Genomic DNA, 128,969 nt, shown 5'->3' with positions numbered 1-128,969 from the left:
TCCGCCCCTCGTCACGTATTGGCCAGAGCATCCAATGGTTTCTCCCCAGTTACAGGGCCCTGAGGTGGCAGGATTCCACCGGGGCCATGGGGATTGTAGCAGGGCATCTGGAACACAGTTCGCCAAGCTGGGTGTCCTAAAATAAGAAGTCAACCCACCATTGGAATGTAGGGTTCTGTGTGAAGAGGTCCCTTTCACATAAGACCGGTACAAGTGCAGGCCAAGAACAAGTCAACCACTGAGTAGATTGAGAACTGATTTACTCTTGAGTAAGGTTCTCAGCCAAATCCTTATTTTCAATCTACCAAGAAGACATGTTTTGACAATGGCATCACTCATGTTAACTTATGGTCAAAAACAGAATGATGAATATTATACTCAATGACATGTTTATTGTTCAGTAATAACATTTTAGTCTTGTCTGCCTTTACCATAACTTTTGCAAACTCCGGTACAAGAGTAAACCTACAACAATGGTTGTTAGTATGCAACTCTGGTATAGCCTACTATAAAAGTGTGCATGCATGTGCTGGTCATGACCCATGCAAATGGCAGAGGTTTCTTCACGTCCCCTCCACGCCTGGCATTCCAGGCTTGTTTAAATCAGGTTAGCCTGCCTGGGCGTGGGTGGATTCCCTTCTGGCCCTTTGCCCTCTGACCCTAAGTGCATTCCCCATCTAAAGTGAAGAATTCCTCTGAAGTTCAGTTAATGGGGTTGAGTTTTCATCCTTTGGACTCTGCTCCAAACGGTTACCCAGCAGAAGGAAAACAGTCTTGGTGTACACCAAAGAGCTTATGGGTGTGTTGGCTGTTTTTTACTTATTTGTAAAATACCATTCTTACAAGACTTCAACAATCCATTGGTGATTGTGTTTTTTTTTTTGCAACAGGGTAGAGGGATTTTAAACTTGGAGCTGTTCTATTTGGGGTGGCAGGTAGCCTAGCGGTTAGAGCGTTGGGCCAGTAACCGAAAGGTCGCTGGTTTGCATACCCGAGCAAAATGATGTGCACTTGAGCAAGGCGTGCCGTACTACTACGGCTGACCCTGTAAAACACATTTCACTGCACCTATCTGGTGTATGTTACAAAACATTTCTTTATTGTTCAAACCATTACAGTAAAATACATTGAATTAACAATCTATTGATTAAAATGACTTGTATAATGTCCATCTTCTGCTTTGATACAAATGCAACGGGATTGACTAAACAATAAGTAATCACTCGCATTGCTCGTTACTTCTGTTGACAAATTATCTACTATCCTTTGGTCAATTAGTCAGTTCTATGAACTTTTGAACATTAACACTGCCCAAACGCTTCCCGCCCAACTTCACTGTTCAACCATAACTACGTTACAAATCAACACTCCCAAGCGCCTGGTGAAACAGAGGTAGGTGTTTTCTGTGTTGCTGAGCTTCAGAACCTCTCTATATAGTGGTTGGAGATGCTGTAAAAGGCAGTGCCACCCACACAGCTGGAATGTCTACTCAAAGTACTAGAGGTGGGGTCTACGCTCTGTGTGAGAAAAGATGGGGAACACCCCACCCCCACACACATGAATCCATTAACCTTTTTTGGTGGGAAATTATCAATGACTATCCATCACAATTGTTTGCCTTTCTCCTGATGAGAGGGAATCTGAAGAGAGACGGTAGATGGGGGTTGGGAGAGGTTAAAGGGCAGAGGGAGAAGGGAGGTACATTTTCTGAGGAAGGGAGTTTGAAAAAAAAATAGGGAACAATAACTCATGTTTAAAAGGATCCTCTCAGCCCCCATGAGACCTCACAGTTTAGAATCAAAGCATGGAAACGGGACTGGCTGATTATTGCACAACATGTTTCAGGATTCGCACTCTCCAGACATGCTGTAAATTATTGGCTTGGATGTCTTTATTTTCTAATAAATCCATTACCATAATAGGTCAAGTTCATCAAGATATCATTTCAATGTGTCGAACTGTACAGATATAAGACAACTAAAACTGGGTAGGTGATTTTATTCCCAATTCCTTCTATTTGTAATGCACAAATAGCAGGGAATTTCTATCCATGATGTCACCAACCATTTAAGACAGACACTTGGCAAATATTTGCCATACAGTCTACATTAAACCTTGAATATGTTTTTCAACATCTGTTGGAACAGTAAATTGGCCAAATATTGAAAATAGAAATGATCAATTACCAGTTTTATTCTAGATCTGCTTTTTGAAAATTAAAACACTTGGGTAATTATTTAGTTTAGTTGTAAGGAAATACACCTCAGAAACCCTGTGACATGTTAGAAAACACTTATTTCGTTATCTTAAAATATTTAATATTTATTATTTTGGGAAGGATATTCCTTTTCAATCAAACACAATTGCCCTTCCAAAAAAACAAAGTGAGTTTGTTCTCTTGAAGTTTGTTTTGAGTTAAACATTACATCAAAAGAGGCATATTGTTGTTTTCAATGAAAGTACTCAAAGCATCTTACTAAAGATGTTCTCATCACATCAAGGAGTTTAAATTAAACGTTTCATTCTGGATCACATGAACGAAATCAGTATACATTTATAACAAATGCAGTTTTGTTGAAGAGCTAAAGATGTACTAGCAAAGAGCAGAGAATGAATCTTACAAACTTATTTTAAAGTTACCACTTTGCACAGGAAGAACAGAACATATCTTGCTTGAAAACCTGTACAAGAATATACAAATACATTATTATATCAGTGGTATTCTGCCACAAATAAGTTAATTTAATTATAAGTCAGTTAATTATACAAATATATTATTTCGATTCTTTAAGTATTTTGAATGTAATGATAAGGACAATAACACTGATAAGGATAGTTTAAATAATAATCCAAATGAACAAGACCCTGGCCGTGACCCCACTTTCCAAGGGTGTTGGGATATGCATATTTAGGCTAACATAAATGATATAGTAAATCAACTTTTTGAATGTTTATAAAAAATGTGATGACAAGAAACACTCAAACGTGTGTTTTCAATGCTTAAAAGTTTATATTGAAGTCATTAAACCAATTTCAATGCAATTAATATATTCTATGTACAAGACTTCTGTTGAAGCTGAGACACTGTTGAGTCTGTTCCTGAGTTGATAGTTAAAGTGTAGGGATTAGATACTGCCAGACCCTCATTGGACAAACCTTCTTGCCTAAAGAGGTGGTTGTCGTCTAGTCTAACTCCTTGGTACAATTTAACAGAGGATAGAACAGATGCTTATTCTTTATTGTATAAATCCTTCTTAGAATGTATGCAGTGGATATTCTGGATACTATTAGGATGATACATGAAAGTTTCTCTATTCTAAGACTGGGATACATTTTACCCTCAATACTAATCTCCTTCTCTGTCCTGCTCTTTTCTCTCCCAAAGAAGGGTTTATGGTTCCCCTTAGGAGTCCATAAATGCAGTTCCACAAATGTTTTCCCATCAATACGTCTTATTTGCCGTCCATGGATGTCTCTCTCGGACCAGCAATAAAGTTAATCAGTGAGGCTAATAAACAGTTACTTAAAATTGGTCAGTATCTTGTCAAATACTTCAACACCTTTCAATTCCTTTAGCTTCACCTCTATTCTCTTTTATAGACTGATCTGATGTATCAGTGTAGAATTGCTTCAACTATAAAAGGGAAGATGTTTTTCTATTCAGGTTCTGTGTCCGTTTTCAACCTTGAACCAAACTGATGGTAGTGCTCATTTGTAATGAGCTCTTTGGTCTACATTACTGATACTGACACTAGCTACATCCCACACCAAGCCACCCACCGGGCACAGACTTCAGATGAACCTCATTTTTCTAATGTTACCATGTCATTGGATTTAGGTTCAAAGTTGGGTGAAGTCAAGTCAACCAGCAGTGCTTTTAGGACAGGGTCAAAGTGGGAGGAATGAGTTCTGGAGGGCAACAGAGACTTGCTATCAACAAAATGTTTTTGAGTGGCATCTTTTACAAACTCTTCAAAGTCTATATTGGGAGCATTAATCAATGTTCATGACCATTTTATGTGTTCCTCTTTGCATAGAGAAAACATTTTGATCTGACTATTTCTGTTGAACTAAGGAGTGGTGGTGGAGACTTTCAGTAGCCTGTTGCTTTATAGAGCGAGATGAGTGAGAAAGAAAGAGACATTGAGACAAATAACTCCTCTTCTGTGGTGTTTAATGGCAGCGTGTAAACCAACAGACGGAGAGCATCCCTGGCCTCCTCGAAACCTCTGTATCCCTCTGAATTCATCATGCACCGCCTTCATTTATTTGATTTTAATTGCTGATTGGCTGCACAATCAGATCCCTTCAGAGTTGGGTGGGGTGGAGGGTGAAAAGTGCGCCCTCTCCCACTGGACAATACCATTATTTCAGCTCCCCTGGTCAGGAATGCCCGATTTCACAGCCCGCTACCCTCCTCCAGGCGTCAATCAAAACTTTGCAAGGGTTCCAGTGCCTAGTGGAACCGCCCCCACTGGTCCACTCCACAGTTATAAATCAGCCCCAGAGCCCCCCAAAACCTATAGCAATTCAACAGTCATCACTATTGGAGAAAACAGTCACAATTTTGAGTTCAAATTAGTCATACTCTTTTGGGTGTTTTAAGACTTGCCAAATGTATAATGTGCTTATTTGAGTGGCATGGCTGGGTGTGCAAAAGTGTGTAGGAGTCAAGTATCATTAGCTAAATTTAGGCAATTAGATGGGCATAACATGTAGTTTATATCCACATATCTACAGCTAGCTATATCTCTGACAAAAATAAATCATAACATTTAAATATGAGGTTATTTATTTAATCACAAATAACTGTTTATTGGCTAGGCTAGTTTATTCACATATTGAGTGTGGTTGAGGTTAATTTATGTCCTAAAGCTAGTCTTAGAGGTGATGTTCAAATTGTAGTAATAACATCTACAAGCATAATTATAATCATTAGGCGATGCATTGTCCATTCCTGTTGTAATCCCTTTTAAAAGCGTGCGCGACTTTTACGCTCGAAAAGGTGGATAGAGTAACCGCATACTGAAAAGTAATGGTGATGAGAAATTTGTGAATGGAAGATACTTAATCATGCCTTCCGTACAGGCTGTGGCGCTCCTTGTATGTGACCAATCCAGGAACCGATAAAAACGTTGAACACCCCGAAACTAAACCAATGGCTTATCATATGGCAAAGACTAGCGCAAGAAGAAGCCAATCAGTAGAAGGCATGCAAACGAGGAATTTGCTCCGGCAGGCTCTGAATGTCAAGTAGTCAAAAATGGAGTCTGGATCTGGGAGGTCGTGCGGTTGTGCATGAAAGATTTGCTATTTTATCTACAAGCGCGAGAGAAATTAGTTTATACTAAGGCGTTTGGAAATTACGGGGAGAATTGCAAATGTAGCGGACACATAGGTGTGGCTAATAGTGGGGTTTGTCCCTATATTTTTTGGTTAACTTTTCCTTCTTTTCCTTTTTTGCCTAACGGATTGATTGTCCCTCCCTTGGCTAGGTAGCCTACCATTCATGAATTTGGGGGGTCCTCTGTGTGAGTAGCATTGGGTGGAAATGGCGGGAGCTCAGGGCGAAACTGGGAAGTTGGGAAGGGTGGAGATGGGAGTGATCGAAATGTTTTTTTTTATATAATTAAGGGAAGAGAAAATCAAGAAAGACTTATAATTTTCTTGCGCATCAGGACCTTGCTTTAAAGACTGGGCAAGGAAGGGCTCCCTCTACAAGATTCGACCAGTTTGTGATTCCGTAATGCTGGATTAACCAGGAAAAATGCATGTTTAGTCCTAAATCGATGTATCAATTATTATTTTATGGATATAAGAATTGCGAGGGACATTCACTATCATGGATTGTGCTTAGTCAATGCAGGCTACAATGTAACAAGTCGTCTGCGTGGTAGTGAGAGAGCTGTCACTATTGGTTTGCAGATTGTGTCAATTCCTGCTGCTACTGATAATTATCATATTGATATAGAAGTTGAAAGCTCTAGAAAAACAAAAAGGTTCGTTGACAAGTTTGTGCTCTTTCTGTTGGTATTAGGCCTATGTGAAATATATTAATTATGTCATTGTAATGCATGGGGACAACTGGGGTGCAACAAACGTAGGCTCGGTTAAAGGCTATTCATTTAGCCATTTTCCATAGTTTTCATTTGCCTTGTTAGAATGTAATAACACGTGTATTATATTATAGGGCCTAAGGTAGGCTATTCACAAGCTGCTGTAGATGAGTTTGATGAGTTGAGCGAAATGCAATGTTCAAATGTTTTCGCCTGAATTGCCGACCAATGATATTCTTTCATATTTTGTACATGTTTAATTAACTTTTAAATTGCCTACCTCTGATTTCAATTTTGTTGCACATGTAATACAAAATATAGGCATAATAAAGGGCTGGTTGTTGAGTTAAGTCTAAACACAAAAGTGAACAAATACATGTGCCAGATTAATTTATGAGTACAAAGTCAAATGAAAATGTTGCACAGTAGCAACATGTCCCCCTGTTCTCAGAATTGGAATACATTTCATTAGAACTAGTCATTATTCTTGGAAGACCATTCTTCTCTGTTGAGTGTGAAGAAAAACGTCCCTTTTTCATGTTGCCTCTTAAAATGATATAGTCACAATGCAACCTATATAGAATAATTAGATGATCGAAAAATGTTTTCATATGTTGTACTAAAGGGAAATTAATTAAAATAGTTCCAATGTTAAGCCTACATATGTAGGATCTTAATTTGAGCCAGTTTTCTACAGCAAGAAAATAATCCTGCAGCAACAGGAAATGTGAATTATTATGTGGATTGTAATTAATGGACATTTTTGTAGGGGTTGATACATTTTTCGTAAGGGAAAATCAAGTCTAAAATATAAAAATGTAAATTAAAAACTTCAGAAGCCTTTTTAAACTTCAAATTGACGACAAGTTTTACATTTCCTGCATTGCTTTCAACTTATCTAGTTCTGGTAAAAATAGCTTCCTTTAAAAATTGTTTGCGAGAGAGGGCAGGTAGTCAACTTGATAATATTTGTCAGCAAAAGTGCGTGTTTATTTCTGAGTTGTCTCCAGAAACTATACTTATTGATAACTTTGATTATTTTCCTTTTTCAAATTGCTGCATTTCCTGGACTACTTGGTGTTAACTATAATGAGTCTCTCTTAACATTGTATATTCTGTGAAGTTACAAATCAACATGAAGGTATAGAGTAGTAGCCTATTCTTGTTTTTAAATTGGGTCAGTGATTTACAGGTCAGAGTTGATCAGCCAGTGCTTGTTTGACAGTGTCATGGAGGAACAGGATTGGAGTAAGAAGCACTGCTAGCTTCAGATGAGGCTGATGGTGTCCATGTTGTCGTCCATTGCCCCTTTTCTATTGTACTACTGGGTATTGAGATGAGCAGTGCAATATTAAAAGGGCATTGGCTGATGAAACGGAGACCTACACCTCCCTCTGTCTTAACCCCTCTGAGTTGACAGGCAATACATATGAGGGGCCTACACATGCGGCTGTGTGTGAAGCTACAGGAACACTAAATTACAAGGCTCCTTAATAACTTCTTTACAAAGATTGTGATGTTTCTGAAGTTGAACCACTGTCAGACGATTTTTAGTCAGTTCATTTAGCTTTTGATTTATATTATTGTGCCCACATGATACAAGTCAATTAGACAGTATTTTACAGGCATCATCATTTGACCGTTGGTGTGTCCAGGTATCTGAAAAACAGTTTGATTTGAATGTAGATTATATTTTATGGTTATCGACCACCCAAGTAATATCCAAACTATTAATGGAAATGTAAGCTACACATTGCTGCTTATGTAAAAGTGGTTCAGCTTTAGCTGGTTCTCTTCTATTGGCAACTGAGAATGGCTGTCCACGTGCTGACATGCTGAGGTCAGCTGCTTTGACAATGTTGCACTACTGTATCATTCATTCTAGCAGTGCAATAGTATTGTCATAGCATTTGGCCTCAGCCCTCTCTGAATTGGTGGTAAGGGGATGGTGGGAGAGACAGGAATAGTTTTATTGATTTCTATGTTGGTGTTTCAGAAGTATTAGAAGTCATTCATAAATCAATAGTAGTCACCTCTTGTGAACTATAGACATGTGGCCACAGTGTGCTTTACTGGGAACAGGATCAACTAAAAGTAGCCTGTATAGCACAGTAAAAAGTTTTAATTACCTCACTCAAGTATCCTAATTTAAGTGTGTGGACAAAAATATATTTTCCACGTAGTTATAGTGGCAAATAAAACATCTATGTACAGCATAGCTGTATACATTAGGAAATAAATGACTTACAAAATACTGACTGATAATATTTCAATGTAGTTAAAGGCAAGACAAAATACATTTGGTGTATTTACTTCGTATTTAAATTCTTTGTTTTCTAAAATATCTCACCTTTTAAAAATATCTCTTGAAGGCTTTACTTTTTGTGTCTTAAAGCTGGTTTCGAAAGTAGTATACAGTAACTTAGTAAAAGTATGTTGTTGTGTACCCACATGTAAGTCCCCCCAAAGTAAATGAGAAAATGTTAAATAGGGGAGAATTGATGTGTGTGTGTGTTTGAGCATCCTTTGTGGTGGCAGGCAGGTCGGTGGGGGAGGGGAGTGTTCTGGAGGAATGCAGGGAGGCAGGTCCTGTTCAGTGTATGCTGGTGGTGGGGGATGGGGTGAGCTGGGATGGGGGCTCAGGGAGCGCTCCTGTGTGTGGGTGGGGGGGGGGGGGGGGGGCTCATCTGAGAGACCTTCAAAAGGATCAGACTGCTAGGAAAGTTGGTTGTGAGTGTCATCAGCAAATTGTTATGCTTCAAAATCATAAACTCAAGTATTTTTTTTTGCTCATAACTAAATCAAATGTATGTTTAAGCTGACAGTCAACTGACAAATGCAATTCACTTTCAGTGGAAGAGTCAACCATTTCTTAATGGTACAGAGAAAAGGTTTTAGTGTTGGAGAATATCTCAAGAGTAAGCACCTTGATCAGTGTAACGTCTGCCCACTGTTATTTCTATCTTTCAATTTAAAAAAAGAAAACCTCATTAATACCTTTGGTTTATGCCTTTTCTGTCACTGAGCCTATTTGATGTTTCTGCAGCTACTTTCCCAGGCTTTTTCAATGGAAAAGTGACTGTTAGCTTGAGGGAGGGACAAGATAGTAGTTGATCATTGATTTGATTTCACATTGAATTGAAGTCAGACAGTATTAGTGAGGTGGAGCAGATCTATCTCAGCCACTTGACTGTGCGAAATTCCCCCAGAGTGAAGAATGTGACCTGTTGAGGCTTGCTTGCAATGCTTTCTGGGAAATCCTGGAATGCAGGATGGTGGTGGGTCTGCTGTCATACCTGACTGGGTAGAACACTGAGCGTCCTGCACCGAATCCAACAGGTTAGTGCTTGGGAGCACCACTTCTGTGGGGCAGGCAACCCCTACTATACCCCTTTAACTGCAGAGGATAAATTAATGAGTTAATTAGCTAGTCATACAGAGGACTCACAAGGCTGTGTGAGACACAATGTACTCCAAATGATTCATTAAAAAAAACAAGTTATGTTATGTCTCAGAATGTTAAAAGTGATGCTTTTGAGTGAGTGCATGTGTTGTGTGTAGTAAATAAAATGTTTTAATCAGAGTTTTGTGTTGGTCTGCTCTGTTAGCATGGGATTGCCTATGTTTATTTGATTCAAAAAATACAACTGCAACAATTGAATCATTAGATTAATATGAACTGTTGTCATAGTGCTAGAACCTTTCTTTAGATCTCCGAATTCCTTTCCTTTAAGTCGTCATTTAGGATATGGGGAGTTATTACATTGAATCTGAATAATTTGACGAATCATTTAAATTGTTCTTCGTGTAAAGTTAAATAATCATTTATAATTAATTTTAAGGTCTACTTGTAAAGGCCACATTGACAGGTTTTTTTTTTCTTGAAAAGGAATGTATATGCAATTAAATATTGTGTAGCTATAGTCAAGGCTAACTAGTGATTGGTTATTCTGTAGAAAGAACCCGGGAATAATGAGGAGACAACTCATTATTATGCTGTTAAAAGGCTATCAGAAGAGTATGCCATTTGTTTTCAACCAGTAAATACCAGTTAGGCCTCGGTTACTACATGTGTGCCATGTATTCAATGCCCTATAACTAGGGCTAAATGTGTTTAATCATTTGAAGGTTGGTTAAATTAATAACTTAAATCTGCTGAAAACGTAAAGAATAATTACTAGGCAATACAAATGTCACAGGCCAATAAACACGTATAGGTAACGTGCTTAAATTGCTGCCTATGAATCTGTATTACCAAAAGCAAATCCTTAAGAAAATTATTGTGACAGGAAATGCAGTAATCGGATGTCGGATTTTTAACGATTTGGCGAGAGGCAAGTAAAAAAAACGTGCAATGAGCCAGCAGCACACGCTTGCACCTCAATATGAAGCGGTATGCCTATTTGAACATTCAATATTCTTGTTATTTGATTTATTCAATTGTATTATTCACTTCACATTTCAATGGACCAGTGCTTTAGAGGGTAAAGGCTTTTTAATCCATGTAATTGACTTTGAATGTGGAAGAAACACATTGAGCCTAGTGCGCTTACAGCCCACTGAGCACAGACGTCAATTCAACGTCTATTCCACGGTGGTTCAACGTAATTTCATTGAAATTAGGTGGAAATAACTTTGATTCAACCAGTGTGCGCCCAGTGGCAAGTCTGAATTATAAAAATGACGTCCCGCCCATAGGTTTGCGTACAGTGGATTGCAAGTGTTTGGCAGAGAACAGCGATTTGCTGCCATCCAATGGGCAGAGGGCGTCAGTACGCCTCAAGAGCCTTGTTTGTTACATTCAAATTATTGTTGAAATTACGCTGTAATTTTCTTTCACCGTTATAGAACGGATAAATGTTTTGGACTCATTATTTTATTTATTCAACTTTAGGATGATCACCTAATTACATAACCCCCATAGGCTAGTGTAGGCTTCTAATACAAAGTAGGGTATGAAGGGTAGCCAACAAGAGAGCATAATTATTTTAGTTTTTTTGTCAGATAGGTTCATGTTATCATTTTCATAAACCCACCTAACCATGGCCACGCACCCCAGGGCTAGTTACATACGTATTAAACGTAGGCTACATGAGCCAACCTGCATAATAATTTGCCACAAACACTTGAAAAACACGCATGTTTCAGTTTCCATGCTCATTGAAGTTAATATACATTTTCGCATGGAACAAAATCAGTATTGCAAATAGGACGTGTAAAAGTACTGTAGTTAAATAGACAAGCACACATAAAAACAGATGAATAATAACAAATATTAATTTATACAGTAACCTATAATCAGAGACATATCCACGTGTTCCCCCCTTGACATACTGTCAAAAAACGAGTTATGAAACTGTCTTCCAGCAGGCGGCGCTATACATTTGATTATATTGTTGTCTATTAAAAAGCAGATAGAATTAATTGCCAGTCAAAAAAAAAAACACACAGCCACCTTTTTTGAGATATGGAGGAACAGTCAGAAAAACAGAATAATTGTTTTGGTAAATACATCCTTATGTGTCTTTCAGTTCCACTGTGTTATCTTCTTCACTCGCCCTCTAAGAAAAGAAAGGCTATATTTTAAAATCAATATGGACAATGAAGATAGAGACAACAAAGATATACTTTTTCATGGCTTAAATCTAGTCTGTTTATTTCAACAGAAAACGCAACATTTGTAAATAACATAGCTGCAAGTGTAGGTATGAGTGTCAAACCTTGGCTTCAGATATCTTCTGGACATGATCCAGAGCGGAGAACTCAGGTGAGGGGAAGTTAAGGGGGTGATGATCCACAGAGGACTCATGGGGCATCTGGACAGCATCGGGGGGGGGGGGGGGGGGGGGGGAATCCATGTTTTTTTCATGGTAATTTCAGCAAGGTATTTGATGAAAGAGTAGATACATGTCCCTGTTATTATCACATGCATATCTGAACTGAAACTCACCAGGACAGATTGGGCTCTGAACAGGTAACTGAAGGGATAGTGGAGCAGGTTAATGCAGGTGGAAGAGTACAGGTCAGCGTAACGCATGAGCTGGCTGGCAAACAGAGTCTGTCTTGAGCCACTCCGGAGCAGGCTGCCCATCTGGCCATAGGAAAGATCCATCCTATAGGTCACCACCTGTAAGACACAAGACAGAGGCATAGTCACAAAATGCAGTTAGCCACACATTGAAAAACACAGCCAGACAAAAGCAAATTCTCACTCAGGTGTAATTATGATAACATTTCAGATAAATATGCCTGGGAAGCACATAAAAACATAACCTTGGTGGATGGTGTGTGGATGTGATAGAGCATTTCTCAGAGAGGGATTGTGTGTCAGTGGGCATGGTTTACCTTGATCCTGGTCTGAATGGCACTGATGTCTGGGCACTCTCGACAGCTACTGTCCAGGTGCCTGAGGGGAAAGGCCAGTCAGACTAACAAATGCAATACTAGACAAGTGTCACTCATAGAACAGAGGAAATGCCCACTCACTTGTACAACTCAGCTAAAAAGACATCAAGACGCTTCAGCTCTTCAAAGAGATCTTGAGAAAAAAGAGAAACACTCGTCAAAACGGTGGCCTCAACTTCAAGATTACATGACCTAACAAAATGTCTGCAAAGTGGCCATGTGATGTCTGTGTATGGCATATGATACGTCAGTGTTAGGGTCACTGAGGTCATGAAGAGGAGGTTGACCATGTTTGTACTTACGACTCTTCTCTGTCCACACCTGCAACTCCTTGGCCAGTTCAGGCACCACCAGGAAGGTCTTCCAACCTTGCCTCTTCTTGGACTTCAGAATGTCCCCAAAGATGTGGTCCCCCACATAAAGGATGTCCTTCCCCTTCACATCCAGCAGGTCACATACAATGTCTGAGGAGCCTGCAGGGAGGAGAGACAGTTGGAGGGAGAAATGGACAGATAAGAGGATGGAAAGTTGACGAGATGTGACACCCACTGAAACCAAGATGGGTGAAAGTGACTATTCCTCTCCCATCTTAATCCCTTTCTCCTGTCTTCCCATTTCCTCTCCATCCCTCTTCCTAGAATAGATTACCTTTTTTTAACAATTCGAAAATGGAATATCTTACCTCCAGAGTAGACTGTTCCATGCTGGAGGTCTCCAGTGTATGTTCCGATGCGGAGCTTCCCTGTGTTCTATGTTGGATAGATTAGAACATTTATCTAATTGTGTGGTGTGTTAAAGGATGTTTTCTATACACACCATGTGATACTGAGTCAAAGGGCCTTACTGTGTCCACCTGTCTCAGCACAGTTCCCTCTGCAAAGAACAGTGGCTTCCTGGTATCCACGACGACAAGGTCAAAGAATGCACGCCACTGTTTCTTTGGGTTCTTATAAGAAAAAAATATTGAAACGTTCATTACTGTTCATTAATTTGTTCCCCAAAACCTTTTTCCTTAATTTCAAACTGGAGACACCTAGACTAACCTTGGCACCTGGTGGAGTTTCGAGCAAGTATTTCATGATAGCCTAAGGAAAAGAACAAAGACACATCCTTCATATGAAAAATAATACAATAGAATGGACATGTATTGAATAGAATGGACATCATGCATAGAATAGAATGAACATTGTGTGTTGAATAGAATGGACATCATTCATAGAATAGAATGAACATTGTGTGTTGAATAGAATGGACATCATGCATAGAATAGAATGAACATTGTGTGTTGAATAGAATGGACATCATTCATAGAATAGAATGAACATTGTGTGTTGAATAGAATGGACATCATTCATAGAATAGAATGAACATTGTGTGTTGAATAGAATGGACATCATTCATAGAATAGAATGAACATTGTGTGTTGAATAGAATGGACATCATTCATAGAATAGAATGAACATTGTGTGTTGAATAGAATGGACATCATTCATAGAATAGAATGGACATTGTGTGTTGAATAGAATGGACATCATTCATAGAATAGAATGGACATCATTCATAGAATAGAATGGACATCATTCATAGAATAGAATGGACATCATTCATAGAATAGAATGAACATTGTGTGTTGAATAGAATGGACATCATTCATAGAATAGAATGAACATTGTGTGTTGAATAGAATGGACATCATTCATAGAATAGAATGGACATTGTGTGTTGAATAGAATGGACATCATTCATAGAATAGAATGGACATCATTCATAGAATAGAATGGACATCATTCATAGAATAGAATGAACATTGTGTGTTGAATAGAATGGACATCATTCATAGAATAGAATGAACATTGTGTGTTGAATAGAATGGACATCATTCATAGAATAGAATGAACATTGTGTGTTGAATAGAATGGACATCATTCATAGAATAGAATGGACATTGTGTGTTGAATAGAATGGACATCATTCATAGAATAGAATGGACATCATTCATAGAATGGACATTGTGTGTTGAATAGAATGGACATCATTCATAGAATAGAATGGACATTGTGTGTTGAATAGAATGGACATCATTCATAGAATAGAATGGACATTGTGTGTTGAATAGAATGGACATCATGTATAGAATATAATGGACATGTATCGAATACAATGGACATCCTTTATAGAATAACATGGACATCATGTGCCATGAAACCATGCAACATTAACATCTGACCTCTGTGTAGTTGTAGTCACTGTTGGTCGCCAGGAACACTTTGGCCACCTCCTTAATGCGAGTCAGGAGAACAGGCAAGTTTGGCTGTAAAGAGAAGGAAGTAAAAGAGAGGGAAATTTCCTCTGGATAGAGAAATGATGTCCAATGCACTTTGACAATATCCCGTATCCATAAAGGTTATCCAATATGGAATAGCAATCAATTGAGGGAGTTTCAAAGTTATTTTCACTCACATCTCTGACGACATATTTATCCAAATTCTTCAGAGTGCTTTCCTTCAGAATGCCCTATATGACAAAAAGGAGTCAGTCTTTACACAAAGACATAGACAGTAATGTGTCATAATGTGTGTATGTGTCGGTATGGCACGGTATGTACAGTATGCTGACCGTATCATGAACAAAGTCCATTGCATCACGAACATCCTGGAACATACTTCTGAATGACATGAACAAGTCACCATATTTGAAGCCTTTCTGGCAGCTTGGATAAACAAAAAAGCAGAGAAACGACAGTCACATTGTTCATTTTTTATGATTTTACTATTCTCACAGCTGTAAAGAAAAAGAAAGGGTCAACGAGAAGAGGGAGGAGAAAAAGCTCCACTCACTTGACATATCTGCTACATCTGGTGAAGAGTTCCACAAGGCAGCCATACAGATACGTCTCTGTGGGAGGAGCAGGAGGGCATTACAAAGTAACTCCATTACTTTATTTGCAGTATGACTGTACAGAACTACACAAAGTAATACTGTTGTAGCTACCTGAAAGGTTGAAGAGAGTGTTGAGGATATAGAAGCGGTCAGTGTTGCCTCTCTGAATGAAGTTGTTGGGGTAGTAGTCGTGGATTTTGTCCCTGTAGAGAAGGAAAGTATGCATTCAACTAGCAAATTAAGAGTAATAATATATACCATTCAGCAGGCGCTTTTCTCCAAATCGACTTACAGTCATGCATGCATACATTTTACATATGGGTGGTCCTGCGAAGTAACCACAGACGCATACAAAGACCTGTATCATGACATAAACTAGAGGTCGACCGATTAATCTGAATGGCCGATTAATTAGGGCCGATTTCAAGTTTTCATAACAATCGGAAATCGGTATTTTTGGACACCGATTTGGCAAAAAAAAAATATTTTTTTTTTACACCTTTATTTAACTAGGCAAGTCAGTTTAGAACACATTCTTATTTTCAATGACGGCCTAGGAACAGTGGGTTAACTGCCTGTTCAGGGGCAGAACGACAGATTTTTACCTTGTCAGCTCGGGGATTCAATCTTTCAACCTTACAGTTAACTAGTCCAACGCTCTAACCACCTGCCTCTCATTGCACTCCACGAGGAGACTGCCTGATAAGCAAATGCAGTAAGAAGCCAAGGTAAGTTGCTAGCTAGCATTAAACTTCTTATAAAAAAAACAATCAATCAATCATAATCACTAGTTAACTACACATGATTGATGATATTACTAGTTTATCTAGCGTGTCCTGCGTTGCATATAATCGATGCAATGCAGGGGGATGATTTAACAAAAGCGCATTCGCAAAAAAATCACAATCGTTGTACGATTGTACCTAACCAATGCCTTTCTTAAAATCAATACACAGAAGTATAGATTTTTAAACCTGCATATTTAGCTAAAATAAATCCAGGTTAGCAGGCAATATTAACCAGGTGAAATTGTGTCACTTCTCTTGCATTCAATTGCACGCAGAGTCAGGGTATATGCAACCGTTTGGGCCGCCTGGCTCATTGCGAACTAATTTGCCAGAATTTTACGTAATTATGACATAACATTGAAGGTTGTGCAATGTAACAGCAATATTTAGACTTAGGGATGCTACCCGTTAGATAAAATACCGAACAGTTCTGTATTTCACTGAAATAATAAACGTTTTGTTTTCAAAATGATAGTTTCTGGATTCGACCATATTAATGACCAAAGGCTCGTATTTCTGTGTGTTATTATGTTATAACTAAGTCTATGATTTGATAGAGCAGTCTGAGCGATGGTAGGCACCAGCAGGCTCATAAGCATTCATTCAAACAGCACTTTCGTGCGTTTTGCCAGCAGCTCTTCATGGTGCTTCAAGCATTGCGCTGTTTATGACTTCAAACCTATCAACTCTCGAGATTAGGCTGGTGTAACCGATGTGAAATGTCTAGCTAGTTACCGGGGTGAGCGCTAATAGCGTTTCAAACGTCACTCGCTCTGAGACTTGGAGTAGTTGTTCCCCTTGCTCTGCATGGGTAACACTGCTTCGAGGGTGGCTGTTGTCGTTGTGTTCCTGGTTCGAGCCCAGGTAGGAGCGAGGAAAGGGACGGAAGCTATACTGTTACACTGGCAATACTAAAGTGCCTATAAGAACATCCAATAGTCAACGGTATATGAAATACAAATGGTATAGAGAGAAATGGTCCTATAAATACTATAACTTCAACCTATAACCTCTTACCTTGGAATATTGAAGTCTCATGTTAAAAGGAACCACCAGCTTTCATATGTTCTCATGTTCTGAGCAAGGAACTTAAACGTTAGCTTTTTTTACATGGCACATATTACACTTTTACTTTCTTCTCCAACACTTTGATTTTGCATTATTTAAACCAAATTGAACATGTTTCATTATTTATTTGAGGCTAAATGGATTTTTATTGATGTATTATTTTAAGTTAAAATAAGTGTTCATTCAGTATTGTTGTAATTGTCATTATTACAAATACATTTTTTATTTTATTTTTTTTTAAATCGGCAAATTAATCGGTATCGGCATTGAAAAATCATAATCGGTCGACCTCTAACAAAAACATGCATACTGTGTACACACCCGGTCTGACAACCTCCCCAATAACAACAAACAGTTGCTGTTGGGGCGTTTCCAGATGATGAGTCATTCTGGGAGAACCCACTGAGCCAACAGATAACGTCCAGGTTGCACTTAACCCACCAGCACCATCAATGACAAGACCTCTCTTTGAGTCTCATGACTATGTTAAGACATCATTTGAAAATACCAGCATTTACACGTTTAGATTCTGTCAATTGCAGCTTTTGTAGGTGTGTTGAAGTTCGATCAAGAGCTGGAGATAGAAACATCCACAGGCATTTGCCATTGAAGCATCACAACTGCCTCACTGTAAGAGTATGAGGCAGAGATGCAGTGGATATAGAGTGGAATTGAAATGCAACCGGAGCCTCTCGATAGCTTAGCTGCTGGTTGGGGATCCCAAAGGAATCTAAAGCCTGATTTATGAATGGAGGATGGGCAGGCCCAAGTTCCCTCTGAATACATGTCTAACTGAAGTATAATCAAGTCTCACAATAAAAAAAACAAGACACACAGTCCTACATACACCACAAACTCAAAAGGAACACAATCATGCAATAACACACACCTAAACACACGCATAGACATTCATTTGCAAATCCCATGGAACCAGGTGCTGGATATAAATATACTTTTTAATATTCGTGAGCTGGCTACATCACCATTGTAAGCCACTGGAAGAGTGAAGGATTCCAAAACAGTGCTGCTATTCTGCATCCAATTAAATGTTTAGAAAAACCTTTGAACATTCCTGCACACCTTGTAGTGTATCATGTTGTTTGTGAAACACAAGTTATTGGGGGGCATTTTGCAGTCATTTGTCAGTCCTCCATGAAGGAATCAGGACAATGGGGGCTGTTTTGTGTTGAAGGCTGAATATAACAGCAGTATGTAGGCTTACTGAGACACATGCTCACAGCTAGATCTGACCAAGGTCAGGATCAAGCTCTCTTCCGTCTCCAACATCCTCTGTTCCCCAATGCTGGGAGGTGGGCCTGAGTGAAAAAAAAGTTTGGGAACCTCTGTGCTCAATGACTAAAATCTTAAATGCTCCCCGCTTAGATTACTTTGTAAATCAATTGGGCAGATATGTTCTCAGTGACAGTTGACCCAAGGACAACCTTTTACAAAATGACAAACAGTATACTCAGAACAAGTCATCACCACACACACAAAATTGTATTTTCTGTGATGGAAGCACTCACCTTTTTAGAAATGTGAAGCCATGACTGCACAACAGAATGTTTCCATTGGAGTCCACCTTCAGCAAGTTCCCATACATTGTGTCAAACACCAGGCCACTAGAAAGGAGGGAGGAGTGATTGGGATGAATAAAGTTATGCAGAGAGAGGAATGGATTGGAGAGGGCAATATTATATATTTTAGATGTGTGGTTGTTGTTGGTATAATCAGTAGGTTACTTTTTATTTCTCCTCTATTTTGACCGATCTTGTTATACTGTTACCAGGCCTTTGGGGAAAGTCTCTGCAGGAGGTCTGTTTGTACTGATTAAATTGTAAAATGTCAGATGTTTCTCCAGCAGTGTCACCCTGGGCCAAGGACACAGAAAATAGACTGCACAGAGCCACAAATGGTTTAAAAAAAGAATGGTTAGGGGTAATTTCATAAGTAGACTCCCATAAAGAGTCCCATCCTAACTAACCATGGTTTGCATCTACCCAATGTCTTTGTGAGTACCGGGTCACGTTATTTACTACCAAACTAAACATACATAAACATAAACAGTATGTAAATGTGTGTGAGATCAACAGAATGAGAGAACTTACCGAGTGGGGAAGGTGGGGTCGTAGTTGTAACGCAGTAGCTCATGGGGATAGCCTATAGACACCAGCCTGTCTCTGAGCAGCTCAAAGCCTAGATCCTCATAGTCAGGAGACTTATACGCTACACACACACATAAACTGTCAGTACATTCATCAGTGGAAATGTTACAATATTTGTATGCTCATATACTTAAATCTGTGAGACACAGCTACTAGATTTCCATATTTTCGGCCTTTTTTGTTGCCCTTTACCAGTACAAGCACATCTCTTTGTTGGAGTAGGTGTACTGGGCTACTAAATTAACCTACCTGCCAGCGTGTAGTCCATGTCAAAGCCATAGCATTTGATGTTCTCCAATGTTACACTTCTATTGACGAACACCCTGTAATCAAAGGAAAACAGGACTGACAGTTGGTGTTTCTGGAGAGATTATCTAGGACATAAACATGGGTCAGTTGAGAAGCTGATATGGGGTGTGCAGAAGCTTTTCAGGATACTCAATCAGCTGTAAAAATTGTAATTTATAAAGACTGAATGGTGTGAGTTGAATGTAGCTCTAAATCTGACCTGTTGGCTAAGACAGCTGCAACCTTCAATAGTAGAACTCATTTTGACTCAACTTGCTTCAGCATCAAATTGGTTGTCATTTCATTTTTAAAAGCCATTTAGTCTAATATTTCTCCAAACCATGGAAATCATTCCACTTGAGCTTAATGGGGCTGGTCAAATTGGGATATGCCTCACCAACTAAACTCTTGGGGACCAACCATTAAAGAATATCTTAAGCTACACAATCAGTCAAATCAGTTGGTAGTGCCGTAGTGGGCTCCATATCCTACAACACTATATCAATAGTGTTGTAGGATATGTTGTGGAACCTGCCAACATGTGCTAGACACACTAAGAGTATCCGACAGCCATGTTAATCTAAAGGAAGGTTATGGCTTTTTTTACATTTATGGTATTGGTAAGATTTCTGAGACTTTATACCATTAGTCACGTACCATGATAGATGTATCAGGATTCAACTCAATGAGCCCACTCTGCATTTGATCAAACTCTGCAGTCAGTGGTGCCGTAGCAGAAACTGTGGTCGCACAGTTCACACGTCACTTCAGTTCTCTAGTATCTACCACACAGAACTCCCCTCTTCATGAACAGGTTTATATTTCAGTAATGGATAGCCTACGTAATAACAAAATCCATGTGTTAAACAAAAATTGTGTTAAATAAAGGAGATAGATTGCTGTATTCAGAAAACTCCAGTGCCCTTTAGCCCTACCATTATTTATTGTTCCCCGAACATAGCATTTAATTAGCTAAAGAGAGATTAATCTTGTTCAGTCATTCATGACAGATTGACAAGGTAACCACAGAAGGGTTTCCTGTGTCACCAGGTGATATGGAGCCTCTGTCAGTGACATCCTGGGAGAGAAACCCATTTCCCTCCTGTCTGAATGGCCTACACCTCACCTTATCTGTCTTTCCCTCTCCAGCTCCTGCCAATAGCAGCCAGCTCAATCATACAGGGTTGCTGTTAATAATTCACCTGACAGCTCCTGTTCAGGAAGTGTGTTGCTAAAGAAGCCTCATGTGAGCAAACAATCACTGAGAGACAGTGACTGCCTGGGATGTATGAACAAGGTTACTGACAGAGTATATCTGGTTGAAGCACCCTATGAATGGTGGACACTGGCGGTAATTGGTGAAATAGTCGACCTAACACAGGTGTAAGAGGATATCGAATTGTCTCCAAGTGTGTTAGACCAAGTGTGTTAGACCAAGTGTGATTTACACCTTTATTAACTGAGAATTTGTATAAAGGTTAGAAAACTTTAAGACCTGAGATGCTCTTCTCCTTTAGGTCACAGACAAACAGCTGTCCCATAATGTGGAGGAAGAACACAAATATGTGATTCTTAAAATCTAGGTCTGAAAGAGAAGGCCTCCCTGAACTACCATTCCAAATCTCCACTCGTCTTCCAATGAGAGCAGGTAATGTAAGAGTATGTCTACCAGATCTCGCATTGTCAGAACCTCTAGTGGAACCTCCTCAGCTCACAAAGACCCTTGATGACTTGGATGCCTGAGGCAATTACCTCTTCTTCCGAATGGTAAATCAGCCACTGAGTGTAGGCTACATTTTCAAAAATGTGCTCAAGTTTAAAATGCTCATGTAAAATATTGTAAGTACGTTTTCTCCAGTTAAGCCAAGTTTACAATCATTTTTCTTCAAGTCGTTGGAAAATTATTATATATGGGTGTACCTTAGTGTCTTCGGAAAGTATTCAGACCCCTTAACCTCCTCCACATTTTGTTAGGTTACAGCCTTACTCTAAAATGTATTAAATAGTCATCCCCCTTCAAACTACACACAAAAACCCATAACAACAAAGCAAAAACTGTTTGTTAGAATTTTTTGCAAATTTATACAAAATAACTGAAACATCACATTTACATAAGTATTCAGACCCTTTAGTCAGTACTTTATTGGCAGCGATTACAGCCTTGAGTCTTCCTGGGTATAACGCTACAAGCTTGGCACACCTGTATTTGGGGAGTTTCTCCCATTCCGCTCTGCAGATTCTCTCAAGCTCTGTCAGGTTGGATGGGGAGCGTTGGTGCACAGCTATATTCAGGTCTCTCCAGAGATGTTAGATCAGGTTCAAGTCCGGGCTCTGACTGGGCCACTCATGGACATTCAGAGACTTGTCCCAAAGCCACTCCTGCGTTGTCTTGGCGGTGTGCTTAGGGTTGTGTCCTGTTGGAAGGTGAACCTTTGCCCCAGTCTTAGGTTCTGAGCGCTCTGGAGCTTGGCATTCAGGACAAAGAGTTCAATCTTGATTTCATCAGACCAGAAAATCTTGTTTCTCACAGTCACACTCCCAGCGCACTGTCAACTGCCTTTTACTGAGGAGTGGCTTCCGTCTGGCCACTACCATAAAAGTCCTAATTGGTGGAGTGCTAATCCGATTGCTCAGATTGGCCGGGCGGCCAGCTCTAGGAAGAGTCTTGCTGGTTCCAAACTTCTTCCATTTAATAATGATGGAGGCCACTGTGTTCTTTAGCACCTTCAATGCTGCAGAAATGTTTTGGTACCCTTTCCCAGATCTGTGCCTTGACACAACCCTGTCTCGGAGCTCTACGGACAATTCCTTCGACCTCATGGCTTGGTTTTTGCTCTGACATGCACTGTCAACTGTGGGACCTTATATAGACAGGTGTGTGCCTTTCCAAATCATGTCCAATCAATTGAATTTCCCACAGATGGACTTCAATCAAGTTGTAGAAACATCAAGGATGATCAATGGAAACAGGATGCACCTGAGCTCAATTTCGAGTCTCATAGCAAAGGGTCTGAATTCTTATGTAAATAAGGTATGTTTATTTTTATTGAATTTGTAAACATTTATAAAATCCAGTTTTCGCGTTGTCATTACGGGGTATTGTGTGTAGATTGCTCAGGAAATAGTTTTATGTAATCAATTTTAGAATAAGGCTGTAACGTAACAAATGTGGAAAAAGTCAAGAGGTCTGAATACTTTCTTTAGGCACTAATGAAAGGCATAATGCATATTATGTTACATTAAATAACTCACTTATGCTGATAGTCCCTGTTCTTCAGCATGGGTACATCAAGCGAAATGCTCGGGTCTGAAGTAGGTTGATTTCTCACAATCCGAGTCGGAACCTCCATAGTCATCGCCGTTTCAGACTCTCTAGCGGCTACCCATATCAGATGCCACTATCCCCCTCAGCATTAGCTGTCATCTCACTATTAGCCTACAAACTGGAGAGGCATTTAAAGTTGTAGAATATGCAGATGTGTTCATAAAGAGTTTCCCTACACGTCAGTAAACAACAACCACTCCCCTTCCTAAACGTCGTGACTTGGTAGTTAAGTGGGTGTGGATGCTCTGGGACCTACGCATCTTGCCCATGAATTGATCACACCGCTTAAAACACCGAGAAAATGTTATCAGACCCCCACACATGCAGAGGGCGACGCGCGTTTGGGCTCGAGATTGCAAATACCAAGTTTTCTGAGATCTGAACAAAGCTGAAAGCTTTTCAAAAACAACACACAAATACATGACTTCATACTTTTAAAGCAATTACGTTTGCATTAGGATATATAGCGTTTAAGTCAAAAGTTTGTCCACATACTCATTCAAGGGTTTTCCCTTTATTTGTACTATTTTCGACATTGTAGAATATTAGTGAAGACAAACTATGAAATAACATATATGGAATCATGTAGTAACCAAAAAAAGTGTTTGCACACGCTTGGCATTCTCTCAACCAGCTTAACTTGGAATGCTTTTCCAACAGTCTTGATTGCTGAGCACTTGATTGCTGCTTTTCCTTCACTCTGCACTCCAACTCATCCCAAACCATCTCAATTGGGTTGAGGTCGAGTGATCGTGGAGGCCAGGTCATCTGATGCAGCACTCCATCACACTCCTTCTTGGTCAAATAGCTCTTACACAGCCTGGAGGTGTGTTGGGTCATTGTGCTGTTGAAAAACAAATGACAGAGAGACTAAGTGCAAACCAGATGCGATAGCATATCATTGCAGAATGCTGTGGAAACCATGCTGGTTAAGTGTGACTTGAATCCTATATAAATCCCGGACAGTGTCACCAGCAAACTAACCCAACACCAACACACCTCCTCCTCCATGCTTCACGGTGGGAACCACAAATGCGGAGATCATCTGTTCTCACAAAGACACAGCGGTTGGAACCAAAAATCTCAAATTTGGACTCATCAGACCAAAAGGACAAATTTCCACCGGTCTAATGTCCATTGCTCGTGTTTCTTGGCCCAAGCAAGTCTCTTCTTATTGGTGTCCTTTATTAGTGGTTTCTTTGCAGCAATTCGACCATGGCGGTCTGATTCACGCAGTCTCCTCTGAACAGTTGATGTTGAAATGTGTCTGTTACTTGAATTCTGTGAAGCATTCATTTGGGCTGCAATCTGAAGTGCAGCTAAGTCTAATGAACTTATCCTCTGCAGCAGAGGTAACTCTGGGTCTTCCTTTCCTGTGGTGGTCCTCATGAGAGCCAGTTTCATCATAGCGTGTGATGGTTTTTGTGACTGCACTTGAAGAAACTTGACTGACTGACCTTCATGTCTTAAAATAATGGACTGCCATTTCTCTTTTCTTATTTGAGCTTTTCTTGCCATAATATGGACTTGGTCTTTTTTATCAAATAGGGCTATCTCCTGTATACCACCCCTACCTTGTCACAACACAACTGATCGGCTCAAATGCATTAAGAAGGACAAGGCACACCTGTTATTGAAATCCAATCCAGGAGACTGCCTCTTGAAGCTGGTTGAGAGAATACCAACAGTGTGCAAAGCTGTCATCAAGGCAAAGGGTTTAAAGAATCTCAAATATATTTTTGGTTACTACTTAATTCCATGTGGTATTGCATAGTTTTGAGGTCTTCACTATTATTCTACAATGTAGAAAATAGTAAAAAAATAAAGAAAAACCCTTGAATGAGTAGATGTGTCCAAACTTTTGACTGGTACTGTTTTTCTTGTGAATATAGACAGTAGACATACGTTTCCATTTGAAATAATCCTACACACCACAGTAATGAAAAAAATACTCTCAAAGTGAGTGTAATAAATCAGACAGATAAGCTATGCATGACAGCCCTGCTGACTCGCCAATAAGAAACTCAAGGCGAACTGATTGAATCATGCTAAAAGTATGTACCTTACCTTGTTCATCAGTAAAGTGCACACAGAATGCTGATTTTACAAGTAGGTGTCAGAGGTAAAACCTCTCCCTCCCTGATTAGTGTCTGTATGGCTGGGGCCAGAGCCTGATAATGACAGACGTTGGCCTGCTCACAACACTTAAACTATTTTAATAGGGGGCCCAGAGAGGTAACATTTTATCACACAATACTTACCATCATAAAGGTCAAAATTATTGATTTGCAATCAAGATGACAGCAGACTGGACATGGGTGTGTGGGGCAAATCGAGTTTTCACAAAGAAAAGGTTTTCACAGGAACGACAAAACATTGTGCAAGTCCGACACACAAGTCATTATGGAAAATGTTCAGAATTTGGTGGTTGTGCATGCCTTGATATGACTGGGTTCAGGAGGTCTCGACCTTCCCTCCCCCGAGGATCCACTGTTGGGATGCATCCTCTGAAACTCGGCCGTGATCTCCATGACAGTGCGGTTCTTGGTCTCAGGCACGTTGTACCACACAAACATCCCAGACAGGAAACAGAAGACGAAGAAAATCAGGAAACAAAAGTAGTCCATATTCTCCTGTGTATAAGAATACACTGTGAGTGTATGTGTGACATCAGCTGCCATGGTTACACATAAAATAAGAGTACCGTTACCTATGTAAGGTACTAGTGACACAATACGTAAGTTACAACTGTTACACCTGTTGGCAGTTTGTGTATAAAATCAAATAACATTTTATTGGTCACATACACATGGTTAGCAGATGTTATTGTGAGTGTTGCGAAATTGCTTGTGCTTCTCTAGTCTCTAGTTCCGAGAGATTACATGTTAGATTTTGCACTAACAATTCCACAACAACTACCTAATACACAAATCTAAGTAAAGGACTGGAATAAAAACAAACACTACCGTTCAAATGTTTGGGGTCACTTTGAAATGTCCTTGTTTTCCATGAAAACATACATGAAGTGAGTTGCAAAATGAATAGGAAATATAGTCAAGACATTGACAAAGTTATAATGATTTTTAATTGAAATAATAATTGTGTCCTTCAAACTTTGCTTTTGTCAAAGAATCCTCCATTTGCAGCCCTGCAGACCTTTGGCATTCTAGTTGTCAATTTGTTGAGGTAATCTGAGGGGATTTCACCACATGCTTCCTGAAGCACCTCCCACAAGTTGGATTGGCTTGATGGGCACTTCTTACGTATCATACGGTCAAGCTGCTCCCACAACAGCTCAATAGGGTTGAGATCCGGTGACTGTGCTGGCCACTCCATTATAGACAGAATATCAGCTGACTGCTTCTTCCCTAAATAGTTATTGCATAGTTTGGAGCTGTGCCTTGGGTCATTGTCCTGTTGTAGGAGGAAATTGGCTCCAATTAAGCACCGTCCACAGGGTATGGCATGGCGTTGCAAAATGGAGTGATAGCCTTCCTTCTTCAAGATCCCTTTTACCCTGTAAAAATCTCCCACTTTACCACCACCAAAGCACCCCAGACCATCATATTGCCTCCACCATGCTTGACAGATGGCGTCAAGCACTCTTCAGCATCTTTTAATTTTTTCTGCTTCTCACGAATGTTCTTCTTTGTGATCTGAACACCTCAAACTTAGATTAGTCTGTCCATTAAACATTTTTCCAATCTTCCTCTGTGCAGCGTCTGTGTGCTTTTTCCCATCTTAATATTTTAATTGACCAGTCTGAGATATAGCATTTTCGTTGCAACTCTGCCTAGAAGGCCAGCATCCCAGAGTCGCCTCTTCACTGTTGACGTTGAGACTGGTGTTTTGCGGGTACTATTTAATGAAGCTGCCAGTTGAGGACTTGTGAGGCTTCTGTTTCTCAAACTAGACACTCTAATGTACTTGTTCTCTTGCTCAGTTGTGCACCGGGGCCTCCCACTCCTCTTTCTATTCTAGTTAAAGACAGTTTGCGCTGTTCAGTGAAGGGAGTAGCACACAGCGTTGTACAAGATCTTTAGTTTCTTGGCAATTTCTCGCATGGAATAGCCTTCATTTCTCAGAACAAGAAGAGTGACGAATTACAGAAGAAAGTTTTGTTTCTGGCCATTTTGAGCCTGTAATCGAACCCACAAATGCTGATGCTCCAGATACTCAACTAGTGTAAAGAAGGACAGTTTTACTGCTTCTTTAATTAGCACAACAGTTTTCGGCTGTGCTAACATAATTGAAAAAGGGTTTTCTAATGATCAATTAGCCTTTTAAAATGATAAACTTGGATTAGCTAACACAATGTGCCATTGGAACACAGGAGTGATGGTTGCTGATAATGGGCCTCTGTACGCCTATGTAGATATTCCATTAAAATAAGTAAATAAAGCCGTTTCCAGCTACAATAGTCATTTACAACATTAACAATGTCTACACTGTATTTCTGATCGATGTGATGTTATTTTAATGGACAAAAAAATAGCTTTTCTTTCAAAAACAAGGACATTTCTAAGTGACCCCAAACTTTTGAACGGTAGTGTACATACAAAGACAAGGTGTGAGAAGCTGATGTGCTCACCACTATGACTGGGAAAAGCAACCCCAGGAGGAAGAGGCCCAGCCAGTTGAGGGTGCAGCCGATGGTGTAGGCAGCTGATTTGAACGACTGGTTGAAGATATCACCAGGTAGAGACACTGTCACTCCAGCTAGGAGCAATAAACAATGAAAATACCAGATAAGTAAGTTGATCCATTGTTTTGGCATGGCTTAGTCATACGTCAGGGTATAGGACCCACCTGGTCCACTGGAGAATAAGAAGATGAAGATGAAGATGAGAAGCATACTGCAGTAAGGCATCCAGGAAACTTGGATCTGAACAACAAACAACAAAGGTGTAACTTATTAATGAGCCATTGTTGTTTCCACCCACGGTAAAATATTAATGTAGCCCAGTGATAATATATAGGGACATTCTGTGAACTTTAGAGCTGGATGACATGCCTCAGAGAATTCCATTCATTCATTAGTAATGAGTATTGTTCTATTTGTGGTAAAGATGGAACCCACAAACTATGTAGTTGATGACAGTAGTGTGTTGCTTATAATGTTTGACTTACCTGCAGGTAGAGTGTAAGGGTCAGGAGACCCAAGGTAACTGCCATGCATAGGTAACCCCTATAGAGCATTAGCTTCTTTCCTGTGCTCTCAATCACCATCACCTGTCATACCAAAGGGGGGTTAACGATCAGAGTCAAATATTGACATTAGGAATTTCACTGTCAACTGGACATAAATACAACACCACAGGGGTGGGGCACTCTTAGTAAATACAGTTGAAGTCGGAAGTTTACATACACTTAGGTTGAAGTCCTTAAAAATGGTTTTCAACCACTCCACAAATTTCTTGTTAATAAACTATAGTTTTGTCAAGTCGGTTAAGACATCAACTTTGTGCATGACAAGTCATTTTCCAACAATTGTTTACAGACAAATTATTTCACTTATAATTCACTGTATCACAATTCCAGTGGGTCAGAAGGTGGAGGCTTGCAAGCCGAAGAACACCATCCCAACCGTGAAGCATGGGGTGGCAGCAACATTTTGTAGGGGTGCTTTGCTGCAAGAGGGACTGGAGCCCTTCACAAAATAGATGGCATCATAAGGAGGAAAATTATGTGGATATATTGAAGCAACATCTCAAGACATCAGTCAGGAAGTTAAAGCTTGTTTGCAAATGAGTCATCCAAATGGACAATGACCCCAAGCATACTTCCAAAGTTGTGGCAAAATGGCTTAAGGACAAAAGTGTCTGCGAGCAAGGAGGCCTACAAACCTGACTCAGTTACACCAGTTCTGTCAGGAGGTATGGGCCAAAATTCACCCAATTTATTGTGGGAAGCTTATGGAAGGCTACCCGAAACATTTGACCCAAATTAAACAATTTAAAGGCAATGCTACCAGACACTCAATTAGTATGTCAACTTCTGACCCACTGGGAATGTCCAACCCGGAAGCCAGCTGCACCAATGTGTCGGAGGATACACCGTGCACCCGGCAACCTTGGCTAGCGCGCACTGCGCCCGGCCCGCCCCAGGAGTCGCTGGTGCGCGATGAGACAAGGAGATCCCTACCGACCAATCCCTCCCTAACCCGGACGACGCTAGGCCAATTGTGCGTCGCCCCACGGACCTCCCGGTCGCGGCCGGTTACGACAGAGCCCGGGCGCGAACCCAGGGACTCTGATGGCACAGCTGGCGCTGCAGTACAGGGCCCTTAACCCCTGCACCACCCGGGAGGCCTAAAACTACCACATATTAAATGGATAAATGGACAGTTAATTGGATACTCAAAGCTGAGTGACATGGCACAGAATTGCAAACATTGTTCATCTCCAATCACATTAAGGAACCCTAAACTGAGGAACTCTCTCTCGCCGTTTGTCTAATAGGAGTACAATCTCCATAACTTATACATTCCAGTGGCATCTCCCTCTAATTCAGTAGACTTTGTTTTGTCCTGTTTCAACAGAAGTAAATTAACTTGACTTATTTTCGCCAGTTGATGCACCATAGAGCTAGCCAAAAGTTGGCTAACGTTAGATATTTTTGCCTTAATCACAGTCAGTATAGTAATGTAACGTTATTGATCTGTCAGTTTCCTTAGCCAATTCCCTACTTTACACACTGAAACAGTATAAACAGCTCTACAGGCTTTACTGTCATGTTGCACAGTCAGTAGACAAAACTATGCTCCTCATGTCTTAGCAGGATCAGATGATGACAGGTGTCTTGAACGCACTGCACAACACGTCACTTCCTGTTGAACGCGGAATGAGGGAGAGCTTGGTTTGATATTTTGGTCTATTGAATAAGTTTGGTTACTAGCTAGCTCCCTTTTGTGTTTGGATTCCATGACATGGTTAGCATCAGTTGCTGGTACTGCTACCATTTGCCAATAGTTGTCAAGTTCCTGAGGTTCAAGGACAAGGTAGCTGTTCTGGAAAGAACCAAGAACTTGAGAGGAACGTACATCTTCCTCAACGAGGACTATCCTGAAGCTGTGCGCCAGAAGAGGAAAGAACTGATCCCAGCCATGAAAGCTGCCAGAGCACGTGAGAACATTGCTTACATCCGCTATGACAGGCTCAGTGTCCACACTCAAGCGTTATTGAAGTGTTGAGTTTGTAGGTTCACCTGGCACATCTAAAGCTTTTTATTTTGGCGTGTACCAAGTGCACCAAGTGCTAACAGTCAGTATCTAAATAATATGTGTGAAATGCTTGCTAGTGTATGTGATGTAAACGGAGAGATCCAATTCCTTGAGGATCTCAATATTGACTGGTTTTCATCAATCTGTCCGGTCAAGAGGAAACTTCTCACTGTAACCAGTGCCTGTAATCTGGTTCAGGTTATTAAATCAACATACCAGGGTGTTTACAAACACTAAAGGAACAAGATAGTCCACATGCACTGATCCCATTTTTACTAATACTGTAGAACTTTGTTCTAAAGCTGTATCCGTACTCAATGGATGCAGTGATCACAATATAGTGGCTATATCCAGGAAAGCCAAAGTTCCAAAAGCTGAGCCTAAAATAGTGTATGCGAGATCATATAAAATATTTTTCTGTGACTTGTAGACGTCAAAATATTTGTTGGTCTGATGTAAGGAGAATCCAGACACTGCACGTGATGAATTTATGAAATTGCTTCTTCCAGTTATTGTTAAGGCGCCATAGATTGCTGAGGAATTGAAAAACCATGGTTGAAAGAGATGGGGCAAAAGGACCGACTAATAAGTCTGGCTGCACATCTGACTGGCTGACTTACTACAAACTGAGAAATTGTGACTAAACTCAACAAAAAGAAGAAGCTGTATTATGAAGCCAAGATAAATTATATAAAGAATGATTGAAAAAAAACTTGAGTACTATAAATTAAATTATGGACAGAAAGACAAATTCAACTCCATCTTTCATTGAATCAGATGGCTTATTCATCACAAAACCATTTGACGTTGCCTATTATTTTAATGATTACTTCATTGGCAAAGTGGACAAATTTAGGCAGGAAATGCCAACAACAGTGAGCCATTGTATTTATGCATAAAAAAATGAATAATGAGAGAATAGCATTGTGAGTTTTGTAAAGTTAGTGTGGGAGAGGTGGAAAAATTATTGTTGTCGATCAATAATGACAAACCTAGCATTGACAACTTAGATGGAAAGCTACTGAGGATGGTAGCTGACTCCGATTATAGCCACTCCTATCTGTCATATCTTTAATCTGAGCCTAGAGGAAAGTCTTTGGCCTCAGGCCTGGAAGGAAGCCGAAGCTATTCCAAAACCCAAGAGTGGTAAAGCGGCCTTTACTGGTTCTAACACCAGACCTATCAGCTCTTAGCAAACTGTTGGAAAGAATTGTGTTTGACCAAATACAATGCTATTTCTCTGTAAACAAATTAATAACCGACTTTCAGCATGCTTATAGAGAAGGGCACTCAACATGCCCTGCATTGACACAAATGACTAATGATTGGTTGAAATTCATTTATTATAATATTGTGGGAGCTGTACTGTTAGATTTCAGGGCAGCCTTTGATAGTATTGAGAAATATTGTGTTATGGCGTTTCAACCTCTGCCATATCATGGATTCAGAGATGTCTAATAGAACTCAGTTTTTTTTATTTTTATGGAAGCTTCTCTAATGTCAAACTTGCAAGGCGTGGTGAACCACAAGGCAGCTCTCTAGGCCCTCTACTATTTTCCATTTTTACCAATGACCTGCCACTGGCATTAAACAAAGCATGCGTGTCCGTGTATGCTGATGATTCAACCATATACACATCAGCAACCACAGCTAATGAAGTCACTGAAACCCTTAAAGAGTTGCAGTCTATTTTGGAATGGTTGGCCAGTAATTAACTGGTCCTGAATATCTCGAAAAGTAAGAGCATTGTATTTGGTACAAATCAAGTTCTAGACCTGATAATGAATGGTGTGGCTGTTGAACAAGTTCAGGAGACTAAATTACCTGGTGTTACCTTAGATTCAATGGTTGTAAAGATGGAGAAAGGTATGTCCGTAATAAAGAGATACTCTGCTTTTTTAACACCACACTCCACAAAGCAAGTCCTGCAGGCTTTAGTTTTATCTTATCTTGATTATTGTCCAGTCATATGGTCAAGTGCTGTAAAGAAAGACATAGTTAAGCTGCAGCTGACCCAGAACAGAGCCACATGTCTTGCTCTTCATTGTAATCAGAGGGCTAATATTAATACTATGCATGCCAGTCTCTCTTGGCTAAAAGTTGAGGAAAGACAGTCACTTCTTGTTTTATAAGATCCATTAATGTGTTGAAAATTCCTAATTGTTTGCATAGTCAACTTACACACACACTTACCCCACCAGACATGCCACCAGGGGTCTTTTCACAGTCCCCAGGTCCAGAACAAATTCAAGGAAACGTATAGTATATAGAGAGCCATGAGTGCATGGAACTCCCATCTTATATAGAGCAAGTAAACAGCAAACCCGTTTTCCAAAAACAAATAAAATAACCTCACAGCACAACGCCTCTCCCACATGTGACCTACTTTTTATTTTTATTTTTTATTTTATTTCACCTTTATTTAACCATTTGCAACTGCGACCTGGTCAAGATGAAGCATAGGAGTGTGAACAGACAACAGAGTTACACATGGAGTAAACAATTAACAAGTCAATAACAGTAGAAAAAAAGTAAAGAAAAGTAAATAAATATAAACAGTATGGGGATGAGGTAGGTAAAATTGGGTGGGCTATTTACCGATAGACTATGTACAGCTGCAGCGATCGGTTAGCTGCCCAGATAGCAGATGTTTGAAGTTGGTGAGGGAGATAAAAGTCTCCAACTCAGCGATTATTGCAATTCGTTCCAGTCACAGGCAGCAGAGAACTGGAACGAAAGGCGGCCAAATGAGGTGTTGGTTTTAGGGATGATCAGTGAGATACACCTCCTGGAGCGCGTGCTACGGGTGGGTGTTGCCATCGTGACCAGTGAACTGAGATAAGGCGGAGCTTTACCTAGCATGGACTTGTAGATGACCTGGAGCCAGTGGGTCTGGCAACGAATATGTAGCGAGGGCCAGCCGACTAGCGCATACAGGTCGCAGTGGTGGGTGGTATAAGGTGCATTAGTAACAAAACGGATGGCACTGTGATAAACTTCATCCAGTTTGCTGAGTAGAGTATTGGAAGCTATTTTGTAGATGACATCGCCGAAGTCGAGGATCGGTAGAATAGTCAGTTTTACTAGGGTAAGTTTGGCGGCGTGAGTGAAGGAGGCTTTGTTGCGGAATAGAAAGCTGATTCTAGATTTTATTTTAGATTGGAGATGTTTGATATGAGTCTGGAAGGAGAGTTTACAGTCTAGCCAGACACCTAGGTACTTATAGATGTCCACATATTCTAGGTTGGAACCATCCAGGGTGGTGATGCTAGTCGGGTGTGCGGGTGCAGGCAGCGAACGGTTGAAAAGCATGCATTTGGTTTTACTAGCGTTTAAGAGCAGTTGGAGGCCACGGAAGGAGTGTTGTATGGCATTGAAGCTCGTTTGGAGGTTAGATAGCACAGTGTCCAAGGACGGGCCAGAAGTATACAGAATGGTGTCGTCTGCGTAGAGGTGGATCAGGGAATCGCCCGCAGCAAGAGCAACATCACTGATATATACAGAGAAAAGAGTCGGCCCGAGAATTGAACCCTGTGGCACCCCCATAGAGACTGCCAGAGGACCGGACAGCATGCCCTCCGATTTGACACACTGAACTCTGTCTGCAAAGTAGTTTGTGAACCAGGCAAGGCAGTCATCAGAAAAACCAAGGCTACTGAGTCTGCCGATAAGAATATGGTGATTGACAGAGTCGAAAGCCTTGGCAAGGTCGATGAAGACGGCTGCACAGTACTGTCTTTTATCGATGGCGGTTATGATATCGTTTAGTACCTTGAGCGTGGCTGAGGTGCACCCGTGACCGGCTCGGAAACCAGATTGCACAGTGGAGAAGGTACGGTGGGATTCGAGATGGTCAGTGACCTGTTTGTTGACTTGGCTTTCGAAGACGTTAGATAGGCAGGGCAGGATGGATATAGGTCTGTAACAGTTTGGGTCCAGGGTGTCTCCCCCTTTTAAGAGGGGGATGACTGCGGCAGCTTTCCAATCCTTGGGGATCTCAGACACTATGAAAGAGAGGTTGAACAGGCTGGTAATAGGGGTTGCGACAATGGCGGCGGATAGTTTCAGAAATAGAGGGTCCAGATTGTGTATGTACTGACATGTATGTGTAACTGATAGATGCACACACACATTTAAAAAGATTAACATGTAGTGTGTATGTCAATTGTAAAGTATTTTGTCTGTAATGTCTTTTTCATTAAGTGTCAGACCCCAGTAAGACTTGGTGTTGCTATTGGCGTCGGCTAATGGGGACCCTAATAAATCAAATCCAAGCAGGGTCACACAGCCAGGGAAGACCAGTTTATGGAGCTCAGGTGAATTTTACAGTATATTATAACAATCAATGAATGGATTCAAAGTTCCATCTTGAGTTGATGGTTAGGATACAGTCTGGGATCTGGGAATTATGGTCATTTCAATTATTGAACCATTGATTCTATTCTTGGATAATATAATGTATAAATGTACGCCAATGCAATTCTTTGTCATGCCTCATCTGAGAAGGATCAGATGGTGACTGGGGTCTCAGCAGGGTCAGGCAACCAGGGAAGACCAGTCGGCGCTGAGGTGAACTTTTACAAATGCAACACTTTATTCTCTCTGTGCAGCAAACACTGGACACGCCAGAAGATTCAAAGATTGAAAACTATTTTAAGGCAGTCTGACAAACCTCTAAAGTTGATTTCCAAACTATATCAAGGGTTGATAGAGGCTTTCCCAACGACACAAAACATGTCAAACAAAAATGTGAGGAAGACCTGGGAAGACACTAGTGATGATGAAGGGATACAGATATGTTTGAATGCCCAGCCATGTTCATATAATCTCAGACATAAATTACTGCAGACCATTCATAGAAAGTACTATATGCCTGTGAAACTGAATATCATGCACTCAGAAAAGTAATTCCTCTGCTGGAGGTGTAAAACACAAAAGGGGACATATTTCAATATGTTATGCTCTTGTGAAGGCTGACTGAATTCTGGCAAAGAGTAAGTTATTTCATCTCAGCATGTCTACAGATCCTCCTTTCTCCATGTTTTTGTTTGTTTGGAAATATTGATACTGGAGACTTGTCAGAAGAAACTGTGTAACCTAGCATTTATAGTGGCTAAGAAATACATGGCCTTTAAATGGGAAGGTTGGTTATCCTCCCTCAATGTCACAATGGATGGCAGAAATGTCATTCCATGTGTTATTTCATAGTTTTGATGTCTTCACTATTATTCTACAATGTAGAAAATGTAGTTTTAAAATGAAAAAAAAAAAACAACTGGAATGAGTAAGTGTGTTAAAACTTGCTCCCAAGTGGCGCAGCGACTCTAAAAAAAACTATATCAAGCAAGTATTTATATTCTGCAAGTATTACATCAGATTAATTGTTTTGTACAGAAATATAATTTAGTCTAAATGTTTTCACAAAAGAAGTCCACTGGGCTTTTACTAGTCCTGTATTAGTGGACCGATGTAGACGTTTTCCGCGAGTAGTCCTCCCTCCCATATGAACCGTCACAGTTCATAAAGGCTCATATAGGGGTAATACGAGTTAGTGATGATGGATATGGTAAAACACGACTCACACAGACCAGGGAGGTAGAAACCTCACACAGACCGGTTCCCAAGGCAACATGGCGTAACTGGTGTGTGGGGATCCCGGCAGTACGGAACACGTCAAATGAGTAAAGGTACACCTGCAGAGGAACAAGGTTTATCACTTAATCAGACTTTATACTCTGAACAAAAATATAAAAATGTCAAAGATTTTACTGAGTTGCAGTTCATATATGGAAATCAGTCAATTTAAATAAATAAATGAGGCTCTAATCTATGGATTTCACATGACTGAGAATACATATATGCAGGTAGGGCCATGGATCAGAAAACCAGTTAGTATCTGGTGTGAACACCATTTGCCCCATGCAGCATGACATCTCCTTGGCATAGATGATCAGGCTGTTGATTTTGGACTGTGGAATGTTGTCCCACTCCTCTTCAATGGCTGTGTGAAGCTGCTGGATATTGGTGGGAACTGGAACATGTTGTCATACATGCCAATCCAGAGCATCCCAAACATTCTCAATGGGTGACATGTCTGTTGAATATGCAGACCATGGAAGAACTGGGTCATTTTCAGCTTCCAGGAATTGTGTATAGATCCTTGCGACATGGGGCTGTGCATTATCATGCTGAAACACGAAGTGATGACGGCCGATGAAAGGCACGACAATGAGCCTCAGGATCTTGTCACGGTATCACTGTGCATTCAAATTGCCATCGATAAAATGCAATTGTGATCATTGTCCGTAGCTTTTACCTGTCCATACCTTAACCCCACCGCCACCATAAGAACCCTGGTGAGGATGACAAGCACGCAGATGAACTACACTGAGATGGTTTCTGACAGTTTGTGCAAACTCACAGTTTCATCAGATTTCCAGGTGGCTGGTCACAGACGATCCCGCAGGTGAAGAATCCGGTTTTGGAGGTCCTGGGTTGGCTTGGTTTCACGTGGTCTGTGGTTTTGAGGCCGGTTGGACGTACTGCCAAATTCTCTAAAATGACGTTGGAGGCGACTTATGGTAGATTTTTGCTCACCGTTCTTGTGATCATTTTGAGATCTTGCGTGAAGCCCCAGATCGAGGGAGATCATCAGTGGTCTTGTATGTCTTCCATTTCCTAATAATTGCTCCCACAGTTGATTTCTTCAAACCAAGCTGCTTACCTATTGCAGATTCAGTCTTCCCAGCCTGGTGCAGGTCTACAATTTTGTTTCTGGTGTCCTTCGACAGCTCTTTGGTCTTGGCCATAGTAGAGTTTGGAGTGTGACTGTTTGAGGTTGTGGACAGGTGTCTTTTATACTGATAACAAGTTCAAACAGATGCCATTAATACAGGTAACGAGTGGAGGACAGAGGAGCCTCTGTTACAGGTTACAGGTCTGTGAGAGCCAGAAATATTGCTTGTTTGTAGGTGACCAAATACTTATTTTCCACCATAATTTGCAAATAAATTCATTAAAAAATCCTACAATGTGATTTTCTGGATTTTTTTCTCATTTTGTCTCTCATAGTTGAAGTGTACCTATGATGAAAATTACAGGCCTCTCATATTTTTAAGTGTGAGAACTTGCACAATTGGTGGCTGACTAAATACTTTTTTGCCCCACTATATATCCTAACTACAACTCTTGCTCAAACACATCCAAACACAATGTCTTCGTGGACCAACTTCATGAAACTCACAGCGTTGATGCCACTGAACTGCAGGGTGGTGAAGGCGACGAGGATGGTGAGGAACTGCCAGCGTACATCCTGGTCCAGGATCAGGTCCAACACAGTGTGGCTGCGGACTCCCTTCGTGGAGGCGTGCTCCACCAGCAGCTCCTCCACCTCCGCACTGTGGTCTCTGTTGCCCCACAGCCTGCGGATGGCTACAAGGGGGAAAGGCCCAGTAAGATACACAAGTGGAAAAGGATATTAAAGCCCAATAAGATAGACTGCTGAGTCAGATATTACGATGATGATTGTGAGGATGATTATGAAAACACTAATTGCATCAAGTACATTTTTAGTGAGGTAGCGTTCCTTAGGCAACCCATTACCTGTCAATATTCCTTCACCCAGGTGCTTACCCTTCTCACAGCCCTGGCGGTCGCCCCGGTCCAGCAGCAGGTATTTGGGTGACTCTGGGAGGAAGGGCAGGGTGATGAGCTGGAGTAGGGCGGTCGCACCACTGAAGCCCAACAACCAAGGCCACCTGTCCTCTGTCCCCAATAACTCACTGCAAGGACAGAGTACACTATCAAATAATAACACATTGTTTGTTCACCACAGGTTAAACTGATATAAGCATCCCTGACTGACACACTAGGACCAGATAGCTCACCTGATCCCCAGAAGCTGACCTGAGAACTTCCCCATGGACAGAAAGGTGGAAACAGACACACCCACTATCCCTCGCAGCCTCTTGGGGGCACATTCCACTAGGTACATGGTGTGGATACTGAGGCTAACACCTGCAGCACACACAAGAAAGGATCAACCTTATCACAGACAGTTTGGCAGCATCAATCCTCTAGTGAGATATTAAGACAGGTATAAAGATGACCTTGTTTTGGATGGACCTTTCTTATGAATGGAATCCATTCATCAGCTTACCTGCATTAATGCCGTAGAGGAAACGTCCAACCATGATCATCTCAAAGGACATGGCCATTTTACTCAACAGCATCATCCCAGCACCGCCAATGGCAAACAGGTTGTTCAACAACAGGCATCTCTTTCTGTTAAGTGTGGTGGGGAAAAATAATAATCAATATAATTCCTGTTCTACTACAACAAATAGTAACCACACCAACACACCTTCAAACAAGAGGCCAAAATCATTGCATGGCCAGGATGCATACCCCAAGTCTTGGCCCAGTATGAAACCTGACACTTTCTACTACTACCACTTACCTCCCATATGCTGATGAGAGGCGGCCGGCACACAGGGTCCCAAGGAGACCCCCGATGCAGAAGATGGAGACGATGAAGGACCAGATGAGAGTCACTTCCCACTGTTCCAGGGATATACTATACCGCTGCAGGCATGTGGTGTTCACGAGCTCCTTTATGAACTACAGCAACACCAAGATGGTGGCCGTGACGTTTTGGAATTGGGTCAGTCAAACAATTACGGATCTCAAACCATTTCTCATTTTCCCCCAGACAAAATATTTACAGTTTACATTGGTGCATGTCTCCAACTGAAGTTGTTGCTTTGTTGAGAGAAAATAGTGATTTGGAGCTATTACATTATTGTTATAGAAACTTGAGTGTAACTTTTTTTTAGTTCAGTTTATTAATTCGACCATTTAAAAAAAACAAGCACACATAAAACTTGAAAAAGCCATACATGCACATTAATATAATCATTGAGGATAACACACAATAAAGTCTGGGACTTATTTCCATTGTGGTCCTCTTGAGACAAGACGGCTAGACAAGATCAAACACAGTATGGCAGTGAAATAATAAAACAAAACAGAGAAGAACATCTCTCTCATCATTCCAGTTACATCATAGGGGTTACTCATATGGGCACAGAGGACAAACACATTTTTACTTTGTTTTTAAAGCTGCCCAGAAAGGATGTTGTTTTTATGGGCAGAGGCAACTCATTCCATTCTGAGGCTCCAGTATACAAGAAAGTACCTTTGCCAGCATTACTCCTGAAAGTGTATAAGCACACATCAGCAACACCTGATCTGGTGCTGTGAATGTGTGCATCCTTAACACGAGGAAGGTAATCACTAAGATATTTGGGCGCAGGACCATAAATACTCCTGTAAACCAAACTAGTCTAATCTGGGACACCCTAGCCTCAACAGGCAGCCAGTTTAGTTCCTGAAAGCAGCTCCTGCCTATGTGAGTATGTGGACTCACCTTCAATACTACCCTGATCAGCTTATTCGGGGCTATCTGGAGCTTCCCCTTCATAAATTTAGATAAGCCCCCAAACCAGGAAGTACGAGCATAGTAACAACTGAGATTGGTTTACAAAGCAACATGTATGGTGGTCTACTTTTGTAATTTAAAAATACTTTTGAAGTGGATCTACAGTACTCACAGGAGAAGGTGAAGTTAGGACAGATATATGAAAGCCGAACTGGAATGTCCCACCAATGCCACTAATGAAAATGGCAGCAATAAGAACAGGACTTTCTAACTGGACAGAGAAGATGAAATATAAGTAAGCCTGCAACGATACACCATAAAAACAAAAACAGCCCTGGCAATTAGAATTGCCAAACAAGCAGTGATATAGTTGGGCATTGCGTAGTTACCATTAGTCACAAATGGCCAATCAAAAAATATATATATACATGAAAAATCACAAATATTGCCACTTACCAGAAGCATCAAGGCATGTGCCATAGCTAGTCCCTGGTTCAATGCAAGGAATGAGGGTAAATGAGACTCAACTAAAACAAATGTCTAACTGAAAGTGGTGATATGTTAACGTTAGGGCTGTGACGATTATGGAATTTTGGGTAATGATTGTCATGCAAATAACAGGGTTAGTCATAATTGTCCATTTTTTTTGTATGTGTTGAGCTTGTAATTTATCTTTGAAAAATATATACCTAATGAATACAACACAGCTTTGCTGTTACCTATGTCTCAAAAACAAATGGTTATGACCATGTTTGGAAACGAAACTTCTCATTCCAACCATGAGGTTCTGCTCTGCTCTTAAAATGATTACCAACTTTACCCTATTCATGTAAAAAAAAAAAAAAAAACCTGCTCTAGGGTAAAGTATATCTATCTACTTGAATACAAAGTTAAATCCCCCTTCACCTAAATTGAAGACTATAATTTTTGGTTACACGATTATACAATAACTGTGCCAGTCCAAGTTAATGTATACACAGCTGAAATTATTGACCAAAAGTTAACATCATGTCAGAAAACCTCCTGTCCTCTCAAAAACAAATGCATATCCTTGTAGGTAAGAATAAGATCCAACTTACATGCATCCTGCAATGTCAAGTGGTATCTGGAAATAGATTATTACACCTTGCATACAATTGACATGAATATAACACTTGATCCAAAATATGAATTGAATTATTATAAAGGAAGATTTGCCTTTATACCAATATAAAACATGTTTGATATAGACAGTCATCTTTATCACCACATGGATAATACAATTAAAAATGTGCTAATACAACATTTGAAATCAATAATTTGTTGGAAGCGAAACTGACTCACATAAATAAATAATCTAAACCAGGCACAAACTATAAGAGCCTCAGACACTGTTCTCCATATAATTAGTTGTTTTATTTTCACCCTCTTATTTTTAAGATGGGTCAAAATTATTGGCATCCGTTTTCAATACTCTAGCACCCTCCCCTTGCGAGGATAACACAGCCTTTTACAAAAATATTTTATGAGATTGGAGAACGTTTGGGGGGGGGGATCTTAGGCTATTTCTTCATACAGAATATTTCCAGATCCTTGATATCCTTAGACTGTCCTCGTCAATTCAAACCACAGGTTTTCAATGGGGTTCAAGTCTGAACATTGAGATGGCCATTGCAAAATAATGATTTTGTGGTCAATTAACAATTTCCTTGTGGATATTGATTAATGCTTGGGGTTATGGTTTTACTGGAAGAACCACTTGCGGCCAAGTGTCAGCCACCTGACCGAGGCAACCAGGTCTTATTTCCACCTGGTGTTGAAATATAAAGAAACAGCAGGAAAATCACATTAACTACAATTCCCCTTTAAACAAAATGTCTTTCTTTGAGAAATTATAGCCCAGTATGTCTTTATTGCACATCTTTTTTTATTTTTACCTTTATTTAACCAGGTAGGCTAGTTGAGAACTTCTCATTTACAACTGCGACCTGGTCAAGATAAAGCAAAGCAGTTCGACACATACAACACCCTTTATCAAGGGTGCCAATAATTATGGACCTGACTGTATGTTGAGGAGAGAGGACAAATCAACATATTCAAGGAAAGCTCAATGACAAACTCCATTTCAGCTCTTTTCACAGCAGGACGTAGCGCGTGACACCTCCTCGCTGCTCTCGCAGACGCTGGCCGTGACGTAGAATGTTGAGGATGCCCTGGAAGCGCTTGTCCACTTTCATCCAAGTGAACTCTAATGTCCACCTCCACAATGAAAAATAGACCTGTAGGGGAACACCGGAGTATTGAGACAGGAAGTAAGTTAGTTCCCGCCAGTACCCAGGCGGCCATCCTTGACCAAATGTTGTCAAAACTATCTGGATCAGAACACAATGGTACTTTCTTGGAATAAATGATACAACTCCTACAACAGCAATGATCAACCGTGTTTTGTGTCATAGGGAAGGAAAGTACAAACCCTTGTTTAGAACTGTAGTTTGAGTGAGGTACCTTTAGCGTCGTCCTCCTCAAATCGCTGATGAAGCTTGCGTGTGGCATTATTCAGGGTTTTTAACTGGCAGGTGCAAGACTTTTTACTTCCCTGTTACGGCTGTGTTAACGCTTGCCACAGAAGCGTTCAGCTGTTCATTTGTCACACAGCCTTTCATGTATCAAGAGAAAAGAGTGATACAAAGGAAAAGAGTGATACAGAGGAAAGAGATATTATAAACATGTATTTATTTTACTGGTAAAACCGCCAGATCTGCAGTAACATCTTAAATAAAACTGACTAAAAGTATATGGAAGACCATGTGTGTTACTGAGGGGGACTCACTGAGGGATGGTCTTAAACTCTGGGTAGTTGATGAATTCCATCTCTCTGATCTGGGTCTTGGAGGTTTTCCTGAGGTGCTCCTGCTGGGTTGGCTGCACATCCACAGGTCCACTCTGTCTCACAGGCCCTCTTCCACTGGGGTATCAAAGGAGATTTTATTTTATTTTAAATAGGACAAAACATTTACAATGAATTTGGTTGGTACTCTGTAGCTTCTCCTGTTACAACATCGTACAACACACAGTATCCTTACTGGACAGCTGGCTGTCCCTACCTTGGCATGTTGACCCTAAGCTGCGTTCCATCCTGTACCTCCTTCAGGAAGCACTCCTCTAGTTCCTGTCACAAAAATAAGTAAATCCCCATCAGTCCAGGGTTACAATTACAACTCAGATTTCACACTGACATAAAGGACAAATAGCATACTTTAAGATAATGCAATCCAGACAAGCTAAAAAGGACCTGTAAAAATAGAATGTGAAGCATGTACGCAATACCTTTCAATTCTTCAGTAGGTCTTTTTGGCAGACAACACATTATTCAAACTGATCAAGGAGTCCATCTATTGAAAGGACATTTGTCCCATCTTCCCTAGAATGATCCGCTTGTCATGATAATTTGCTGAAAATAAGCCTCAAATTTTAAGTTATGTTTCAAGAAGGTGATGAAGGACCTGATGCTGTCAGAAAACCACTGAGTTTCTGTTTGATGAGGTGAGCTCTCTTCTCAGTTAGCTGAAACACTAACTACATAAGATAAAAGTTATCCCTTCGACAAGAGACATGCCCCGTATGTACCAGATCATCATACCAATTGTCCGCAGCTTCAAGACCTGTCTGATGGATGAAATCCGGTCGTTCAAATGCAGGATTATATCCTCAAACTCGCAATGACTCAAATTGCTGAAAGAGAAGAATATGGTAAAGATGGTGCTGCTCAATGAAATGAAAAAAAGTCTGGAAGATTTCCTGCTGCTCGTTCGATGGCCACTTTGACATATGAATCTTGAATACAGGGCCTTCATAAAGTCTTACTCCACATATTATGCTACAGCCGGAATTCAAAATGGATAAAAAAAAAAAATGTTTACCCTTCTACACACAATAACTCATAATGACAAAGTGAAAACATGTTTAGACATTTTTTCAAATATGTAGAAAATTAGTCAATACTTTGAAGACGCACCTTTAGTAGCGATTACAGCTTTGGGTCATCAACGGTGTCTATCAGCTTTGCACATCTGGTTTTGGGGATTTTCTTCCATTCTTCCTTGCAGATTTTCTCAAGCTCTGTTAAGTTAGATGGGGAGCAGCGGTAAACTGCAATCTTCAAGTCTTTACAGAGATTTTCAAATGGGATTCAAGTCTGGGCTTTGGCTGGGCCATTCAAGGACGGTCAAGTTCTGAAGCCATTCCAGCATTGCTTTGGCTCATTGTCCTGTTGGAACGTAAATTTTCGCCCCAGTCTAAGGTCATTTGCACTCTGAAGCAGGTTCTCATCAAGGATGTGCCTGTATTCAGCGCCATTCATTGTTCCCTTACCAGTCTCCCAGTCCCTGCCCGCATTTTTGAAAACTCTAGGCGTGCTGTCATGTGCTTTTTTCTCAGGAGTGGCTCCCGTCTGGCCGCTCTCCCATGAAGCCCAGATTGGTCAAATCAAGTCTTACTGGTCACATATACATGATTAGCAGCTGTTATTGTGAGTGTAGTGAAATGCATGCGCTTCTAGTTCCAACAGTGCAGCAATATCTAACATGTAATCTAATAATTCCACAACAAAGACTGCTGCCCTTCTGGCAAGTTCTTCCATCTCAGCCAAGAAACTCTGTAGTTCTGTCAGAGTGGTCATTGGGTTCTTGGTCACTTCCCTGACCAAGGTCCTTCTTCCCAGTTGCTCAGTTGGGTTGGACGGCCAGCTTTAGACAGTTTGGGTAGTTCCATAACTTTTACTACCCCAGTAAATCACTCCTTTCAAATGGCACCCTTTTCTTGAGAGAAAAACAATTCACATTTCTTGCCTTCTCCCTCTGACCAGCAGAAATACAAACAATTATCACAAGACTTCTGATTACCCTCGCCGATTCCACAGCACCCAACTCGGTTGTCACCCACCCTGAAACTGGGCTCCGAGAACATCCCCACACCTACCACTTACGCTACTTTGAACTCATTCACTTCCATTTATTTTCCTGACATTTTTAACAACTCAAGCTCACCCTCTTCCTCCCTCTCTCTCTCTCTCTCTGACCTCATCTGCCTCTTTTTCCCTCCATTCCTCCTCCGTATTCCAAGTATATGTCTCCTTATGATAATACTGCACCTCTCCTGACAAACATCTTGCCTTCCAGATGAAAGCCATTTAACCGGCTGCCACAATCGCTGTACAATCAGCTGGACTTTACCGGATGAATGTATAGATTAATATATGTAGCTATACACGTATCAATTTCATGATACAGTTTATACTAAGGCACATGTTAGATAGCTTGCTATTTACAAATAAAACAGAAGTAACAAAATTCACAATATAGTTTAAAAAAGCATATAGTAGCTATGAAGCTTTGTCTTGTGTTCTTGTCAACTTTGTCAACTAGTTATGCAAAGATTTTGGAACAAGACTACTAAGTGAAAATACATAGCTAGCCATCTAGGTTAGTTAATCAAGCCAATCTCATAGACCGTCTATCCACACTAGCTCAATCAAGTAAATTATTAATTTCGAGAACCACATTCACAACGCTGGCTAACTAGCTAAATTAGCTAACGCTAGTTTATCTGAATCTACACAAGATCACCGGTTTGTAAAACATGTTCTGACGAGTTGGCTACTTTTAGACGTGGGGAAACAGCTAGGCTAGTTGGCTAATGTTCTGCCGGTTGTTTCCTACAACCTCCGTCTTGGTAGCTAGCACTATTCGAATCTTCCCGCTGTGTTCAGAATGATCATCACTGCAATGCAGTTGCTCAGCCATCCAGACTGCGCTTCAAAATGTAGCCCCACATAAAATAATGGAAAATAGGACATCACTGCTTGTAATCTTTTATTACAAATGGTTGCAACAGTGACACAAAATGTCTTAGAAACATCATAAGGCAATAAACTTAAGAAACTATTTGTACATACAGTACAGGGAAGATAAGAGGACACATGCGGCATCCATGGCTCTGAATGCCCTGACAATCGACAACCTTGAGGACCTCTCTAGACAAATGGATACATCCTCACAGCCCCAGTGATGCCTTCAGAAGGGAGGCCATGTCTTCGGGTATCGAGTCCTCATCTCCTGACAAAGGAAATGCATCGAGTTTTAGCCCGTAAAATCTATCAATTGACTGTCAGTGAATATGTTCATTGGCAGGCTATATGAAAATGAATGTTGGTATGTGTTGGTATCGGCATGCGCGGTACAGTATATGGTGGTTAATGTGAGAGATAGGAGGGGATAATGAGCTCACCGTCCTGGGACTGGGAAGCAGTCATATCCTGCTCCAGCTTGAGTTTCTTCTGACCGATGCGGAGCATGCCATCCTCTATAGAGTCCTTACTGATCAGCTTAATCACCTTCACAGTCCTGCAACATAAAGATGCCAGAATTTTACTACAAGGTATATACACTCACATCTACTGTATGAGCAACACAAGCTAGCCTGGGTATGGCGGGTAACGTTAGCAAACTGCTTGGGGGAAAACATAGTTTCCCGATCCTCACTGACCTTGTCTGTCCGACACGGTGACATCGGTCCTCGGCCTGCTTATCATTGTAGGGGTTGCAGTCAATGTCGTGCAAGATGACCACATTGGCGGAGGTCAGGTTGATGCCCAGGCCACCAGCCTTAGTAGACATCAAGAACACAAAGATGTCCAACTCTGTGTTGTACTGGTCAATCAGCACGATTCTACAAGAGGATGGGAGAATTAACAGATCTATTAATGTCCATAAAGGCATATAAGACACTTCTATTAATAAGCATAATTTAAAATGTAATGTAAAAAAAAAATTGTGATTAACAGTTTAATTTGCATAATGTCCAGAGTCCTTGGAAAACCCCCTGGTTGTGACCATTTTCAGTCCCTACTACGCATCAATCCATTCCTAAATGACTAAGGCCTGTCATATCCTATTAGGAGATAAATTACAGCCTGTGTTCTGCTCATTGAACAGAATGGTAAGTACAGGGGGGGAAAATAGCCTTGCGGATGTATGGACAGAGTTCAACATCCTACCTGTCAGACATGGGCGTTGATCCATCCAGTCGAATGTAGTGATGCTTCAAGTGCTTCAGGAACACCTCTAGAATGTCCAGCATCTTGGTGAACTGGCTGAAGAGCACCACTCTATCCCCCTGACACAGAAACACAGTCACTGTGATTAATAACTACAGGACCGGAGGGATCAGAGAGAAAGAAAGAGAAATATAGAGATGTGGTTGACTGCATGTTGGAGGGGGGGAAAGCCAAGAAAAGAGTGATTGTAATTGAGAGCAGGGAAGAGATGGAGTGTCTGACAGGTAGAGGAATGGGGAATAAAAGGGTGACTGGTTTTATGGGGGGGGGGGGGGGGGGTGGTGAAGAAACCACCAGGGAGGGAGATGGAGAAGACTATAGCTGGATCACTATGGGCAAGGCTTAATAGTGCATAATAAAGATGCTGTCTCCAATTGATCTACTGTAGCTTTCATACCTTGTTTTTGAGAGAGGCCAGAAGCTGTGTGAGCAGGCTGAGTTTCCCTGAGTCCAGGAGCATGTCTGTGTTCAGCTGATAGTCTTGTATAGACGGGTACTGAAGACAAAGTCGATGCAGCTCAAAGTCTGTCATGACCTCCATGTCCTCCTTGATCAGTGCTGGGTCTGCTTCACAGTGGGTCGGCTCCTGACGGGGTTAAGGGTCAAACCGAGTCTAAGCAATCACAGACTGACATCAAAACATTCTCTTCAAACACCAGTAAGTTTTCAGGTCTGACCTTGAGCATGAGTTGACTCATAGCAGCCAGTTTGGTAGTGGTATAATGCTCCCGGTGCAGCAGTGGATGATTTGCCATCTTCCTCAACTGCATCATCACATTGGTCAGTTCTCGCTCTGTGGAGGACACATGGGCAACATATGGTTTTAAATCAGATAATCGATGCACCTTAAAATTCTACTTGTGTTGCTATTTAATATTCTCTTAGGCTTTCCATCACTTTTCAAATGAACCAGATGCCTTCCTCCTCTCCCTAACATACTCTCTCCATTGGTGGATCCCTTGAGCTTCTGCATTAAGGCATTGTAGAGCTGCTGCTGCTGGTCACTCATGGCACAGAATTCCACCTTCTCCTCTTTGGCTGGGAGCTGCTTCAGCACCTGAGGCAGAGACGCAAGCCGCTCTAGTCATATGTCAACCGAACGTCTCTTTGGGGCGAATCCTAACTCCCACTTAAATAGAATTTTCCCTTAGTCATGCATTGACGTCAATGGGAGACTACGGGGAAATCTGAAGTTATAGATTAGCCCCTAAGAAAACAGCACAGTAGAACTCTAAATGAACAATGAAAACAATGCACAATAGTATACAAGTACGAAGTACCGTGGTAGAGAATATATCACTGTCCCAAGTCATGCCATAACCCTATCTGGTAATGAGTTTAGACCGAGCTGTTCCGTACCTCACTCTTGACACGTCTGAGGATGAAGGGTTTCATGATCAGTTTGGCATGAGAGATCCTCTCCATCTCAAAGCTGCTCTGCTCCTCTGATGATTTCTGACAGGAAATAAAAGATGACATCTCTCCAAAGGAAATCTTAGCATAGTCAGTGGGCTTATATTAGCTAGACTTTTTGACCGGATGAGTCAAATTTGCTGCACACTAAGACAAATATATCTGGAGTGATCCCGTATAGCATGCGTTCTAGCCTCACCATGGCAAACATGTTGGCGAGCTGTGCAGTGCTGCTGGAGAACATATCGGGCATGATGAAGTTGAGCAGGGACATGAGCTCCAGGAGGTTGTTCTGCACTGGAGTCCCAGTTAGCAGCAGACGGTACTTAGCCTGAGATCACATCACAATCAAATCTGATTAGATGAATATAGTACATTGTATAGCACCATGACAAAAAGTAACAGAATGCACTGCAGTGAAAAGGAAGAAAGTGGGATGACTCACAGGAGACAAACAAGACATTGCTCAGGCATGAAGCGGAACAGTTTAGAGGCTAACAATAAAACTTATCTTAAAATCATTATCACGCCAATCAATAATGGCTGTTATCAGCCAAGGTGACCCCCACTCCTGCAATGTACTTACATTGATGGCCATGAGGTGGCGGTAGCGCAGCGAGCTCATGTTCTTCAGCATGTGGCCCTCATCGAACACGGCGTACTCCAGTTTGAGCTTTCGGAACAGGCTGCGGTCGTTGTCGTTGCTGGTGGTCAGAGCGTACCTGGCAGCAGAAACACAGCAGCTCAAGGAGCCATGCCAAACACACAAGGTCCTCAGTGGTGTGTGAGGCATGACAACCGCTTGATTACCATGAAGTATGAACGAGTCACAGGTACAGCTAACACGGAACCTTTCAGGTCTAGTCAAACGCTGAATATATTATCATGTTAGCAGAAGCCCAGCCGGGGTGATTTACACGGCTGATGGTTTTACAAGATCGCCACTAATTCTGCTGGATATTACCTGAGGCACTTAGGGCTAAGTGTCTTGATCAGAAGACACACAGTAGCTAAGACAGTAGGATGTGAACCTGTAGAATATTAGACTCAAGTCCAGTTCCAAGTATAAAACAGAAAAATAAATAACACTTAGCAGACACTCTTATCCTGAGCAATTAGAGTTAAGTGCCTTGCTCAAGGGCACAGACATGTTTTCCACCTAGCCGCCCTTGTCATTCTTGCATAACAGTAATTTCTCAGATTTTAGACTTACGTAGAAATGATGATGTTGTAGTCGACCTGTCTGTTGAGAATATCATATCGAAGGTACTTGCGATCCTCCACAGACCCTAGACACACACAATATAAATAGGACTATCTATATTTAGTAATTCTGTCACTCATGATGACTAAAACCAACGGGTTAAGTCTGTATAATCAAATAAACATAAAGCCTGAACCATGACAACCACAGTCTGATGAGTCACACAATTCAGAATGAATAGAAGATTCACTCACCATAGTACACCAGGACTTTGAGCCTGGGACACCACAGATTCAGCTCCCGCACCCAATTATCTGCAACAGAGAAGCAAAATCGGTTTAAAAAAAAAAAACATCTTAAAAGGATAGGAAAGTAACACTTGAATATTTTTGTCCATGGAGATCTCAAGGCACCATACAATCTGTGTGTGCAGCACTACTGCTAAAGCTCACCCAGTGTGGAGGCAGGTACAGTGAGGAGATGTGGGCCCTTATTGCCCTCCTGGTACAGGCTGGCTAGGAACGAGATGGCCTGGATGGTCTTCCCCAAACCCTGCCAACAAAAGACAGGTGGTGGTGCATTACAGAAGCTCTACTTTTCAGACACCGACTTGGCACAACAAAAAGAGTTGCTTCCCAGCCACATTAACACAGGATTAAGAGGATCTGAGATAAGCTGTTGGAGACTGGTCAGGAATAACAACTCACCATCTCATCAGCAAGGATTCCACTCAGGTTGTTCTGATGGAGCAGGGTCAGCCAATTTTGACCAATGAGCTGATAAGGCTTCAACTGGTATCTGGAGAGGACAAAGTAACACAGGAAACTCAGTAATGACAGAAAGACTGTTCAAGACTGCCTGTGTACATGTATGAGATCGTGTTGTACATGTATGAGAGTCTACATAACTACCTGAACGTGTGTATGTCAGTGAGATGAGTATAAAAACAGCAGCTCAACCCACTTCCCGTTGAGGATCTCAGGCTGTTTCTGGGAGCCCTTATCCCTCTCCACCACTTGGGTCACGTCCTGCATCATCTTGTTGGCGATTTTCTCACACTTGGTCATGAGGCTGCGCACAACGTCCCGTTCCCTCAGGACCACACGGCAGCCCTGCACCAGGTCAGTGGAGAGGCCGTTCCCTCTGTCAAGAGCATCCAACTGGGGGAGCACACAATCAATTACCCACAAGGTTACACTCAGGTTGTTCTGATGGAGCCCAGTCAGCCTTCAATTGGAACCCAGTGATGTCAGTGTGTGTGTGTGTGTGTGTGTGTGTGTGTTTGTGTTCATATCCATGCACACGAGTTCATTATGCCCCTCACCAGATTCTCCCACTCGTTAAATGGGCGCAGCTCAACAATCCTCTGGGCCTTCTTCGCAGAGCAGCCAGAGATGAGAGACAGCTCATCCAGCGATGCCTCCTGGAAGAACCTGAGAATCTGGCCCTTCACAAGAGACCCTGTTCCAACCTCCTGATCTGAGCCATCAGAGTTCAGCTCCACGCCCTCAGCAGAGTCATCAAAGTCATCACTGGCCTCGTCTTCAGAGCTTGTGCCTGGCTCTGGAATCACTCTCCTCCTTCTGTCTGCTCCTTTGGTCGGCCTACTGATGGTCTTATCTACGGTCCCACTGGGAGGCTTGTGAGGTAGTGATGTGGGACAACCAGGGGGTTTGGCTGCTGGGCCTGCCTGATGTGCTGAGGCTTGGGGGGCTGAACTAGCTGATGATGATGCCTGGGTATCCCCTTGACTGGACCTCTCCCCTGATGAAGGAAACAGAAATCAGTCTGCAGGTCCTGGGAGGGATGTTGGGCTACCTACATACATTGACTTAAAAACAACACATGAAACTATGGCTGCAAGACAGAAAGGGACTTATCTAGCGCCCTAAAATAACGTTTTGGTTTTATATGAACGGATTCACTCAGGAACAGGCACACCAAGAAACACACGCTGACAGAGAGACACACACACACACCATGAAACACACGCTGACAGAGAGACACACACACCATGAAACACACGCTGACAGAGAGACACACACACACACACACACCATGAAACACACGCTGACAGAGAGAGAGACACACACACACACACACACACCATGAAACACACGCTGACAGAGAGACACACACACAACATGAAACACACGCTGACAGAGAGAAAGACACACACACACACACACACACACCATGAAACACACGCTGACAGAGAGACACACACACCATGAAACACACGCTGACAGAGAGACACACACACACACACACACACCATGAAACACACGCTGACAGAGAGAGAGACACACACACACACACACACACCATGAAACACACGCTGACAGAGAGACACACACACAACATGAAACACACGCTGACAGAGAGAGAGACACACACACACACACACCATGAAACACACGCTGACAGAGAGAGAGACGCACACCATGAAACACACGCTGACAGAGAGAGAGAGAGAGACACACACACACACACCATGAAACACACGCTGACAGAGAGAGAGAGAGACACACACACACACCATGAAACACGCTGACAGAGAGAGACACACACACACCATGAAACACACGCTGACAGAGAGAGAGAGACACACACACACCATGAAACGCGCTGACAGAGAGAGACACACACACACACACCATGAAACACACGCTGACAGAGAGAGAGAGACACACACACCATGAAACACACGCTGACAGAGACACACACACACACACACCATGAAACACACGCTGACAGAGACACACACACCATGAAACACACGCTGACAGAGACACACACACACCATGAAACACACGCTGACAGACACACACACACACCATGAAACACACGCTGACAGAGAGACACACACACACACAAACCATGAAACACACGCTGACAGAGAGACACACACACACACACACACACACACCATGAAACACACGCTGACAGAGAGAGACACACACACACACACACCATGAAACACACGCTGACAGAGAGAGAGACACACACACACCATGAAACACACGCTGACAGAGAGAGACACACACACCATGAAACACACGCTGACAGAGAGAGACACACACACCATGAAACACACGCTGACAGAGAGAGACACACACACACACACACACACACCATGAAACACACGCTGACAGAGACACACACACACACACACCATGAAACACACGCTGACAGAGAGACACACACACACACACACACACACACCATGAAACACACGCTGACAGAGACACACACACACACCATGAAACACACGCTGACAGAGAGAGACACACACACACACCATGAAACACATGCTGACAGAGAGAGACACACACACCATGAAACACACGCTGACAGAGATACACCATGAAACACATGCAGACAGAGCGAGAGAGAGAGAGAGACACACACACACACACACCATGAAACACATGCAGACAGAGAGACACACACACACACACCATGAAACACATGCACACAGAGAGACACACACACACACACCATGAAACACATGCAGACAGAGAGAGACACACACACACACCATGAAACACATGCAGACAGAGAGACACACACACAATGAAACACACGCTGACAGAGACACACACACACCATGAAACACACGCTGACACAGAGAGAGAGAGAGAGACGCATACAGAGAGGGAGGCATACAGAGAGAGACGCATACAGAGAGAGACGCATACAGAGAGAGAGAGAGAGAGAGAGAGAAGCATACAGAGAGAGAGAGGGGCATACAGAGAGAGAGAGAGCGAGAGAGGGGCATACAGAGAGAGAGAGAGAGAGGGGCATACAGAGAGAGAGAGAGAAAGGGGCATACAGAGAGAGAGAGAGAAAGGGGCATACAGAGAGAGAGAGTTCCGGAGTTCCAAATTGATCAGCTGCTGAAAAATGAGCTCCTGTATATATTGAGATTTAAATGGTTTTTTAGAGTGAAGTACATCGAAAAAATCAAAAGAAAACTGCAAGACTCAATAGAAGACAAAACAAACAACAAACCAAAAAGACAGGCTTTTGAAAAAGTAACTATTTTTCATAAAATTGTACAGTTATCTTAGCTAGCTGAATTGCTAGCTGAATTGTTTACATGTTGCTAAGCAGTTGCTAGGGACTCTCCTGGAAGAAGCTAGCTAGTTTACAAAGAATAACAAAAAAAAAGATCTAGTTAACAGAAGAAAGGAAGAAAGGAAGGCAAAATAAGGACAGAAGAAAAAAGGAAAAGAAAACAGGACAACAAAGTGAAACAGTCCTCTGAACAAACAAGAGACCATAATACAAGAAACAGCACTTCTATTGCAACATTGTAGCCAACATCACCAGCGTTGCTATGGAAATTACTTACCCACCAGACATCCAAACAGAGAAAGCTAAGAAAAGTTTCAAAGGTTTGTTGATGGGACAGAACCATGAATGCCTGTTTGCAGATCTTACCAGTTACAAACAAGAGCAAATTTAATCTTTAATACCAATCGAGGGAACATATGGAAAAAGGTTATTTGCAACCATTTCCCTTTCTCAAAAAAGAGGGGCATCAGCCAAGGATGTCAGATCAGCATTTTTGAAGAAGCTGACCAGAGCAACACATATCAAACAGTAAACTTATATAATAATGGAACTGTATTGATACAAGGCAATGATTCAAGCCTCCAGGCTTTTGAGAATAGGTTTGCTACCCTAAAAGCAGACGCTGACATCATCTCAGAAAATGAGGAAAAAGTCAAGGAGGGAGATGGAGAAAAGCAGACCCCAATGGTCTCTGTGACCCAGCAGGAAGCCCTCAATGTCCCTTTACCTACCTCACCTGCAGCAGACAGAGTCAAGGACATGTCAATTTCAATAACAACACCTGCTATGCAACGTTTCCACAACACCCTCTCTCTAGTCGAAGCAGAGGTCATAGAACTCAGAGAGAACAAGCTTCAAGAGGAGGACACTGTCCAGAAACTCAAAGAAGAGATGAAACAGTTCAGGGAGGAGAGCAGAGCATCTATAGCTAAATTAGAAAGCAGAATGGACAAGCTGAGTCAGACAAATGATGACCTCAGAGACCATCTGAGCACAACAAGAAAGGAGCTCGAACAAAAAGAGAGGTACATTGACACCCTCAACCGGCAGAGAGTCATTGTGTCCTCTGCATCTAGAGAACATGTCCACCAGCTTGGTACAACACAAGCAGAACCTGAGACCAGCATGGCCTCCACTACACAGCCGGATGACACTGCACCAGCCTACCAGTCTGCTCCAGCCCAGGTCAACCTACCAGCCTCCCAGTCTGCTCCAGCCCAGGTCAGAATACCAGCCTCCCAGTCTGCTCCAGCCCAGGTTAACTTACCAGCCTCCCAGTCTGCTCCAGCCCAGGTCAGAATACCAGCCTCCCAGTCTGCTCAACCCAGACAATCACCCACAACTGCAATCCTAATTGATTCAAATGGGAAGTTCTTAGTCCAGGAAAGTTTATTCCCTAGACACCAGGTGTATAAGTTCTGGTGTCCTACAACTGAGAGTGCAATGCAGCTACTCAGTCAGACCAGGATAGACACCCCTGACAACATCATCATCCACACTGGCACAAACGACCTTCATGCCAAAGGTGAAAATGTATCTGGGGCAGTGAGAAGAGTGGCAGAACGGGCACAGGCTATGTTCCCAACAACCAATATAGTTGTGTCCACCCTCCTACCAAGAAAAGACTTCCCAGGAAAGTTGATCGACAAAATAAATCAACAGATCACTGTGGACTGTGCCTCACTGCTCAACGTCAGAACGGCTCACCACCCCACTCTGACATGTCAACACTTATATGATAATATACATCTTGATCAGGACAGTATCAGAACCTTTGCCAAGGACCTAAAAGATGCAACACTTGGCAGGGACCCACACACCCATCACCCCAGCAACAAAGGTCCCCCGCCCCACCTTCTGAAACAACAGTACCTCCACCATCCCGAGGAGAAAAGAGCCAGACATGGCTTATTACAGCACAGCTCTACTAGACCAGGCCCAACACAGCACAGCTCTACTAGACCCGGCCCATCACAACACAGCTCTACTAGACCCGGCCCATCACAACACAGCTCTACTAGAACCAGCCCATCCCAACACAGCTCTACTAGACCCGGCCCATCACAACACAGCTCTACTAGACCCGGCCCATCACAACACAGCTCTACTAGACCCGGCCCATCACAACACAGCTTTACTAGACCCGGCCCATCACAACACAGCTCTACTAGACCCGGCCCATCACAACACAGCTCTACTAGACCTGTCCCATCACAACACAGCTCTACTAGACCCAGCCCATCACAACACAGCTCTGACCACTACTCCAGGGTCGGTCAGAACACTGCCCTTCAGGGAAGTAGACCACATGACGCAGTCCACACCATGTATCAGTCAGATCGCCAGCCTACATATGCTGAGGTAACCTCTGGCAGAAGACCCCTAGAACAATCAGAGATAGGAGAGGTGCGCCAACTACTGCAACTAATATGCAGACTACTGAGCTAGACAGTCCCTTTAATTCACACACGGGCACGCGCACGCACACACACACACACAGGGTTGCAGATTGCACACAAAATAAGTACAGTGCAATCTTATTCCATTCTTATTAATTTGTTTACAAATATTCCTAAATGTATTGACACCGGTATTATAATAATTATTATATGTAATGGTATGTGTGTGTGTGTGTGTGTGTGTGTGCGCGTGTATGTATGTGTGTATATGTGTATATATATATATATGTATGTATGTGTATTGTGTGTATGTATGTAGGTATGTGTGTGTATATATATATATATATAGTATTTTTTTTTCTTTTTTTCGATGTACTTTACTCAAACCAGTGAATATCACTTATTATAAATGAGATCATTAACTATCAGCTCTTGGAATATCCAGGGCCTATACTCTTCACATTTTGGTTATAAAACAACAAATCCAGAATTGATTAAAAACATCAAGGGACAGGACATCATAATCCTACTGGAAACATGGTGTCGTGGAGACATAGATACTCAGTGTCCCTCAGGCTATAGAGAAAGTTCACTACCATCAATCAAACATAAAAATGTTAAACGGGGCCGAGACTCAGGTGGAATCATCATTTGGCATAAGCAGGACTTAGCACTGAATGAAATGAAAAAAGGTACCACTCACATTTGGCTAAAACTTAACAAAGGTACAATCTATTGTGACAATGATGTATACATATGTGCAGCTTATGCTCCTCCTTCAGATTCATCATATTATGATGATCAGTTTTTTGACAATCTCCAGACAGAAATCATTACATTTCAGGCGCAGGGTAAAGTGCTTCTTTGTGGAGATTTCAATGCACGAACAGGTTCTGAGCCTGACTACACTGATGCGGGAGGTAACCAACACATATTTGGACACCCCTCCTTGTACAGTAGCCCTATTATAAATAATAGAAACAGTCCTGACCAAATACTGAACAAAAATGGAAAAGAGTTAGTACATCTCTGTCGAGCCTTAGGCCTGTACATGCCTAATGGTAGAATCAGAGGGGACTCTTTAGGTCAGTTTACTTACTGCTCAGCTCTTGGGACAAGTGTAGTCGATTATGCCATCACTGACATTGACCCCTCCTCCATTAGTGCATTCACTGTCAGACCACAGACACCATTGTCAGATCACAGTCAGATCAACGTGTTTCTGAAGAAATTAACCGGCAATATTCATTAAAAAAAACAGCCCAATAAACTTTACAACATAAACCAATCGTTCAGATGGGCTCCAAACAGTGCAGAGGCATTCATTGAAACATTGAACTCAAATGAAATGATGAACTCTATACAGTTTTTCAATAACTCACAGTACCAAAACAATAAAGATGGTGTCAATTCAGCTACCCAAAACATCAACTGCATATTCCAAAAAGCAGCATCGAAAGCAAATTTGAGAAAACCAAAGCAATGCAACATCAGAAGCAAAAATCAAAATGTTTCTGACAAATGGTTTGATAATGAATGTAAAACAATTAGAAAACACCTAAGACAAATGTCAAACAAAAAACATAAGCAGCAAAACAACCCAGAGCTACGATATGAATACTTTGAAACTCTGAAACAGTATAAACAAACACTGAAATGCAAGAAATTGAATTATACCAACAAGACACTTGATGAAATTGAAAACGCAATTGACCAAAATCAGTTCTGGGACATGTGGAACAATTTAAGCACAACAAAGCCACAAGAATTAGCCATACAAGATGTAGGAATTTGGAAAACTTACTTTGATAATCTATACAAAAACATCCCACAAAAAGACTTACAAAAGAACCAATTAGAAATTAAAGAAAAATTGAACATCCTGGAATCAGTCATTAAAAACAACCAAAATCCATTAGATTACCCAATAACCCAACAAGAACTAAATGAAAAGCTAAAATCTATTAAATCAAAAAAGGCTTGTGGTGTAGACAACATCAGAAATGAAATGCTGAAAAACAGCACACCTGAGTTGCAAAATGCTGTGCTTAAATTGTTCAACATGGTTTTAACTTCTGGCTGCTTCCCTGATGTCTGGAACCAGGGGCTCATCTCCCCTATCCACAAAAGTGGAGACAAATCAGACCCCAATAATTACAGGGGAATTTGCGTCAACAGTAACTTGGGAAAGATTTTCTGTAGCATTTTGAATTCAAGAATTCAAACCTTTCTTCAAGAAAAAAATGTAATAAGTAAATGTCAAATTGGCTTTCTCCCTAACCATCGCACTACTGACCATATATACACCTTACACACACTAATTAATAAACACGTCCACCAAAAAAAAGAGGGCAAAATCTTTGCTTGCTTTATTGACTTTAAAAAAGCATTTGATTCGATTTGGCACGAAGGGCTATTCTACAAAATTCTACAAAGTGGGCTTGGTGGTAAGGTGTATGACTTAATAAAATGTATGTACACAGAAAATAAGTGTGCAATAAAAATCAAAAACCAAAGAACAGAATTTTTTTCACAATGTCGAGGTGTGAGACAAGGCTGCAATTTGAGTCCAAATCTTTTCAACATTTATATCAATGAATTAGCAGACATGTTGGACCAATCTCCAGCCCCAGGACTCACACTATTTGACACAGAGGTGAAATACCTGCTATATGCTGATGACTTGGTACTTCTATCACCAACCAAAGAAGGTCTTCAACAAAACATTAATATTCTGGAGCAATATTGCCATAATTGGGCCCTGGCAGTAAATTTCCAAAAAACTAAAATCATGATTTTCCAAAAAAAACCCAGATGTCAGAAACAAAAATGTAAATTCACCCTGAACAACACCTTAATTGAACACACAAAAAATTACACCTACCTTGGTCTGACCATATCTGCATCGGGAAACTTTAATATGGCAGTGAAGGCACTCAAAGAAAAAGCCCGCAGAGCAATGTATGCAATAAAAATGAAATTATTCAAAATCAACATCCCAATTAGAATTTGGACTAAAATATTTGACAGTGTAATCCTACCAATAGCACTTTATGGAAGTGAGGTTTGGGGGCCACTCAATAAACTGGATTTTAAAATGTGGGACAAACATCCAATTGAAACCCTACATGCAGAATTCTGTCGGAAAATTCTACAAGTCCAGAGAAATACACCAACTAATGCATGTAGGGCAGAATTGGGCCGTTTTCCAGTAATAATGAAAATACAGAAAAGATCATTAAAATTTTGGCTACATCTAAATTCAAGTCCAAATTCGAGTCTGCAATTTAAAGCACTTCAAGCCCAAGAGCTGAGCCCAGAAACGAGCCCTCTCAGTCAGCTGGTGTTGGACCTCACCAATCAAGCTGACACCAGCACTGCTTCAAAAGAAAGAATTCCAATAAACAAAATCATGAACCAATCAAAGGAATCATACTTACAATACTGGAAAAACGAAACAAAATCCCAAAGCCGACTAAATTGCTATCTGACCCTAAACAGAGAATATGAATTGGCTGATTATCTCTACTCTGTCAGAGATACGAAGCAGAGACAGATCCTTACCAAGTACAGGCTGAGTGACCACCGATTGGCAATAGAAACCGGCAGACATAAAAAGACATGGCTACCCAAAGAGGAGCGTGTATGTGGTCACTGCATGACAGGGGAGGTAGAGACAGAGATGCACTTTCTCCTTTACTGTGATAAATATTCCTCACAAAGAGATTCATTATTCACAGAAATGACTACATATATTCCACATTTTTACAAATTGAACCCAGAGGAAAAACTAAGAATACTCATGGGCGAAGGAGCAATGGCTCCTCTTGCAGCCAAATATGTATTTTCCTGCCATAGCCTGAGGGACACTGAATAATAACATCTGCATAGTAAACAGTAACTTACTTATTATTACTATTATTGTTATTACTATAATTATTAATGTTTACTGTAGACTGTTACCATTTTATTGTATTTATTTTTGTATTATTATTTACTACCATTTTATATTATTATTTGCTATCATTTACAATTTTGTTACAATGTATATTGTATACATTGTTGCTTTGGCAATATTGACACAATGTTTTTCATGCCAATAAAGCAGCTTGAATTTGAATTTGAATTTGAGAGAGAGAGAGAGAGAGAGCGAGGGAGAGGGGCATACTGAGAGAGAGAGGCATACAGAGAGAGAGAGGCATACAGAGAGAGAGAGAGGCATACAGAGAGAGAGAGAGGCATACAGAGAGAGAGAGAGGCATACAGAGAGAGGGGCATACAGAGAGAGAGAGAGAGGCATAAAGAGAGAGAGAGAGAGGCATACAGAGAGAGAGAGAGGCATACAGCGAGAGAAGCATACAGAGAGAGAGAGGCATACAGAGAGAGAGAGGCATACAGAGAGAGAGAGAGAGAGAGGCATACAGCGAGAGAAGCATACAGAGAGAGAGAGAGAGAGAGAGAGAAGCATACAGAGAGAGAGAGAGAGAGAGAGAGAAGCATACAGAGAGAGAGAGAGAGAGAGAGAGAGAGAGAGAGAGAGAGAGAGAGAGAGAGAGAGAGAGAGAGAGAGAGAGAGAGAGAGAGAGAGAGAGAGAGAGAGGCATACAGCGAGAGAAGCATACAGAGAGAGAGAGAGAGAGGCATACAGCGAGAGAAGCATACAGAGAGAGAGAGAGAGAGAGAGAGAGAGAGAGGCATACAGAGAGAGAGAGGCATACAGAGAGAGAGAGAGAGAGAGAGAGAGAGAAGCATACAGAGAGAGAGAGAGAGAGAGAGAGAGAGAGGCATACAGAGAGAGAGAGGCATACAGAGAGAGAGAGAGAGAGAGAGGCATGCAGCGAGAGAAGCATACAGAGAGAGAGAGAGGCATACAGCGAGAGAAGCATACAGAGAGAGAGGCATACAGAGAGAGAGGCATACAGAGAGAGAGAGAGGCATACAGAGAGAGAGAGAGGCATAGAGAGAGAGAGAGAGGCATAGAGAGAGAGGCATAGAGAGAGAGAGAGAGAGAGAGAGGCATACAGAGAGAGAGAGAGAGAGAGAGAGAGAGAGAGAGAGAGAGAGGCATACAGAGAACGAGAGGCATACAGAGAACGAGAGGCATACAGAGAACGAGAGGCATACAGAGAGAGAGAGGCAAACAGAGAGAGAGAGGCATACAGAGAGCGAGAGAGAGGCATACAGAGAGCGAGAGAGAGGCATACAGAGAGAGAGAGACATACAGAGAGAGAGAGAGAAAGAGAGAGAGGCATACAGCGAGAGAGAAGCATACAGAGAGAGAGAGGCATACAGAGAGAGAGAGGCATACAGAAAGAGAGAGGCATACAGAGAGAGAGAGGCATACAGAGAGAGAGAGGCATACAGAGAGAGAGAGGCATACAGAGAACGAGAGGCATACAGAGAACGAGAGGCATACAGAGAGAGAGAGGCATACAGAGAGCGAGAGAGAGGCATACAGAGAGCGAGAGAGAGGCATACAGAGAGCGCGAGAGAGAGAGAGAGAGGCATACAGAGAGCGAAAGAGAGAGGCATAGAGAGAGAGGCATACAGAGAGCGGGACCATAGAGAGACATATTTCCCTCAGATTACACAGATCCACAAAGAATTCGAAAACAAATCCAATTTTGAAAAACTCCCATATCTACTGGGTGAAATTCCACAAATTCCACACCATGAAACACAGGAGACAGAGAGACACCATGAAACACAGGAGACAGAGAGAGAGACACCATGAAACACAGGAGACAGAGAGACACCATGAAGCACACGCAGACAGAGAGAGAGAGACACCATGAAACACAGGAGACAGAGAGAGAGACACCATGAAACACAGGAGACAGAGAGAGAGACACCATGAAACACAGGAGACAGAGAGAGACACCATAAAACACAGGAGACAGAGAGAGAGACACCATGAAACACAGGAGACAGAGAGAGAGACACCATGAAACACACGCAGACAGAGAGAGAGAGACACCATGAAACACACGCAGACAGAGAGAGAGAGACACCATGAAACACAGGAGACAGAGAGAGAGACACCATGAAACACAGGAGACAGAGAGAGAGAGACCATGAAACACAGGAGACAGAGAGAGAGACACCATGAAACACAGGAGACAGAGAGAGAGACACCATGAAACACAGGAGACAGAGAGAGAGACACCATGAAACACAGGAGACAGAGAGAGAGACACCATGAAACACAGGAGACAGAGAGAGAGACACCATGAAACACAGGAGACAGAGAGAGAGACACCATGAAACACAGGAGACAGAGAGAGAGACACCATGAAACACAGGAGACAGAGAGAGAGACACCATGAAACACAGGAGACAGAGAGAGAGACACCACGAAACACAGGAGACAGAGAGACACCATGAAGCACACGCAGACAGAGAGAGAGAGACACCATGAAACACAGGAGACAGAGAGAGAGACACCATGAAACACAGGAGACAGAGAGACACCATGAAGCACACGCAGACAGAGAGAGAGAGACACCATGAAACACACACAGACAGAGAAAGAGACACCATGAAACACACGCAGACAGAGAGAGAGAGACACCATGAAACACACGCAGACAGAGAAAGAGACACCATGAAACACACGCAGACAGAGAGAGAGAGACTCCATAAAACACAGGAGACAGAGAGAGAGAGACACACCATAAAACACAGGAGACAGAGAGACACCATGAAACACAGGAGACAGAGAGAGAGACACCATGAAACACAGGAGACAGAGAGAGAGGCACCATGAAACACACGCAGACAGAGAGAGAAAGACACACCATGAAACACAGGAGACAGAGACACACCATAAAACACACGAGACAGAGAGAGAGAGAGACACCATGAAACACACGAGACGGAGAGAGACACAATGAAACACACGAGATGGAGAGAGACACCATGAAACACACGCAGACAGAGAGAGAGAGACACCATGAAACACACGCAGACCGAGAGAGAGAGACACCATGAAACACACGCAGACCGAGAGAGAGAGACACCATGAAACACATGCAGACCGAGAGAGAGAGACACCATGAAACACAGGAGACAGAGAGAGAAAGACACCATGAAACACACGCAGATAGAGGGAGAGAGACACCATGAAACACAGAAGAGAGAGACACACCATAAAACACAGGAGAGAGAGACACCATGAAACACACGCAGACAGAGAGAGAGAGACACCATGAAACACAGGAGACAGAGAGACACCATGAAACACAGGACACAGAATGAGAGACACCATGAAACACACGCAGACAGAGAGAGAGAGACACTGAAACACACGCAGACAGAGAGAGAGAGACACCAAGAAACACACGCAGACAGAGAGAGAGAGAGAGACACCATGAAACACAGGAGACACAGAGAGACACACCATGAAACACACGCAGTCAGAGAGAGAGAGACACCATGAAACACAGGAGACAGAGAGAGAGAGAGACACCATGAAACACAGAAGAGAGAGACACACCATAAAACACAGGAGACAGAGACACACCATAAAACACAGGAGACAGAGACACACCATAAAACACAGGAGACAGAGACACACCATAAAACACAGGAGACAGAGACACACCATAAAACACAGGAGACAGAGACACACCATAAAACACAGGAGACAGAGACACACCATAAAACACAGGAGACAGAGACACACCATGAAACACAGAAGAGAGAGACACACCATAAAACACAGGAGACAGAGACACACCATAAAACACAGGAGACAGAGACACACCATAAAACACAGGAGACAGAGACACACCATAAAACACAGGAGACAGAGACACACCATAAAACACAGGAGACAGAGACACACCATAAAACACAGGAGACAGAGACACACCATAAAACACAGGAGACAGAGACACACCATAAAACACAGGAGACAGAGACACACCATAAAACACAGGAGACAGAGACACACCATAAAACACAGGAGACAGAGAGAGAGAGAGAGAGACCATGAAACACATGCAGACAGAGAGAGAGAGAGACACCATGAAACACACGCAGACAGAGAGAGAGAGAGAGAGACACCATGAAACACACGCAGACAGAGAGAGAGAGAGAGACACCATGAAACACATGCAGACAGAGAGGGAGAGAGAGACACACCATGAAACACACGCAGACAGAGAGGGAGACACACCATGAAACACACGCAGACAGAGGGAGACACACCATGAAACACACGAGAGAGAGAGAGAGACACCATGAAACACACGCAGACAGAGAGAGAGACACACCATGAAACACACGCAGACAGAGAGAGAGAGACACACCATGAAACACACGCAGACAGAGAGAGAGAGAGAGAGAGACCATGAAACACACGCAGACAGAGAGAGACACACCATGAAACACATGCAGACAGAGAGAGAGACACACCATGAAACACATGCAGACAGAGAGAGAGACACACACCATGAAACACACGCAGACAGAGAGAGAGAGAGACACACCATGAAACACACGCAGACAGAGAGAGAGAGACACACCATGAAACACACGCAGACAGAGAGAGACACACACCATGAAACACACGCAGACAGAGAGAGAGAGACACACCATGAAACACACGCAGACAGAGAGAGAGAGACACACCATGAAACACACGCAGACAGAGAGAGAGAGACACACCATGAAACACAAAACTCTTACCCTCCTCTGAAAACATGCGCAGTGCTTCTAGGGTGTCCTCAAAGTGCCAATCATGCTCGAGAAGCACTTCTCTAAGCTCCTGTGTGTATGCAGGATAAGACAAACAGATAGTCGTAAACAAAACACCTTTGTCAAAATAAATTATTAACATGCAACTCCCACTCATTTCAAACAATATTATTTCACATTTACCAAACATTTAAGGCACTGATGAATGTGTTGTGGAACTGCAGTGAGGGAGAACACGGGGCCTGTTGTTGGCAGAGTGGGATTCTACAGCTGTTGGAAGCCTCACCTCCTTGACCAGACGGGGAAACTTAGTCTGCAGTTTCCTCACCATGTCCTCCTGGCTCTTCCAGCTGGGCTCTGGACCCTCATCCTCAGAATCATCTGTCTGGCGGGACAGAAACACACTGGCGCATGAAGTCCCAAGGCAGGCAGACCAATTAGAGTGAGAGCTCCTCCTCATGCAAGCCTTCTCTACTGGAGAAGACAGATAATACATGAACAAGCAGGGTGGCAGTACATCATCTTGGTCAGGGTAATAACCTGGAGGTCAGGATCTCAGGTGGGCCATGCAGCTCTTGAACCCATGAGCGTGGCACTATTGCTAAATTGCTTTAGTAAATCTCTAGCTCAACACAGATCTCACATGTCAGGTGTAAACTGAATATGCACCCCCGGTTTGGGGTGTCAGGGAGGCTGGAGGAGCGATAGGAGTGCAGACAGCTGGACTCACCACTGAATCCTCCTCAAGGGCTGGTTTCTTGCTGGAGTTTGATGCCCCACTCTGCTGGGAGCTGTCACACACCTCTAGTCTCCTCTTCCGGTCTGGGTCTAAAGCAGGACATTAAGGGGCCATATTAACACAGCGTGAACACCACCACACTGGATCTAGTTTGTGCTGCTGGGAATAGAAGTCTCAGTTAAATGTACTTTTCATGTATCTCTAACCCAAGAAGGTACTGTTAAAGCCTACTCCTTTAACATCCAATGACCGTATGTTATATTCAGAGGTAAACTGGCTCTGGCATCCAAAATAGCCATCTAAAAAGTGAATCGATTCTCATTGGTACAGTTCTAGAAACATAAAGCCCCTCTACTTTCATTGCACAGCAAAGTAATTTCACAGATGGAAAATACACACTTACTGTACACAGTTTTAACACAGTTACAACACGTTTCTGACGTCCTTCTGTAACACACAGGTGTTCAGATAGCTAATTAACACAAGTAGTTGACTGTCTTCCTTCTGTTTTCTGTAAACAAGCGCTGCAACATGGAATTATGGCCATGTGGAAACCCTAACCCTGTAAAAAAGGTGTGTAGTAATTTAACCTTATGTTTCCAAAACTGTACCGCAAGCGATGCGTGTTAACATTTAGAGCAAGTGTCGGGGCTCTTCACAAAACTCCCTCGGCCAGAAGATACTATCATCAATAGGCGCTAAAGGTAGTTAGCCTCTTTGAATGGGCTAACGCTTCACTAACTCATTGACCTCCATGTCACAGAGCAGGCTACAGAACATGAAACAGCAGATCCCATTCCATTCAATAGATTGCATCACTGTGCATGTAATTGTGCAACAGCAAGTATTAAGGCCAGGGATAGGATTAATGAACCCTTACCTTGACTTCCTGATATGTTTTTGGAGAGCTGGCTGCCATTTCTCTGTGGAGTAGTTTTCATCTCCTCTCCCTCCTCATCTGACAGTATGATAACCGAACCCATAACTGGTTCCTTTTCCAGACTCCTTTATAAAAAATAAAAAAGCAGGAGTCTTGAATCATAAAAAAATAAATCCTCACGATTTTGATTAGTGTGTGTATGTCCAGTACTTGACTTGGACTGAAATAGGTCTCTCAAAGGAGCTCAAGCAGTAGAAAATGTGTGTATGGCACCAGTACATCCACCTGCCTATGAGTATGTCACAGGTGTGACAAATCCCTCCAATCACTTGTACATGCCTGGTGTTGAAGGCCTGGTGCAGGTAAGGACGGAGCCATGTGACCTGTGACAGGTTAACTTTAGTAGAATCTTGATGATATATGCTAATACACATGCTTTCCTCGACCCTGTATAAACCTAGAGTGGTGTAGTCCGATTAACATTATTTAGATGAGTTTGGTAGCAACTAACTTACTTCCCCGACAACATCATGGAAGAACCTGATATCTCCTCATCTGAATCAGAGTCTAGTACCACGCTTTCCATGCCTCTCACTGAGCCGGGCCCTGGGGGACGCTTGAGCTCTGGGGTCTCCGGGACAACAGTATCTGCAAGTGAAAAATGTAAAAGCAAAAAGAATCAACACAAAAGTGCCTACTGTGGGAGCTGGATGGGCATGTTGACTACTTGTCGAAAAGGCCTTATTTTGATAGATAGTTAGTCTTGGTTGGGGTTTCTATATGGGTAAAAAATGTCCAAACGTGTCTTGGTTTACATTCCAGTGTCAATACTGGGTCTGGTATCAGGCACTACAGGGACCACCTTTGCCAACAGGAAATCGAACTTGTGGGGATAAGTGTGTGGTCTATGTAAGCAAGGGTCATGTCTAGAAGGGATACAGCTTTTGTCAAATTGACGTCCAAATGTTTCTGTTAGGTAACCCTAACCCTTTCCCTAATTATCCTAACCTGCTACGAAAAGTCGTTGACCAAAGCTGTGTCCTAGACAACCGTAAGTGTGCTCTATTACCATGTGTTTGTTGCCCCGTGAGATCTTCATTCACTGAGTCTGTGTTATGGTTGATACATCTTCTTTGATTCATCGTTGTAATATTATTTGATTCTGCTAGCTGCTACAGTATTATCCTACTCAAAATGAGCTCACAACAATTGACCACGGTAGCTGCAGTCGAGTGTTAAAAATGTGTGTTCGACCTAACAAGCATCCTCGTGAAATCAAACAACCCGGCATACAATGACCGTTCGCTGTCGGCAAGAATAGCAATCTAGCTAATGGGTCCTTCACAAGAGAGGATATTAAACGTTATACTGTTTTTCGATTGACGCTTATTAGCTAGCTAGCTAGCTAGCTAGCTGTCTTGCATTCCGTGTATAGAGATAGATGTCGCTAACGACGCTAATTCATGCATGTAAGATGCGTTCTGCAACGTGAATGATTCTACCTCTGACCTATACTCGTAAAATAGCTACCTACATTATTGCCATCGGGCGTCCTCTTTACCGATTACATAAACATATTTACAACCCTTTGTAACGTTTCATTGCCTAAAATAGCTAGCAACTTTGTTTCTGACGAATTCCGAAAACGACACGTGGGCAGTCAGACCAGCCAATCAGAGACAAGTGCGCATTGCGATCTCGTGTAAAAAAAAAGAAAGAAAGGATTTAAAGGGACAACACAGTCTGCAGGTGACAGACGTTGAACGTCACTCTTCTTCAGAACCGTGGACAGCTCCCTTCATTTCAAGGTTTGGAGTCACTGGTGCACAGGTTAATTGTTCTAACCTGGAGATCCTTTCATAATTAGAGAGGGGATTGTAGTTTTATTAACCACGTAGTCTACTGTATATTGAGCTCTACAATTATTTAAATAGTATATCTCAACCAGAACATGCAGGATTCTAATTCAGGATTTAAAAATATTAGGCCTAGTTTGAGAGAAAGATTTTGGATGTTTCAAATCTACTTTGTAGTTACAGCGGCACCCGAGACTTGTGGATGATTATGTTCAGGTTTTGCTTTATGGCTCCCCAGATGCTCGATATGGAACAGTTACCTATATTTCCTCAGGGTGACATAACTCCTCCACTCCATTAATAACTCCGCCACCAGCGATCACATCAGTCTGAGGTTTCAGACGGCTACCCGCAGTCTGGCTGGATTCCAAGTCACATGGTCTCTGACCAATAATTGTAACCAAGATGAACAGGCACATACATACCTTGTGAATTTAATATCCACCTCCAACATCTTGAGTGGATCAATCGGCACATCCGCAACGCATAGGCTGCCTGCTACCGATTGAAAACAATAGACAATGGTTTTGAGTGATACCATAGCATGTGTTCTATTCTGACCGTGAACAATGTATTGTATCCTGAATAATGTAATTGTAACTCATCTGGACTAAGCAACTAGTAAACCTATCACTGTCCATGTTCAAGAGTAGGCTACATGATTTGCCCTAGTAACATACACTTGATACATTGAGAGGTTTGGTTGTTAAAACATAAATTTCTTAAAAATAATAAGCTATATTATCTCCAATATATTATCTCCAATAGAGGGTTCCTGTCTGAATCGAGTGTGCCTATCCTATCCCAGGAGTGGGGCTATATTTTTTGGCTCCCAAATGTGTCCAAGTGCAGCAGATTTTTTTTTTGTAGATAATGAGAGCAAAAACACAGACATTGGCATGGGTCGTTCATGGTTCCTATGGTGTTGGCGTTGCGTGTTTACCATCAACATCTTTATAGAGCCGTGACGTGCTTTCGACTGCGGTAGTCAGTTTGGAGCCAAAGAGCCCATTAAAACCCACACCGCCTAAATCCTCTGGTGACTTACCTGTGTCAGTAGGCTAGGCTACATAAAATGCACAACACTTGTTTTCATTATTATTATCTCTTACCTTCAATACCAGCCTAAAATAGTGCATGCTGATAAAAGGCATTTTAACCAGAAGAATATTGGATGATGGAAAAACAATTTCAAGCTAACATCTTTTTTAAGGCATAACATTGTTTTGGTTGTTATTTCACGAATGCAATGGCTATATGTGCATTTACAATGTAATCCAAGTTGACATTTTTTATTGGCACCCACATAGACATTGTGTACACCAAACAATATACGATATGTGTTGTTTAGCACATTTGTTTTAGTGTATGGTAGGCTACCCCACTGTTATATTATAGTGAACATCGGTGAGAGATCCAATGTACATGCATAGCAGTAGGCTTAGTTTAGGAGCCTATGAAATAACCTTATATTTCACCCTCAATTATGTTATTCCTCATGAGCAGTCTCAGCAGTCTCACTTGTAAAGATCGTTTTTCCTCTACTGACATGCTACTTTCCTTGGGTGAATATTCGAAAAGATGTTGCAGCCTTTTCAGTGACGTCAAGACTGTTGTGTTGGTCCTGTCTATCCAATCCGAGGCATCGCTGACATTCTACAGGAGCCGAAATGGGTCTAATCTTGCACTGTAGCTGTCCTCGTTTACCCACCACAACGCCCTTCGGCGGGTGCATGGTGGTACTCGACTGCTGCTTTAAACAGCAGCACTGACATGGAAACCCCATTGCAGTTGAAGAACGATTTCTTTCAAGAGCAGCAGTTCCAGCATCACTGTAAGTACCAGCACTACTGCGGACCAGAGGAACGCTCCACTAAGCAGCGCAACCAATGCTGCACCTGCAAGAACTGTACCTGTGGTGCAAGAAAAAGCCTAGTTTTTCGCGGGACGTCGGCGATCACTCAAGGAACTTTAAGGACGCCATCCGTAACGTCTTCGAGACAAGGTTGTCAATTTAGCGTCTGTGAGTTTAAGCCCTCCAGTCATGGTAGTTCACCCAGACATCATCACCATCAGCACTGCCACAATCGGCCGCGGGGCAGCCCGAGCAGCAGCCACAAAGAGAGTAACTCGTATAACGAAATAGCCATGAGCAGCTGCAGATACAACGGCGGCGTAATGCGGCCGCTGAGCAACTTGAGCTCGTCCCGCAGAAACCTACACGAGTTTGATTCAGAGTCCCAGCCTTTACAACCAATTTCCACCGCAGATGCATCGGACACCCTAGCATCTAAACCGGAGAACAATTCGACCACCCTGATGCCTTACGCATCGGGAGACGGAGGGGGTGGATGTAACAACAGTGGCAGTAAATCGGGTAAAAAGAAGAACCAGAACATTGGGCAAAAGCTTGGACATAGAAGGGCCTTGTTTGAGAAAAGGAAGCGCCTCAGCGACTATGCTTTGATCTTTGGGATGTTTGGGATCGTTGTTATGGTTATAGAGACTGAACTCTCATGGGGAGCATATGGAAAGGTACGTTTTCAACTCAATCCCGGTACTGTGCAGTATTATCTAGGTCGGGCAAATAAATTGACTGGCATGTTGAGTGGACCAGGAAAAACAGAAAGTTTGATTTTAAAGTGCATTAAACCAGTAGTAGTATAGTCGCCTTGTTTTTATTTACGAATCAAATATTTAGACAGTGAAGACTGAAGATGTATCCCGTAAACCATGCAATCAGCTATACTTTACATGGCTGGATAGGCTCTCGATCACTTAGTCCAGGTAGGCTTACATGCTCCATTGACATAGTGACACATGGTATCCCAAGCGTTAAGAGCATTTAGACAGGGTTTACTAATATAGCTTATTTTGTTTTCTTTTTTAAAAAGATTACTACTGGTTGTTGTATGTGTTGTTGTATTACTAATGCTGTTTTTCTTTTTTACAGGAATCGTTGTATTCATTAGCTCTAAAATGCCTGATAAGCCTTTCTACAATCATTCTTCTTGGTCTGGTTATCATATACCACGCAAGGGAGATTCAGGTAACATGGTTATTTTTCATGTCAATTGTCATTCACATCCCCAGACATTAACTATGGTTATAATAGTGCCATACGTGTTATTACACATTTGCTATTTAAGTGCACAGTGCTGTCATTGCCTGTTAGTATGGTGCGAGTTTGCAGAATAATTCTATTCAAGACGTTGATGTGCTCAACCGACTTAAGTTTCAAGTTTTATTGTCACATGCACAGGATACAGCAGGTGTAAAACAGTAAAGTAAAATGCTTAATTTGCGAGCTCTTTCCCAACAATGCACAATAAAGGTAGTGAAATAGATGGGATGAAAACATGTGAAACGTGAAAGAAACATGAGAATACAATTATATACAGGTCTTATATACAGGTCTTATATACAGGTTTAGTGCAGATCCTTCAGTGACTTCAATGAGTGCAATTACTCTGAAATCAAGTGGATTATTTCCAGATTAAGGAGGCCTACATTTCCTCTTTAACGGGTGACATAATCTAATTATGGCATGAAATCATTTTACTGACATCTTGACCCATACCTTGAAAACTTAAGCTGTAAAGCGTTAAGACTTCTGGTGATTTAAAGTACTAAAAATCTAGCTCTTGAAGTATAGGATTTATAAACACCTTCATGAGGTCAGGAAAAGTGTCTTACCTTATCATAACCAAAACACGATTGCTCCATTGTTTATATTTTTTCTTGTCATTGAAGACTTTATAAAACAAATAATACATTTTTATTTTGCTCTTATAGAATGTCATTCCTTTCCCACTCTTAGCCATATCAATATTTTACTATGATAGTGGCTGGCACTTGCATCTCATCTGTGTCCTGAATCTTCCAAACCTCCAGCGGTTAACTGGTCTGGATTGTCAGCTTCATTGAATAGTTCCAGCACTTGGACAAAACTACATTTTATGACCTTGCGTCAGAGCATTGTTGCATCACTTATGAGTTTTCTACCTGCAATTCACCACACATGTAGAACCATGTTGTAAAACATTTTTTTTAAATGGTGTGCCCTCAATGGTGTTCCTCATCAAGAGGTATAGTCTGGTCAGGAATCCATTACGTTGCTCTACATGAATGAAATTGACCAGAGAAGAAATGTATTTGCCAATGCCAGGCATTTTCTATAACCTTGCTGAGGCTGCATTGGGTGGGAGGTAGCCTAGCGGTTAAAGTGTTGGGCTAGTAACTGGTAGGTCGCGAGTTCGAATCCCACTAGGCTAATTGCCTGTATCCATTAGCCTAAATGTATATTTAAGCAATAATGCCTGAGGAGGTGTGGTATATGGACAATATACCATGGCTAAGGGCTGTTCTTACGCACCGCATATACCACAAACCCCCTAAGTGCCTTATTGCTATTATAAACTGGTTACCAACTTAATTAGAGCAGTAAAATAAATATTTTGTCATACCCGTGGTATACTGTCTGATATACCACGGCTGTCAGCCAATCAGCATTCAGGGCTTGAACCAACCAGTTTATAATTAGGATTTTAAAGCCCTCGGAGGGATATCAATCATTGAAATTGCTCAACAGTAAAACATGTCTACCTTTCAAATGGCCTACTGTAAAGCTTTCCTTTCTGCATGGGATGATAGAAACATTTATTGATCATTACCATATTTTGATTCATAACAAAACCATTTACATTTCATCAGAAATGGTTCTCTATAGTGTGAAGTGTAAACTTCCAAGATAGATGATTTCCATGGTTCTTACCTAGTTGTCAGCCCTTTGTATTTCTAGTCACCAATTTGAGATTTCATGAATCAAACCATTTTCCGGACAACATCAAAGGGAAGGCAGTATTGTGAATGACTATTGTGATTATGTAAAAAGCACAAATATGCTGAGGGTTATTTTGGCTCAGTGATTTTATTTTCAAAGTAAAATGGGTTGCAATATGTTTGTTTAAATTAGAAACATCAGATTGATACGTGTAGTTTACATTCAGTTGTTAGATTTTCATATCCTTCAGTCTTATTCAGACTGGTATATGACTCGATATCGCAATTCTAACCTTGGCTAGTGATTCTCACTTAAATTCCATATCTACTGTTTGAAGCTATATTATTACTCAACACTATCCTTCGTCACCCAGGTTGTGGCCCCACTCAATGGATCTTTTATTGCTGCTTGCAGCTGTATCAGTAGTGGTAGTATTGGTATATCGCTCTAGCGCAGAGCTTGCACCCTATCCTGCTCTTTGTATGGGCTATTTTCCATCCTCAGTGAGATAGATTATGCATGCGCATCCATCTGTACTCACAGTTGTCTGTCAAATATAGATGCATAGTTCAGACTGAAGAGAGGTGCCCACACTCTACACTAGCTTCTTGAAAGTCATCTACTTGTCCCAACTGTATAAGCTGGAAAGAGTTGACTTCCACACCTTTCTGGGCTGCTTTGACAGTACATGGACACCCCTTTTGTTTTCAGTGTCTGAAATGTCCCAAGGTCAGTCAGAGGACATCTCCTGGACACAGACTGTCACAGGCAGGCTTAGGGGACACACATTGTACATGATAGCAAGGATTGGTGACATGGTACAGTAAAAGGATTTCTCTCCGTCTTCTCAGTGTGATGTTTCAAGGTTCAGAGACCCTCCAGACCTCTCTATGCAATTAGAAGCCATCCTCTGTTTTTCTATCCACTATTCTGGATTTAAACGTCAGCAAGCATCGACAAATGTTGTAGGATATGCTATTTCAGGTAATACAATCTGTTCAAGGTATGATACAGATGTCATATGTCTTTTGGTGACAGCTAGTAATCTATAATAATTGTGTCCTTTGTTTCCTCTGGTGGCAGGCAGCCGACTAGGGTGGTGTGTGAACTTAGCTCAGCTTGGAAGCTGGATTTGTACTCTGATTTAGATTTGTCACTGTCACTATTAAGGTTTCATATTATCAAGAGAAATGCTCTAAGCATGTCGTTTGCCCTCTCTAAGATGTTTGATTACTTTAAAAAGGACTGTGAGGGACACTTTGAAATGTGACTTTGGTTTCTCCTTGAGTTAATGTTTATTTGCCAAGAGGCTTTTATGTAAAGGCCAATACAGTGGCCATGTACAGTTTTATGTAATCACAGAAATCGACCCTTCCTTCAAATGGTTGTCATAATAATAGGTTGAGTCCCAGCTGTCAATCTGTCGTGACTAAAGTCAGCCTTGCCTAGCTTAGTGTGTGTGTGTGTGTGTGTGTGTCCTGTGTGTGTATTAGAGACACCATTGTGTTACTGCAGGAGATGCTATGCGTTTCTCACAGTGAAATCTGTCCTCAACCTGAGACGTCAGACTGGAGTCAGATAGCCATTGCTGGCTGGTGACCTCAATGCTTTCACTGAACAAACAGGCTTTCAAGGACACAGATACAGTTGAAGTCGGAAGTTTACATACACCTTAGTCAAATACACTTAAACTAAGTTTTTCACCATTCCTGACATTTAATCCTAGTAAAAATTCCCTGTCTTAAGTCAGTTAGAATCACCACTTCATTTTAAGAATGTGAAATGTCAGAATAATAGTTGAGAGAATTATTTATTTCAGCTTTTATTTCTTTCATCACATTCCCAGTGGGTTAGAAGTTGACATATACTCAATTAGCATTTGGTAGCATCGCCTTTAAATTGTTTAACTTGGGTCAAACGTTTCGGGTAGCCTTCCACAAGCTTCCCACAATAAATTGGATGAATTTTGGCCCATTCCTCCTGACAGAGCTGGTGTAACTGAGTCAGGTTTGTAGGCCTCCTTGCTCGCACAAGCTTTATCAGTTCTGCCCACAATTCTATAGGTTTGAGGTCAGGGCTTTGTGATGGCCACTCCAATACCACTCCAAGGTATTGGACTTTGTTGTCCAATACCTTGACTTTGTTGTCACAACTTTGGAAGTATGCTTGGGGTCATTTTCCATTTGGAAGACCCATTTGCAACCAAGCTATAACTTCCTGACTGATGTCTTGAGATGTTGCTTCAATATTTCCTCATAATTTTCCATCCTCATGATGCCATCTATTTTGTGAAGTGCACCAGTCCCTCCTGCAGCAAAGCATCCCCACGACATGATGCTTCCACCCCCGTGCTTCACGGTTGGGATAGTGTTCTTTGGCTTGCAAACCTCCCCCTTTTTCCTCCAAACATAACAAATGGTCATTATGGCCAAACAGTTCTATTTTTGTTTCATCAGACCAGAGGACATTTCTCCAACAAGTACGATCTTTGTCCCCATGTGCAGTGGCAAACCATAGTCTGGCTTTTTTTATGGTAGTTTTGGAGCAGTGGCTTCTTCCTTGCTAAGCGGCCTTTCAGGTTATGTCGATATAGGACTCGTTTTACTGTGGATATAGATACTTTTGCACCTGTTTCCTCCAGCATCTTCACAAGGTCCTTTGTTGTTGTTCTGGGATTGATTTGCACTTTTCGCACCAAAGTACATTCATCTCTAGGAGACAGAACGTGTCTCCTTCCTGAGCGGTATGATGACTGCGTGGTCCCATGGTGTTTATACTTGCGTACTATTGTTTGTACAGATGAATGTGGTACCTTCAGGCATTTGAAAATTGCTCCCAAGGATGAACCAGATTTGTGGAGGTCAACAACAAAAAATGTCTGAGGTCTTGGCTGAACTCTTTTGATTTTCCCATGATGTCAAGCAAAGAGGCACTGAGTTTGAAGGTAGGCCTTGAAATACATCCGTAGGTACACCTCCATTTGGCTCAAATCATGTCAATTAGCCTATCAGAAGCTTCTAAAGCCATGACATCATTTTCTGGAATTTTCCAAGCTGTTCAAAAGCAAAGTCAACTTAGTGTATGTAAACTTCTGACCCACTGGAATTGTGATACAGTGAATTATAAGTGAAATAATCTGTCTGTAAACAATTGTTGGAAAAATAACAAAGTAACAAATAACAAAGTAGATGTCCTAACCGACTTGCCAAAACTAGAGTTTGTTATCAATAAATTTGTGGAGCGGTTGAAAAATGAGTTTTAATGACTCCAACCTGAGTGTATGTAAACTTCTGACTTCAACTGTACTCTCTCTGTGTCTGAAATGGTTGATCATGTTTGCTACCCCATGCACTATATATGATCAGAAACATAGATGTTATATCATTTATATGAGAAACATGTCTCCAGCTAGAGCAATCCAAACAAAGAGACATTTACTTATGATATTCTCTTTTCAGATAGTTTCAGATATTTTTGAATTTCAATTAAATGCTACACTTAGAGAAACTATGATATCAAGTAATCACTTGATTTCAGATGCAATGAAAATGTAACCTACAGCTTGAGATTTACTCAGCAAAGTGGCCTCTTAGTGCCTCACTTTGAGATCATAAATAAACCATTGCATTCATTCCTTATTGGGCTGAACCTCTCAACCTAATTCCCTAATGAGATTGAGCGATTTGTTTGTCTCAGTTACAAGATATATGTTCCTATCTCCACATTACACAGATTAAATATTGAGCTGGACTCCATTAGTTATATTGAGGATTCTGAAACCAGTAACCAACCCAGTCTGCTTGAACTCCTATATGAGTGGCTGGTAGCCGAGCAGTTAGAGTGTTGCGTCATTAAATCGAAAGGTTGCTTGTTTATTTGCCCTTGAGCAAGGCACTTAACCCTAATTGCTCCAGGGTCGTTGTTGATAATGGCTGACACTGGCCATGACCTCAATCTCTGAGGGTGTCTCAGGGGGAGTTGGGATATGCAAAAAACACATTTCCAATTCACACATGTACTAATACACAGTTGTACATGTGTGAAATTGGACAAATATAAGCACCCACCTAATTATTATTATTATATGGGTGATTCAACGTAAGTGGTGTATATTGCTGTCCCACCCCCAAAAAACAATTTAAAAAACAGTTAAGTCTCCAAACTTAGAACATTTATTTACACCATGATGTGTTCTAGCTCTATCCAAGGCAATAACAAACATTTTGTTAAATAAATATAGTTCAAAGTCAGTGTTTATACACCTATTTCTATTGAGAGGTGGCTGTCCCAATCCGTGACTCCTAAACTTCATGTTTGAAAATAAAGCAATCAGTGATTTTTTTAAACACTTATTTCAATAGAACATCTTGAGTTTATCTATGATTACACTGAAAGATACTGATCTAATTATTTTTTTTTTTTTTTTTTTTTAAATCTCTGAAAAATGCTGTCCCCACTTTTGATGTCACTACCGAAGCACACACTTTAAAAGACAGCAGAATGAATGTGCCTTAAGCCACAACACTACACATATCACCAGGAGATGGGATTGCAACCCTGAATCTTAATGTATTTTTAAGAGGGGTCACTACCAAAAATCTAATACAGTTGAAGTTGGAAGTTCACATACACCTTAGCCAAATGCATTTAAACTAAATTTTTCACAATTCCTGACATTTAATCCTACTAAAAAATCCCTCTCTTAGGTCAGTTAGGATCACCACTTTATTTTAAGAATGTGAAATGTCAGAATAATAGTACAGAAAATTATTTATTTCTGCTTTTATTTCTTTCATCACATTCCCAGTGGTCAGAAGTTTACACACTCAATTAGTATTTGGTAGCATTGCCTTTAAATGGTTTAACTTGGGTCAAACGTTTCGGGTAGCCTTCCACAAGCTTCCCACAGTAAGTTGGGTGAATTTTGGCCCATTCCTCCTGACAGAGCTGGTGTAACTGAGTCAGGTTTGTAGGCCTCCTTGCTCGCACACGCCTTTTCAGTTCTGCCCACAAATGTTCTATAGAAAAAAATTGAGGTCAGGGCTTTGTGATGGCCACTCCAATAGCTTGACTTTGTTGTCCTTAAGCCATTTTGTCACAACTTTGGAAATATGCTTGGGGTCATTTTCCATTTGGAAGACCCATTTGCGACCAAGCTTTAACTTCCCGACTGATGTCTTGAGATGTTGCTTCAATATATCCACATAATTTTTCCTCCTCATGATGCCATCTATTTTGTGAAGTGCACCAGTCCCTCCTGCAGTAAAGTACCACCACAACATGATGCTGCCACCCCCGTGCTTCACGGTTGGGATGGTGTTCTTTCGCTTGCAAGCATCCCCCTTTTTCCTCCAAACATAAGGATGGTCATTATGGCCAAACAGTTCTATTGTTGTTTCATCAGACCAGAGGACATTTCTCCAAAAAGTACGATCTTTGTCCCCATGTGCAGTAGCAAATGGTAGTCTGGCTTTTTTATGGCGGTTTTGGAGCAGTGGCTTCTTCCTTGCTGAGCGGCCTTTCAGGTTATGTCGATATAGGACTCGTTTTACTGTGGATATACATAGATACTTTTGTACCTGTTCCCTCCAGCATCTTCACTAGGTCCTTTGGTGTTGTTCTGGGATTGATTTGAGCATTTCGCATCAAAGTACGTTCATCTCTAGGAGACAGAACGCGTCTCCTTCCTGAGCGGTATGACGGCTGTCTGGTCCCATGGTGTTAATACTTGCGTACTATTGTTTGTACAGATGAATGTGGTACCTTCAGGCATTTGACAATTGCTCTTCTTGGGTATGACACTACAAGCTTGGCACACCTGTATCAAATCAAATCAAATTTATTTATATAGCCCTTCGTACATCAGCTGATATCTCAAAGTGCTGTACAGAAACCCAGCCTAAAACCCCAAACAGCAAGCAATGCAGGTGTAGAAGCACGGTGGCTAGGAATAACTCCCTAGAAAGGCCAAAACCTAGGAAGAAACCTAGAGAGGAACCAGGCTATGTGGGGTGGCCAGTCCTCTTCTGGCTGTGCCGGGTGGAGATTATAACAGAACATGGCCAAGATGTTCAAATGTTCATAAATGACCAGCATGGTCGAATAATAATAAGGCAGAACAGTTGAAACTGGAGCAGCAGCACGGTCAGGTGGACTGGGGACAGCAAGGAGTCATCATGTCAGGTAGTCCTGGGGCATGGTCCTAGGGCTCAGGTCAGTTGAACTGGAGCAGCAGCACGGCCAGGTGGACTGGGGACAGCAAGGAGTCATCATGTCAGGTAGTCCTGGGGCATGTTCCTAGGGCTCAGGTCCTCCGAGAGAGAGAAAGAAAGAGAGAAGGAGAGAATTAGAGAACGCACACTTAGATTCACACAGGACACCGAATAGGACAGGAGAAGTACTCCAGATATAACAAACTGACCCTAGCCCCCCCGACACATAAACTACTGTAGCATAAATACTGGAGGCTGAGACAGGAGAGCTGTATTTGGAGAGTTTCTCCCATTCTTCTCTGCAGATCCTCTCAAGCTCTGTCAGGTTGGATGGGGAGTGTCACTGCACAGCTATTTTCAGGTCTCTCCAGAGATGTTCGATCAGGTTGAAGTCTGGGCTCTGGCTGGGTCACTCAAGTACATTCATAAACTTGTCCCGAATCCACTCCAGCGTTGTCTTGGCTGTGTGCTTAGGGTCGTTGTCCTGTTGGAAGGTGAACCTTCGCCCCAGTCTGACGTTCTGAGTGCTCTGGAGCAGGTTTTCATCAAGGATCTCTATGGACTTTGCTCTGTTCATCTTTCCCTCAAGCCTGACAAGTCTCCCAGTCCCTACCGCTGAACGACATCCCCACAGCATGATGCTGCCACTACCATGCTTCACCGTAGGGAGGTGCCAAGAGTTCAATCTTGGTTTCATTGGACCAGAGAATCTTGTTTCTCATGGTCAGAGTCCCCATTGCCTTTTGGCAAATTCCAAGCGGGCTGTCATGTGCCTTTTACTGAGGGGGGGTTTCTGTCTGGCCACTCCATAAAGGCCTGATTGGTGGAGTGCTGCAGAGATGGCCTTTTCTTCTGGAAGATCCTCCCATCCCCACAAAGGAAGTCTGGAGCTCTGCCAGAGTGACCATTTGGTTCTTGGTCACCTCCCTGACCAAGGCCCTTCTCCCCCAATTGCTCAGTTTGGCCGGGTGGCCAGCTCTAGGAAGAGTCTTGGTGGTTCCAAACTTCTTCCATTTCGAAATGATGGAGGCCACTGTGTTCTTGGGGACTTTCAATGCTGCAGGCATTTGTTGGTACCCTTCCCCAGATCTGCGCCTCGACACAATCCTGTCTCAGAGCTCTACGACAATTATTTCGACCTCGTGGCTTGGTTTTTGCTCTGACATGCACTGTCAACTGTGGGACCTTATATAGACAGGTGTGTGCCTTTCCGAATCATGTCCAATCAATTGAATTTACCACAGGTGAACTCCAATCAAGTTGTAGAAGCATTTCAGGGATGATCAATGGAAACAAGATGCACCTCAGCTCAATTTTGATAGCAAAGGGTCTGAATATTTATGTAAGTAAGGTATTTGTTTTATATTTTATAATTGACAAAAAAAAAACGTTGTTGCTTAGTCATTATGAGGGATTGTGTGTAGATTGATGAGAAGAAAAATAATTTCATCAATTTTAGAATAAAGCTGTAACGTATCAAAATGTAGAAAAAGTCAATGGGTCTGAATACTTTCCGAATGCACTGTACATCTGTCCAAATGAAAGATAACCAGCCATATGTTAGCTATAGGGATTCTTTAAAGTCCAAAATAAGCCAAAATTGTCCAAAATGAAATGGTTACACCTGAAACAATTGACACCATAGAGATGGATTCTGTGACAGCCTCAATGAAGTGCCTGTGCTGTCTCCAATTTAAAGTTGCATGCTCTACCAACTGATCTACAGAAGACCAGCATGTGTGTAGTGGACAAGTGCACACTTCAGGAAAAGGTGTAGAGTATTGAGATGCATAGCCAGCAGCGGGGCTCCAACCATCCAACAGCTATTTGGCCAAAACATATTGACATCTATAATGTGTTATACTGTACTGTACTCTACTGTACCCTACTTTACGGTATTCTACTGCACTGTGCTTTACTATACTGTAACCTACTGTACTGTAGTGTAGTGTGCTCCACTACATTGTGCCCTAATTTATTGTACTCGTACTGTACGGTACTCTACTGTACAGTGCTCTACTTTACTCTACTTGAGTTTCTTACAATTGAAGAAAGGGCCCATGGACTCTTTATCTAGTGCTCTTGATCTTGAGACCACTCAAGACCACAAATTCAGTCTTTAACTTGTCATGGTCTCATGGGCCTGGATCTTGGGACCAATGTTCTGGTATAAAATCTTGGCTCCTGGATATGAACTTACTCCTTGGTTTACAAACCATAGCAAAGATTATCTATTATATTGACAAGATATTTGAGTGACTGCTCTAACAATGTAAATATATGTCCTTAGAGATGGAACGCAGATGGGAGGAGGCAAGATCAGGTGGGACCATTCTAGCCAATAAGAGGGCAGATACACGTGTGAACAACAGGCCACAGAGATAGATAGAGGACTCATCTTTGTATCTGTGCCGTGACAGCATGGGCAGCGCCATTGAGGCTATCTACATTTTAAAGCAGGAGTTGGAATCAAAATTATTGGTTTATATAATTCCTTTCTGTTCTGTTTTAAACCTCCAAAATATTTGTTATTAAAAACATTTAGCTCCACATTAAATTACTTCCGATAGAGCAGCTTGCTTTGGAGGGGGCAAGCTATTTACATGCAATTGGACAGACGAGAGAGCAAGAGAGAGTGGAGGAGGAGGCTTGCCTTGAAGCGCTGGGCATCTTATATGAATTAGGCACACATAACTATACCTACGGAGGACCAGTTCTGTATCTTTGGACTTCAGAGCTGGCTTAACGTTGAACCAACTAGCTAGCTATACTCAGCAAAAAAAAGAAAATGTCCTCTCACTGTCAACTGTGTTTATTTTCAGCAAACTTAACATGTGTAAATATTTGTATGAACATAACAAGACTCAACAACTGAGACATAAACTGAACAAGTTCCACAGACATGTGACTAACAGAAATGGAATAATGTGTCCCTGAACAAAGGGGGGTCAAAAGTAACAGTCAGTATCTGGTGTGGCCACCAGCTGCATTAAGAACTGCAGTGCATCTCCTCCTCATGGACTGCACCAGATTTGCCAGTTCTTGCTGTGAGATGTTACCCCACTCTTCCACCAAGGCACCTTCAAGTTCCCGGACATTTCTGAGGGGAATGGCCCTAGCCCTCACCCTCTGATCCAACAGGTCCCAGACGTGCTCAATGGGATTGAGATCCGGTCTCTTCGCTGGCTATGGCAGAACACTGACATTCATGTCTTGCAGGAAATCACGCACAGAAAGAGCAGTATGGCTGGTGGCATTGTCATGCTGGAGGGTCATCTCAGGATGAGCCTGCAGGAAGGGTACCACATGAGGGAGGAGGATGTCTTCCCTGTAACGCATAGCGTTGAGATTGCCTGCAATGACAACAAGCTCAGTCCAATGATGCTGCGAGACACACTGCCGCAGATGAATTGCGTTTTTGTCTCGGATTCACGTTTATCTTCGAAGGAATGAGCATTACACCGAGGCTTGTACCTTGGAGCGGGATCGATTTGGAGGTGGAGGGTCCGGGGGCAGTGTGTCATGGTCTGGGGCAGTGTGTCATGGTCTGGGGCAGTGTGTCACAGCATCATCGGACTGAGCTTGTTGTCATTGCAGGCAACAATCTCAACGCTACAGGGAAGACATCCACCTCCAAATCGATCCTGCTCCAAGGTACAGGCCTCAGTGTAACACTCATTCCTTCGAAGATAAACACAAACCTGACCATCACCCCTGGTGAGACAAAACCGCGACTCGTCAGTGAAGAGCCCTTTTTGGCAGTCCTGTCTGGTCAAGCGACGGTGAGTTTGTGCCCATAGGCGACGTTGTTGCCGGTGATGTCTGGTGAGGACCTGCGTTACAACAGGCCTACAAGCCCTCAGTCCAGCCTCTCTCAGCCTTTTGCGGACAGTCTGAGCACTGATGGAGGGATTGTGCGTTCCTGGTGTAACTCGGACAGTTGTTGTTGCCATCCTGTACCTGTCCCGCAGGTGTGATGTTCGGATGTACCGATCCTGTGCAGGCGGTGTTACACGTGGTCTGCCACTGTGAGCATGATCAGCTGTCCGTCCTGTCTCCCTGTAGTGCTGTCTTAGGCGTCTCACAGTATGGACATTGCAATTTATTGCCCTGGCCATATCTGCAGTCCTCATGCCTCCTTGCAGCATGCCTAAGGCACGTTCACGCAGATGAGCTGCGACCCTGGGCATATTTCTTTTGGTGTTTTTCAGAGTCAGTAGAAAGGCCTCTTTAGTGTCCTAGATTTTCATAACTGTGACTTTAATTGCCAACCGTCTGTAAGCTGTTAGTGTCTTAACGACCGTTCCACAGGTGCATATTCATTAATTGTTTATGGTTCATTGAACAAGCATGGGAAACAGTGTTTAAACACTTTACAATGAAGATCTGTAAAGTTATTTGCATTTTTACGAATTATCTTTGAAAGACAGGGTCTTGAGTTTAGCTAGCTAATAAGCTTGTGTATGCATAGCGCCACCAGAATTAAAATAAAAACACATCTCACCTTTTAGTAGCTATTAAATCGAATATGAAACGTGGTGTCTATAGTATCCTTAACTAGCATTGAAAGGATCATAGGACAGACTATTGTTGTAGCATTGAGGGTCTTTTAAACTTTGTAAGCCATAAACCCCTTCAATCTAGTTTATTCTAGCAGGATATAACCTAGACAAGTTATCAATTATGTGCATATGATATACTGTAGAAAGAGACATGACTGCTGTCCTTTATTCCACATACATAATTCCAGGTTATCAGCTGCAGATGTAAGTCATACACCTCCCTCTCATAACTAGTGCTTCTGCTACTGGCATGGAATATTTAATGCTGAGAGGTAAAGAGCTCGAGTATTGTATTTCAGGTCCTCCATTACCATAATTGCTTTTACCAACCAAGTAGGCTTTCCTTATGTAACCGAGTTTTAAATGTTTAATTACATTGTTTTAAAGCAACAAACTTTCAAAACACTTTTGTCACATGAAGTTGTTGCCATTATTATTTATTAAAATGAGAGCTTTTTGTGCTGTGTGCAGACGATATTGTGTCTGAGCCGTTTTGATGGCTTAGGTCTGGGAGTAAGAAAGACGATATTGTGTCAGCTGTTTTGATGACTTAGGTCTGGGAGTAAGAAAGACGATATTGTGTCAGCTGTTTTGATGACTTAGGTCTGGGAGTAAGAAAGACGATATTGTGTCTGAGCCGTTTTGATGGCTTAGGTCTGGGAGTAAGAAAGACGATATTGTGTCAGCTGTTTTGATGACTTAGGTCTGGGAGTAAGAAAGACGATATTGTGTCAGCTGTTTTGATGACTTAGGTCTGGGAGTAAGAAAGACGATATTGTGTCTGAGCCGTTTTGATGGCTTAGGTCTGGGAGTAAGAAAGACGATATTGTGTCAGCTGTTTTGATGACTTAGGTCTGGGAGTAAGAAAGACGATATTGTGTCTGAGCTGTTTTGATGGCTTAGGTCTGGGAGTAAGAAAGACGATATTGTGTCAGCTGTTTTGATGACTTAGGTCTGGGAGTAAGAAAGACGATATTGTGTCAGCTGTTTTGATGACTTAGGTCTGGGAGTAAGAAAGACGATATTGTGTCTGAGCCGTTTTGATGGCTTAGGTCTGGGAGTAAGAAAGACGATATTGTGTCAGCTGTTTTGATGACTTAGGTCTGGGAGTAAGAAAGACGATATTGTGTCAGCTGTTTTGATGACTTAGGTCTGGGAGTAAGAAAGACGATATTGTGTCTGAGCCGTTTTGATGGCTTAGGTCTGGGAGTAAGAAAGACGATATTGTGTCAGCTGTTTTGATGACTTAGGTCTGGGAGTAAGAAAGACGATATTGTGTCTGAGCTGTTTTGATGGCTTAGGTCTGGGAGTAAGAAAGACGATATTGTGTCAGCTGTTTTGATGACTTAGGTCTGGGAGTAAGAAAGACGATATTGTGTCTGAGCCGTTTTGATGGCTTAGGTCTGGGAGTAAGAAAGACGATATTGTGTCTGAGCCGTTTTGATGGCTTAGGTCTGGGAGTAAGAAAGACGATATTGTGTCTGAGCCGTTTTGATGACTTAGGTCTGGGAGTAAGAAAGACGATATTGTGTCTGAGCTGTTTTGATGACTTAGGTCTGAGAGTAAGAAAGCGTCTGTCACAACACAGTGGAGTAACAGCTTGCGTTTCCATGTCTAAGTTACACTCCCTTGGAACGGCTTAACAAGCAGGGCTATACCAACAGAGAGCCTGGTTAGTGTTACAGCGTCTCTCAGCCTCAGAGTCTGACAGATGTCAGTGCTCTCAAGGAGCTAGATGTTGCTACGTATGGGCAAAAGCCTCTTTAGTTGTGTGCTTTAAAATGATCTTTGTGGGGGAACCTTTTAAATGTGTTGCTTTGATGAATGAATTTGGTAGAGATGTTGCGTGGGAGTGTTTTGTACACGTAACTGCTTGGAATTTCCTGCAGCTGTCTGTGGGAAGCGTTTGGCCTGCAGGTTAGCTTTAATGAGGGTGTGAAATTTGCCCGGATGTTGAAGTGGAATGTTCTTTGTGTGGCAATGTGGTGTAGGTGGCTGTAGTGTCAGTGTGCCTGTGGGATTGGAGGGCTGTAGTATGTGCAGTGCACGTGCGTGTGTGTCTGGTGTGGGTGGCACTATAGCGCAAAAATCCTGGAGGTGTACATTTGTTATTGTCAGGGTGTCCTTGAGCTAAAGATGTGGAATAAAAGCTTTCTTTGGCAGTGGGATATATATATATATATATATATATATGTGTTGAATGATTCAAGATTCAACATTTTGTCATGTATTATTATCTCTAAATACATCTCATTGATCCCATTTACGCATCCAGGAATGGGACAGCACTTTTTTCCACCATCAAGGATCCTGGAGTTCTAAATGGGGGTTGATTGGCAGGATGTCAAGTCATCATGTGCGACTTCACCTATCTCCCAAGGTTTTGTGTTCATCAGGAAATCTGAATTATTAAACATTCTGATGTTTTTGACTGATCTGCTAACACATTTTGGCTGATATGTGATGGATTTCAGACTGCTTCGGTTTTGTGTTTGATATGAATTCATCCTGAATTTAAAATGTTCTTTAATTCTTATTTCGTGGTTCAGATCACTGTGTTGCACAGAGAGGAGCCATGGAAAAGCACATACTTTACAGGACCAATTACAGATACTCAAACAGAAGCAGGAAGAAAACGCTGTTTGAAAAGTCAGAAGAAAGATCAAAAACATATTTGCATAATCTTTTCCCCCCCACACACCGGAGGGCCAGATGTCTCTAGACGCAGCACCATTCATTTAATCACAAAGCATCATATGATGGCTTCAGTTAAAATGTGGTTTGTCATTTGTTGTATTTTCTTTGATATTGAATGGCATATAGTCACGATGGATATACCCTAGTGAAAGAAAGCTCTCTGAAATTTGCTGACGGCAACGTTTTGTGAAATATCTCCCGCCAGTTGTGACAGCCCCATACACAACCCAAAGATCGAGGTGATTTGAGTGCAGGGAGGGAGCGGCTGAGTGCGTATTTTGGACTATCGGGATAGCGCAGACTATCGGCATTGCTTGTCAGATTGCATTTATTCCATCTGCAGAGAAGTATTTAAAAGGATGAAGAAGGAAACGCCATACCTAGTTTATCTAGATCACAAACACAGTCAGAGGTCACTCTCACTGAATGACACCGAGGGGTAGGTGGATCTGTTGGTATGGGGCAATAAGGTCATTAGTTCAGGGTAGATCGAAACATTGAATCGTGAGACCATTTTTTAAAATGTATTTATTTAACTAGGCACATCAGTTAAGAACAAATTCTTATTTACAATGTCGGCCTACCAAAAGCCATGCGGGATGGGTGCTGGGATTAAAAATATAGGACAAAACACACATCACTGCAAGAGAGACAACACAACACTACATAAAGAGAGACCTAACACAACAACATAGCATGGCAGCAAAACATGACAACACAGCATGGCAGCAGCACAACATGCTACAAACATTACTGGGCACAGACAACAGCACAAAGGGCAAGAAGGCAGAGACAACAATACATCACGCAAAGCAGCCACAACTGTCAGTAAGTGTCCATGATTGAGTCTTTGAATGAAGAGATGGAGATAAAACTGTCCAGTTTAAGTGTTTTTTGCAGCTCGTTCCAGTCGCTAGCTGCAGCGAACTGAAAAGAGGAGCGACCCAGGGATGTGTGTGCTTTGGGGACCTTTAACAGAATGTGACTGGCAGAACGGGTGTTGTATGTGGGGGATGAGGGCTGCAGTAGATATCTCAGATAGGGGGAGTGAGGCCTAAGAGGGTTTTATAAATAAGCATCAACTAGTGGGTCTTGTGACAGGTACACAGAAATGACCAGTTTACAGAGGAGTATAGAGTGCAGTGATGTGTCCTATAAGGAGCATTGGTGGCAAATCGGATGACCGAATGGTAAAGAACCTCTAACCTGCGATCTATAAATTACATCTCCGTAGCATGGTGGAGAGCTTTAGATTGGAGTGAGAGAGATGAAGGGTGTGTAAGAGGAGACAAGTGGGAAAGGATGAGATGGAGAGGGGGTACAGCATGCATGAGTGAGTGTGTACGAGTTGGGATAGAGGAGAGTCATTAAAGGTGTTGAAATCCGTCCACATCGAAGCTCCCAGTAGAGTGGCCTATCTTCTGCTCTGTGGCCAGGCAATACGAGACCTATACCAATGTGGGAAGTGGCAGATGTTCTCATCAGTCTAATGCGTTGGAATCGGAAATGATAGCCACATGCAGGAGGTCCCATAAACTTCTGTGACAGATGTTGTGAAGAGTGTAGCGAACGCTGACAGTTAATAATTGGAATCACTGAATGCCAATCAGCCATGACAGAAACTGAAATTCCATTGACTGAGTGTGGTAGTAAAGTTTAAAGTTTTGATCAATTTAGTCTGATGCCACCATGATTCAAATGCAAGGCTGCATCTAACCAGAGCTTGTTCAGTAACCTCTGTCGGTTTCCCTCTCCCCCTCCATCCATGTTGTTATTCAGTTATTCATGGTGGACAATGCAGCAGATGACTGGAGGATAGCCATGACCTACGAGCGCATCTTCTTCATCTGCCTGGAGATCCTGGTGTGCGCCATCCACCCCATCCCAGGGAACTACACCTTCACCTGGACAGCGCGCCTGGCCTTCTCCTACACCCCGTCCAAGACGGACGCGGACGTGGACATCATCCTGTCCATCCCCATGTTCTTACGGCTGTATCTCATCGCCCGCGTCATGCTGCTCCACAGCAAGCTCTTCACAGACGCCTCGTCCCGCAGCATCGGGGCGCTTAACAAGATCAACTTCAACACACGCTTCGTCATGAAGACCCTGATGACCATCTGCCCTGGCACCGTGTTGCTGGTCTTTACCATCTCGTTGTGGATCATCGCTGCGTGGACCGTGAGGGCCTGTGAGAGGTCTGGACCTGCTGCCCTATCACAGTCACGCTATGCTGCACAAAACACTGCATGAACCATAAATAGGCTTCATGGTTTGCTGGGGAAACAGGCATTAACTCGTTATGCGTCATACTTTAGGCTTCCATCCAGATGTAGTGCTCCATCCACACATTCCCAGCAATACCACCATTTTGCATTTAATTCTGATTCTCTGCATGGAAATGTCAAGAGATAGACAATCATGGCCCATAGTTTACGTCTTGTTAGAAGATATGAGAATCTGTTTACACCTTATTTATATTGCACATGAATTAGGCACAGATGTTTCTATAATGTATAAGACGTTTAAGTATTTGGCAAGCTGACTCCAGTCTGACACTTATCTGGAACCTTCCATTCCAGATACCATGACAACATGGACATAACCAGCAACTTTCTAGGAGCCATGTGGTTGATATCAATCACTTTTCTAACCATTGGATATGGGGACATGGTACCCAACACTTACTGTGGAAAAGGAGTCTGTCTCCTCACTGGTATTATGGTGAGCCCTACTGCAGAAATGACATTACATTCTCATGCCACAGCTGTGCTCTCTTTTGCAGTGCTGCTTATGAGGTTATATCTTTAAATTCAGCCCTTATGTGTCTTATTACTTTTTTTAAAACCTGCCAATATTTATTTTTTAAATCTCTGGTGGGGTGGCAGTGCGGATACATTCATATTCAGAGGATATCAGAAGTCAGAATCTGTGATTTCCTTTTTGTTTATAGCATAATTCCCTATTATTCTAATAAGGTTAAAAAACAAATGCAACTGACTAAATACAGGCAACATGTAACAGTCTGTTTGTTCCTCCCAGGGAGCCGGCTGCACAGCCTTGGTAGTGGCTGTGGTTGCAAAGAAACTGGAGTTAACCAAAGCTGAAAAACATGTTCATAATTTTATGATGGACACCCAGCTGACAAAAAGAGTAAGGAAATACTTCACTTGCTTGTGGTTTTAAGTGTAAACATTGGAAAGGAATAAATCTCAGCTCCCCCGTTTCTCCATTGTGTTCTATTTCAGGAAGACCGAGCATGGTTGAAAATGAGTACAGTATGTTTTCCATTACATGAGTACTATTTTGTTTACCGTCAACAGTGTTTCTAACCGTGCTCTTTGTGTGCCAGGTGAAAAACACAGCTGCAAATGTACTGAGGGAGACCTGGCTCATCTACAAGAACACCAAACTTGTGAGGAAGATGGACCATGCCAGAGTCAGGAAGCACCAGAGGAAATTCCTCCAAGCCATTCATCAGTAGGTACCCTGTCTGAAACGCTGCTGGCAGTGTGGTAAATACTTATTACACACTGGTATCTGCAGTCCCACACTTTGTCATACAGTATCATAGATAATAATACAAACCTGAGATCTGAATTGTTTGACACCTGTAGCCCAAATCTGTATTTACAATGTTGACCTTCTTTCTTTTGTTGTTTCTCATTTCACTCCATTGTTTTGTAATATTGATAAGTTGGAATGGAGTCGGGAAGTATTTAGTCCCAAAACATGTCAGTAGTGCCCTAACAGCTTTTGAGAAGGAATGAATTATAGTAGCAGTCATGCTAGCTGTATTAGTATTTACTAGAATGTCTAGAAACCAACCCTCATAGGTCAATTATTTAACATCAAAGTTGACTTGGTAGTAAGAGAATTCTGATACTAACTGTTAAATTCTATATTATAATATAATGGTGTCATAGTGGTGTTACTAGCTAAAATGTGGTAAGAATTGCAAAGTAGTCATTCAATCTTTTTATTGAAAGCAATTGACTTATTTGATCAGAAGAATGTAAAAGGACTGGGAGCTCTTTCTCAATTGCAGATAACTTATCGGCATTTAATTATTGGTTGTGCAATCCAGTATCTTCATAACAACTCTAAACCATTTGAACCACAACCTAAACTAACCTGCCTTCTCAGTGATGACAGGAGAACTTCTCTCTGCCCACCCCCTATCTCATCCTGCATCACCATGATGTAAGGACCTGCCAGTTCTATTGCATGTCAACATGACTGTTGTGTATCTAAGATCGGAGTCAGATGTCATGCTGACCTCTGGGCCTACACATCCGTGTGGTTCCTTTAGTCCTGTATGATCAGTCAGTTACTTGTCAGGTAGTCTCTGAGACAGAGAGCAGAGACTATCTCCAAAACCCTATTGATGTTAATGTTCTCTCTTTTTTTATAAACCTAAGCCTACTTTTACCACTGCATTCCCCACCTTTTAACTAAGCGACTGACTATCATATGAAACTCAATGAGATATTTCTTCTTTTTGAGGTCAGGTTTGGTTGAAATGATTATTATGATTAGGGTCAGATTATATTCAGATGCTACAGTGAAACTGTTCTTTGTTTCGATATACTTTTCTGTGTTGTATGTTTTATCTGTGTTAACTGAACTGTGTGGTCTCCTGTGTGCAGCTTTTAATTTGCTCAAGATTATTTTTTTTATATGCATCGTATACAATGACGACATTAAAATATTTTATTCTTGAAAGGGAGTATTGGCTTCTGCAACCCCCATCCAAAATGCAGCTGTTTTATAGGCTTCTGTCATAGTTGCTCGGGCAGGGTTATTATGTCCTCGGGCTATTTGTGGTAATGACAGCATATCATGTCGACCTCCTCTTCTTTAGGACGAGCAAATAATAGGAAACCCTCAGAGTTTAGGCAGAATCTCCACAGGACCAGATTCAGCTGTAAAATGCCACTTCCACCACTTTGTTCAAGGGCATGTCCATCTCCCCTTTTGTACAGGCTCAGTAAGCCGTATGAAGAGGGAGTGGGTCTTAGCAGAGAAGTTGTGGTTCTGAGAGCACTTCCTGGTGTGTGCTAAGTCAAGTGATGCCTGTGGCCTCAGCTGCAGGGTTCAGCTCCAAGTGTGGCTTGCCTGGGTGGATGTACTCACACCGTGTGTTGGGATGAGTCAGTGGCCACATACAGGGTCTGCCTGGGAGCATGCTCATCCCTCAAGTGGAGGGCTGGAGAGGGGTCAGTGACCTGTCTTGAGGCAATTGTGGAAAAAGTATGAATAGTTCCTATGCCAGAGCTGGATCAATCACCCTGTAAGATCCTCCACCAATGTAGGGGACAGATCTGAGGGGAGGAGGAGTTAACTTTGTTCTTCTGAAGTGAGGCTTTTTCAATGGTGTGATCCTGGGGAAAACCTAGGTAAATGTTAGCTAGACAACTTAGCTAGCTAGCCTGAGGTGAGGCATAGCTATGAGGTGCTGCTGATGGTGATAGGGATGATGGTATTAAGTTGATGTTAGTGTTGTGATTTGTATGTGTTGTTGTTATTCAAAATGGCAGCAGTGGGATTGGGGTTGCAGTACCCAGGCCTGAGCAGGAGACTGATCCTGCCATCTGGACACATTTATCTGATGTTGTAATAATTATTTTGTCTATTTTATGTTTCCTTTTTTTCCTATTTGTGTCGACACAATGCAATAGAGCTCGAAAGTAAGTCTTCGCCTAACATGTAGCTACAGATATGGTGTGTGCATGCAAATGAGAGCTTGTCTTTTTGACTCAATGATGTGACTAAAAATTTCACTCCCTCATTTGATAAGTGAAATTCATACCACAGCTACACATTTTGATTTCCCATCGAGCAATGACTGATTAGATGTCACATAATGTACATTTGTCTGTGACGCTATATTTAAATTTATATAGCCAGTTACAACACCGTCAAGATTTTCATTTCTCTTTTAGATCATTAGCTGAACAGCATGATGATAAGGCCAAAATAAGTGAATATGACGCACTAGCCTACAGAAACCCAGCATGGTCTCTTTAGAGAAAGCAAAGACCTCTTGATCAATTCTGCCCTACTTTTTATCTATCAAAGCATTACACATCTGCCAATTAAGCATCAATGCCAACCCCTTCCCTGTGCACCTCATTAATGAGAAGACACATACACTGCTAATGTTCCCATGTAACTTTCCCTTGATGAATTTCAATTATTGGTGATGGAAGGTGTTTTTCTTTCCATTGTTGCATGAATGTGATGAGAATTTGATCTTTAATCAGAAATCCACTGATTAAACTCCAATAATCTGTGCTTTCATGAACCGAAGGATGACCGCTGGTGCTTGAGGAGAGGAGAGGCTTGCTGTAATAACTACAGAATAGAACACATCTGTCCAGGTTAATGCATACTCCCCCATCAATCTGCCTTAGCTACATTAACCAGGGCTAGGGGTCATCTTTCGGCTTGTGAAACCATTGTGACGCCTGTAACATTTGCATTTCCTCCATTTTTCTCTTGGATGACTGGTAGCAATAAAGACAGTGGCCATTATGACTACCAGCAGAATTCACCGATTTTAGGAAGACGCATTTGACATGCATAGCTGCACTGAGCTATCCACACTCATTAGTCTAGCGTAATGGCTCGTAACACCCTTAGTGGTGTGATGCATTTGCCTACAACTAGCATGATGCATGTACACAACCAGATGTCTTCCAATATGTTGGAGAAGATGAGAGGATTTTTTCGCAGGCACACAGAGCGTCCTCTTTATAATGACACCACCCTTGCACTTTTAGAGGCAGGGAGGAAGGTAGGGGTACAGGAGGAAGCGGGACAGGAAGCAGCATGTGTCCGTTAGCTTGGCGACTCAGTGGGGGTGTGAAACAGGGACACGACCTGAGAGGCAAAGGTCGGGGTAAGCCTCCGTGAACGCCTCCTGCTTTAGAGACGCTGTGCTGTAACTGACACAGCGTGAGACTCTCTCCTCCTCAGCACAAATCCCAGTAGTAAGACAGGCAGGGCAGAGTCAGGCAGCAGAACGGCCTGCCCATTACACTGAAGACTAATTAGCATCAGTCTTCCTACAGCGAGGTAAACAGGTCAAGACAAAGATAGCAACCGCAAAAAAATATATGGTGCAGCACAGTTGATATTGCCTTAAAGGGGCCATCTGTGATTGCTACATCCATTTTCTTTACTTTTAAATGAACTAAATATTCCCATTGATTCTTGAAGAACATCAACTAATCCCATGAGGGATTGATAAATTAACTGTTGTACCCCATTAGAACCCAAATATATAAACTTGTTTTACTACAGATTTGCGCCATGTCATTTCAGCAAGCCATGATACCCACCATCTCAGATTGTTCTTGAAATCGTTTCTGTAGTTAGAAACAGGTAAGATTAGCATTCCTGAAACACTATCTTGTTTAAATGTAATTTGATTGCAGAGCAATTAAGCAAATTGGTTGCACCCAAATTGGCCATTTAAATGTATAGGATTCAGAGTGGCGAAGCGGTCTAAGGCACTGCATCAAATCCAGGCTGTATCACATCCGGACGGGATTGGGAGTGCCATAGGGCGGCGCACAATTGGCCCAGCGTCCTCCAGGTTTGGCCGGAGTAGGCCGTCATTGTAAATAAGAATTTGTTCTTAACTGGACTTGCCTTGTTAAATAAAGGTTAAATAAAAATATATACTTTTCAATAATAATAATAGTACGCAACATCCGATTTGGACCCAACTTCTACTAATGTGTAAGGCATGAGGAATCCCCCCAAAATGCCAAAAGCCACCCATTGACCCCCCACACCCCATGCCAATCCCACTCCAATGACCAGTGTACAATATCAGTTTTCAATGATTGACAAGTAGTATCACTCTGCAGCATGGAGTATTGCTTCTCCATACTATGTAATCTATTCATTGTGAATTTGGTCATGTTTTTAAAGTCACTTGCATCATTTGACATAAAGTAGTATGAAAGTATAGGGATTTGACCACGAGATGCTGTGGTTCCTGCTATCCCGCCACACCCTTATATCCATTTTGCTGGTCTCTTGTGTTTTAATACTGTATATCACAACATTTCCTTTGCAACTTTGGGTAGAAAACCAATTGATTTGGCTTATGATGAAAATAAATTGCAGTCACAATTCAAGCCAGTCCTCCATGAAAACCATCCAGTTTATCCTTCTTTTACACTTAATCTGTGTCCAGGAAATGGCCCCTTTGTATGTGGTTTATTCACTTTGAAAGAATTCTGGCTTCGTTACTGTTAGACCATTCCTTGAGAACAAGCAAACCATTAGGCTACAGCATTTCTGATGGCTTCAATGTTATGGTCTCTACTGGTCTTCACGGGTAACAGTCCCAAACACACACTGTATAGTGTTTTGTAATGGTATTGGGTTAAATGGAAATGTCACTAATCCCAATACATATAGAGCTGTTTCCTGATAATTGTATTGATAAACATAAGACTGCCATGCAATGTATTATTTTATTAGGATTGTCACAACATTTTAGTCACTAGCCCATTTCTCCATCAAGGTTCTGGGCTTGTTGGAAAAGTCTTAATATGAGAATTGCGCCATACAGATAGTCCTCTCAGATAGATGCCACTTGTTGGACTATTCAAGGAGAGTTGGGTGGAAGCATTAGGTTGCAAAGAGAAGGACAAACTGAATTGCTTCAGAGGACTTGTGAGGTTGACCAGACAATTTATTTTCATAATGAGCCAAATACACTGCTCAAAAAAATAAAGGGAACACTAAAATAACACATCCTAGATCTGAATTAATGAAATATTCTTATTAAATACTTTTTTCTTTACATAGTTGAATGTGCTGACAACAAAATCACACAAAAATGATCAATGGAAATCAAATGTATCAACCCATGGAGGTCTGGATTTGGAGTGACACTCAAATTTAAAGTGGAAAACCACACTACAGCCTGATCCAACTTTGATGTAATGTCCTTAAAACAAGTCAAAATGAGGCTCAGTAGTGTGTGTGGCCTCCACGTGCCTGCATGACCTCCCTACAATGCCTGGGCATGCTCCTGATGAGGTGGCGGATGGTCTCCTGAGGGATCTCCTCCCAGACCTGGACTAAAGCATCCGCCAAATCCTGGACAGTCTGTGGTGCAACGAGGCGGACGTTGGTGGATGGAGCGAGACATGATGTCCCAGATGTGCTCAATTGGATTCAGGTCTGAGGAACGGGCGGGCCAGTCCATAGCATCAATGCCTTCCTCTTGCAGGAACTGCTGACACACTCCAGCCACATGAGGTATAGCATTGTCTTGCATTAGGAAGAACCCAGGGCCAACCGCACCAGCATATGATCTCACAAGGGGTCTGAGGATCTCATCTCGGTACCTAATGGCAGTCAGGCTACCTCTGGCGAGCACATGGAGGGCCGTGCGGCCCCCCAAAGAAATGCCACCCCACACCATGACTGACCCACCGCCAAACCGGTCTTGCTGGAGGATGTTGCAGGCAGCAGAACGTTCTCCACGGCGTCTCCAGACTGTCACGTCTGTCACATGTGCTCAGTGTGAACCTGCTTTCATCTGTGAAGAGCACAGGGTGCCAGTGGCGAATTTGCCAATCTTGGTGTTCTCTGGCAAATGAAAAACGTCCTGCACAGTGTTGGGCTGTAAGCACAACCCCCACCTGTGGACGTCAGACCCTCATACCACCCTCATGGAGTCTGTTTCTGACCGTTTGAGCAGAGACATGCACATTTGTGGCCTGCTGGAGGTCATTTTGCAGGGCTCTGGCAGTGCTCCTCCTGCTCCTCCTTGCACAAAGGCGGAGGTAGCGGTCCCGCTGCTGGGTTGTTGCCCTCCTACACATCTCCTGATGTACTGGCCTGTCTCCTGGTAGCGCCTCCAAGCTCTGGACACTACGCTAGCAGACACAGCAAACCTTCTTGCCACAGCTCGCATTGATGTGCCATCCTGGATGAGCTGCACTACTTGAGCCACTTCTGTGGGTTGTAGACTCCGTCTCATGCTACCACTAGAGTGAAAGCACCGCCAGCATTCAAAAGTGACGAAAACATCAGCCAGGAAGCATAGGAACTGAGAAGTGGTCTGTGGTCCCCACCTGCGGAACCACTCCTTTATTGGGGGTGTCTTGCTAATTGCCTATAATTTCCACCTGTTGTCTATTCCATTTGCACAACAGCATGTGAAATTTAATGTCAATCAGTGTTGCTTCCTAAGTGGACAGTTTGATTTCACAGAAGTGTGATTGACTTGGAGTTACATTGTGTTGTTTACGTGTTCCCTTTATTTTTTTGAGCAGTGTATATAGGTTTTCCACCCAAAGTTTCAAAGGAAATGTGATCTATTTAATAAACACAAGAGCAGCAACATTGATGTGTGGTGGTATAACAGGTACAGTGGTATCTAGTGGTCAAAGCCTAGTACTTTCCTATTACGTCATGGTAAATAATGCAAGCAACTTCAATTACTAATTTCTCTGAAAAGGGGACAAAAACATAACCAGTGAATACATTACATAGTATGGAAAAGTAATACTCCAAGCCACAGCTTCATGCTACTTGTCAAACAGAGAACTGATACTGTATACTGGTTGTTGGTGTGGGATTGGCATGATTTTTGGGGGGATTCCTTGTGTCTTACTCATTGGTAAGAAGAGGTTTGGTCCTAATTTTGGGTACTATAGTTATTGAAAGGCCAATTTGGATGCAAACAATTAGCTTTTTTTAAGAGATTAAATGATATTTCAACAAGACAGTCTTTTTCTGGAATGCTAATCGTATATGTTACTAACTGCAGAAACTATTTCACAATCTGAGTTGGTGGATGTGGAAATCCTCTTTCTTGTGCTTTGAGGTAGAACGAACCAACATTGTTTACAAACAATGTAATTGTAAGCCAACACTGTATAGCCTCAAAACTATAATTTTTATATCATGGATGGTCAGTGCTTGAATCCATAGCACTGTCTATGATTTTGAGTGGTTACATTTCTCCAACCCCATCCCTCAGCTTTTGAAACAGTGGAGGGGTCACACTATTGTTTGAACAGCAGATTCTTCCTTTAAAGAATTCAAAGGGGTGTTGAAAAGCTTAGCATAGCTGTTTTCCCCCTGATGAATAGCAAAGCAAATAAGAAACTATTGAAAATTCAGGACCGCACAGGAGCATTGAATCACAGAAGGACATAGAATATTGAGTATGAGGGGGCAGGATGCTTTTATATTCTGACCCCAGCTTCCTGCCTGCCTTGTTCATCAACACCATTTGACAGCTTTTGGTCATCCAACCGTGAAATTGAGAATTCTGACAAGTCTAACATCTCAGCTGCACAAACGTTTTAATGCTGATGTCTTTCACACTTTAGTACATTTTTTATTTTCAATTTGCCAGATTACTTGAACAATAAAAGTGCTGTTTTTGCAATAACATTGGCTACTCGTTTTAGAATGTGCTTCTTCTGGACCATACGGCTACCCTGTCACTAGCTGCTGAGGCATCGTCTTTTGCCTGTAGGATCCTTCAGTGGCACTTATAGTGCCCCCTGTTGGTCTAACTTGTCATCTAGCTCCACACATCTTTTCCTGTGAACTGGAATGACTAACAATGATGCACCATTGAATGAGAATAGATTAATCTAGCAGCCACTACAGACCCCTCATATTCTTCCCCTTGATCTACTGTGCTGTACACCATCAAATTCACACAGTCCAATTAGACCCGCTAACTCAAAAGCCTATCTCATCAGCTAGTCTGAGAGCATTGGGTTTTATCTGAAAGAAAAAGCTGACCACAAGGGCTATGTTACAGTCCTACCTCCAGCTCGCCCCGTGTGTTGGTCTCATTCTGATTTAGCATGCAGCACGGGTGGTTGCTGGAAAAAAAGCTCTCCTGTTATCTTGAAAGATCGAGTGTGGTCCTGAGTCCTGCACATTTGCTGTTTTCGACGTGCCAGTTAGTGTGGGTGGAAATCACTTGCTTAGTACCCTAATTAAACAGGAAATGTGAATTATTTAAGTCAGCTGTATGGATTAAAGAAAGTTAATATTTTTACTCTGGCTCTTGAAGAGGGGTATTTTATTTTTTTAACCTGTCTGCGTCACCAACACAGAAAAGCTTTATGCCAGCTGGATGAGTTTCCCACTATGTAACAATTCAGCACATCACTGTCAGTACTCAGTAACTAAGGTGATTTTACATAATATACCAGATGGATTTTCTCTTTTATCAATATTACACTCACAGTCCAAAGATATGCGCTGGTATACTGCATAAAGCTCAGTAATATAATCTTGTTTTTTTGATCATTTAATTATATTTTACAATGCTGTATTTGTTTTTCAACTACTTTTAATTGAAAATGAATTAGTATCCCCTTTTATATAGAGTTTGGCTATCATGGAACTTCAGGTGGAATTGCTCTGATTGACATTGTTTTGATTTTCAAAATAGAAAAAGACTTGTCACTTGAACAATCTGCAGCTTTTTGAGGGAATAAATAATTCACTAAAATGGAGAAACCTCCCAAGTGTTTGGATTAAGCTTTTATTATTATAGTTTATATACACTGCTTTAATCCTATATTTCAGCAAAATCCCATTGCAAGCGATTTTATCTCCCTAGTTGAGCCCTTGTATGTTATTTTGTTGTAGAGTTCAGGGGCTGAAGATTTACTGCAGTAATATACATTCTCCTCTCTGGCAGCTTCTATACTCTGGTCTTCACTTGCATGCAGCTCAACCAATCAAACTGTCTTAAACCAATTCCTGCATTTTCTACACACATCCTGTGCATGCCCTAGGAGTGAGTGCTCTCTATGTGTATGCCTTCTGTGTGCACAGATCTGTTAAACCCATCTTTACCAAATAGATACATTTATTGGGTTCTGAATGGTCTTCTGTTCAGATTGAGAAGTGTTAAAATGGAGCAACGCAAGCTGAATGACCAAGCAAACTCACTAGTGGACCTTGCAAAGGTAAGCTGGACTGACAAACGTCACATATTCCAGTTTATTTTGGTTGTGAAGTTTGGTTGTGCATTTGGATTGATCTCTATCTAACCCACTTTTTGATTTGAAGGATTCCATTTGATACATGTGATATCAACGCATCGGGTGAATTAGTAACACCTTTTCATATAAACAAACAAAGTCTACAGGTGTCAAATAAACAGACTTTTTCATATGAATGTTAAGAGGAACCAGTTGTGTACTGTCATTGGAAGAAAATAAGACACAATATATTTCCACTTCTTGAACTGGGTGCAGGATAGCCCGGTCCCAGATCTGTTTGAGCTCTTGCCAACTCCATTGCTGTCATTGGCATGACAATGAGTGTTAAGGAGTTGGCATGATAGCACATTAAACAGACTGGCACTCAGGGTAGATGCAGGACTGTTGTTGATGGAAACATACAGTATCTTGGTTTCAAAGATGATAAAAAGATATGCATATTATAAGGGGTGAAAAATGAGAAGAATCACTATGGGGAACCCTCCAAAGTAAAATTCTTGAATTCAGTTCATGCCAAAATGATAGAGGAAAATTTAAAGATGCACATTTCTGCATGTCAAAACGATCTCTGAGGGGGAACCCATTTTCCCGAGCATTTCCAACCCTGGTTGTTAGTGGAAACCTACAATATCTTGGTTTTAAAGATTATATAAAAGGTATGCATATTATTTTATGAGATCAGGATCCCCACCCTGATAGGTAAGTAAAACTGTAATTTATATGTCATCAGTTTGTCAAATACCTTAAGGTTTGGTTTTCCAGACTGAGATTAAGCCTAGTCCTGGATTAAAATGCATGGTCAATGAGAATCTTGAAAGGGCTTTTTAGTCCAGGAGTTATCTTAATCTGTGCCTGGGAAACCACCCCTTGATGGTAATTAACACATTGCTATGTTTCAGCAAATCTCTCTATGGTGTTTATCTTGTGATGCACTAAACAGAAGTTGATAAACCTTAGGGAAAGACCTGGCACAGAGACAGCCTGACGCAGCAAAAAAAACATTAAGGGAAGGGAAACATGCTGTGAGTGTGATGTGATGATTCAGCCAGAAATATAGAAGGGAGAGAGTTGGAGAGCTTTGACATTAAAATATCCACCAAGGTCAAATCAGTTTCATGCTACCATGCCACGAAAGACATTAGCTAGTTAATATTACAGTCACCCAGGGCTATGAAACAAGTGGCTCGCGGTGAGTTAGAAAGGTGGTTGACATTTGGGAAGAAGATGACTCATACAGCCATCTTTAATCATTGTCATAAGTGGCGTTCGCCACCAGAGGGCAGCATAGCATTAAAAATCCCAGTACATGAGCTCCCTGTGGCTCGATAGAGCTGTATAATGGAGCTTAAAATAACTTTGGCAGCTGCATAGCCTCTGCAAAGCTATGAGAAATCCCTCGCATAGCAGTGGTTTCCCTACAGTTGTAAAAAAAAAAAAACCTCTATTTGGGGCGTAACATAAAGCAGGCTATCATTTGAGTCAGAATATATTAATACCGTAGTAGGCCTACAGTTAAGAGAATCAAACTCCCTTTTCAGCATTTGTCCTCACCATGAATAAGCCTTTTATTATTGAAAATGCAGGATATTATTTTTCTTTATGATTTTCATTGTAATTTTCTACACTTGTCTTTTTACTGAGTTTGGAGCCATTATAATTTCAGCTACTTTTGGTATTGGATTTCAGTAACAGGGTTTTAGTACATCAAAGGCCTATGTATACCCACAGGTAACTTCCTGCATCCAGTCGGCTTAATCAGTCTGAAATTAGCCCACAATGCAGTCGTGTAGGCTTACACAAGCGTTTTTGTGCCTTAACTGAATATACTTACAGTCCCAGTCTACTCTTGACAGAGTTCTGGTTTTATTTTATTAGTGCTGTATTATAAAGATTTAATTAATTTGCAGTTTAATTTTTCATGATTAACTGAGGCAAACTCGAGTCAGTTCATCTGTGTCTATCCAAAATTCACTTGTTACCTCCAGAAAATCTCAAATTTAGGCAGTTCTATATCTCATAATGTTGCATTTTGCTATTGCCTCTAGGTTCCATCCTTATTTTCATAAAGTTCCAAGATAAATGTAAAGGCTCTAACCATGTCAATTCTAAATTCCTTGATCATCTGTGGAAATTGCCTTTTAAAATATCATAGGAAGTGATGAGTGGCTCTGGTAGTGATGCAACGTAGTGAAACCCTATCTGCCCACCCAAGTTGGAGCGCCAGGGTGGTGAAAAGCTGTCAGTGTTGTTTTGGCCCGAGGTGGATCGCTGTGATTCTAAACAAGCCACCCAGACCATTATTCCTACCCCAAATGAGGAAAGGACAAGGTAAGTGATGGATGGATGGATGGATGGCATTGGCCACATGCTGGCAGCGATTGTTCTCATAGTGAACATTAGCTCAGTGCACAGCAGCCCTCTCCCAATCTCCAGCCCCCTCGGGAACTGGATAGGTCACTGTTTGGTAACATGCCATGTGTCGAGAGGAAGAAGATCAACTTCCTGGTGCAGAAGTTAGTAAGTGTATACAGCAGAATTTATCTGCAAGTTATCAATTAATATTTTATTTGCTTATCTACAGCATCAGGTTTTGTTTGTTGTGATGGAGATCTGTGAAATTTGAATTGCCCGTATCCAGACACGTTTTATTATATTTATTAAGTCTACATTGACTCAGCTGTGCGTTAACACTTTTTCAAGATGGTTGAAAAGACAGAGACAGTTGTCTTGTAGCACTGAGAATTGCTGCAGACTGAGTTCAGTTCTGCCACGGAGGGCAGACTAATAATCTGAAAAAAATCTACATCTCCAGGGAACAGTTTAGTGTTGTAGTGGGAAACAGTGGCATGATTAGATACTTAGAATGATGCAACTGATAATCAAATTATTCACAAGCTGTTCCTTTTAAGAAGTATACATTTCATGCTGGTTCTTTTCAACTAAGGGGCAACTCGTAACTTCCATTTCAGTCAAACTTTCACTTAGCCTTTTGACATCCATGACTAAGTGAAAATGTGACAAAATTAGGATTTGCCCCTCAAATGGCTCTGGACAGATTGCCATTGTAAATAAGAATGTGTTCTTAAAATATACAAAATAAGGTAAATAAACAAATCATTTTACAATTGCCTGCAACTTCTAGCCTAAAACACCCCATGCTCTGGAAGGGTCTCACCCTCTTACTATGACTGAGTGTCTCTCCTCCTCCAGACTCAGAACATCATGTATGACCTGATCTCAGACCTGAACGAGAGAGGGGAGGACATGGAGAAGAGGATCGCCCTGCTGGAGACCAAGCTGGAGACTTTGCTGGGGAACCTGCAAGCCCTGCCAGGACTCATCAGCCAGGTCATCAGCCAGCAGCACAGGGACTTCTTGGAGGTGCAGCTCCAGCCGTACAACAAACACAGCCCTGAGCGATCGCAGTCTGTGTCCAGACGGAGGTCATCCTCCACTGCACCACCCACCTCCTCCGAGAGCAGCTAGAGTCCAAGGGGAACACCTACAGAGAAGACTTTTGCCATCATATGGCCAAGTTGCATTTATTGTAAAGCCTTATGGTTTCAATAAGTATTATCCAAATTCTGATGACAGAATCCGAGCTACTGGGACAATGGATTTAAAGGGATGCTGTTTATTTTTTATTATCTCAAAAGATGTTATCCTTGCTCTGGTGACATGACCATAGAAAATGATGCTTTCCTCAGTAAAAACTATTAGGCCTATCGATGGGGGGCTGTGATCAGAACTATACTCCATCTCTATGCAGAGGTAGCCAGTTTTAGGACAGTAAGGTTACCGGCCAGGTGTGAAGGTAATGCACTAAAATAGTGCTTCTTCTCACGGACTTTGTGCTTTTGCTGGCTTGACTCAGTTACCGTGCTCCTTAAAGAAAGCTGAGAAATCATGGGACCTATCAGTCAGCAAGCATTACAGTAATACTTTTTATTGAGGAAAAAGTGATATTTCATGGACATGACTGAAATGAAGACAGAGGGCAGCACAATAATGCACCCACATACTGTCACTCAGAGGTACCATATAGAGCTTGAAATATATATTTTAGGTTAGAAACAGCATCAAACTATGGAGTTTTTTCTTTTGCAGAATGCCCCTGTAGAATGACTATTTTTGGGGCCACACTGCAAACAATTGAATCCTCTTATCAAAATGAATGCATCTAAATCTGTACTTGCACTTACTTTTTAATCATTGCACTTCAATGCTGACTGACGTATGATATAAATATGTGTTGCTCATTAAAATAAGAAAAATGTAGATGTTTGGGCATGGACTTATGGTCAATTGTCAATTAATTAATTTGTATTATTAGTGAAGAGGACTCAAGTCAAAGCCCTCATGCTATGTACCACAAAGGGACCTCAATTTAAAACTGATAGGCTATTGAAATGAATACTTTCAATTATCACAAACACAGTTTTCTCTTTCCTCAACATATCTCAACCCTTGTCCTGGAAGCACTTAGTATTTATGCTGGTTTTTGCCTCAACTGAGCAACAATAGTTGTATGCAATGCAAACCAATAATTCACAAGAACTGTAGCCACTTTTGAAAGTAAATTCATATTTTTATATTTTCATGAGGATAAGCACACCTCCGCACACCTCTTACAGCATACGTCTTCAACACAAATAATGACGGAGAGATATGAACAGAATATATGATGTAAAACATTCCTTGGTTGAGGTGAAATGCAGCATATTCAACATATCTTCCATTAAACCATCCAGGACCAAGGTTAAGATACCTGGGAATACACATTGTTAGTTCAAAAGGAATGTATAAAAGATGGTATAGCATCTTACTGTATTAGAGGGCTGGGCCTGGTCACTAAAATGTCAAAACCTAACTGCAAAAAAAACTCTCTCTGACACATATAATTGTGCAAATATTGTAGGTGCTCCAGATTATAGAATTAGATTTCAACAAAGCTTTGTCCCTTTGTTTAAAACAGCAATAGCTTGGCCACTAGCCAGTCATAAAGGGAACCTTCCACCAGTTATACACATTTTGGCAATATGCACCCTCCCTCTGCAAGGTTTTCAGAAGTTAGATGAGTGTGCCATATTCATCCGATGGGAATTTATCTAGTCAACTTCCTGCAATGACATTGTCCAACCAACCAAAAGCTCAATCCCATCTACAGTGTTGAATGTACTGTTGCTGGTTTTAGAGCTTTCAAACATTGGCAGTCAATCCAGAAATTTTAGCAACATAGAAACTTTTGAGAGGTTATGTACTGTATGCAAACAAAATATGAAACAATAAAACAAAGCATATTTACCAGATGTGTGTGCATTACTAATACTAATCCATTTGACTGGGGTGAGAGAGAGACCTGTTGCCACAAGAAAAAGGCAACCAGTGAAGAACAAAAACCATTGTAAATACAACCTATATTTATGTTTATTTATTTTCCCTTTTGTACATTAACTATTTGCACATCATTACAACACTGTATATAAACAGATGACAGTTGAAATGTCTTTATTATTTTGGAACTTTTGTAAGTAATGTTTACTGTACATTTTGTATTGTTTATTATCTATTTCACTTGCTTTGGCAATGTAAACATATGTATGCCAATAAAGCCCCTTGAATTGAAATTGAATTGAGAGAGAGCATGCTAATGTGATTAGTTATGCAGTGTCAGATACATTCGTTTGATCTGTCAAATCCAAACCTGAAATGTGTTACATAATTTCTGCAAAGTGTATGTCATTTTTGTTACATGGAATATGTAAAGTCAGCAAACTTACATAAACCTGCAAACAACTTAATTCCGGTAGGTAGCGCCAACGGCGTCGCCGTTTTTTGAGTTATCGGTTTGCCGGCTGCCTCTTCCTCCTAGCGAGAGCCGCAGGTTGAACACATGAGTGTTAGCTTTTGCTAGTTTGCCATTGTATGCTTGCGTGATAAAAACTCAACAATTTAACTATTAAACGTGTTTAATCGTTGTGTGATATCATCTAAGGACCAGCTACAAGATGAGTTTACTCGCCAAAATAGCAGAAATTGAGGCCGAGGTAAGTTAGCTAACGGTAGCGAATGCTAGCTGACGTTAGTTGTGATTCACGTTTTAGCTTGGCCACTTGACTAACGTTAAGGGAGCGAGCAACTATAGTTGGCTAAAGTTAACTTGGCCAATTGAGGATGTAACGTTACAATGGTTTCCCCCCCCAACAAAAAAAATATATATATATTATATAACATAATATGATGGCAGACACCGAGTCTGCGCATAGCTGGATATTATTTTGCTAAGAATTCTCAACTCTACGTTAGTCTATGCTTTTAACGTAGTTGGCTACAGTAGTTAACTTTAGCTGGCTATGTGTTATTATTGGCAGGGTAACTAGTTGTCTGAAGATACCAACCTTACCTTTACGCCACAGATGGAACAGTGAGCCAGATGTTTCACCGGATGTGTAAATCCGAAGCATTTGGTTGGCGTTTCCACTCACCACCAAATATGGTGACGAGAGGAAGTCCAGCTGTGGCCGTCAGTGGGAGAAGATAGATTTTGACCGAAATTCTGCTAATTTTCTCATCGATTAAACATTTGATCTCAATACAGTTTCCTGTTCCCAAACCCGTAAACTGTTATGGACAAAGACTTTACCCTTTGCCATAGTTTTCATTTTTTGTTTATTTTTGGACTGCAAGGGCAAATTGAGTTATTGCACACGTGCAAATATATGGGTCACTCCATGTCATTTCAGCAAGCCATGACACCCACCATCTCAGATTGTTCTGAAATTGTTTCTTAAGTTAGAAACATAAGATTACCTTTGTGAAACGTCATTTTGTTCATTTAATTTGATCTGTGAAATTAAGAAAATTGATTTCACCCAAATTGGCCCTTTTAATTTATAAGGATTCACATAATATTCCACAAATATAGTACCCAACATCCGATTAAATCCAAACTTATTCCTACCATTGAGTAAGACATGAGGAATCCAATAAAATGGTCAAAGGCCAGCTCCAGAACCCCCACCCGCCAATATCATCCCATCAACCAGTATACAGAATCGGTTTTCTATGTCTAACAACTGGTATGGAGATGCGGCTTGGAGTATTGCTTCTTCGTGCTTTGTAATGTATTTCATGTGAATCTGATGATCTTTAGTCCCCCCTGTTTAGATAAATTAGCCATTGAAGTCGTTTTGCATTATTTACCATGAATTCATTATAAAGTACCATGTTTTACCCGCTAGATGCCGCTTTTCCTGCTACTGTTGCCACACCCTTCTATCAATTTTTCTTGTCTTGTGTTTATTTAAGGGATCACAACATTTTCTTTGCAACTTTGTGTAGAAAACTATTATCTTTTGCTCCTGATGAAAATAAATGTGGTGGTCAACCCAACTCTCTTTGAAAAGTCCAACAAATAGCAGCTCTCTGAGAGGGCTATCTGTATGGTGCAATTCTCATATGAAGACTTTTCCTACAAACCCAAAACTTTGATGGAGAAATGGGATAGTGACTAAAATCTTGTCACAACCCTAATAAAATAATACAATTATAAACCTTTGCATTGTAGTCATGTTTTTCAATACAATTATTAGAAAACATCTATATGTGTTTGGTGACCTTTTTATCATTTTATTGGATTCCTCATGTCTTACTAATTGTTAGGAAGAATTATGGCCCAAATCAGATGCTGGGTACTATATTTATTGAAGATTATATGAAACCTATTATGGCAAATTTTAGCGCAATCAAAACAAAATAATGTTTCAGGAATGCTAATCTTATCGGAGACAGTGTGTGTCAATCCTATTTATTATTATTATTTTTTAATTGGAATGACTCACATGCTAGAACGTGCCAATATGATCTCGCTAGCTTGCGCTTGGCTCTGCCCACCTTGCTTGTTCTGGAAATGACAGTCTGTCTTTGGTTAGTTATAAAAAATCTTTGGTTACTTGTTTACACTGACCTGTGTCATGTAAAAATCATCCCAGCCTGAAATTGTTCCCAATCGTTCTGATTGTAACGTTGTTGTAAAAATGTTCACAGTGTGAAATAATTTCACACACGTCTGTGTGGATGGCTAAACTGGTGCAGATGTTTCTCTCTGATTTAAATAGCATAATTAGCTGTAAACTGGTCAAGATGGCTTGTACTCAGAGGTGTGCCGTTTTAACTTGTATGTATAGCTAACTAACAAACAAGCACTGTCAATCGAAACCGTAGCTCACAAGTCTTTGCAATCTATTAAAAAAATATATACACTGCTCAAAAAAATAAAGGGAACACTTAAACAACACAATGTAACTCCAAGTCAATCACACTTCTGTGAAATCAAACTGTCCACTTAGGAAGCAACACTGATTGACAATACATTTCACATGCTGTTGTGCAAATGGAATAGACAACAGGTGGAAATTATAGGCAATTAGCAAGACACCCCCAATAAAGGAGTGGTTCTGCAGGTGGTGACCACAGACCACTTCTCAGTTCCTATGCTTCCTGGCTGATGTTTTGGTCACTTTTGAATGCTGGCGGTGCTTTCACTCTAGTGGTAGCATGAGACGGAGTCTACAACCCACACAAGTGGCTCAGGTAGTGCTGCTCATCCAGGATGGCACATCAATGCGAGCTGTGGCAAGAAGGTTTGCTGTGTCTGTCAGTGTAGTGTCCAGAGCATGGAGGCGCTACCAGGAGAAAGGCCAGTACATCAGGAGACGTGGAGGAGGCCGTAGGAGGGCAACAACCCAGGAGCAGGACCGCTACCTCCGCCTTTGTGCAAGGAGGAGCACTGCCAGAGCCCTGCAAAATGACCTCCAGCAGGCCACAAATGTGCATGTGTCTGCTCAAACGGTCAGAAACAAACTCCATGAGGGTGGTATGAGGGCCCGACGTCCACAGGTGGGGGTTGTGCTTACAGCCCAACACCGTGCAGGACGTTTGGCATTTGCCAGAGAACACCAAGATTGGCAAATTCGCCCTGTGCGCCCTGTGCTCTTCACAGATGAAAGCAGGCTCACACTGAGCACATGTGACAGACGTGACAGTCTGGAGACGCAGTGGAGAACGTTCTGCTGCCTACAACATCCTCCAGCATTAGTCATGGTGTGGGGTGGCATTTTTTTGGGGGGCCGCACAGCCCTCCATGTGCTCGCCAGAGGTAGCTTGACTGCCATTAGGTACCGAGTTGAGATCCTCAGACCCCTTGTGAGACCATATGCTGGTGCAGTTGGCCCTAGGTTCCTCCTAATGCAAGACAATGCTAGACCTCATGTGGCTAGAGTGTGTCAGCAGTTCCTGCAAGAGGAAGGCATTGATGCTATGGACTGGCCCGCCCGTTCCTCAGACCTGAATCCAATTGAGCACATCTGGGACATCATGTCTCGCTCCATCCACCAACGCCACGTTGCACCACAGACTGTCCAGGAGTTGGCGGATGCTTTAGTCCAGGTCTGGGAGGAGATCCCTCAGGAGACCATCCGCCACCTCATCAGGAGCATGCCCAGGCGTTGTAGGGAGGTCATACAGATACGTGAAGTTGATACATTTGATTTCCATGTATAATTTTTGTGTGATTGTTGTCAGCACATTAAACTATGTAAAGAAAAAAGTATTTAATAAGAATATTTCATTAATTCAGATCTAGGATGTGTTATTTTAGTGTTCCCTTTATTTTTTGAGCAGTGTATAAATATATATATTTATAAAAATAATCAAATTTAAAATAAATTAAATGTAAAAATTGATTTAAAAAAAAATCTCTCCTCAAATCAACCCTCAGCACTTTGACGTGCGAGTCTGGGCATTTATATGCTGACCTCACGCTTCACAAGCTTCTGATTGGTCAGAGTCAATACTCCTGGCCACCATTGATTGGCAGATGTGTGAAGCAAATGCGCATGCCCACAGAACAGTTTTACGATGTGAGAGAAACAAGCTCAGCGCAAGATGCGCGTGCAAATGTTCACCCTGGGAGACATTTTACAGCATGATGTCACAATCAGAACGATTGAGAACTATTTCATGCTGGGAAGATTTTTACATGACAATCTGCACTGGGGTCGGAACGCAATCATGGTTACATTATTTGTGTGGTCAAGATATGGGTTGGAAAATGTACCTCAATGCAGGGATAGGACATGCCACTGTACTGCAAATTTCTTTCAATCTATTCAACGTTTATTGGTCACGTACACAGATTTGAAGATGTTGCAGGTGCAGCAAAAATGCTTGTGTTTCTAGCTCCAACAGTGTAGTGATACGCACATAATCCAAGAATGAGCAATGTCAGAGTCCGGAACATAAATAGATATACACTGAGTGTACAAAACATTAGCAACACCCCTTTTGTCCTCAGAACAGACTCAATTCGTGATGGCATGGACACTGCAAGGTGTCAAAAGCTTTCCACAGGGATGCGGGCCCATGTTGACTCCAATGCTTCCCATGGTTGTGTCAAGTTGGTTGGATGTCCTTTGGGTGGTGGACCATTCTTGATACACACATGAAACTGTTGAGTGTAAAAACCCAGCAGCGTTGCAGTTCTTGATACACTCAAACCTGTGTGCCTGGCACCTACAGTACTACCATACCCCGTTCAAAGCCACTTTAATCTTGTGTCTTGACCATTCATCCTCTAAATGGCACACATACACATGTCTCAATGCTTGAAAATCCTTCTTTAACCTGTCTCCTCCCCTTCATCTGCACTGATTGAAGTGGATTTCACAGGTGACATCAATAAGGGATCATAGCTTTCTCCTGGTCAGTCTGTCATGGAAATAAAGGTGTTTGGAATGTTTTGTATACCGGCCAGTTTATTACGTACACCACCCCATTGTGGAGTGGCAGGTAGCCTAGTGGTTAGAGCATTAGACTAGTAACCGAAAGGTTGCAAGATCGAATCCCCAAGCTGACAAGGTAAAAAACTGTTGTTCTGCCCCTGAACAAGGCAGTTAACCCACTGTTCTTAGGCTGTCATTGAAAATAAGAATTTGTCCTTCACTGACTTTCCTAGTTAAATAAAGGTTAAAAATATATATATATAAAAACATCACGAAAATTGATCATGTGGCTTGTAATGTGAAGCAGGCAGAATCAGCAAAACGACTGACCTAAGCGACTTTGAGTATGGTATGATCGTCAGTGCCAAGCTCGCCAGATCCAGTATCTCAGAAATGGATGAGAGAGGTCGAAGGAGAATGGCAAAAATCATGCAAGCGAACAGGCGGCCACAAACAGACAAATAACAGCTTAGTACAATAGTGGTGTACAGAACAGCATCTCGGAAAGCACAACTCGTTGATCCTTGTCACGGATGGGCTATTGCAGCAGATGACCACACCGGGTTCCACTCCTATCAGCTAAAAACACAAATTAGCGGCTCCAGTGGGCACGTGATCACCAACACTGGACAATTGAGAAGTGGAAAAACATTGCCTGGAACATGACAGTAAGTTTTGTTTACTTGAGTGGCCTGCACAGTCCCCAGACCTCAACCCAATAGAGCATCTTTGAGATGAGATGGAACCGGCTGATCGCAGCATGAATGTACCGCCGTCCAATCTGCAGCAACTGCATGATGCCGTTACGTCAGCATGGACCAACATCCCTGTTTCCAACACCTTGTGGAATACCCTGAATAATTCAGTCTGTTCTGGAGGCAAGGGGATCGTATGTACAGTGGGGCAAAAAAAAGTATTTAGTCAGCCACCAATTGTGCACGTTCTCCCACTTAAAAAGATGAGAGGCCTGTAATTTTCATCATAGGGGCACTTCAACTATGACAGACAAAATGAGGGAAAAATATCCAGAAAATCACATTGTAGGATTTTTTATGAATTTATTTGCAAATTATGGTGGAAAATATGTATTTGGTCAATAACAAAAGTTTATCTCAATACTTTGTTATATACCCTTTGTTGGCAATGACAGAGGTCAAACGTTTCCTGTAAGTCTTCACAAGGTTGCTGTTATTTTGGCCCATTCCTCCATGCAGATCTCCTCTAGAGCAGTGATGTTTTGGGGCTGTTGCTGGGCAACACGGACTTTCAACTCCCTCCAAAGATTTTCTATGGGGTTGAGATCTGGAGACTGGCTAGGCCACTCCAGGACCTTGAAATCCTTCTTATGAAGCCACTCCTTCGTTGTCCGGGCGGTGTGTTTGGGATCATTGTCATGCTGAAAGACCCAGCCACGTTTCATCTTCAAGGTACTAAACAATATCATAAGCGCCATCGATAAAAGACAGTACTGTGCAGCCGTCTTCATCAACCTGGCCAAGGCTTTCGACTCTGTCAATCAACATATTCTTATCGGCAGACTCAGTAGCCTCGGTTTTTCTAATGACTGCCTTGCCTGGTTCACCAACTACTTTGCAGACAGAGTTCAGTGTGTCAAATCGGAGGGCATGTTGTCCGGTCCTCTGGCAGTCTCTATGGGGGTGCCACAGGGTTCAATTCTCGGGCCGACTCTTTTCTCTGTATATATCAATGATGTTGCTCTTGCTGCGGGCGATTCCCTGATCCACCTCTACGCAGACGACACCATTCTGTATACTTCTGGCCCTTCCTTGGACACTGTGCTATCTAACCTCCAAACGAGCTTCAATGCCATACAACACTCCTTCCGTGGCCTCCAACTGCTCTTAAACGCTAGTAAAACCAAATGCATGCTTTTCAACCGTTCGTTGCCTGCACCCGCACGCCCGACTAGCATCACCACCCTGGATGGTTCCGACCTAGAATATGTGGACATCTATAAGTACCTAGGTGTCTGGCTAGACTGTAAACTCTCCTTCCAGACTCATATCAAACATCTCCAATCTAAAATCAAATCTAGAGTCGGCTTTCTATTCCGCAACAAAGCCTCCTTCACTCACGCCGCCAAACTTACCCAAGTAAAACTGACTATCCTACCGATCCTCGACTTCGGCGATGTCATCTACAAAATAGCTTCCAATACTCTACTCAGCAAACTGGATGCAGTTTCACAATGCCATCCGTTTTGTTACTAAAGCACCTTGTACCACCCACCACTGCGACCTGTATGCTCTAGTCGGCTGGCCCTCGCTACATATTCGTCGCCACACCCACTGGCTCCAGGTCATCTACAAGTCCATGCTAGGTAAAGCTCCGCCTTATCTCAGTTCACTGGTCACGATGGCAACACCCACCCGTAGCACGCGCTCCAGCAGGTGTATCTCACTGATCATCCCTAAAGCCAACACCTCATTTGGCCGCCTTTCATTCCAGTTCTCTGCTGCCTGTGACTGGAACGAATTGCAAAAATCTCTGAAGTTGGAGACTTTTATTTCCCTCGCCAACTTCAAACATCTGCTATCTGAGCAGCTAACCGCTCGCTGCAGCTGTACATAGTCTATCGGTAAATAGCCCACCCAATTTACCTACCTCATCCCCATACTGTTTATATTTATTTACTTTTCTGCTCTTTTGCACACCAGTATCTCTACCTGTACATGACCATCTGATCATGTATCACTCCAGTGTTAATCTGCAAAATTGTAATTATTCGCCTACCTCCTCATGCCTTTTGCACACAATGTATATAGACTCTTTTTCTTTTTTTTCTGCTGTGTTATTGACTTGTTAATTGTTTATTCCATGTGTAACTCTGTGTTGTCTGTTCACACTGCTATGCTTTATCTTGGCCAGGTCGCAGTTGTAAATGAGAACTTGTTCTCAACTAGCCTACCTGTTTAAATAAAGGTAAAATAAATAAAAAATGCCCTTGCTGATGGAAGGAGGTTTTCACTAAAAATCTCACGATACTTGGCCCCATTCATTCTTTCCTTTACACGGATCAGTCGTCCTGGTCCCTTTGCAGAAAAACAGCCCCAAAGCATGATGTTTCCATCCCCATGCTTCACAGTAGGTATGGTGTTCTTTGGATGCAACTCAGCATTCTTTGTCCTCCAAACACGACGAGTTGAGTTTACCAAAAAGTTATATTTTGGTTTCATCTGACCATATGACATTCTCCCAATCTTCTTCTGGATCATCCAAATGCTCTCTAGCCAACTTCAGACGGGCCTGGACATGTACTGGCTTAAGCAGGGGGACACGTCTGGCACTGCAGGATTTGAGTCCCTGGCGGCGTAGTGCGTTACTGATGGTAGGCTTTGTTACTTTGGTCCCAGTTCTCTGCAGGTCATTCACTAGGTCCCCCCGTGTGGTTCTGGGATTTTTGCTCACAGTTCTTGTGATCATTTTGACCCCACGGGGTGAGATCTTGCGTGGAGCCCCAGATCGAGGGAGATTATCAGTGGTCTTGTATGTCTTCCATTTCCTAATAATTGCTCCCACAGTTGATTTCTTCAAACCAAGCTGCTTACCTATTGCAGATGCAGTCTTCCCAGCCTGGTGCAGGTCTACAATTTTGTTTCTGGTGTCCTTTGACAGCTCTTTGGTCTTGGCCATAGTGGAGTTTGGAGTGTGACTGTTTGAGATTGTGGACAGGTGTCTTTTATACTGATAACAAGTTCAAACAAGTGCCATTAATACAGGTAACAAGTGGAGGAGAGAGGAGCCTCTTAAAGTAGAAGTTACAGGTCTGTGAGAGCCAGAAATCCAGAGCCAGAAATCTTGCTTGTTTGTAGGTGACCAAATACTTATTTTCCACCATAATTAATTTTGTCTGTCATAGTTGAAGTGTACCTATGATGAAAATTACAGGCCTCTCTCATCTTTTTAAGTGGGAGAACTTGCACAATTGGTGGCTGACTAAATACTTTTTTGCCTCACTGTATATATATATATATATAAACAGTATATGAATAGAAAAGGCATGTTTTTAGCACCCGAGTGGCGCAGCGGTCTAAGGCCGCTCATAGTGGTATCTGGCTAGTATCAGTGATTAAGGTTCAGGGCAGGGTACTGGGCGGTGACTGTTTAACAGTCTGATGGCCTGGAGATAGAAGCTGTTTATCAGTCTCTCTGTCCCATTTTTGATGCACCTGCACTGTCTCCGCCTTCTAGATGGTAGCGGGGTGAACAGGCCGTGGCTCGGGTGGCTGAGGTCTTTGATGATCTTTTTGTTCTTCCTGTGACACCGGGTTGTGTAGATGTTCTGGGGGTCAAGCAGTGTGCCCCCAGTGATGCGATGGACTGATTGCACCACTCTTTGGAGAGCCCTGTGGTTGTGTAAGGCTCTGTATTTATTTTCTTAGTCAACCTTGTGTTCTGTTTCGTTGTGTCCTTGAACATAGCCCTGTCTTTCATTTTTGATCATTGATTTCACCTGTGTTAGTTACTCACCTGGTCTCATCATCTCCTTATTTAGTTCAGTTCATTCTGTTTATGCCTTTAGTTCTTTTTGACTCTACTAAGCCTTTTCCTATCTCGTTTGTGAGAACCAGTTATAGCCTTCAGTCCTAGTTTTGATTCACCTGCCTGTTTTTGCCACATTGCCTGCCTGTGACCACGATTCCTACCTTCTGCGAAGGCGAAATAAACACCTGCCGCCCCCTGCGTGTGAATCTACACCTTTTTCTCCCTATTCATTACAATTTTCCTCATGCAGCGCGACACATCTCCTTCACATAGAGCTGATCAGGCTGTTGATTGTGGCCTGTGGAATGTTGTCCCACTCAACTTCAATGGCTGTGCAAAGTTTGTGGATATTGGCCGGAACTGGAACACGCTGTTGTGCAGAGCATCCCAAACTTGCTCAATGCGTGACATGTCTGGTAAGTATGCCGGCCATGGAAGAACTGGGAAATTTTTAGCCATCGATAAAATGCAATTGTGTTTGTTGTCCGTAGCCTATTAATGCCCATACCATAACCCCACTGCAACCATGTGGCACACTGTGTACAGATCCTTGCAAAATGGAGCCATGCATTTTTTTAACAGGTTAAACAGAACAGTTAAGAACAAATTCTTATTTTCAATGACGGCCTAGGAACGGCCTAACTTATAATTCACTGTATCACAATTCCAGTGGGTCAGAAGTTTACACACACTAAGTTGGCTGTGCCTTTTAAACAGCTTGGAAAATTGCTTTAGAAGCTTCTGAATTTGAGTCAATTGGAGGTGTACCTATGGATGTATTTCAAGGCCTACCTTCAAACTCAGTGCCTCTTTGCTTGACATCATGGGGAAATCAAAAGAAATCTGCCAAGACCTCAGAAAAAAATGTGTAGACATGTAGACAATTGTAGTCTGGTTCATCCTTGGGAGCAATTTCCATATGCCTGAAGGTACCATGTTGATCTGTACAAACAATAGTACGCAAGTATAAACACCGTGGGACCACGCAGCCGTCATGCTGCTCAGGAAGGAGACACGTTCTGTCTCCTAGAGAATAACGTACTTTGGTGCAAAAAGTGCAAATAAATCCCAAAACAACAGCAAAGGACCTTGTGAAGATGCTGAAGGAAACCGGTACTAAAGTATCTATATCAACAGTAAAACAAGTCCTATATCGACATAACCTGAAAGGCCGCTCAGCAAGGAAGAAGCCACTGCTCCAAAACCACTATTAAAGAAAAGCAAGACTACGTTTTTTTGTAGCAATGTCCTCTGGTCTGATGAAACAAAAATATAACTTTTTGGCCATAATGACCATTGTTATGTTTGGAGGAAAAGGGGGAGGCTTGCAAGCCGAAGAACACCATCCCAACTGTGAAGCATAGGGGTGGCAGCATCATGTTGTGGGGGTGCTTTGCTGCAGGAGGGACTGGTGCACTTCACAAAATTGATGGCATCATGAGGATGAAAAATTATGTGGATATATTGAAGCAACATCTCAAGACATCAGTCGGGAAGTTAAAGCTTGGTCGCAAATGGGTCTTCCAAATGTACAATGACCCCAAGCATACTTCCAAAGTTGTGGCAAAATGGCTTAAGGAGAACAAGGTCCAGCTATTGGAGTGGCCATCACAAAGCCCTGACCTCAATCATTTAGAAAATTTGTGGGCAGAACTGAAAAAGCATGTGCGAGCAAGGAGGCCTACAAACCTGAATCAGTTACACCAGCTTCCGACTTCATAACATAAACTTCCGACTTCAACTGTATATACAGTGCCTTGCGAAAGTATTCGGCCCCCTTGAACTTTGCGACCTTTTGCCACATTTCAGGCTTCAAACATAAAGATATAAAACTGTATTTGTTTGTGAAGAATCAACAACAAGTTAGACACAATCATGAAGTGGAACGACATTTATTGGATATTTCAAACTTTTTTAACAAATCAAAAACTGAAAAATTGGGCGTGCAAAATTATTCAGCCCCTTTACTTTCAGTGCAGCAAACTCTCTCCAGAAGTTCAGTGAGGATCTCTGAATGATCCAATGGTGACCTAAATGACTAATGATGATAAATACAATCCACCTGTGTGTAATCAAGTCTCCGTATAAATGCACCTGCACTGTGATAGTCTCAGAGGTCCGTTAAAAGCGCAGAGAGCATCATGAAGAACAAGGAACACACCAGGCAGGTCCGAGATACTGTTGTGAAGAAGTTTAAAGCCGGATTTGGATACAAAAAGATTTCTCAAGCTTTAAACATCCCAAGGAGCACTGTGCAAGCGATAATATTGAAATGGAAGGAGTATCAGACCACTGCAAATCTACCAAGACCTGGCCATCCCTCTAAACTTTCAGCTCATACAAGGAGAAGACTGATCAGAGATGCAGCCAAGAGGCCCATGATCACTCTGGATGAACTGCAGAGATCTACAGCTGAGGTGGGAGACTCTGTCCATAGGACAACAATCAGTCGTATATTGCACAAATCTGGCCTTTATGGAAGAGTGGCAAGAAGAAAGCCATTTCTTAAAGATATCCATAAAAAGTGTAGTTTAAAGTTTGCCACAAGCCACCTGGGAGACACACCAAACATGTGGAAGAAGGTGCTCTGGTCAGATGAAACCAAAATTGAACTTTTTGGCAACAATGCAAAACGTTATGTTTGGCGTAAAAGCAACACAGCTGAACACACCATCCCCACTGTCAAACATGGTGGTGGCAGCATCATGGTTTGGGCCTGCTTTTCTTCAGCAGGGACAGGGAAGATGGTTAAAATTGATGGGAAGATGGATGGAGCCAAATACAGGACCATTCTGGAAGAAAACCTGATGGAGTCTGCAAAAGACCTGAGACTGGGACGGAGATTTGTCTTCCAACAAGACAATGATCCAAAACATAAAGCAAAATCTACAATGGAATGGTTCAAAAATAAACATATCCAGGTGTTAGAATGGCCAAGTCAAAGTCCAGACCTGAATCCAATCGAGAATCTGTGGAAAGAACTGAAAACTGCTGTTCACAAATGCTCTCCATCCAACCTCACTGAGCTCGAGCTGTTTTGCAAGGAGGAATGGGAAAAAATTTCAGTCTCTCGATGTGCAAAACTGATAGAGACATACCCCAAGCGACTTACAGCTGTAATCGCAGCAAAAGGTGGCGCTACAAAGTATTAACTTAAGGGGGCTGAATAATTTTGCACGCCCAATTTTTCAGTTTTTGATTTGTTAAAAAAGTTTGAAATATCCAATAAATGTCGTTCCACTTCATGATTGTGTCCCACTTGTTGTTGATTCTTCACAAAAAAATACAGTTTTATATCTTTATGTTTGAAGCCTGAAATGTGGCAAAAGTTCGCAAAGTTCAAGGGGGCCGAATACTTTCGCAAGGCACTGTATACTACCATTGAAGCATCCCAGAGTCGTCTCTTCCCTTTTGACATTGAGACTGGTGTTTTGCGGGTACTCTTTAATGAAGCTGCCAGTTGAGGACTTGTGAGGTGTCTGTTTCTCAAACTAGACACTCTAATGTACTTGTCCTCTTGCTCAGTTGTGCACCGGGACCTCCCACTCCTCTTTCTATTCTGGTTAAATCCAGTTTGTGCTGTTCTGTGGAGCGAGTAGTACACAGTGTGGTATGAGATCTTCAGCTTCTTGGCAATTGTCTCGCATGGAAGTTCTTTGTTTCTGGCCATTTTGAGCCTGTAATCGAACCCACAAATGCTGATGCTCCAGATACTCAACTAGTCTAAAGAAGGCCCGTTTTATTGCTTCTTTAATCAGAACAAGAGTTTTCAGCTGTGCTAACATAATTGCAAAAGGGTTTTCTAATGATCAATTAGCCTTTTAAAATGATAAACTTGGATTAGCTAACACAACGTGCCATTGGAACACAGGAGTGATGGTTGCTGATAATGGGCCTCTGTACACCTATGTAGATATTCCATTTAAAAAATCAGCCGTTTCCTGAAACAATAGTCATTTACAACATTAACAATGTCTACACTGTATTTCTGATCAATTTGATGTTATTTTAATGGACAAAAAATGTATTTACTTCTCTTTTTAAATCTTCTAAATGGAGCATTGTGGATAAAGGTAAAATTTGCACTACAGTGGCATATCCCATCCCTGCATTGAGGTACGTTTTTCGACCCATGTATCGCGCCAGCTCCACGGTGTCTTAATGCAACCATGATTACGTTCTGACCTCAGTGCAGCTCAGTATAAACAAGTGTAATGGTAGTGTTGGTGTCATGATGACAATATGTTTTCTTTATTAGTGATCAGTCGAAATCCAGCCATCACACAACTTGGCTCTGAACAAGTAGGCCTAGCTAATATTCTAGTTCCGATTGTTGTATTGTGTAGAATATGAATGGATTAAAGCATCCTCTCTGTGTTGGGTAGATGGCTCGGACTCAGAAGAACAAAGCCACATCTAACCACTTGGGGCTGCTCAAAGCTCGCCTGGCCAAGATGAGGAGAGAACTTATCACACCAAAGGGAGGCAGTGGAGGAGGCACAGGGGAAGGTGAGTCCTGACTCCTGATCATCGTTCACTTTTAGAATGTGTCCCTTTGCTACACAACAGTGCAGTGGAGATGTAGCAAGTTGAGATTTACAAGCTCATGACACATTGTAATGAATACTAATGTGTCACTCTGTTGTATAGGCTTTGATGTGGCAAAAACAGGTGATGCCCGTATCGGGTTTGTAGGCTTCCCCTCAGTGGGCAAGTCTACTTTACTAAGTAACCTGGCAGGGGTGTACTCAGAGGTGGCGGCCTATGAGTTTACCACCCTCACCACAGTACCAGGAGTGATCCGCTACAAGGGTGCCAAAATACAGGTACTTTACATGCATCTTGTACCTTTCACACGGCACCTTAAGGCCAACAGAGGCCAATCTGTAACAATTGTGTTTATTTTTCTATTTAAGATGTTTTACTATTAGGATGCGTATTCTACTTTTGTGTCTCCAAGCTCCTGGATCTTCCAGGTATCATCGAGGGGGCCAAAGATGGCAAGGGCAGAGGACGACAGGTCATCGCAGGTGAGAGCCATCAGTGAAGCATCAGAACCATACACAAACTACATGTGATAGTTTAGAGCACTCACATACCTTGAAGGTAGTTTGTAACTGTGGTCTTTCTCTTCCCAGTGGCTCGGACCTGCAACCTGATCCTCATAGTGTTGGATGTTCTGAAGCCTCTGGGCCACAAGAAGCTGATTGAACACGAGCTGGAGGGCTTCGGAATCCGCCTCAACAAGCAGCCGCCCAACATCGGCTTCAAGAAGAAGGACAAAGGAGGCATCAACTTCACCGTCACAGTACGTGTGTTTAACACAAAGGTTTCACGTCCAGCTCAATCTGTCCCCATTTCTCTCTGTGTCTCTGTCTCTTTTTCAGCTGGCTTACTCTGGTGTTATTCCTGTCTCTCTCCTTCTCTCCAGTGTCCACAGAGTGAGCTGGACGGTGACGCAGTGAAGAGCATCCTGGCCGAGTACAAGATCCACAACGCTGACATCACCCTGCGCAGCGACTCCACTGCCGATGACCTCATCGACGTGGTGGAGGGAAACCGGTAAGCAGCTGAGCACTTCTACAAACTCAGGGATGTAATCTTCCTGATTAAGCAGGAATTAATGTTTTTCTGACATAATCCTCCATTCATCTAGAATTGGGTCTGACCTATACCCCTTAGCCAAAAAGACTTCTATACCCCATTCCAAAGTATGGTCAACGTTCCCCTACAGACCTGCTGACATACATGCTCTGTTTAATCCCACCAGAGTGTACATCCCCTGTATTTATGTGCTCAACAAAATCGACCAGATCTCCATTGAAGAGCTGGACATCATCTACAAGGTACCCCACTGCGTGCCCATCTCTGCCCATTCCCGCTGGAACTTTGATGACCTACTGGAGAAGATGTGGGACTACCTGCACCTAGTGCGCATGTAAGGAGGCACCTAACAGCCCCTAGAAGAGACATATAGGGTTATTGGAATCCATATTACACTGCTTGGATAAATGTGTGGTTTGTGTCTAAATTAATACATTATTTGAATGTGTTGTCCCCCAGATACACCAAACCCAAAGGCCAGCTTCCTGACTACACATCTCCAGTCGTTCTACCTACTGAACATACTGCAGTGGAGGACTTCTGTCTGAAGATTCATAAAAGCCTCCTCAAAGAATTAAAATAGTGAGTACTATACTATTAGCTAATGGCTTTTGTGCTTCTTGTTGATGTTTTGGAAAAGGCTGAGGTATACCCACCCCAGTATTTAACCGATTAAAGCAACAATCTGTAAGAAATAATGTCCTTAAAACATTTAAAAATCATCAAATGCACTTAGCTGCCACTAGGTGTCCAATGATAACGTTTGAATTACCCTACAAGGGAGAGCACAGCACACAGACACATGTGACACAATGTTGCACCTGCCTGGCATTTTTCTAACACTCGGTCTTCCTGTCCTTTCAGTGCTCTGGTATGGGGTGCTTCAGTGAAACACAACCCCCAGAAGGTGGGAAAAGACCATGTCATGGAAGATGAGGATGTAATCCAGCTGGTGAAAAAGTAAAAGTCTCCTGACTCTCTGCATCATGAACCCCCCCCCCCCCCCCCCAGCATATCCACGAGAACATCTGTCTTCGTTGTTCTCAATTTTATGTTGGAATTTTCAACGTGAAAATAAAAATTATATGAATGTCAATGTTACATTTCCCTCCCTCATTTACGCCCGTATGTGATTCATAACATCCATCGAAGAGGCCTTGAATCAAAAAATAATATCAAATAAACACCATAAAAATGACTGACCTTTTTAATATGGAGTCATCGTCTTTTATTTTAGATCATTATAAAGGTCATTGGGTTTATGCCTGGAAAGATGCAATGTTATTCATGTTGAACAAATCTGAATTAACATAAACTTCATAACATTCACATTTTCCATCATATGAAATACATCCAAATCCTGTCCAAGTGACATGGGTGTGTCCTGCTCCATCTGTCTATACTTTCACTGGAGAGACAGTTCTTATGAAATACATCCTAAAACACAGTGGGTGTATTCTATCTCCATCTCCTCTGGAAGTCAAGCCATACCTCTTACACAATACAACGGCTTTAAAGTCCTGTCGGCCACTGATTTATATAACATTGATGATAGTCAGTCAGGCTGGCATCCAACCCCCTCTCCAGCACGGACAGTCTCTAAGGTTAATCAGTTCATTCACTCAGACGCAGTCTGGGGACATTCTACCCCAGCTGTTCAGAAACACCGATAACCCACAGTAGTGAATAGCGTTGCGTCAGATCTTGAAGCACTTTGGTGTGTATGGATTATTTAATGCCGATGTGTAGCAACCCAGCTGTATGAGATGGATCAGCCATTTTGTGTCAGAAGTCGCCACGTTAGCATTTTTTTTTGGGGGGGGGGGGGGGGGGGGGGTTAGATGGATAGCATGATAGGGTCAGGTGGGAAATTTGCTCAGGACACTCAATAAAGTGCTGCCATGTGTTAATGATCACAGAACGTTTCACAGGACACATCTGATCAAATTTGATTTCAAAATAGCTTTTTATAAGCTAATTTAGGCTACATGTCACGTTCTAGCATTTTATCTGAACCTATAAGCATACCATATCTGTCTATGATGTTATGATGTAGGGTGGTATGGGCATGGTATAGCCTGCTCAGCAACCGGTAATTGTGAATTTTGAATTGATCACTGCCTTTTTTTAAATTTGGCCAGAGTAAAGTCATAACTGAACACCATTATTATCAAGGCATACATACATTATGACACACACCCTTATTGCTCACACACAATATTTACTTTTTAAATTGAAATGTTTCCACATGTTTGAATATTGTTTAGCGTTTTTTTTATAACAATGTGTTCACTCCACAGTAGCATTTCTAAAATGAAAGCAATCAATATATTGCTTTAACTGAATTTTTATAACAGGGGACTGAACACGTCCAATGATAACAGATCTAACCAATAACACCTGCTTGATCAATGTTTTTGGGGAATTAGGGTGTATTTGCAAGAAAGTATTATTTTCAATTTGACTAATGTTCAGGTGAAGGACAAATCTGCCACATAAAGGGAAACCTGGCATTTGCCCTCAACACTTCCTGCAACCACTCTAATGGCTTGAATATTACTTTATCTACAGTGTATTTGATGTTGGAGTCTCGAATCAGACAGAATGGCCACTTTCTGCAGAGGTTTAGACAGCAGTGGCTGGCTGGAGCGGCAGGAGCGACGTTTCTCAGGACAACGCCCCTCCCCCACCCCATTCCCCCTTTAAATTATAGCAGCACTTTAGCTAATGAAAGAGTTGAAGACCGGGCACTAATAAAAGCCATTAAGTGAATAAAGCACTTCCCCCTCAAACAAAATTAAAGAATCTGCCCCTTCGGAGAGGGGCGGACTCTGTATTAATATTTATGAAATGCGGAAACATGCCCCCCCCTCATACCACATCCAATCCCACCCTGCCCGAGTCCTTCTCGCCAGTCCACCTATCCCAGGAGAAAATCCCTAACCCCTCCTAACTTGAAGGAGGGGCCGGAGGTACGGGCTTGGGGGGTGTTGGAAGAGATGTAGTCAAGACAGTCTGTCTCCAGTTGAGCTTGGTGGTACTAGAGGCGAGACACCCAGCTCAGAGGAGCACCCGCTCTTCCTCACGACCCTCAACTACCCCACCAAGCTGGGCGTCCCACCATCGGCTATGGGGCAAGAGAGGATTCATGGACAGACCAGTTTGGAGGGAGTGACTTTCCAGTGACAGCAGTCGGAATGCTTCAAAGACGGCTGAGCTATAATGGATGGGTGAAGTATAACGGGTGAGATTTATTGAAATTCAGAATGTTTTAGTTTTATATTTGCGGAATTTTCTTGATATCCTCTAAGTTGACTTCCTGAATCGTGGTCCACAGTACCCCTGGGTTGACAGCTATTTGAGATTTCTGTCATGCCTTCAATGGAAGAGGACAAAGATGATAGTTCATGCAAGTCCTATGAACGGAGGGAGACAAATTAAACTTTCTCCTATCTCATATACAGTGTATTCTATAAATGGTGAGGTTTAAGCTTAGTTTGAAAGACCTTAGTTTAGGACACAGATACATTGACATTATTAAAACAACAAAAATCCACCAAATTAAGGTAAGATAGCATGTATAAATCAAATGTCCATGGATAATAACCATAACACCATCTCATCGACCATGATACCATCCCGCCACCTTTGTCCACCTTTGTCCATCTGAAACATCATCAAATACCTGCAAGGACACCTCTGTTTTTGTAGGGACGTTTTCCCTGCACACGTCAACATTCCATAGACAATTTTTCCCTATATTTTCACGACTAGTCTGTTAACCAAACCCCATTGCTCATCGCTCTATACACTAGTTGTCAGTCACTCTCCCATGCACACATATCTTTTCTCATTTCATCACACAAAGTGGTTCAGTTGTCAGAGCTTAACTTCATTATCACTGAAACTCTTCCAATTTCAATAAGGGGAAATGGAAAGGATGGAAGTAACAAGATTTCCAAACCCACTGATGGGACTGTCCTCACAGGTCTTTCAGAGAAATCATTCGTTATCCATCTGTGGAGGTCATTATTTCTTAGTGACTGACCGTTGACTTTGAGTCCAGGTGACAAATAACCAGGTTTGGACCATCATTTCAAAAGCAGTTGAGTCTCAGGTCTGATGAGTTAGCAAATTTCTACTGATGGACACCGGTGATATGGCTGTATCTGCTGTTCCCGAGCTGTTCCCGAGCTGTTCCATCTGCCCTTGGATGTTTAGACTATTCTTTGTCCATTAGCTGGAAGACCTAAGAGCTGGTCCTCTTTAGGGGATATTGATGTTCTTTAACAAGATGACCATCTTTCTTCCAAACTCTATTTTCATTGATTCCCCCGTAACACAGTAGTAATTTCATTAACAAACTCTTCTTGTTGGCCTGTTTTTATTCATATTATGTAAATGTTCTAATCTTTCACCATTTGAACTGTGTAATTGTATGTGTTTTATGTTTTTTTTTGTACGAAGTTATCTGATGGGGTGGGGTGCGAAGGATGGGAGGGCGGAGTTTTGTCGCAGTTTATGCGCAGGAAGGGCGGTGCCCGCTTTTCACCGCAGTGAGAGTGTGACCTATGACTAATTCTTTTTTGTAATTTTGCAGATAGCCGCACTATATAACGAACACTGCCCTTATGTCTCAATAGTATGTAAGGCGGTGTCATTTGGGTCCATCCCTCCCCAGGTCTGCAACCCTCCCTGATGCCAGTGGACACCCACCACTTCTCCTCCTGGGCTATCAATGCCGTAGGGCTTTGGTGTTATCCTTGAATCACAAATGGAGTTGGAAGACCAAAGGATCAAGAAATAGCATATTCTGGTGGCACAGTCTTCCTTTCATGATTTTAGAGCTGATTACCATATTCTCCATGATTTTTGGGGGGGATTTTTGGGGGGGATTTTTTTTTTTACAGGATTCTAATTGTGTAGTTAAGATAATTGAGCTCTACCATCCCACCTAAATCGACCAGATTGATCCTGGTCCAACATAACCTCCGATGGCTGTATATCTCTGCCCAGGACCCCATTGTGCTTGATCTAACCATGCAGTACTTCTCCTGTCCATGGTGGTGCCAAGCACTTTGGAGGCTTGCGAGCACTCTCCACACTGCATCCTTAATTGGATGTAAAAGATCATGTAGTGACTTCGGAAAGTATTCAGACCCATTGACTTTTTCCACATTTTGTTACGTTACAGCTTTATTCTAAAATTGATTACATTACATTTTTTCCCCTCATCAATCTACACACAATAGCCCATAATGACAAAGCAACAACGTGTTTTACAATTTTTTCATAATTTATATAAAATAATAAAATGAAATATTACATTTACATAAGAATCCAGACCCTTTACTCAATTCTTTATTGAAGCACCTTTGGCAGCAATTACAGCATCAAGTCTTCTTGGATATGACGCTACAAGCTTGACACACCTGTATTTGGGGAGTTTCTCCCATTCTTCTCTGCAAATCCTCTAAAGCTTTGTCAGGTTGGATGTGGAGTGTTGCTGCACAGCTATTTTCAGGTCTTTCCAGAGATGTTCGATCGGGTTCAAGTCCGGTCTCTGGCTGGACTTGTCCCGAAGCCACTCCTGCATTGTCTTGGCTGTGTGCTTAGGGTCGTTGTCCTGTTGGAAGGTGAACCTTCACCCCCGTCTGTGGTCCGGAGCACTCTGCAGCAGGTTTTCATCAATGATCTCTCTGGACTTTGCTCCGTTCATCTTTCCCTCGATCCTGACTAGTCTCCCAGTCCCTGCCGCTGAAAAACATCCCCACAGCATGATGCTGCCACCAGGCTTCACCGTAGGGATGGGGCCAGGTTTCCTCCAGAAGTGACGCTTGGCATTCAGGTCAAATAATTAAATATTGGTTATCAGACCAGAGAATCTTGTTTCTCATGCTACGAAAGTCCTTTAGGTGCCTTTTGACAAACTCTACGCGGGCTGTTATCTGCCTTTTCCTGAGGAGTGGCTTTCCGTCTGGCCACTCTACCATAAAGGCCTGATTGGTGGAGTGCTGCAGAGATGGTTGACCTTCTGGAAGGATTTCTCATCTTCACAGAGGAACTCTGGAGCTCTGTCAGAGTGATCATCAGGCTCTTGGTCACCTCCCTGACCAAGGCCCTTCTCCTCCGATTGCTCTGACATGCACTGTCAACTGTGGGACCTTATATAGACAGGTGTGTGCCTTTTCAAATAGTATCCAATCAATTGAATTTACCACAGGTTTACTCCAATCAAGTTGTAGAAACATCTCAAGGAGGATCAATGGAAACAGGATGCACCTGAGCTCAAGTTCGAGTCTCATAGCAAAGGGTCTGAATAATGATGTAAATAAGGTATTTCTGTTTTTTTCTTTTGAATAAATTTGCAAACATTTCAAAAATCTGTTTTCGCTTTGTCATTATGGGGTATTGTGTGTAGATTGCTGAGGATTTTAAAAAAATGTTTATTCAATTTTAAACTAAGGCTGTAACGTTACAAAATGTGGAAAGGTCCAGGGGTCTGAATAGTTTCTGAAGGCACTGTATTTATCTATAGTTATCACAGAGCTTTTCCCAATTCTGATTCTCACCCCTTTTCCCTGAGGTGTGCACTCGTTCACCCCTCCTCATCGATTTAAAAGGATTGGACGGACTGGTGTCGAGTCAGAGTTTCATGTTTCTCACACCCATTGGATGTTTTTGAGTCCTTGAGGGGAAACGAGTGCAAACTTTAAAGAGAAGGAGAATTGTAATTGGGCTCCGTTGATGCTCCAGTCTAGTGTTAGGTCAAAGGTCAGAACTGCCCATTCTCCTTTTGGTAAGATCTCAGTACATTTTTGATGATTTGATGATTCCAAGGCCAATTTTTTCACTTCATCTTCTGACTAGTACAGTGATTCTGGGCGTCCAAATAAATGTTTCTAAAAGACTGTAAATCTTTTAAATGTATTTGACAACTTCATTGTTGTTGTATAGGCCGGGATTCGATGAGAGTAAAGACAAAAGGAGCGGGAGAAAAATGATTGTGCATGAAGCAGTTTTGTGGTTTCCCACAAGCTGGCTGCAACGTGACAGATTTATGGCCACAATCAATTAGTGTAAGTGCTCCCCGCATTTGACTGAGGCACTTAATCGCCACCAGTAGATGTCAGATGTTACAGAATCTAAGTACTCAATTAAGACTGTGGACATATTGGCTCTAAAAATCATACTGCTGAGACATTAATTTACCACATGAAATCAGGCACAATGTTGCTTTCACCATCAAGTTTTCAATCCCACCCAGAGATAATGGGCATATAGGCTACCTTCAAATATGTATTTTACACTTTCTTTTGATCCTGAATTCACAATGGATGGCATTTATTACAGTCTCTGGGTGGTGCAAATACATTCTCTAGATCACATTCACTAAATCAAATACATTGACCCAGATATGCTTGAATAGTATTGTCAGCCTCTGACGTTAAATGTTCAAAGAAGTTCTAATCTAAAGGATACATGTGTGTACATATGTGGATAGATGGTAGCATTTGCGCAAAATGAACCACCGTATTTAACCACTGCAAGTTGACTGGGAATATGGTTGAATACAAACAGTGTAGTTATTCCCTCTGTAAGGCAATCACTCAGACAAAACGTCAGTACAGAGACAAAGTGGAGTCGCAATTCAATGGCTCAGAAATGAGACGGGGTCCACAGACAATCACTGATTACAAAGAGAAAATCAGCCACGTCACAGACACCGACGTCTTGCTCCTGGACAAGCTAAACATCTTCTTTGTTGCTTTGAGGATGAGACAGTGCCACGACATCCCTAGCAGTGTCCTCAGAGTATGCGCAGACCAGCTGTCTAGAGTGTTTACGGACAGATTCAATCTCTCCCTAATCCAGTCTGCTGTCTCCTCTTGCTTCAAGATGTCCACCATTGTTCCTGTACCCAAGAAAGCGAAGGTAACTGAACTAAATTACTATCTACTATTACTATATACTTCTGTCATCATGAAGTGCTTTGAATGGCTAGTTAAGGATCATATCACCTCCACCTTAACTGACACCCTAGACCCACTTCAATTTGCATACCGACCCAATAGATCCACAGAATGTATTGTCAATCGCACTGCCCTGGACAAGAGGAATACCTATGTAAGAATGTTGTTCATTGACTATATGAAATGAAATGGTCCACCCACACAGACAGTGTAGTGAAGAAGGCGCATCAGCGCCTCTTCAACCTCAGGGGGCTGAAGAAATTTGACTTGGCCCCTAAGAACCTCACAAACTTTTACAGAGGCACAATTGAAAGCATCCTGTCGGGCTGTATCGCCACCTGGTACGGCAACTGCATCGCCCGCAACCGCTGGGCTCTCCAGAGGGTGGTGCGGTATGCCCAACACATCACCGGGGGCACACTGCCTGCCCTCCAGGACACCTACAGCACCCGATATCACAGCAAGGCCAAAAAGATAATCAAGAAAATCAACCACCCGAGACACGGCCTGTTCACCCCGCTATCATCCAGAAGGTGAGGTCAGTACAGGTGCATCAAAGCTGGGACCGACAGACTGAAAAACAGCTTATATCTTAAGGCCATCAGACTGTTAAATAGCCACCACTAGCTGGCCACCACCTGGTTACTCAACCCTGCACCTTAGAGGCTGCTGTCCTATGTACATAGACATGGAATCACTTGTCACTTTAATAATGTTCACATACTGCTTTACTCATTTCATATGTATATACTGTATTCTATTCTATTCTATTCTATAATTGTACTGAATTTTAGTCAATGCCATTCCGACATTGCTCATCCTAATATTTATA

At 42.0% G+C, this 128,969-nt stretch overlaps 5 protein-coding genes, 1 long non-coding RNA gene and 1 pseudogene across 16 annotated transcripts; 2 read left to right on the top strand and 5 right to left on the bottom strand.

Moving 5' to 3' along the window:
* Positions 1-18,136: 18,136 nt before the first annotated feature.
* On the bottom strand, positions 18,137-23,181 carry 5ntc (Cytosolic purine 5-nucleotidase). Its single transcript, NM_001160531.1, is given in 6 exon segments — positions 18,137-18,502; positions 18,504-18,513; positions 18,724-18,819; positions 19,306-19,423; positions 19,612-19,685; positions 22,903-23,181. Coding segments are annotated over 6 exon segments (489 nt in total). The 5' UTR covers positions 23,007-23,181; the 3' UTR covers positions 18,137-18,415.
* A 211-nt stretch (positions 23,182-23,392) lies between these two features.
* slc2a11l (solute carrier family 2 member 11, like) lies at positions 23,393-40,584 on the bottom strand. 2 transcript variants are annotated; one of them, XM_021591071.3, is made up of 12 exons: positions 40,093-40,584; positions 39,809-39,907; positions 38,656-38,816; positions 38,356-38,480; positions 38,084-38,213; positions 37,830-37,978; positions 37,441-37,628; positions 35,780-35,890; positions 28,106-28,207; positions 27,785-27,860; positions 27,567-27,694; positions 23,393-25,608 (listed from the first exon to the last, which is right to left on the bottom strand). In XM_021591071.3, the coding sequence occupies exons 1-12, from the start codon at positions 40,114-40,116 to the stop codon at positions 25,390-25,392; spliced, it is 1,512 nt and encodes a 503-aa protein (XP_021446746.1). In that variant the 5' UTR covers positions 40,117-40,584; the 3' UTR covers positions 23,393-25,389. The 2 variants fall into 2 exon arrangements, with proteins under 2 accessions (XP_021446746.1, XP_021446747.1); XM_021591072.3 differs by lacking the exon at positions 39,809-39,907 and having other exon boundaries at positions 40,093-40,207.
* Positions 40,585-41,691: 1,107 nt separating this feature from the next.
* On the bottom strand, positions 41,692-44,010 carry LOC149970386 (SKA complex subunit 1-like; annotated as a pseudogene).
* Positions 44,011-45,472: 1,462 nt separating this feature from the next.
* LOC110509889 (SWI/SNF-related matrix-associated actin-dependent regulator of chromatin subfamily A containing DEAD/H box 1B) lies at positions 45,473-67,831 on the bottom strand. Of its 8 annotated transcripts, none has more exons than XM_021591073.3 (22): positions 67,214-67,831; positions 66,660-66,792; positions 66,145-66,269; positions 65,256-65,353; positions 64,812-64,910; positions 64,517-64,595; positions 50,671-51,110; positions 50,310-50,506; positions 50,054-50,144; positions 49,799-49,898; positions 49,601-49,660; positions 49,356-49,431; positions 48,729-48,864; positions 48,342-48,473; positions 48,089-48,184; positions 47,669-47,786; positions 47,407-47,522; positions 47,127-47,315; positions 46,670-46,788; positions 46,159-46,341; positions 45,901-46,016; positions 45,473-45,728 (listed from the first exon to the last, which is right to left on the bottom strand). In XM_021591073.3, the coding sequence occupies exons 1-22, from the start codon at positions 67,284-67,286 to the stop codon at positions 45,667-45,669; spliced, it is 2,838 nt and encodes a 945-aa protein (XP_021446748.1). In that variant the 5' UTR covers positions 67,287-67,831; the 3' UTR covers positions 45,473-45,666. The 8 variants fall into 8 exon arrangements, with proteins under 8 accessions (XP_021446748.1, XP_090082918.1, XP_090082922.1 ...); XM_090226792.1 differs by having other exon boundaries at positions 66,145-66,527; positions 67,214-67,825; XM_090226796.1 differs by having other exon boundaries at positions 50,258-50,506; positions 67,214-67,819.
* A 51-nt stretch (positions 67,832-67,882) lies between these two features.
* Positions 67,883-103,706, top strand: LOC110509890 (small conductance calcium-activated potassium channel protein 2-like). Of its 2 annotated transcripts, XM_090226800.1 has the most exons (9): positions 67,883-70,535; positions 70,954-71,049; positions 88,034-88,452; positions 88,837-88,978; positions 89,297-89,407; positions 89,607-89,734; positions 91,936-91,944; positions 99,132-99,237; positions 102,484-103,706. In XM_090226800.1, exons 1-9 carry the CDS (start codon positions 69,774-69,776, stop codon positions 102,757-102,759), a joined length of 2,049 nt encoding a protein of 682 aa, XP_090082926.1. In that variant the 5' UTR covers positions 67,883-69,773; the 3' UTR covers positions 102,760-103,706. The 2 variants fall into 2 exon arrangements, with proteins under 2 accessions (XP_090082926.1, XP_090082925.1); XM_090226799.1 differs by lacking the exons at positions 91,936-91,944; positions 99,132-99,237.
* On the bottom strand, positions 101,887-105,869 carry LOC118945257 (uncharacterized). Of its 2 annotated transcripts, none has more exons than XR_005040323.2 (2): positions 105,677-105,869; positions 101,887-102,775 (listed from the first exon to the last, which is right to left on the bottom strand). It is a non-coding gene; the product is annotated as an uncharacterized LOC118945257 (long non-coding RNA). The 2 variants fall into 2 exon arrangements; XR_016493273.1 differs by having other exon boundaries at positions 101,887-102,787; positions 105,677-105,784.
* On the top strand, positions 105,064-121,375 carry LOC110509891 (developmentally-regulated GTP-binding protein 1). The gene is made up of 9 exons (XM_021591081.3): positions 105,064-105,320; positions 118,946-119,069; positions 119,211-119,386; positions 119,521-119,590; positions 119,699-119,868; positions 119,992-120,122; positions 120,331-120,498; positions 120,624-120,746; positions 121,029-121,375. The coding sequence occupies exons 1-9, from the start codon at positions 105,282-105,284 to the stop codon at positions 121,126-121,128; spliced, it is 1,101 nt and encodes a 366-aa protein (XP_021446756.1). The 5' UTR covers positions 105,064-105,281; the 3' UTR covers positions 121,129-121,375.
* The last annotated feature ends 7,594 nt before the right edge of the window (positions 121,376-128,969 follow it).

The sequence above is a fragment of the Oncorhynchus mykiss genome, chromosome 29 (assembly GCF_057628025.1).
Source record: "Oncorhynchus mykiss isolate SJ-2025 chromosome 29, ASM5762802v1, whole genome shotgun sequence".
NCBI classification, from domain to species: Eukaryota; Metazoa; Chordata; class Actinopteri; order Salmoniformes; family Salmonidae; genus Oncorhynchus; species Oncorhynchus mykiss.
This window is presented reverse-complemented; position numbering and strand designations above follow the sequence as displayed.

Bases quoted from the DNA above. Each gene is read 5' to 3' on its own strand.
- LOC110509891 (XM_021591081.3), top strand. From the start codon at position 105,282: ATGAGTTTACTCGCCAAAATAGCAGAAATTGAGGCCGAG. The intron at 119,387-119,520 runs GTACTTTACATG...TGTGTCTCCAAG, and splicing joins ACAAGGGTGCCAAAATACAG to CTCCTGGATCTTCCAGGTAT. The intron at 120,747-121,028 runs GTGAGTACTATA...CTGTCCTTTCAG, and splicing joins CTCCTCAAAGAATTAAAATA to TGCTCTGGTATGGGGTGCTT.
- LOC110509890 (XM_090226800.1), top strand. From the start codon at position 69,774: ATGGAAACCCCATTGCAGTTGAAGAACGATTTCTTTCAAGAGCAGCAG. The intron at 88,453-88,836 runs GTCTGGACCTGC...CTTCCATTCCAG, and splicing joins ACCGTGAGGGCCTGTGAGAG to ATACCATGACAACATGGACA. The intron at 89,408-89,606 runs GTAAGGAAATAC...TTTGTGTGCCAG, and splicing joins ACACCCAGCTGACAAAAAGA to GTGAAAAACACAGCTGCAAA.
- slc2a11l (XM_021591071.3), bottom strand. From the start codon at position 40,116: ATGGCACATGCCTTGATGCTTCTG. The intron at 38,481-38,655 runs GTAAGTGGTAGT...CACACTTAACAG, and splicing joins CTCTCATCAGCATATGGGAG to AAAGAGATGCCTGTTGTTGA. The intron at 27,695-27,784 runs GTGGGTCCTATA...TATTGCTCCTAG, and splicing joins CTTATTCTCCAGTGGACCAG to CTGGAGTGACAGTGTCTCTA.
- LOC110509889 (XM_021591073.3), bottom strand. From the start codon at position 67,286: ATGAATCAAAGAAGATGTATCAACCATAACACAGACTCAGTGAATGAA. The intron at 48,474-48,728 runs GTAAGTACATTG...ATGTGATCTCAG, and splicing joins GCCACCTCATGGCCATCAAT to GCTAAGTACCGTCTGCTGCT. The intron at 45,729-45,900 runs GTGAGCTCATTA...TTCCTTTGTCAG, and splicing joins TGCTTCCCAGTCCCAGGACG to GAGATGAGGACTCGATACCC.